Here is a 144,179-nt window from a genome sequence, read left to right on the forward strand (position 1 = left end):
CATCGTCGATGAGGCAGATGTGATGCTGTGGACGAGTGCACCGATGTAGAAGGGGAGGAGCATGAAGGTTGCGGTGTCGTGGAGAAGTCTATTTTGCGGTGGGGATAGAAAATGAGGAGTATTCAGGTGTACTACTCTGGGTGCCGGGTGGGGTTGGCTGGGTAGGGTGAACCTGAAGTTACCAAAACAGCCCCCTACCAACCATCATCTGTAGGCCTATTCCGAAGGGTATGATGGTAACTTTGCACTACTCGAATCCGGGTTGCAGGAGATTTTCCCGCGGACCTCAAAATTTTGTGACACTAAACTCCCTGTTTGGCGTGTTTGGTGATTGGGCTAAGCAACTAGCGAGTAGTACTATTAATTACTAGTACTCCCTCTGTTTTTATTAACTCTGCATATTAGGTTTGACTAAAGTCAAACTTCCTAAAGTTTGACCAAGTTTATAGAAAAATATAAACATTTACCACAACAAATATGTATGATGTGAAAGTACTGATACGTCTCCAACATATCTATAAGTTTGAAGTATTCATGCTTTTATATTATCACTCTTGGATGTTTTACAATCATTTTATAGCACTGTACATTTTTGGGGACTAACCTATTGACCCAGTGCCCAGTGCCAGCTGTTGTTTTTTGCTTGTTTTTTACATCGCAGGAAATCAATATCGAACGGAGTCCAAACACCGCGAAACTTTTTGTGGATTTTTTATGGACCAGAAGACATCCATTGGGCCAGAGCAGCACCTGGGGGTGCCCTGAGGGTGGCACAACCCACCAGGGCGCGCCTGGGGGCCCAGGCACGCCCAGGTGGGTTGTGCCCACCTTGGTGGCCTCCCGCACCCCCTCTTCGCCCTATAAATTCCCAAATATTCCAAAAACCCTCGGGGTAACCCTAGATCAGAAGTTTCACTGCTTCAAGGCTCTATTGCCATCAAAAACCAATCTAGACCCCGTTCCGGCACTCTGCTGGAGGGGGAAATCATCACGGGTGGCCATCTTCATCATCCCGACGGCCACCACGATGAGGAGGGAGTAGTCCACCCTCGGGGATGAGGGTTTGTACCAGTAGCTATGTGTTTAATCTCTCTCTCTCATGTTCTTGAGATGTCACGATCTTGATGTATCGCGGGCTTTGTTAATATAGTCGGATCATATGGTGTTTTCCCCTCTCTATCATGTTGTCAATTGAGTTCTCCCTTTGAGATTTCGTTTTATTACTTTTATGGATTTGAGAGAACTTGATTTATGTCTTGCATATGAATACTCGTGGTGACAATGGAGTATCATATTGATCCACTTGATACATGTTTTGGCACTCAATTCGCGGATTCTCGAGGTGACATTGGGGTAATCTATGCATAGGGGTTGATATACGTTCTTGTCTTTGTTTCTCCGGTAGAAATGTTGGGGCACTCTTTGAAGTTCTTTTGTGTTGGAGTGAGTATTATGAATAAGAAATTATTTGTTGTTATTTTAGTACGAACTCTTGGATAGATCGATCGAAAAGAATAGCTTTGAGGTGGTTTCATACCCCACAAACAATTTATTCTTATGTTCTTCACTAGATAGGAACTTTGGAGTGATTCTTCATTGCACGTTGATGGATGGTTATATGATCCAATTATATTAGCATTGTTGAGAGATTGCACTAGCGAAAGTACGGACCCTAGGCCTCATTTTCAACCATTGAAATACTATTTGTGCCCCATTTTATCAATTGCTACCTTGCTGTTTTTTTATTTTCATATTACAAAAAAATATTTCTACCATCCATATTACACTTTTATCACCATCTCTTCGCCGAACTAGTGCACCGATACAATTTGCCATTGCATTGGGTGTGTTGGGGACACAAGAGATTTCTTGTATTTGATTGCATGGTTGTTTGAGAGAGACCATCTTCATCCTACACCTCCCACGGATTGATAAACCTTAGGTCATCCACTTGAGGGAAATTTGCTACTGTCCTACAAAACTCCGCGCTTGGAGGCCCAACATGAGTCTACAAGAACAAGTTGTGTAGTAGACATCAAGTACATTCAATAATGAATCTAATGGTATTTATTTGTTATTGTATATGTTAATATTTTTTGTTATAAACTTTGTGAGAGTTTACAAAACTAGACTTTGACCAATGCTAATACACGAACTTAAATAAAAACGGAGGGAGTACACATTTGATTTCTTAATTTGTAGTGGAATTAATCATTTGTTGTAATCATGAAATAAATATATTAGGCTACTGACTTCGAATGTAATGGTTTATACAATTCAATAATTAGAATCATTGTTGAACTCCAAGATGTATATGAGGTCTATAGTACTTCACAATATGCTCAAACTCACATAATCCCAGTCAAATGAAAATCTAAATGCATTTCATAGTTATTACTTTGTAGGATGCAACAAAACCAACCATTACTCTGCATGATCCATTATAAAAGCAACATTATGAACACATCCCAATGTGTGAATGAAACACGTAGAGAGAGCTTGCAAAGATGGAGTAGATAGGGTGGGAAAGATTGTATGTATGTGGGCGAGAGAGTAGGAGACAAACCCAATGAGAGAGAGAGAGAGAGGAAGAAGTTAGGTCTGTGAGAAAGATGGAGACATGTAATATATGTGAGATGCGTGTGCATCTGGATTTTGTACATGTGGAAGGAGAAGAGATAACAGGTTTGATGGGAGAGCTGGAAAAATATGGACGAGAGGGGAAGGATCTCGTGGGTTGAGGGACTGATAATTCTATGCGGGAGAGAGAGGGGGGAGGAGTCATTCAGCCATCATCACATCATCCTGCTTCCAAATGGCCCCGCATTCTCTAGTGCAGTGTGGTCGTCGTCTTCGATCTCCTCGATGCCCTCTTTCAAGATTGAGGTGGTGTGCATGCTGGGGTGCAGAGAAGCACAAGCGCGAGTGGTCGCCATATAACCTTGGATGGGGATGAATTGTGTGCTCGGGGGATGGAGGAGTGTGTGCAGTGTGTGTGTGTGTGTGTGTGTGTGTGTGTGTGTTAGATATTGAGAGAAATCAAACCTATGGAGAGAATGTGTGCCTATGTGATGGAAAGTTACATGCTAAATAGGGTTTTTACAAAGAGATTGTGCGTGTGAGATAGAGAGCGATGTCCGAGCCTTGAGGTGGGCAGGGGCCGGGTGAGGGTATCAAAATGTGTGCGTTGATGCGTGTGTTACATGCGATCGTGCGAGGGACGGCCGAATCGAGAGAGATGGTTGTTGTTTTATGGATGCTCCTCTCTCTCTCTCTCTCGCACACACACACAAGTACAAATAGAAGACCGTTCTCTCATGTATACACAATGTATCGGCATCTCTCTATGTCTCACTCATGCATGATCGTTTGCACATTCACACCTCTCTATGTCTCTTTCACACGCACACCGTCTCCACATTGCCCTTCCACCACAACACACATATGGACACATACATGCGTTCTCTCTTAGTCACACACAGAATCAGTATTAAAAAAACTAGGGCGCACCTAAAACGTCCAAATCCAAATAAGCATGAACTGAAGCTAAATTCAAATATATGAAAATATTGTAGCGTGAAGAACTTTTCCAGGAAAAAAAGTAGTGTAATATTCGGGGATTGTTTTCACACACACAAAAAGGTTCGGTGGATGTCCTACGAGTGTGAGACGGCGACGCGCCGTTCGATCGACCGCGCTGCCGCGGTGCATGCGCTTGTACAGGATTCCGTATCGATGTTGTGCTAACTAATATGGTAGTATAAGAGCTGCCTCAGTCTAATGTTTACGTGTACTAGTACGGTGTTCTTTTAAGTTTGACCAACCCTATATAAAACTAAACTAAGCTCCCGTACATGCACTCATCAATATGCCGCCGCCGTTGCGCATGCCGGCGCTCGCCTGCTCTGGCTGACCATTTGTCACCCATCACCGTCGTGTCCCCGCCATCCCTGTGCCATGAAGTCGAAGGCTCGTCCACTCACGTCGTCTGCAGTCCCTCCTCGCGATGCCGCCACGCTGCCAAGCACACGAGCAGCTGGTGGAGCCGCGTCTATGCCCGCAGCGTACGAAGAGGAGGACGAGCGCGGTCTCCAGCACGCCGGCAAGAAGGAGCTAGCGTGTCATTGTCATCTCCGCCCACGCGGAGGAGGCGCGCATGGTGGTTGTCGCAGCGGAAGCCAGTCGCGCCCGCGCCGAGCCCGCAAATCGGGTGCGGACGTGGAATCTACCTTTGAGACCTTGAATGCCATGTGGATCCTCCAATCTGAAGGAACAATTTGGGTCAGTCGACTCTTGTGAGCCGTTGGATGCAACATGGATGGCCAGAAGGGCTTCTTCAACCTTTGAAATTGATGCACTATTCATCTTCTCTCTCAGGCATCGAGCCGCCAGCCTGCCACAGGCCTATCTGCCTTCCGCCGCTGCCCTGCCCTCCCCTGAACCGCCTGCCACCACCATGCTCCCCCACCCCCGCCATCCGTTTAACCCCGGGCATGATCCATTTTTTCCAGCGAACTGCATTCCGCACCCAACACTCATAAGATAGATCATGGGAACCTTGCCACCCTTATATAGATACTAGGTAGCTTCTCTGCCGTATTCTTCCTTCGCTCCGTCGAAGTTCTTTCACAAATCGACTGACCCAAATTATACTACTGGTACATATTTAGTACAGTAGGAACGCGTACATACGAGTAGTAGTACCAAGTACAAGAAGAACAGTAGTAAGACATACTAGTACTATTGTATGTAATAAAGAGTTCAAATAATGAGAAAGAACATAAACGTAGTTCTGTTGGGGGCTCAGCACAACACACCCTTGAAATAAAACTAAGAAACTAGTCCGCTTGACATTACAGTAGAACCAGCATGAGCAGCGACACTGCCACCTTACTCGGAGTCCGAGTCCACGTCCTCGACTTCGTCCTTGTCCCTCTTCCTCTTCGTCGACACTTCTTTGCTTGAACCGGACACTGGGCTCTACTTCTTCATCCAACCGTTATAGATATTTAAACAAAGGTAGGCATCCGTTGCTGCGTACAGGATGTGATCTTCATCTATTGTCTTTGACTCCCATGCATGATGGAACTCCGGGTGAACTTTCTTCAATTGAGCGTATGAAGGATCAATCATGGCTGCTACCAGGGTCAGCATTGAAGGATGAGAGGAGGACACCAGGCTTGCCTTCTGGAGATCGAAGGGCTGGCCTACAACGATGCCTATCCGACCCAGGACTCTCCTGCCATTCGTAAAGTCTACAATAACAAATTTCACTCTTTTGTCCTCGAGGAAGAACTCAAATTCCTGGCACCTAATGTCGGCATGGCATATGTGGTAGACCAAGCACACGGTATGTACGCAAACACGGATCACGATGGGCTTCTTCTTCTCTACCTCATTTGGAAGCTTCTCGCTTTCTAGGACTATGGTGTACTCAACATCTAGCCCAGCGACCCACTCATCCTTTGAAATTTTGAACATGCGTAGGAAGCGAGCAAGGCATGCTTCCACTATCGCGGATCTACGGGTGTAGATGACGATGAACTCATCGCCGGTGATGGTTCTAACCTGGTACTCGGCGGCGATCATGGAGATTTGGGAGGCCATGGATTTCGGAGGCGGGTTAGGAGAAGTTGAACTGGTGTAATTTGAAAGGATGGGACGACTGGGAGCGAACTGTTGTAAGGTAGAAGACGGGGATGAGTAGGGCGTGCGAATGGCGTGGGGTGGTTGGCTTGCCCGGTGATAAACGGTTGCATGCCCCAAAGAGTTCGTGAGTACTATGCGGGACCCACTAGATGTCATGTCTACTAGACCCATATCATAGGCCTGACAGTATAGCTTCTGTGTGTTCGCACGCCATGCCGGCATGTGCATGTAACTTCACTTAATTCTGTCAACCGTCGCGCCTCCCACGACCTTCGCCACCCTCGCGCGATCGCACCCTTTGAGACTTCGAGCGGCTATAAATGAGCAATTTTTTGCCTACTTCGCATGCATGATACTCCCTCTGGTCCTTTTTACTCCGCGTAACATTTTTGTCAAGTCAAAGTTTGCAAAGTTTTTGACCAAATTTATACTAAAAATATCAATATCTACAATACCAAATATATATTTTATGAAACTACATTTCATAATGAGTATAAAAATATTGATTTGACATTGTGAATGTTGATACATTTTTCTATTAGTTTGGTCAAAGTAGAGGTACATTGACTTCAGACAAAACTTATATGCACAAGGCAGACTAGTTCCTCCGTCCAGGTGCGTGCTATGTCCTATCTAGTCATCACAACAATTTTAGCTATTAGAGTACTACTATCTCCCTTCTAGTTTAAAGGGCCCGATTCAAAATTTTCACCTACTCTTACGAAGATAGAGGCGGTGGAAATAGTTTTTGTAGTCTGCAAAAGTACTCAATTAATGCTCTCGGTCTTCACAAAAAAATGTGTTTACCAATGCATTATCGCATTGCATGCATGCATGAACACTAGTAAATGACAAAGATTTTTACATGCACTAGCAAGATGCTTGTGCGTTGCACGGAACATTGAGATGCATTTGTATGAGTAGTTTATCTCGTGGGAGAAAAGGATGAACAAGGGAAGGCCTTATCAAATGTGGAGAGGAGTGCGGGTAAATTGTCATAGTTTCTTTCCTATCCGTTAGATATAGATTGGATGGCCTATATTGCAGGATGACAGACACACCATCATCACCAACTCTGCTTTTTATAAGAGTAGAGATTAGTTAATATTCTCTTTAGGCTACTCATAGTGGAAAGTATCATATACTAGTATCATGTGGATGATACTAGTGTATGATACGGTACTACCTTTATAGTGCCATGCATGACACAAAGTAGCATAGTATTTAACATGATACAGTATCTACCTATGTTACTCTAACTCCCCCCTCTCTTCTTTAATTTTTTGCCACATCAACATGTTTGCTATTCCCGTGTGCATGATACCAGCTAAGATACCACCACTATGGCCAGCCTTAATCATCGCATGCAATAATCTAGTGCACCTTGAAATCTGAACATGTGTTGGGCGTGTATGTTGTTAAGGACTTGAGGCTATACCTAGCCTGGCATGCAAAATGACTTATTATGCAGCGTTCCCATACCTGCAAGAAGCCTGTTCATCTCCAAATCTTTTCCTCTCCATGTGTGAAAACAATCTGCCTACTTGACTCTCCTTCTCCCTCCGGCAGTCCCACCACTCCACCCCGTGTGGAAAAAATCTGCATGCATGACTCTCCTCCCCTCGCGCTCATCCAATCCGTTGTGACCAGCAATATTTCCACCCCTTCCCTCCCCCGTAATTTACTCCAACAAATATGCCCATGTAGTTGTTACGTTAATCACGCAACATATCTTACATAGGTGTGCCATTGCTCGCTATAAATACTGCGCCTCCCACGGCATTCGGAAGAACGCTCACATTCATCGCTATCTCCTCCCCCTCCCTCTCACATCGACCACCATGGCATCACCCCTCCCAAGCCCTAGGCACCCCTCATTGCACCGTGTGGACGGTCACGCGTCATCGTTCTGTTCCTCGCCACCACTAGTCGAGGAGGACGCGTCGGCATTCCACTCCTCACCGCGACATGTCGAGGTGGATGCGTCGGCGTTCCCAGTCTCGCCAGCACACGCACCGAAGGACACGTCGGCTCCCCGCTACGTGGAGAATGTCGTGCTGCCAGCCGAGCCCCCAGCCTTGAGGAGCTTTGGAAAGAAATGGAGGTCGCATTGTGGGAGACTTTGCCTCCGGCACAGCGCGCCAAAATAGAGGCAGAGAAGAAGGCCGAGGAAGAGAAGCGCGCCGCGAGGCATGTTGCCTGGCAGGCCTATGTCACGTCCGAGAGAGTCAGGCAAATGGCTCTTTGGTAGAATGTAACAGCCTGGTTTTTGGCCCTTTTCTTTTTCTTTTTGACTTATTGATTTTTGCTTTGTTTTTCTTTTTGAGTGGATCTGTGGCCTTGCAACCTGGGATATCATCATTTCTTCTTCTCCCAAGTGGTTCATCCTCCTCGAGCTCATCCCAAGATCATGCCATTTCCATTCTAGCCCAACTCCATAATTCTTTTTCTTGGGGAAAATTCCTTTTCTATTAAAGGAATAACCTCAAGTGTCCTAGGTTGTGAAGCAACCTATGTTTCTGTCCATCCAAAAAATTCCAAATAATTCTCATAAATTGTTTGGGTCATGTATTCCACAAATATGTAAAAAAAACCTTCCTTGCCTAGTTCAAAAATAATTCCCCAATATTCCTTCTTCTATTCTGTCCTAAATGACATTTTGTGAAGGAAGTGTCATTTATCTTATCTTGTTTGCTCCCAAAACTTTTGGGCATGCTCCTACATCCAAGTCATTTCCTCATGCAAAAATTCAACTTCATTTGCCTAGCCAACTTCCTTCAGTGATTTTTCAAAGTTTCTGTGAGACAGAAGGCTTTGTGAAGGAATTACTTGCTAGGAGTATCCAATTGAGTTGAAATTTTGCACACTTCTTCATGTGCTCATATAATAGACATATTTGGCTTTGAGGGTGGGAACACAAATATCAAGGCCCATAGCCCAGCATTTGTTTGCTTGTTTAAATGGAGTTGGTTTTTTTAAATGGACGGGTGTAACATCCCAAAATTTTCCAAATTTTGGAATGTTAATAAATAAGTAATATTGTGTGAATTGTTTATATTTTCATGGGAATTTAAAACTTTTGAGTTCCTGTTTAAACTTTTTCAAACCATGTTTAAAAGATTGGATCACATTTGTCCAATGAAAAAAATATGGTTTGGAAAGTTTATTCAAGAATTCCAAAGGGCATTCAGTTCTCTCCAAATATGTTGAAGCCACATTCAAATATAAGAGTGAGAATAAAATGACTTTCTCAAATGTGGTGTACGGATATTTCATTTGAAGTTCTTCGAATTTATGAGTTTCAGTGAAGTTGGATCATATATCTTTCCCTAATAATAAAGCAGTTATCGCTTCTGCCCGCTGGCTCACCGTCGCTGCATTTTTTGCAAATAAGCCCCTACTATTTTCTCTATTCAACCCGCAATCCTCTCTTTAGTGGAAAAACCCTTCGTTCAGGATGTTTTCCAAACCCCCCTATAGTTTCCAATATTCAACCCGCGGTCCACAAGTGAAAAGGAGAAAAGAGCACGGGCTCTCCCAATCCCGGCCACCAGGAGGCGACCGACCTCGGTGACGCTCGATCCGATGCTGCGCCGGGCGCCGGCCAACGCCGGTGAGGATTTGCCCCCTTATCCCGCCCCACCTATCTCTCTCTCGCGTGAAATAGGGTTGGGCGCTGCCGCCGTTTTCCTAGTTGACCATCAACCATGGCTAGGGTTTCGGGCACCTCCACTCTGGCATGGTTCCGGCGCCTCCTCTCGGACGCCCACCGCGCCCCCACACGCAGCTCCGTCTCCGGGGTGTTGCTCCTCTGCTCGGTGGCCATGGGGTGAGTTCATCTCCTGTCCTATATCTCCCCCTTTCTCTCTCTAATATATGGTTTGATCCTCCATGGTAGATGTGCAGGCAAGGATTGGATGCCTGAGGAAGGAGGGGGTCAACCTTGCCTTGTTGCAGCTCGGGATGCACCACGCATGGAGCTTCCTCCTTTCTGTCTTCATGTGAGTTCGCCCCCTCCTCCCTCTGCTCTTGTTCATGGCCATTGAGGCATTGTTCTTGGTTAGGATTCACCACTTTTTGGGCTCAATTGGCTACTGTTTGAGGTCAATTTTGTTTATACTGTTAAGTGTTGATTGTTTCTTGAATTGAACAGCAAGGTTAGACATGAATTTGTTAGTTGAATAGATCCCTCACTCTGCAGTTGTTAGTTGAATTGTCCAATCTTGAATCTAGGGAGCTGCCACTGAAAGATTTTTTTTTCATTTAGTATGTCATGGGTTGGCCATCAATTTTATTAAACAGCAAGGTTAACCACGATCACACGAAGCCGAAGGTGCATGATGAAAAAACCGTACGTGCATGCTCTATCCATCCAGAATTGATCCATCAGGCTGCTTCCAAAGCTAGCTTGATCATGCACTTGTGCCTCTCGGCGGACTTCCACTGGCGTATGTGATACACAGCCCAGGCAAAATCACGTCATACACCATGGAAGAATTACTCGCGCATGTATTCCAGATCTACGACAAGAACGGGGAGATGGCCGGAAGGACGCAACATGTCGGCGGTGTTGGAGGCGTTGACATGTGTAGGAGGGCAGCGGCCTTGTGAACCAAACATGAGGATAACGGTACATTGATACGTCTCCAACGTATCTATAATTTTTGATTGCTCCATGCAATATTATCTACTGTTTTGGGAAATATTGGGCTTTATTTTCCAATTTTAAATTATTTTTGAGACTAACCTATTAATCGGAGGCCCAACCCAGATTTGTTGTTTTATGCCTATTTCAGTGTTTCGAAGAAAAGGAATATCAAACGGAGTCGAAACGGAACGAAATCAACTGGAGAAGTTATTTTTGGAACGAAAGCCACCGGATAGACTTGGACTCCACGTTAGGAGATAAGGGAGTGCTCACGAGGGTGGGGGGCGCCCCCCCCCTATGGCGCGCCCCCTGCCTCGTGGGGCCCCCGTGGCTCCTCCGACGTACTTCCTGCACCCATATATATCGTCATACCCTAAAACTTCCAGAATGGAGATTAGATCAGGAGTTCCGCCGCCAGAAGCCTCCGTAGCCACCGAAAGCCAATCTAGACCCGTTCCGGCACCTTGCCGGAGGGGCAATCCCTCTCCAGTGGCCATCTTCATCATCACGGTGCTCTCCATGATGAGGAGGGAGTAGTTCTCCCTCGGGGCTGAGGGTATGTACCAGTAGCTATGTGTTTGATCTCTCTCTCTCTCGTGTTCTTGAGGTGATACGATCTTGATGTATCACGAGCTTTGCTATTATAGTTGGATCTTATGTTTCTCCTCCCCCTCTTCTCTCTTGTAATGAATCGAGTTTCCCCTTTGAAGTAATCTTATCGGATTGAGTCTTTAAAGATTTGACAACACTTGATGTATGTCTTGTCGTGGATATCTTTGGTGACAATGGGATATCACATGATTCACTTGATGTATGTTTTGGTGATCAACCTGCGGGTTCCGCCCATGAACCTATGCATAGGGGTTGGCACACGTTTTCGTCGTGATTCTCCGGTAGAACTTTGGGGCACTCTTTGAGGTCCTTTGTGTTGGTTGAATAGATGAATCTGAGATTGTGTGATGCATATCGTATAATTATACCCACGGATACTTGAGGTGACATTGGAGTATCTAGGTGACATTAGGGTTTTGGTTGATTTGTGTCTTAAGGTGTTATTATAGTACGAACTCTAGGGCTGTTTGTGACACTTATAGGAATAGCCCAACGGATTGATTGGAAAGAATAACTTTGAGGTGGTTTCGTACCCTACCATAATCTCTTCGTTCGTTCTCCGCTATTAGTGACTTTGGAGTGACTCTTTGTAGCATGTTGAGGGCTAGTTATATGATCCAATTATGTTATTATTGTTGAGAGGACTTGCACTAGTGAAAGTATGAACCCTAGGCCTTGTTTCAACACATTGCAATACCGTTTACGCTCACTTTTATCACTTGTTACCTTGCTGTTTTTATAATTTCAGATTACAAATACCTTTATCTACTATCCATATACCACTTGTATCACCCTCTCTTCGCCGAACTAGTGCACCTATACAATTTACCATTGTATTGGGTGTGTTGGGGACACAAGAGACTCTTTGTTATTTGGTTGCAGGGTTGCTTGAGAGAGACCATCTTCATCCTACGCCTCCTACGGATTGATAAACCTTAGGTCATCCACTTGAGGGAAATTTGCTACTGTCCTACAAACCTCTGCACTTGGAGGCCCAACAACGTCTACAAGAAGAAGGTTGTGTAGTACACATCAAGATCTTTTCTAGCGCCGTTGCCGGGGAGGTTAGCGCTTGAAGGTATATATTTAGATCTTGCAATCGAGTCTTTTAGTTTCTTGTTTTATCAGTAGTTTAGTTTATAAAAGAAAACTACAAAAAAATGGAATTGAGTTTGTCTCATATGCTTCATCTTTTTAATATCTTTCGTGAGTATGATGGAAAGGATAATTGTGCTCAGTGCTAGAAGAAGAGATCTCTAAAATGTTTGGCAGTAAATATTTGAATGATGAGCATGATTGCAATGTTGTTAGTACGAATTCTTTGAATATCCATGATGCTAATGATGATTGCACTAGTTATGATGAAAATGCCTCCTATAAACATGTCAATTTTTGTGGAGTAGACTGGGTTTGCAAGTACACACCAAATAGGGAAGATAGATATTGCAAGAGGCATAAGTACTTAGAAACTAATTTGTTGCAAGAAGAGCTAGATGAATGTGCTGAAAATTTAAGATATCTTACCCATACTTGCGAACTTTGCAATGAACATGGTCATTTAAATATCAAATGCAAATTGTTTCATGGACGTATCGTGTCCAAAAATTGTGATGACTTGATTTCCCTTGCACAACATAATGAACTTAGTTTGCGCTTGGGTTATGAAGAAATGAAACGTATAACTGAGGGTATTCCAAAATTTAATCTCGATAAACTTCTTGGTTTTGATCTAGAGAAGGTTTATATATATTGTACGGTGAATTGCATTGAAAATCCTTATATTGCCAATTATATAAAGAAAAGAAAACAAATAGGAGATGAAGATAATACTGATGAAAGGGAAGAGACTTCCCAATATCCTCCTATTATTTCTTATGATGAATCAGGTAACGAGGAGGAGCCTCCTATTCAACCAATCTCATTAATAAGGAGCTCCAAAAAGAGGATTGAACCCACACAAGATGTGGTGAAGAAGAAGAAAAGAAAAAGGACAAGAGGTAAAAAGATATCTCTCCCAAATAATGCTGATCCTATTACTATTGTGCCTCATGAAAATATAATTGTGGAAGATAATGATACTTCTTATGATCTTGAAAATCTTTTTGGCACTTGCTTGGAAGAATATAATAATTGCTATACTATCGGTGCTATCTATACTATTAATGATGAGAGTGATTATGCTTATGATATGAAAAGGCACAAGCTTGGGGAAGCTATGTTTTATGAGGATGACATATTTGAGAATATATTTGCTGCAATTAATGTTTGTCCCAAGCTTGGGGAAGCTATGATTAATGAAGATGATATTTTTAGTCTCCCAAGTTTTGATATGCATGTTTATAATAATGATAGCATGCCTCCTACTTATGATGATTATTGTGATGATACTTATGCTATAAAAAGTAGTGATTATATTTATAAAACTTATCATAGTTATGAGTACCCCTTCTCTGAACATTACTCTTTTAATGTGGAAACAATTTATAGTATTCAAGTTTCCTATGATACTCCCACTATTCCGAATAAGAAGAATTTTGCTTATGTGGAGAGTAATAAATTTTCTATGCTTGTAGATCATGAAAAGAATGCTTTAGGTGATGGTTATATTGTTGAATTCATTCATGATGCTACTGAAAATTATTATGAGGGAGGAATATATGCTTGTAGGAATTGCAATAATATCAAGTTTCCTCTCTATGTGCTTAAAATTTTGAAGTTATGCTTGTTTTACCTTCCTATGAAAGTTGATTCTTGTTCCCACACGTTGTTTGCTCACAAAATCCCTATGCATAGGAAGCATGTTAGGCTTAAATGTGCTAGTCATATTCTTCATGATGCTCTCTTTATGTTTCAATTCCTATCCATTATGTGAGCATCATTGAAATCATCGTGCCTAGCTAGGGGCGTTAAATGATAGCGCTTGTTGGGAGACAACCCAATTCTATTTTAGTTCCTTGATTTTTGTTACTGTTTAGTAATAAATAATTCATCTAGCCTCTGTTTATATGTGGTTTTATGTGTTTAATTAGTGTTTGTGCCAAGTAGAACGGTTGGGAAGACTTGGGGAAAGTCTTGTTGATCTTGCTGTCAAAAACAGAAACTTTAGCGCTCACGAGAAATGCTGCCATTTTTGTTTGGATAGTGATATTTATTTAATTATTTTTTCATGATTAATATATAAATTCCTCAGGTCCAGAAATTTATTTGATAATTTTATGTGCTCCAGAAGTATACGTTTGATTCAGATTACTACAGACTGTTCTGTTTTTGACAGATTCTGTTTTTCGTGTGTTGTTTGCTTATTTTGATGAATCTATGGCTAGTAAAATAGTTTATAAACCATAGATAAGTTGGAATGCAGTAGGGTTAACACCAATATAAATAAATAATGAGTTCATTACAGTACCTTGAAGTGGTGTTTTGTTTTCTTTCGCTAACGGAGCTTATGAGTTTTCTGTTAAGTTTTGTGTTGTGAAGTTTTCAAGTTTTGGGTAAGGATTTGATGGACTATGGAATAAGAAGTGGCAAGAGCCTAAGCTTGGGGATTCCCAATGCACCCCAAGGTAATATTCAAGGATAGCCAAGAGCCTAAGCTTGGGGATGCCCCGGAAGGCATCCCCTCCTTCGTCTTCGTTCATCGGTAACTTTACTTGGAGCTATATTTTTATTCGCCACATGATATGTGTTTTGCTTGGAGCGTCAATTTATTTTGTTAGAATTTGCTTTCTGTTATTTATAAAAATGTTTTGCATCTTTTATTTCAATAAAAGTGGCATTGATAGCCTTTACTAAGCCTATTTTAGAAGTCCACATGTTGCTGTTTGAAAAAAGAAAGTTTATCGTTGCTGCAATAATTCCCTAGAAAAGTCAGAATGTGATAAAATGTCGAAACCTTTTGCATATTAAGCTCTGATAAATTTACTACAGTGGGAATTTTCTTTCATAATTTTTGGAGCTAGGGAAGTATGGATGTTGCAGCATTCTTTATAGACTATCCTGTTTAGGCAGATTGTTGTTATGTTTGCATTGTTTGCATATGTTTGCTTCTTTAATGATTATATTTGAGGATAGGACTATTAAATATGCAGAGGCATTTAGTATGCAATGTTGAATAATAATTTTAGTGATTTGCTACAGTAGATTATGATAAGGTTTTGGCAATGGTTTATACTAACTTATCTCACGAGTCCTTGTTGAGTTTTGTGTGGATGAAGCTTTTGAGATTTAGGGAGACCGTGATATGAGAGGAATAAAGGAGACACAAAAGCTCAAGCTTGGGGATGCCCAAGGCACCCCAAGATAATATTTCAAGAAGTCTCAAGCATCTAAGCTTGGGGATGCCCCGGTTGGCATCCCACCTTTCTTCTTCAAACAACTATCGGTTAGTTTTGGTTGATCCTAAGTTTTTCCTTCTTCACATGATGTTTGCTATTCTTAGATATCATTTTATTTTGTTTTGCTTGCTGTTTGAATAAATTATAAAGATCTGAAATTATTAAATGTTAGAGAGTCTTCACATAGTTGCATAATTATTCGACTACTCATTGATCTTCACTTATATTCTTCGGAGTAGTTTGTTGTTGCTCTAGTGCTTCACTTATATCTTTTCGAGCACGATGGTGGTTTTATTTTGAAGAAATAGATGAACTCTCATGCTTCACTTATATTATTTTGGGATTATTTAAATAGCATGGTAATTTTCTTAAAATCCTAATATGCTAGGTATTCAAGAATAATAAAATTCTCTTATGAGTGTGTTGAATACTATGAGAAGTTTGATACTTGATAATTGTTTTGAGATATGGAGATGGTGATATTAGATTCATGCTAGTTGAGTGGTTATGAATTTGAGAAATACTTGTGTTGAAGTTTGTGATTCCCGTAGCATGCACGTATGGTGAACCGTTATGTGATGAAGTCGGAGCATGATTTATTTATTGATTGTCTTCCTTATGAGTGACGGTCGGGGACGAGCGATGGTCTTTTCCTACCAATCTATCCCCCTAGGAGCATGCGCGTAATACTTTGCTTTGATAACTTGTAGAGTTTTGCAATTAGTATATGAGTTCTTTATGACTAATGTTGAGTCCATGGATTATACACACTCTCACCCTTCCACCTTTGCTAGCCTCTCTAGTACCGCACAACTTTCGCCGGTACCATAAACCCACCATATACCTTCCTCAAAACAGCCACCATACCTACCTATTATGGCATTTCCATAGCCATTCCGAGAAATATTGCCATGCAACTTTCCATCATTCCGTTCATCATGACATATTCATCATTGTCATATTGCTAGCATGATCATGTAGTTGACATAGTATTTGTGGCAAAGCCACCGTTCATAATTCTTTCATACTTGTCACTCTTGATTCATTGCATATCCCGGTACACCGCCGGAGGCATCCATATAGAGTCATACTTTGTTCTAGTATCGAGTTGTAATCATTGAGTTGTAAATAAATAGAAGTGTGATGATCATCATTCAATAGAGCATTGTCCCAAAAAAAGAAAAAAAGAGAGAGAAAGGCCAAATAAAAAAGCCAAATAAAAATAAAAAATAAAAAATAAAATAAAAGGGACAATGCTACTATCCTTTTACCACACTTGTGCTTCAAAGTAGCACCATGATCTTCATGATAGAGAGTCTCCTATGTTGTCACTTTCATATACTAGTGGGAATCTTTCATTATAGAACTTGGCTTGTATATTCCAATGATGGGCTTCCTCAAAATGCCCTAGGTCTTTGTGGGCAAGCGAGTTGGATGCACACCCACTAGTTTCTTTTGTTGAGCTTTCATATACTTATAGCTCTAGTGCATCCATTGCATGGCAATCCCTACTCACTCACATTTATATCTATTGATGGGAATCTCCATAGCCCATTGATATGCCTAGTCGATGTGAGACTATCTTCTCCCTTTTTGTCTTCTCCACAACCACCATTCTATTCCACCTATAGTGCTATATCCATGGCTCACGCTCATATATTGCGTGAAGATTGAAAAAGTTTGAGAACATCAAAAGTATGAAACAATTGCTTGGCTTGTCATCGGGGTTGTGCATGATTTAAATATTTTGTGTGGTGAAGATGGAGCATAGCCAGACTATATGATTTTGTAGGGATAGCTTTCTTTGGCCATGTTATTTTGAGAAGACATGATTGCTTAGTTAGTATGCTTGAAGTATTATTATTTTTATGTCAAAATGAACTTTTGTCTTGAATCTTTCGGATCTGAATATTCATATCACAAGTAGGAAGAATTACATTGAAATTATGCCAAGTAGCACTCCGCATCAAAAATTCTTTTTATCATTTACCTACTCGAGACGAGCAGGAATTAAGCTTGGGGATGCTTGATATGTCTCCAACGTATCTATAATTTTTGATTGCTCCATGCAATATTATCTACTATTTTGGGCAATATTGGGCTTTATTTTCCACTTTTATATTATTTTTGGGACTAACCTATTAATCGGAGGCCCAACCCAGATTTGCTATTTTATGCCTATTTAGTGTTTCGAAGAAAAGGAATATCAAACGGAGTCGAAACGGAACGAAATCAACTGGAGAAGTTATTTTTGGAACGAAAGCCACCGGATAGACTTGGACTCCATGTCAGGAGATACGGGAGGTGCTCACGAGGGTGGGGGCGCCCCCCTAGGGCGCGCCCCCTGCCTCGTGGGGCCCTCGTGGCTCCTCCGACTTACTTCTGCACCCATATATATCGTCGTACCCTAAAACTTCCAGAACGGAGATTAGATCAGGAGTTCCACCGCCAGAAGCCTTCGTAGCCACCGAAAGCCAATCTAGACCCGTTCTGGCACCCTGCCGGAGGGGCAAACCCTCTCCAGTGGCCATCTTCATCATCCCGGTGCTCTCCATGACGAGGAGGGAGTAGTTCTCCCTCGGGGCTGAGGGTATGTACCAGTAGCTATGTGTTTGATCTCTCTCTCTCTCGTGTTCTTGAGGTGATACGATCTTGATGTATCGCGAGCTTTGCTATTATAGTTGGATCTTATGTTTCTCCTCCCCCTCTTCTCTCTTTTAATGAATCGAGTTTCCCCTTTGAAGTAATCTTATCATATTGAGTCTTTAAAGATTTGAGAACACTTGATGTATGTCTTGCCGTGGATATCTGTGGTGACAATGGGATATCACGTGATTCACTTGATGTATGTTTTGGTGATCAACTTGCGGGTTCCGCCCATGAACCTATGCATAGGGGTTGGCACATGTTTTCGTCGTGATTCTCCGGTAGATCTTTGGGGCACTCTTTGAGGTCCTTTGTGTTGGTTGAATAGATGAATCTGAGATTGTGTGATGCATATCGTATAATCATACCCACGGATACTTGAGGTGACATTGGTGTATCTAGGTGACATTAGGGTTTTGGTTGATTTGTGTCTTAAGGTGTTATTCTAGTACAAACTCTAGGGCTGTTTGTGATACTTATAGGAATAGCCCAACAGATTGATTGGAAAGAATAACTTTGAGGTGGTTTCGTACCCTACCATAATCTCTTCGTTCGTGCTCCACTATTAGTGACTTTGGAGTGACTCTTTGTTGCATGTTGAGGGCTAGTTATATGATCCAATTATGTTATTATTGTTGAGAGGACTTGCACTAGTGAAAGTATGAACCCTAGGCCTTGTTTCAACACATTGCAATACCGTTTACGCTCACTTTTATCACTTGTTACCTTGCTGTTTTTATAATTTCAGATTACAAATACCTTTATCTACTATCCATATACCACTTGTATCACCCTCTCTTCGCCGAACTAGTGCACCTATACAATTTACCATTGTATTGGGTGTGTTGGGGACACAAGAGACTCTTTGTTATTTGGTTGCAGGGTTGCTTGAGAGAGACCATCTTCATCCTATGCCTCCTACGGATTGATAAACCTTAGGTCATCCACTTGAGGGAAATTTGCTACTGTCCTACAAACCTCTGCACTTGGAGGCCCAACAACATCTACAAGAAGAAGGTTGTGTAGTACACATCATACATGTGGGAATGAAAATATCTGATATTCGAATAGTTAGATTACTTTCTGGAATCCTAGCAGTACACCTAAATTTGGGAGCTTATTTTCAGGGTAGTATTTTATTATTTTGAGAAATATGTTCAGGGTAGTGTTAGTACGCAACCAAGTAAAAAAACACAATTGCAGTGTGATCAGCTAATATTTTTGGTACATTAGCATCTATTTCTTTTTCTCAAGCCATTGATTCTAGCTTGGAGAAGTGGCTTTTCGTTGTTTTACTAGCTGAATTTGCAGACCCAGCATGGCTGATGCATATTAATTCATCAATGTCTCTGACTTTCCTGCAGTTCAAGGTAGATCGTAGATTACATTTCTAAGCAGCTCACCTATATCAGTAATTGTATATTGTGTTTATTTGAATTAAAATGGATTGTGTATTCTGCCAGAGTAGTCACTGGTCATATTAATTTCAACAACAATTTCTAATTTAGTATTGTGCTTGTCTATATTTGTTATGTCTAAAAAGAAGATTCCAAACAAAACCAAGTCACAGTTTGTGTTTATACACATTGGATAATGGATGTTTCGATCACTAGATTTAAACTATAGGTTTTAGGATAAATTGTGTTCTATAAGCTTGTCGTGATGTTAAAAGTCCACCCCTTCCAAGTGTGTTGTGGCTTTAAATTATTTTTCTATTTAAATTCACATAGGCAAAGCTACAACTTTCTTTGATCCATGGTACTGTTGTTATGCCAAGATTTGATGAGAATTTTGTCGGTGTACAGAAGAAGGGGCGCGCTTTTGTACCCCTTTACCGGTGCACGGACAGTCGAAGCCGCGCCCACGGCCACACCAAGCAGAGCAGGGGAGGTGAACCGAGGTAAAACCGAAGCCCAAGACAGCCAGAGAAACGCCAAGGCCAAGACCACAAAGAGTAGAGGGACGAAGTAGGTTCCCCCGGCAAGACCCTTGTCGGGGCAGCCTCGGCAGCCCCGGCAAGACCCTTGTCGGGGCAGCCTCGGCAGCCCCGGCAAGACCCTTGTGGAGGCAGCTCGCCCCACACCAACAGAGCGAGCCATCCTTGAGTCCACGTTCTCCAACATCACGTTGGGCCAGGGCTCGGGAGGCACCTCCATGGTGGCCTGCAGATCTTTGTGAAGACAAGGAACACTCAAGATCAGTTGAGGATTAGAAGACGATGACCCTTGGCAAGATCCTTGCCGAGGAAGGCCACCAGACCCCCGACAACGTCCTTGCCGGGGACAACAGCACGCCACGGCAAGGCCCTTGCCGGGCCACCCGGCAAGGCCCTCGCCAAGGGCGCCAGCAGGGCCACGTCCAGGCCCGCACCAACCAAGTCTCCACCGCCATTCGCATGTAGCTGCCAGCCCAACCAGTTGGGCAGGCACCTACATGGCAACATGCAGCTCCCAGGCCAACTCAGCAAGTGCCCGCTTGGTGGCATGCAGATCTTCATGAAGGCTTTGCCACCGTGCCACCTCAGTTACCTGCCTGCTTACATGGCACCACATGCATTGCTGACCAGGGCACGTGTCGAAGCAAGGAGGAGCGGCGATGGACGGGACGGGCCTCGTTCCCGTCCCCAATAAAGCAAGGGGACACCAAAGCGATGCATTAAATGTGCCTTGTCCTGTAATACGAGCGATAAGCTCATAGCACTATGCGCCTTTCCACCTCCTGTGTGCCACTGTGGCAGCCCCTTTCGACTATAAAAGGAGGCCCATGGCATACTGGAGAGGGATTTGGCCTTTTCAAACCACACACTCACCGCAGCTAGTTCGAGAGCTCAAGAACTCTCTGAAATACACCCACCAAAGCAGGACTAGGGTTTTATGCATCCTCGCGGCCCGAACCTGGGTAAACGATCCTCGTGCTGGTTACCAATCCTGCTCTTCTCGCAACCCCGCGCCCCGGCAACTGTAGTAGGGGTTCTTGTGATCCCATAGGTGTCGTTCCACACCGACATCTTTGGCGCGCCAGGTTGGGGGCACAATTGTGAGATTCTGGTCTGGTAGTAAGCCTAGCAATTCTTCGTCGCCATGGCTCCCAAGAAGGAGACGGCCGGGAGAAAAGAGCACTGCCTACGAACGCGAAGGACGCTAGCGCGGCGACAGAAAAGCTAAGTCATTCAGAGCGTTGAGTTAATTCCTTTTATATAAAAGGTTATCGTCCTCGGAGATCTTCACTACAAAAAAAGACACATCCGTGACATTTTGGTCCGAACGAAAAAAATTTCGGTCATACATATGACACTTCTATGACGATAATTGTTACAAAACCCGGTATCATCATAGATGTGGTGGGCTCCTACTTCTATGACAAAAAATCATGATAGAAAATGGGCTTTTTGTCCTGGGTGGGCCGGAGACGCAGCTGCATGACATTCTTTGGGCCGTCCATGACAGAAAAAACCATGGTAGAAGCGAGGGCGAGGAAAATTTCAGGGAGTTCCCAGTTACGGTGGGAGGTCGGGGCCCGAGCGATGCGCGCTTCTCTCGTACACGTACGCACGTGTGTGCGAGGCGTTGGCTCTAACTAAACCCGAGCGAGGCGTTGGGCTCTAACTGAACCCGAGCGATTGCACTGCAGGCTACGCGTTACTGAACCCGAGCGATCAATCGATGGCTGTTAACTGAACCCGATCGAGCGATTCCTTCGCTACTGCTGCTAACTGAAGCTGATCAATGTTGCCTCTGGATGAACAGTGAGCGTTGCAGGGGGGTTGGATGAACAGTTCCCGGTGGGGGTGGATGAACAGGACCCCGTGGTGTTGCCTCTGGATGAACGGGACCCTGATCGATCGAGCCGGTTGGGGCTGGATGAACAGGACCCCGTGGAGGGCTGAATGAACAGGACCACCCCGTGGAGGGCAGGATGAATAGTAGACGATGGAGGGCAGGATGAACAGTAGCCTGTGGAGGGGTGGTTGAACAGGAGCCCGTGGAGAGGGCTGGTTGAACAGGAGCCGGTGGAGTAGCGCGCGGTGGAGGCTGGATGAACAGGAGCCCGTGGATGAACAGTCACAGGTGGAGGCTGGAGGAGGTCGACGGTGGATGAACAGTAGCTCATGGAGGCTGGAGGGGGTCGACGGTGGAGATGAACAGTATCCTGTGGAGTCCTGTTTTGCGGTACGCCACACCCCTCCCGATGAACAGGACCCCCATTTCGACCGTAGCGCTCCAACACAAGTCCGTTTCGTCCGTTTTGCGGTACGCCACACCCCTCCCGATCAACAGGACCCTCGTTTTGACCGTAGGAGGTCTGTTTTCTCTATTTTGCGGTACGCCAGACCCCTCCCGATGAACAGGATCCCGTTTCGAACGTGGCTGGTCGAACACAAGGCCGTTTCCTCCATTCTGCGGTACGCCAGGCCTTGTTTCCATCGCCTGTTCCGTCCAAGCCCTCCCGATGAACATGATGCATTCCGTTGCCTCCCCATGAACACGATGCATTCTATTGCCTCCCCATGAACACGACGCATTCCGTTGCCTCCCCATGAACACGACGATGACACTGTTTCTCCGTTCCGACCCAGCCATGTACACGAGCCCTGGCCGTACGTATGTGCGAGTAGGCGTTCGAGACCCCGCCCGTATGTACACATACGTGGCCGTATTTTCTTTCTTGCACCCTGGCCACCTCTACTACAACACGTGCGCGCCTCTACATCCACCAGTATATATGTACGTACACATTCGTGACCAGAATGACAACGCTATGTACGCTTCGACCAGGTGGGTCCCGACTGTCAGGCACTTCCTTGCATGCAAAGATGTAGCTGGTGGGTCCCAGCAGTCAGGGGGGAAAATACGGTGGCCCGTCCGGTGGGTCCCCGCTGTCAGGTGGAGGAATAATTATTTTGCATGTAATAAGGAGGCACTTCCTTGCTGCAGCCGTGGACCCAGCTGTCAGCCTCTCCACGTACAGTCCACGTCCGATGGAAGCCGTTCCTTGACCACGTTGACCACGCCGCGACGAGAGCACCAGGGCAGTGGACGATGGCGAGGCCTAGGAAGGGGACGACGTGGAGCCGGGGAAGATGCGGCAGTGGATGCCCACGCGTAGAGGAGTACGAGGGTTCACTAGTTTGCTGCGGTGTGAGGCTGCCGTCGCTGCAGAATAACAGGAGGTGTGGGTGAGTAGAGGGATGGCCTGGCCAGTGGTGGGAGTAGTACGGGGCGGTGAGGCCTCCGCCGCATCGCAGCAGGCCACGGGAGGCATGAGCACGAGGCACGACCGGCGCTGGTTTGGGCGGCTGGAGCAAGAAGACCAGAGGTTGAAGAAGCACTACGGCCGTTGGATGGACATCGTACGGTCACTGGAGCTAGAATCATGCATATTGACTAAGTTGACAAAGCCCTCCGTCCCCGTCAACTTAGTAGGCCCACAAGTCAGCCTGCCACTATACTGGGTCCCAGCGAACAGGGGGAGTATTCATTTTTTGTGCGTAATAAGAAGGCACTTCCTTGCGTGCGAAGATATAGCTGGTGGGTCCGAGCTATCAGCGGCGGTAACATTTTTTCGTGAAATACAGAGGCCCTTTCGGTGGGTCCCTGATGTCAGGTGGAGGAATCATTATTTTGCGCGTAATAAGGAGGCATTTCCTTGCGTGCGGCCGCGGACCCAGCTATCGGCCTCTCCACGTAAAGTCCACTTCAGATGCATGTCGGTCGTTGACCACGTTGACCAGGCCGCGCCGAGAGCACCAGGGCGGTGGACGACGGCGAGGCCTAGGAAGGGAACGACACGGAGGCAGGGAAGACTCGGCAGTTGTTTCCCACGCGGAGGGGAGTACGACTATACGAGGGTTTACTGGTTCGTCTGCCGTCGTCGGAGAATAACAGCAGGTGTGGGTGACTAGAGGGATGGCTAGGCCAGCGATGGGAGTACGGTGGGGCGGTGAGGCCTGCGCGGCAGCAGAGCCGGCCGCGGGGAGGAGGGAGCAGGCAGTCCCGTCGGCGCCTGTTTGAGCGGCTGGAGCAGGAAGAGCAGAGATTGAAGAAGCACGACGGCCGTTGGATGGCCATCCAACAGTCACTGCTTATGCGTCAACCTTTTTTTAGGAAAGCCTCAAATCTGTGGAAAACAACATATAGCCCATCTGCCATTATTTCTAATAATTTACAGCCCGTTTGCTAATTATTAAGGTTTTTTTGGAGCCCATATTCTTTTTGTTAGCATTACAGGCCATATTGTGGCCACGGTTAAAAATTATATGAAATTTTGCATATTTTGGTGCGGTCCGAACTGTTTTTAATCCCAAAATTTCGACTCACATTCAAACTGATTTTAAAAATAAATGTATATCAATATAAAATCCAATAAATTCTCCACGCATAAAAATTAATGTAATTTCAAATCTTGAAATGAAAAAAAGATATTTGAAACTAATTGCCGGTTTGATGTGTTTTAAAAATGTACAGCCCATTTCTCATTACTGATGGGCCATTTTCTCGGCCAGCCGAATGAAAGCTCTCCTCGTCTTGAAAGATTTGCAGCCCAACAGGCCTGACAAAGCGACTTACTTGGCAAATCACAAAAAAACTGGGTTGTGGCCGTGGACCCAACTGTCAGCCTCTCCACATACAGTACTCTTCCGATGGAATGTCGTTGACCATGTTGACCACGCCGCGCCGAGAGCACCAAGGCGGTGGACGACGGCGAGGCCTAGGAAGGGGACGACGCAGAGCCGGGGAAGACGCGGAAGTGGATGCCTACGCGGAGAGGAGTACGAGGGTTCGCTGGTTTGGCTGTGGTGTGAGGCTGCCGTCGCCGCAGGGCCTGGCTAGCGGTGGGAGTAGTAGGGGGCGATGAGGCCTCATCGGCAGCACAGTCGTCCACTCGAGGCAGAAGCAGGCGGTCTCCCCGGTGCTAGTTTGGGCGGCTGGTGCAAGAAGAGCAGCGATTGAAGAAGCAGCAGGACCGTTTGATTCAAATCCAATGGTTACTGCTGCTAGAATCGTTTGTTGACTAAGTTGACAAGCCCTGCATATGCGTCAACTTAGTAGGCCCACAGGTCAGCCTCCGAAGTGGTGCGCCCCAGAAGTCAGTCGGAGGAATCATTTTTTTCACGTAATAAGGAGGCAGTTCATTGCGTGCGGCCAGGCCAGCGGAGGGAGTAGGGTGGGCCGGGGAAGCCTGCGCGGCATCACAGCGGGCCACAAGAGGAGGGAGCAGGCAGTCCCGCCGGTGCTAGTTTAGGCGGCTGGAGCAGGAAAATCAGAGATTGAAGAAGCACGTCGGCCATTGGATGGACATCCAATACTAACTGCCGCTAGAATCATGTATTCACTGACAAAGCCTTGCGTAAACAAGTCAGCCTCGAAATCTGTGGCGTCTACAGCCCATTTGCTATTATTTTTATAATTTTTACTCATTTTCTAATTCATATGGAATTTATTGCAGCCCGTTTTCCATTTTTAGAATTGCTGGCCATTTTCTGGTCAGTACCAGGGTCAAAAAATTAACTAAGTATGTGGGAATTTTTGAAAATTCACAAATTTTTGCTGGGGAACGAAATATTCTTAATACAAAAATTAATAGCCATACTAAAACAAATTTAAAAATAAATTAGTACTATGTCATGTTAAATCCAATGAAATACGTATAAGATATCAGTGAAGAACAAAAACAAAAAAAGAAACTTATATCCCATTTGCTATAAATTTTTTGGAATTTTCAACCCCTTTTGATATTATTTTTAACAGACATTGACCATACTCTTAAGCCAGGCCGGAATGCATCCCTCCTCGTCTTGAAAGATTTGCAGCCCAATAATTCGGAGAAAACAAATAGGCCTAGCTTGGGTATTCTTCAAAAAGAAATATTGAGCTACCTATTTTCCCAAAGAACTGGTGCATGAGCATTTAGCTTTATTTATTTATTTACTTATTTATGTTTAGAGGACCATGAGCATGTACCTGGGCCGGATTCATGTGAGAGCCTCCCTTCCAGTTAATTATGGGCTTCTCTATTGGGCCTTCATCAGTGGGCTGCATGTTATCAACAAGTGGAAAATGTGTTCCGAGTTTCAAAAAAAAGTGTTCCGTACGATAAATAGTATGCGCTACGTACGGTACGGGGCACTAAAGGATCGAACCATGCAACGACTTCCAAAACATTTTGTTTGTCATTCTAACAACACATTTATTCAACCAACAGACGAAATATACTACTGATTGTACATTGAAAACAGCAGCAGCAGCAACCAGGGCTAGGGGTGCAACAGAATCAGTAAGCAGGCCAGAAGAGTGAAGACGCAGCTCTCTCTTCCAAACCAAACATCAGCCATCATTACAAAAGGGCTACCAAAAAAGAACAAGTGTATGCATCAAACTAAATAAAGATCCTACTACACCAAGTGTACGCATCTAACTAACTGTCTCAGTTAGACGTTACTATTTTTTCGAAACGGAGGAAAAAGAATTGCCTCGTCGATTAATTAAGAAGAAGAGAATTGCCTGGTTAATCTACAGAAAACCGGGATAAAACCGAAGACGTTACTATTTATTAAGCTACAGTGGAGTCGCAGATGGAGAGGAGTGGGAAACTTCACTGGTTCGGGTGCGCGGCAGCACAGCCGCGGTGCCGCCCATGGGAGATGGGAGCAAGAACCGAGGTTGAAGAAGGAGCACGGCTGTTGGATTAACATCCAACGGTCCATCTGCTAGAATCATTTGTTGATTAAGTTGACAAAGCCGTGCGTACACGTCCCCTTAGTAGGCCCACAAGTCAGTCACCAAATCTGATGGGTCCCAGCTGTCAACGGGATGAATAATTTTTTCGCAAAACAAGGAGGCACTTCCTTCCGTGCGAAGATACAACCGGTGGCTCCCAGCTGTTAGGTGGAGGAAACATTTTTTCAGCTTAATAAGGAGGAACTTTCCTTGCGTGCGACCACGGACCTCGTGGGTCCCAGCCGTCAGGCTCTCCACGTAAAGTCCTCTTCCGATGACTCTCGTTTGTTGACCACGCCGCACCGAACGCAGCGAGGCGGTGGACGACGGTGAGGCCCCGGACGGGAACGACTCGGAGATGGGAAAACACGGCAGTGGAGTCGCAGATTGAGAGGAGGAGAAGGATTATAACTGGTTCTGTTGCGGCGTGGGGTTGTAGTCTGTGGAGAATAACAGGAGGTGTCGAGGGGTGGAGGGATAGCCTGGCCGGCGGTGGGGTAGCGCTTCGCAGCGATGCGTGCTAAGCAGAGCCGCTAGCCGCCGGAGGGCGGTCCCGGCGACGCTAGAGGAAGAAGACGAGAGATTGAAGGTGCATGCGGGCCGTTGGATATAAATCCAATGGCTGTGGATGACACAATCATTTGTTGACCAAGTTGACAACTCCCTGCGTAGGCTTCGACCTATTGGCCCACATGTCAGCCTGCAAAAATGTGGCATATATTTAACCCATGTTTTCTAGAATGTACAATCCATTTGCTGGGCTGGGTGAACAAATAATTTCGCGTCAATCAGGCCCATTTATATTTTCTAAGAAATCCCAGCCCATTTGCACTTCCTTGAAATACATGTATTAGGTGGGCTCGTTATATATACTCCCTCCGTCCGGAAATACTTGTCATCAAAATGGATAAAAGGGATGTATCTAGATGTATTTTAGTTTTAGATACATCCCTTTTTGTCCATTTTGATGACAAGTATTTTCGGACGGAGGGAGTATAATGTTATGTTAGAAGGAGCAATTAATATCAAAGAATAAACCGGAGAGGCACATTTTATATATATATATATATATAATTAAGAAATTAGCGAGTTATTGCTCAAAATAAAAGTGAGCGTGTTATTATTAAGTTGGTCCTTAAAATCTTCGCAAGCTTTTTTACGCAATCACCAAGATTTTCCTTGCCTGTGAGTCAAAAACAACCAGGATTTTCCTTGCCAACTTCCGTTAAACATTTACTTTTATAAGTTGGGATGTTTTTATAATGTATATATAAGTCTCTATAAAATATATGATAATAGTAATAATATAAATATATATAATGTGGTTAGAAGGGAAAACATAAATTGGACACATCATTACTTTTGTAAGAGACCTGCGTTTTATACCCCACAATAGGCATACTAACAAGTTCACACACAAATACAACAGAAAAGGTAAACATTCATATCAAACTCAGGTTCACAGGACACGTTCATATCCATAGCCAACATTCACAATCAACAACTCAAAAGATTCATATATACACAAGCTCAGCATATCTATGCATCCAAATGATTGATAGATCACACGACAATATTCATACATAATTTACAAAAAGATTCAGATATACACATGTTCAGTATGTTTATGCATCCAAATGATTGAGATCACAGCCAATATGATCCATGGACGAACTTTAATTACCTAGGGTACAGACTGGTAAATGGTGTTCAATCGGAGGTACTTCTTGCTAAAATTAGTTCTTGTACGAGTAAACTTTCGAGTACATAAGAGGCAGCACAGACAATCTGAACTTTGCTTGTAGGTTTATCCTCAAATAGTGGCCTCGTGCCGAGGGAGGTTTGAGCAACTTGGCCACTACTTTCATCCAACCAGTTTACTGGGTCATCTTGGTCCTGTATCTCGCCAAAATTCTACATTGAAGACGAGAAAGGAGGTGGTTGAGAAAATGAACCACCCAAATTTTTTATGCAGTTCAACTGAAATGGAGCATCCTTGGCATGCAGACTGATTAAGTGCCAAATGAATATACACGTCAACCAACTTGTGTGGAATCTTTAGACTCCATGCCATATAGTTTGCTACCATATGTGCCGATAACCAAAAGGCACAAGTTGGGACCAAAGACTGGACTGCGTTTTTCTGGGCTATGCACCAAGCAATATTTTTGGCGTTCACTCTCCTAACACTTGGAGTTTGACAATTGGTTGACGCCGGTTGATACTCGAATGAATATAGGCACTTCTTGTCAACATCGATGCTTGTCTGAGTGAACTTTGGAGTACATAGCAGCAGCATAAGTACCTGTCCATCTGATCATTTTGTGCAGTTCTACTGAAATCACCTGATGTAATGATTTGCCTGCGAGTTCAGGCTCCAAATTACTCCTTTATGAAATCGGCAAACAGTAGCACAATACCAAATTACCAATACATATGACAGGCACAATAATCAGGATAAAGACCAGTACCAACCTGTGTGAGGTAGCATATCAATTACTATTTCCTTTGACTGGAAGCCGAGATAAGCCAAGCGACTGACAGCAAAGGAAGAAAGCATGTGGAGTTTAGCAACTGACAGGAAAGGACGGAAGCTGTCGAGGCAATGAAGCACCCAAAGTTTTTGTGCAGTTCCACCAAAATCGAGCATCCCTGTTGGCACATATATTGAGAGAGTGAGATTACTGTAATAGTGGGACTAGTTTATGAAACATACACTAACAAATAGAAGCACCCTCATTATCTTAATGGGTAAAGTTAGCAACATAGTAGTCTTGCTTAAAGAGAGGTATTAGTTTATTTAATCAGTGACAATTAGCTCAACTCAACACTCAAAGCATTGCCATTTATCATAGGTTGCAAAACTTTAACGTGCAAAGATAAAGGAGTTTCTCATGACAGTAGCACGATACAAATAGAGATGACAGCAAACTAATATGGATGAAGGCCTTAGGACCGTACCAACCTGAGAAAAGAAGCTTATTCATGTAGTCCCATAAGAGATGATGAAGCACTCACTGGAATCACACAATAGTATATATTTTTGTGCACTTCAAATGTATGGTTGAAATCACTCTTGTTTACCAGTGCTGAGATTATATTGAAATATTATCAAGAACTTCCAGCGGAGTTAAAGCACTAGCTGGGATACAGTTCATTGTATTGTCTTGTGTAGTTCCATTTAATGTATGATTGGCACAACATGATCCCTATTTGCACAAGTAGGAACAAGGTGAAACCTTCATTAGCTTAGTGAGAAAGGATAGGAAGACATTAGCATATTACTCAACCAGTAGCATCAAATTCATGATGGACAATACGCAAAACATTGCCTCATTGAACCAATGGCAATAAATTGACATGCAAAACAATAGAACTATTATGTCATGACACTAATAATATTCCCTCCCTGCTCCACCACATGATTCACCTCCATAGACAAACATACACACGTACATGATTCAGCATAGGGTCCTACTAAGGATTTGTTTGACTCCAACAGGAAAATTAGGCAGTAATAAATTAGTGGTATTTAAGTACTCCTAATTAATTAAGTGAGACAGCAGAAGTGGAAGGGCTCCCTGGAGGATCGTCTCACATGTAAGGTAGTCGTTGCTGGAGCCCTTGAATGGCCTCGACTGAGGCCTCTGGCTTCAGCAAGATCGCCTTGGCAGTGTTTATTCTTCTTCCTCTTCATGCTCTGTTTCTCTTTATCCTCACCAGTTGGTGAAACCCAGTACATGATTGGCCTTCTAATTCAGAATTGGTTTTGTCAGTGAGGGAGTACAAGTGTACTAGTAAAAAACAGCATTATTTTCTCATGGCAGTCGGAAAATAGAGATGAACACATGCATTAAATATCATTCTTACCTAAAGGAAGGTTATGGCACCAATATGGATGATGAGGATTGGAACACAGATCTCCCTTTGTGCAGTTCCACCAAAATGAACCAACTGTTCCATTCTGACATTCCAGTTAAACAACACAAAAGTCACTTCTTTTAAGAAGAGTTTTGTGCAGTGCACCAAAAGGTCACAACAGCAACCAGGTGAATTGGATATCCCTGTTTGCACAAAAAGGCACAGAGGAAACAGTCAGACTCTCAAACAATTACAGGAAAAAACATTTGGCTAAACTTGTCATGGCTTATAACAGTGGGTGCACCAGCAGTCCAGCACCATGTATGTAAACAGGGGCATAAAGTGGTGATTCATAGTTTGTTGCCCCGAGAAACAAACATCCAAGAAACATATCTAGGTTGGTCCCATTTTTTATCACTCTAGCCACCTACTCCTATGTGTGGATAGCAAATCTAGTCCTGGTTATACCACTGTGTACAGCGTTACCCCTATATTTCCCTTTTCGACCAAGAGACCGGTTGGATGACAAGTCTGTACTACTTTCACCCCCTTTCCTTCCTATTTGTACCAAGTCCGATGTACATACTAAATTCCCCCACCCCCACTTTATTTCTTGTTTGAACCAAGTACTCCCTCCGTCCGGAATTACTTGTCATCAAAATGGATGTGTCTAGAACTAAAATACATCTAGATACATCCATTTCAATGACAAGTATTTTTGGACGGAGGGAGTACAAGATTCGACTCCATGAAGTAGCTTTACCTCTAACAATAGAAGAAAAAAATATGTGACGTTGGACCATCCGATCGAGAGGGGCTGAGAGGTAGAAAATGATGCACATGCAGCGACGTAGCAAGCTGGGGAAGTAGAGCTAAGGTGGTTTCGAACGAAGATATACTTGAAGGTCGTCGTGATGTGGATAGGTGGGCGGCGGGAGGCCGGATCCGCCCATAGGCAACGACGAAGGGATCGGAGGACCTCCCGCGTCGGCGCTCGGCCAGAGATGACGATGCGGCCGGTAGTAGGTATCCTCCCTCGCTGTCGACGATGGCCTAAACGCTGCCCCTCCTCCCCTTCACCGGCGGAGGGGGATACGTCCGGATCTGTAACCAGCGGTGAGGATAGAAAGCCAGTGTTTTTTGAAAGGGAGAAAGACAGTGTTACTACCCCTATCTTGTTTAAATCTGGAGAGGATGAGAGTGTGGGAATAGAGCAACCCTAGTAAGCAAGCGCGGAGGCTCCGGCCTATATATACGTAGTGAGCAACCCTAGCAAGCAAGAAACCCCTATCTTCATCAACTCGTACAAGACCGAGAAATTTGATTACTACAACGCCCTCTCCCTCGCGAACTGAGCTCCGGTGCCTTAACTGCACCTGCCTTTGGCTGCAAGATAGGAGGGCCAACCACCTGTTGGGCCCACCTGTCATGGACGCAAAGGCAGGAGCAGTAAGTTGAAGCTTTCGCTATCCCTCCCGCATGAGGTGGACGGACATGCAGTAGTGGATTCGATACTGTAGAAGTAGGAGTAACATCATTATTGCTCGTCTTCTCGAAGAGGCGAAGAGCCAAGCGCAACCCGAACGTGGCAGTTGCGAACGCTCGCGTGGTGCGGTTCCTTGGAGTACTAGCCAGGCTCTTGCATGAGACAAAATTGCTATTGTTTAACAATTAAACTCCATTATCCATTGGTTGATGCTCATTCTGCATAGGTCCACGTGCTTAGCACCGTTTCCTCCTGGGGTCACCAATGTTTATTTGCTAATTCATAGCATTGCATGCAACGAACTAGCCATTGCAAGTCATTAAGCATGCACACCTCTCATCTACTATTGGTTGATATGTCAAGAAACAAGAAACAAGGTAGAAGTTAATGCACCGCGCCTAAGTGTTTTGGGACTATTTGGTTTTCGTAAGATGACTTACACACCTAGACGGAGGGAGTAGTATAGCCCTGTATACCGGAAAGGAGTATTTGCCTTTCTAGAGATTTCAACAAATGACTAGACTACACCGTGTGCAGTACTCCCTCCCTTCCGGTTTATAGGGCTCAAATCTCAAATCTCATCAACCAAGGCATTTTGCGATTGGAGGAATGTATCTTGCACTTTACAAAACTACCCTAATTAAACTCATGCATTAATTACGTAGTTCTCTCGTTTTCGTCTCCACCTTGGTCGCGGTGCACAATATTGAGCACTCCTATATGACTAGCCGCTCTATCTACATGCGGGACATTTCAAAGCATCCGGGCCCGCGTGCCATCCACCAAATCACAGCGAGGTGCTACAGTCGAGACTCACCTGTAACCCCAGTGTGGCCATCATGACCCGTCATATCACAAAACCCACACCTTTACCAGCAGTGGTAAGGTGGCCTCCAAGTTGGACTAGACGAAGCAACCATCATTTCACTGGAACGCTCGTTCAAGCCCTTTCTTCCCTTTCTTGAAGAAAACCTCACCCCAGGCTACTCACTTCTTCCATTTTTCTTCTATACCGACGAAGGAAAGGTGGGAGAATCAGTTATGCTGCTATATTTTCATTCCAAGAATCTTCTTTTTGCGAAGCACCGACCGATTCTCACATCCTATTCTTTTCCCATTTTCATTGCGATTGTGGTTTCCTTTCGATTGCTTTTTGTTTGTCAGTTCATTGATGGATCCTAGAGCACTAGGCAAAGAGTTGCCGGCGAACAACCCACTGGAGACAGCGATCTCCAGGAAGCGAGCACCGACCAATGAGTTGACCATGTTGGCGGGCCAACCCATGGAGACGAAAAACTCCAAGAAACAAGCATTGGCCAAAGATTTGAGGACTTTGGCGGACGAACTCCTCAAAGGAAGTTTGAAGAACGACAAGGGCCCCACCGTGCCTACCCCAGGAACTCTGATTGCCACCTATGTGATGCTCAAGACCGAGTTTGAGGAGATAGTCGCCGTTGAGAAGCAGTATTCCCCTGGCAAGGTGATGGCCCCCATCAAGGATGAGGAGATGGCCCCCGGTGGGATGAGATCCCCCGGTGAGCTGCACAAGGTAAAAAATAATGGCTTATTACCATAGTTGTGGTTTTCGATTATTTGCAATGTGCTTGCTAATATGTTAGGGTTCTGCAGGTGCCGGTGGATGTCCTTGATGATTCCGATGTCGTGGCCCGTCATGTTGGCATCGCCCCGGAGATCGATTCCGATGCCGCTGTCCATCCTGTGGACATCGCCCCAGAGATCGATTCCGATGTCGCGGTCAGTCCTGTGGACATCGCCCCAGAAATCGATTCCCATGCCGCTGTTCGTGCTGTGGTCATTGCCCGAGAGATCGATGACAAGAAATAGTTGGTCGCGCTAATCCTTTAGGGTAGTTTGCATTGCCCTGTGTTTAATTACCAGAACGATGTGTGTTATCAAACCATCTTAGGGCTAGTGCACTGTCTTGTGTGGGCGGATCTTGCTACTTTTGTTTGATAGTGAATCATGCGATGAATCATGCGAACCCTCTCCGAGTTATGGAAACAGATGTATCCTCACCAGCTTTTGATGTAATATATGGCATGATTAGATGTAAGTTTGAACTGTTTATCATATCAGCAGGGCTTGTTTGATGATTCTTGGTGTTAGTAGGCTAGCTACTGTGCGAGCTATAGTACTTGCAAAATACTCACCGAAGAGAAACGTTGGGGCTGATGAGCTCGTGGTACGCTTATACTTATCCCTCGTTGATCGACCAATAGACCTAGCTCCTAAAATTGTAGGCTTAGCGATCGATGATCTAGGCGGGCTAGTTTGGCCTAGTGGGTTTCAGTTATATGACGTGCAACACAAAATCATAGCAGTGCAGAGACGTACTCCCTCTGTTCCAAAATAGATGACCTAGGCGGGCTAGTTTGCCCTAGTGGGTTTCAGTGATATGACGTGGTACTGTGCCATCCAGTCTTCGCGTGTGGTAGCAGTATTGTGGGTACAGTAAGTTTTCTTGAAGAAGCGGAATTCAACGAAGTCATGATGGTTCCTTCGTCCGAACAAGTTACAGTGGGAAAGGTTGGGCCTACGATACGACCGGGGTAGACCAGGATAATTTTGTGCATGGCAGGTGGACCAGGATGGTCGACGTCCCACATGTCGGTGAATGAAAGTATTCTTTCCGATATAGAGGACGAGCAACGAGTATTCATTGTTTATTTTTGATGAAAGCTATTGTCTCCACTGTTACGACGGAGGAGTGTGAAACACGGCAGCCCAGTGAACATGGCATGTGCACCACTCCCTCCTTCCTCATGTAATGCCCAGGTTACAGCTTTTTCTCAGTTTCTCTCTATCTATTTCCTCTCAAATGTTTTTTACCTTTCTTTTTTTAAGACACAATTGTTTTTTATGCCTTTTTTAGAATTATTTTTTTATACCTAGGAGCACGTGTAGAGACGGGCTCTTGCAGAGCCCACTCCTTGACTTTGTCAATGCCTCTCTCTCCTCCACATAAGGAGTACTACTTGCTATGCATGCATGCGGCGGGCAGCTGGCGTCTTGAGGGGCCAGGGCGGTGAGAGCGGGCTCCGGAAGCGGTCCAGACTCTAGCATAATTTTGGTTTTTACAGTATTTCTTTCTCCATTGACAGGTAGGCCCCCTAGATAGATAAAGAACATGAGCTGATGAGGCGCATGCAGACTGTTTGACTGGTCAACTAGACAAATACGGAGCTATACGCTGAGCCAGTGACCGCATAATCACCATATCTCGTATACAATGATCAAAGTGAGCTATCAAGACAAGTTCGATGACCGCCAATGCATTTTACTCGATAATAAATGACCAGGATTGAAGGGGAATCCAAATTTGCTTCGTCTTCTGTCCTTGAGCTCTTGACAAACCAATGCACTATACGGTTGTCCGGCCACTCCACCCCAGAGCTCTCACCAAGCGTCGTTCATGCCACCGCGCCGCACACTAACCGGTAAGGCAGCGATGGCATCCCGCCACGCCGAGTTCCTCGCCGCCCATGACCGCACACAAAATGGTAGGGAAGCGATGGCATCCCGCCGTGCCGAGTTCGTCGCCGCTCGCGACCTCACAACTATGTGGGAGGAATTTGAAGATGCCAACGCCGAATGGGCGGTAGAGCAAGAGGCGGCCAAAGCCGCACAGAGGGAGCGGAAAAGTCAAAAAGCACTCAAGAAAAGAGAGGCCCGCCGCCGCAAGAAAGAAAAGGATGCACGCGCTGCTGCGGAGAGGTCGGCGGAGATCCAAGCACGGTGGGGTGTCGCCGACAAAGCCGGGAAGGAGAACGACGGCGTCTGGCCAGTATGTGAGAAGTAGTAGTACTAGTAGTTAGTGTGTGTGTGTCTGAGTACGAGCATGTACCAGTACTACTAGTTACTACTGTAGTTTTTATAGCAAATTACCAGTACATTAGCCTAGACTAAATGGAAAAATTCCTATCCTAAGCATCAAATGGCATCTCTTTCTCTATAGGAATTGAGATGCATGTCATCTCACTTCCTATGATTTTCATATTCCTATCCTATGAACGAAAGGAGGCCTCTGGTACAGTAGTTTTCTTCAAGAAGCGGAATTCAACGAAGTCATGATGGTTCCTTCATCCAAGCAACTTCAAAGTGGGAAGTGGGCCTGTGATTTGACGGCTCATTAGTCATTATTACTGCGGCGCGACGACCTGGGTGACTCCCTTGGAGTTCTGCGTGCATGGCAAGTGGACCAGGATGGTCGACATCCCACATGTTGGTGAACGGAAGTATTCTTTACGATATCGAGGAGCAAGGAAACCGCGTGGTATAGTATCACTGTTGATTGGTTCGCAAAAAAATAGTATCACTGCCGATTTATAATTATTTTTTATTTCTGATGAATTCTAGCGTTTCAACTCTTACGACGAAGGGTGCCAAACACGGCACGTGCTGGATGTCCCACACGTCAGCGAAAGGAGTGGGACATGAACAGCGTGGTAGAGCCCAGCGTAAAAAAACAGCGTGGTAGAGCATCTCCACTTCTTCCACTTCTGGGTCGGAGACCACACGTAGTAGTACTTAGTGGTATGAACGATACAAAGTGCGACCTGGAGACAAAGACACGTCTAGTTGGAAGGTCTCGGGGCACATACACGTAAACAAATATAAAAGTTAATATGTGCCTCCAACTAATATAGTAGTAGTAGAGTACTTAGGCACGTACTCCATAACATCACCGTGCATTGCACGTACAACATTTAGTGGTAGTACGTAGTAAGAGACAAATGCCGCCCAAGAGTTCCCTTCTTGACCTACTTTTGGGTGTTTGGTAGAGTGTATGGAGGGTGCATGAGTCCACACTAGTTTAGCACAAATACACTAGAAGCATGCATGAAGTGGGGTGTTGAGTTGAGCATGCATGAAGAGGGAACAACTATGCTGAGACAAGAACGCAACCAAACACACCCTATATGCCACGCATGTTCATACCATTTGTGCCTTTCTACTTCACTTACTGCGCTACATTACTCAGGTGCGTACATCCACTCCTGGGTACATGTTTGTCTCGTAGTTCCAGTCCCACGTGTTCTTCATATAGATGGAACGATCCTTGCATAACACGTGCACCTTGATGCTAGATGTCTCGCGTGTTGGCAAAAGGATGAACAAAGCTCACGTAAAAAAATAGAGTGGAAGAACATAGATTCCGGACGACCGAGAAGGAGCAAGGAACCTCGTGGTGGAGCGTCTGCACTCATAATATTTAATATTATTCAGCGATATAAAATTAACCAATCATCTCCACAGTGGACTGGAAGAGTACGAAACACGGCAGCCCAGTGTAGTATCATACTAGTACATGGCTAACCCACGCTATCACCATATTTCTTGGCTTCCGTGCGACACCTATCTCTAGTAATCCAGCAGCCTGTATCGCTTCTCCCTCCTCGTCTCTATCAAAGTGCGGCGGGCTGGCGTTTCTGCCGTCTATTGAGGTCGGTTAACTATCACATGTTAGCGACATGCCAAGAGCATTCTAAAAAAATTCCTTTCACGTTCCATTTTCAAAAAGAAAAAAATCCTTTCACGTACGAATTTGCCTGTATGCTTTGAGCAACTTGCATGTCCTATACTGCTGTTGTTTGATACTCTAACTTAGCTAGAGGTTAGACTAACTCATGACTAACCCTGAACTAACTGTAGCCAAAGAGGTGTTTGGGTGACAGGGTTAGATTCACAATAAATGCACTTCATGGAGAGAGAAAAGTGATTTTTCAGTGGTCCCAATGAGAACTATCTCCAGTTAGCACCTCTTGAGTGGGATAGTTTTTTCTGGTGGGTTTGGTGCGACTTGCTCCAATTTAAACCCTCATGCTTGGATAGTTTAGGGCTATTTGAGCCCAAACTAGCTCAAACTAACTCTAACCCATGGATCCAAACAGGGCATGTGGCCAGTCTCAACGCGGAGTAGTCGCGTGCACCGGGAAGCGGCGCTCTCTCGGCTGTCGCGCCACTTCAAAGCCGGCGCCAGTGAGAGGTCGCCTCCACTCTGGTCGGGCATTAATGCGGCACTGACGCTCCAGGGCGACGCTGACCGTTTCACGCAGGAAGCGCGCGCTAGCAAGGGAGTATAGGTTTTGAACCATTTCAGGTGTAGTACTGGTAGTTTGCAAAACTACTCAATTATTGCACTCAATTTCCTAAGAAATTGTGGTAAAAACGTTACTCCACAGCCCGCTTCCCTTCTCCTTCCTCTTCCACCGCCCGCGCACGTCCGTGGGAAGCGACCAGTCAACCCTTATATAGGAGTGCTAGCACAAAAAGATGCATGCATGACCACTAAAATTTCCATATTAAAGCGCCGCTCCGGCGGGAGTATGGCGTATGTTGTTACCTTCAGCCGACCCATGGCTACCGGGCGACGGCGACCAGAGAAGAGGCGGCGGGAGGGGAATGAATGCATCTACTATTTGGGTTCGCCTTCCGGCTTAAATAAATGCGCGGCATCACGTGTACCCGCGGGTGCACAAATTGTAACATACGTGTCTGCTTAAGTGGGCGTCACGTAACTGGTGTGTGTGTGTGTGAGAGAGATTCTGAGAGACAGAGTGCGTGTGTGCGACTCTACTCTTCGGACATGTACTCAACCTTTTGCATCGGGATATAAGTATAATGGAATTTACTTTAGCTAGTGATTTACGTGCCATGTTAATGTGGTTGTGTCAAAAAAATGTCACTTCCTGCTCGTGATTTGCGTTATATAATTACAAGCAAGATTCTCGTGCATTGCATGGAACATCAATATGCATTTTTTTACAGAACACCTGTTGTGATTGACCCATGCAGGAGTAATCCCATGTGTAAAAACTAATGATATCTCAAGAATTTTATCGGAAAACTGGTATCTTGAGAATTTCATCGAAAAAATGAAAGATGATAGATAAGGCGAGGAGGAGTGGAGCGTGGTGGTGACTGGTGGTCGGAATGGGCGGAGGCATGGGGATGGGCGGCGCCGGCAGGCGGCAGCGGCCACCATGCATGCTAGATTGTTCCAGAGACTTATTCCTTTTTTAATTGCTGAGCAATGAGGTTGCGAGAGATAATGATGTGGAGAGAGGTGCCGATATCTTTTGTAAAACTATCATAGTTTGCTTTCTATCCTCAGATATAGATCTTACGGTCTGTATTACAAGATGGCAGGCACACCATCACCACCAACTCGTTTTTTATAAGGGTACAGATGATAAGTTTGCTGACTACTAAAGTAAAGTGGAATTTGTCCATGTTATGCAAGTAAATAAAGGTGATTGTTTATCATACGGATAAGGTGGGATGAAGGGTGGTAGGAACAAATGCTTCGCCTAGAGCATGTGTGTGTGTGAGAGAGAGAGAGGAGAGAGAGAGAGAGATGGAGTCTTAGTTTGTGTGTGTGGAAGAGAGGGAGAGAGATGGAGTCTTAGTGTGTGGGGGGGCGGGCGTGCGTGCTTGCGTGTGTGTGTGAGAGTGAGAGAGAGAGATATGGAGTCTTAGTGTGTGTGTGTTGGGGGGGTGCGTGTGTGTGTGTCACGTGGTCCTCTGTGGCGGATGTAATTTAAGTGTGCATGGCTTTCATCATAGAGAAGTGATGTGTATGGCAGAGGCCACCAACAATGGGGTGCGAGAGAGAAAATGCCCGTAGAGAGGGAATAGAAGGTGTGTGCGCGTGAGAGGAGTCGACTTCGAGAGAATGTGTTTGTTCGAGAGACACCGAGGAAGACTACTATATATCGATGGTGCATGTAGGCGGGAATTAAACTAAGGGATGGTCTTATTGGTTTCGGGGATATAGGGGAAGAGTGAGAGGAGGGGGGGTAGCTAGAAGGAGATTATTAAGTGTGAGTGTGTGTTTTACCCATCCAGGCAGAATTTATGTGCACAAAAGAGGAGAACGATTCGATGTGGCGTTAGGATTGAGGGTAATTAACTACGTATGGAGACATAGAGACCTTGAACGTGCATGTGTGAGAGGTATACATGTATACGTGGGATGTGTGTGTGCGCGCGCGCATGATCGAGATAAAAGAAAGAAGACATAAGTCATAAGATCAATGACATGGGAGAGACAGATCGGTATGACAATATGCATGCATGTGAGAATGCATGGAAGAAGTCCCGACAATTGAGCATGTGTTTTTGTCTTTAAGAGATAGTGGCGTGGGCTGGAGCATGCATCTATGGCGAGCAGAGGGAGTGAGGCGCAACGATTGTGCAAAAGAGACCAAGCTATAAATGCATATCTATGGAGAGACATATATAGTGTGGGTGATAGGAAGCAAGACTCCGTGCGAGAAAGAAATGTTGACAGAGAAACTACAGATAGATACAGAGATGGAGATGCTAGCTAGAGGGACATCCGCTAGTTTGGGTGTTGGACATGACCGTCCGGTGGTTCAAAAGGTGAAGTTATATATGTGTGTGAGAGGGCACTTGACTGCATGTAGAGAGAAACATATGTAGTGTGCGTGATAGAAATCAAGAGTGAGGGCGAGAAAGAAGGTTGATGGAGAAATAGATAAATAGAAAGATAAAGATGCTAGCTAGTGTGCGTTAGAGATAGGAGTCGAGTGGATCAGAAGGCTGGGTTATGTGTGTGGGTGTGAGAGAGATAGAGAGAGGGTGCGTGTGAGTCACATACAAACAGATATCAGAGAGAAATGAGATCCAGAGAGACGGAGTTTTGTGTCTGTGAGAGAGAAAGATATTTCACGACGAGACTGATAGCTAGAGAGACATACGAGGGAACGCAAGATATTTCTAGAGAGAGAGGGTGTGTGTGAGCGACATACAAGAGAACAATGGAGAAATATGAGACCCTGGGAGATAGAGTTTGTGTTTGTGTGTGAGAAAGAGATATTGAAGAGGAATAGGTTCTCATATCTAAGGAGCGAAAGACATCTCTGTATGAGGGGTGTGCGAGTGGCACACATGGGAATAGTAGAGAGAAATGAGACCCCGGGAGACAAAGTTTTGTGTTTGTGTGAGAGAAAGAGATTCCACATGGAGAATCATAGTTAGAGACACATAGCAGGGAGCGAGATATACTTACAAAGAGATAGAGTGATGAAGGTCGAGGGAGAGAGTACCGTCGGTGTGTTACGAGGATAAAAGATCATTGTCGACATACAGGTAGCACGAGGGATACCTGAGATACGATGAACGCGTATAGGTCCAGAGAGATAGTCCTATATAAGCATGGGTGATAGCTATATGAGACGAATATCTGGATTAAAGGGGATTCAAATATTTAAACTGGAGATCACGACATCAATAATATCATAACGCAAATTGGTGTATCAAACATGCATATTCATTTGAATTTGGGCACACGTGTAATGTTATATAGTTATCAATATTGGTGATCCATAGATTCTTCAATTACAAACAATGCATGGTTTATATGCAATTAATGTCTAAACGGGATTACACTATATGTTGCGTGTGTGAAACACATTATACATGTTTGAGAAGTAAAAAAACCCGCATGAAACACACATTAATTGGAGACAGTTAGCGAGGAATGCATATATTGGATTTGAACATAAAGTGGTTTCAAATATTTGAAAATCCAAATATCTGAGATCATGCCATTTGTAAACCATATTTATGTATAAATGGTGTTGTGCTTTTGAAAGTATATATAAAAAATGATGTATATAGAATGTAATTCCAATTGAAAATGGATCCTGCCCGGAAAAAAATTAGAATACAAATGGCATTCGAATTGAGTTGGCACGGTAAACGTGCACTCTACAAAATTTGAACGAAGGGTGGAAAGTCGCAGTAACCGCCCGAAACCAAAATCTGCGAGATGGAAATCACTACTGCCTATCCCTGCCATGCAAAGCCTATATGCTGGATTTCTATAGGTTTTGATAGGGGTAGGTTTGTAATTTCACCCAAATGTGACATAACCGCCTCTCACCCGGATTCATACACGGTGGGTGCCAAAACACAGTGTGTCCTCGGCCGAAATCGACTCCCTCCCCGATTCATATTCATACACGGTGGGCGCCAAAAACAAACTCTCGTCGGCAAATATTCAGTGTATGCGAGATTACCGTCCTATCCCCAACCGACTAGTGTTGTTGTGATGTAGTAGAAATTTGAAACGGGGGCTAAGTTTGTAAATTTCCTCGCATTTGAGACAACCGCGCCCTGAATACATGGTTCCCCCTTCCTCTCTACCTCCCTTTTCCCCATTCGTACTCCGTGGGCGCCAAAACACCCTCTCCACCCCACCCTCCTCCGCCCGCCGCCGTCCGCCACCCCATCCACCGCCGTCCTCCTCCACCATGCCGGAGCTGATACCCCGACGCCGCCGTCCATTACAAGAGATCGACCTCTCTCATCCACGGCTTCGGACTGGGATCCTTGCATCATGTCCTCTCGCTTCATCCCCGCCGCCGTCCACCTTGTCGGCACCGCTCCTACGACCGTCTCGTCCACTGCGCCCCGCCGCCACCGTCTACCCTCCTACATCTGCTTCCACGCCACCGACAGCCATCGCTACCGTAGCACCACCAAATTCTCTACAGATGCATACACGGCACCGCACCAGAGGCGGTACTCTTTCGTATCTGCTCAACTTATTTATCGCAACAAGAAAATAGATCGCCACTGCTTTACTCTGATTTCTTGTCTTGGTTGTGAAGTTTCCTTTGTCCGGTTTGCACCTTCAGATCCGCCATGGCACGCTCAACACCATACTTGCAATGCTTATGGTTTTCCATTTTTATATTCCGCACTAGTTAAATCACAGTAGACTAAATTTCAAAATTGGGTCAGTCGATTTTTCAGAGCTCGCCGGAGTTTGCCAGTGCGATCGAAGGGGCTCGGGTGGGGATGATGGTTGTGGGAGGCAGTGGTGGGGCCTCGTGAAACGAAGAAATCTCAACGCGGGTGGGGGCGGGGTGGGGGTGGCAGAGGAACATAGGCGATGGGGCCGGTGGTTCGGCCGGCGGCCCGTGCGGTGTTCTGTATGGGAAGCACAGTATGTTCCTTGTCAGGAAGGGGAGCAGGGACATCTGCAGTCAACAGCTGATAGAGCTGGCCTGTACGTGATCGATAAGCTTTCAATTACTAGCGGCAATACAACACCATAATTTCTAGCCAGTTCCACTTTCCCGATTTATATATCCTGGTTATGGTGTACCCCTGTTATGTACACTATGATCTGCCTAGTTGTTGTGTGCTCTTGTTATCATGGTTTGGCAATAAACTCTCTATACAGTATATTATGAACCTATCATCTGCCAGCTATCCTTACTTCTGGAGCCTATTTTTTTGTGTACTTGTGCCAGATTATATAAATGCACGCACCATATTACAACACACATGAGCTCTCTCATCAGAATCCAGTGATAGCACACAAGTGTTTACAGGGGCGCCCCTATATTAGAATATCATCTGCATTACAAAGATAATCTCACAACTATTTATGTTTTCATGGTTCTCAGATATTATATGCAATTGCAGTGAATATCGGAATCCGCGCATCAGAAGAATATTGTGGAACACTGCAATGGCTTACAAAATTGGCAGCAAGGCATTGAGTGCCATTCTGGAAGCAATGAAACTCGTACGCTCCCCACCTATTGATTCTTGTTCAGAATATCATCCTAATGACTATTCTAACCTCGAGGAGTCAAAGGCAGATGGATTGTCCTGTTCACCCATCAAGGTGCCTGTTCTAATTTGGCAAGGTTTTATTGATTGCGCGTATCTTGCATATGTTGTCTTGCATTTCTTCTACTTTGTTGCACCGCCATCTGCTTAGTTTACTCATCATATATGTCGAGATGCCATGCCCATCCATTATCAATACATATTCCATCTGTCATCATACCATGTTTTTCCACTCAAATGTTGTTCTTGTGCATCAGACATCAAAAAGGAAGAGGGTGATTGCCGAACCTGAAGGAGCACCAGCAAAGTCCTTGAAAACGTGGTGGTGCCGGAGAAATCAGACAGCACCTCACTTATATTGGTTGTACAACCAGTGACACAAAACGTAGGACCGACTCTAGCAGACTGTACCCATACTTCACTGGCCACACCACTAGCCCTACCACACAGGACCTGCACTCCAGCAAAAGGTATACCGATTTCATTTTCCATAGCACCAGCTGTACCACAAAAAAATCCCACTCTAGCAAAAAGTATAGCAAGTCCACCGGCCGAAGACCTATCCCAACTGCAGAGATGGCCAATTCATGCAGATTGGAACCCCATTCTATTTATTCCTAGTTTAAAATACAATACTTTCAATGTTGTTAGGGACTACGTGCATATATTCCCATCATGGGAAGATTATTGTGAAGACAAATAACATTTTCACATCTTCATGTCCAACTTACGTGTAAGTGCTATTATTCATGGTTATTATTTTCCTGTTTTCTGCTGATTGAACACATCAATGATTTACATTACATTGTTGTAACTAGGCGAGGGTCAATCTGGATAGTCATGACGAGCAAAGCTTGCTTGTGCTTTTCAAGGAAGCATTACAGCAGTATTGGTGTTACCTGAGGAAATCACACTTTGATGGCAAGTCTATAAACGAATTTCTGGTGAAGTCTCCTGTGCTAAATTTAGAAGACATTGAATGGAAAAACCTTGTTATTCACTGGTCTCGTTCCCAGGATGAGGTACTGTCTATGAAATCACATGACAATTTAAACTTCTACGTTTTTGCATGTGCCATACGGATCTTTTTTGCAGGAAATCTGCTCGAAGAAGAATTCCGGTTTGACAAGAACGACAGGATATCGCAAATATGCTGCCCGCTTCTTTGCTCTTGTTAGTACCTGTTGTCCTGTATCACTATACTTGCATACATACCTGGTTCATTATGTGACAACAGTATGCATGATAGCTTGCTTATCAATTGTTTGCTCCAAATTATCTGATCTGTATGAATGGTTACATTAGTGTAGAATATATCCAATGCCAATGTTTTTTTAGCTCTGCATTGTTCTTGTAAGTACATGTTGTCCTTTATCTGTGTACTTATAATGACAGGTAGTTGTTCATGTACTATCACTCTGCAGCTTATTTTCCTTTGCCCTCCATTTTATACACATCAGATCTATATTTACTCTTACCATAAGGTTGGTACTGGAAAAGTTTAGCTATGCATTGCTCTTGGCTGTATCTGTTGCCTGTATCGCTGCACTTACATTTATAGCTACTTGGTTATGTAGCATCACTCTTCATCTTACCTTAAATATTCTCCATTTTTTCGTATATTATCACATCTATATTTACTCTTAACAAAATGTAGAATAAAGGCAATGCTTTTGAAGAAGATTCTGTGGTAAACTTCTTGAATTCCCCCCCCCCATCAGCATGGACAAGGCCTTTATAGAGCCTGTCTTCACCAATAATGTAAGTTTGTCCATCTCAAGCCTTCAAACTTTGTTGTATATATTTGGTTAGACATGACTACAACAGCTGTTTATTTTTGGTGTTTGCATCAAATTGCTTGTTTAAAGTTTATTATATGTAGTTCATAAACAAAAGTTTGTCCTTTCTCAATTTAAGTTTTCAGTTGTACAACCAAGTTCCTTCTTCATACCATGTAAATTAAACTATACAGAGCAAGTGATCTTCTTTTGCACTGCATGTATGCTTCTGTTCTTCATCCGTAATCCAGTGGTGTGGTGAACCTACCCACTACAGCACAATGTCATATTCTGCAATGTCTTAACTATGAACAATGTCATATCATTCTACTATTATTTAAACCGTCTCTTTATTTGCCAATCTGAAATGGTATAAATTGACAGCACACTAACCATTGATACTTATGAGTTCTTGATCTGTAATCCAGTAGTGTCATGAAGCTGCCAACTCCTTCACAATGTCATTTCCTGCCATGTCTTGACCTGAACAATACCATATTGTGTTAATGCAAATTTAAAGTGTGTCACTTTATTCGCCAGTAAGAAATGTGATGAATTGTCAGCACTGATACTTTTATGTGCAAAACTTGTCATCTGTCTGCTTGTTTATCTTTCAGAGTGAGGAAGATATAAGTGTTGAACAAGCGCAGTCTCATCATCTTGCTCAGCTGCTTGCGCTACAGCTCCCCAGCAGGGTTAACCTTTCCTAAACTCTATTGAAGTGCTGTCGGTTTTGTATATTATTTTGTCGGCGTGTCTATTTGCACTGGTGGCGATCTTTGATGCCCAGCATATGTAATCTGTTGTCTGCTTGTGCTTTATTATCATAGTGGCAAACTTTGATGCCCAGTGGATGTAATATGTCGTAATTTCTTTATTGTATAGTCTAGGTTTTTTCTTATTCACGATGCTGCAGTTATTTTACTGTATATATATATATATCCTGTCTTCGCAGTAAACCGGCCAAACCGTAAAATTATGGTACATAATCGGGCCGACATGCAATCACGATGTAGGTTGGGCCTGAAACGTGCCGAACAGCTCGCGGGCCGGCAGCAGCCCAAAATGAACCCCGGCCCATGATTGTGCGAATCAAATCACGGGTGTCGGTGTCAAAACCGGCGGATCTCGGGTAGGGGGTCCCGAACTGTGCGTCTAAGGTGGATGGTAACAGGAGGCAGGGAACATGATGTTTTACTCAGGTTCGGGCCCTCTTGATGGAGGTAAAACCGTACGTCCTGCTTGATTTATTCTTGATGATATGAGTATTACAAGAGTTGATCTACCACGAGATCGGAGAGGCTAAACCCTAGAAGCTAGCCTATGGTATGATTGTTGTATCTTTGATCTATCGACTAGCATGGCACTGGTTTATATAATGCACCATAGGCCTAGGATAACAAGAGTCCTAGCCGAATACGCCGGTGGGGGAGGAGTCCTTGTCTTGATCACCAAGTCTTCTGGAATCTTCCTTGTATGCAGCACCTATCCGGACTGGCCCATGAGTATACAGCCATGGGGTTCCTCGGCCCAATCTAACAGATCGGGAGATGACGTGGTGAGTACCCCCTAGTCCAGGACACCGTTAGTAGCCCCCTGAACCGGTCTTCAAGTTAGGAACGCTCCTCGATTCTTCCGAACTGTTCTTCATCTTCGGTCGTCGGTCTTGAAAACTGTTTCAACAAATCTTCTCATCTTCGATCTTGAGGATTGCCGAAGTGCATCCGAAGAGTTTACACGTCGGGCATCCGACGAACCCCTCTAAGTTTCCAGCCTTTATCAATGCCTTGTTATTTTTATGCCACACCTCGGGTTTGAAGTTGTTCCCGAGAGGCAGTGTCCTCTTGCATCCGAGCTCTAACGCCGGACTGCATTCGAGGTATCTTTTGCATCCGAGCACCAATGCCGGACTGCTTCCGAGCTCCAACGCCGAAATGTATCCGAGCTCCAATGTCGGACTGTGTCCAAGCTCCAACGTCAGACTATATCCAAGACGTCATAGATCATCTTGGTCCAAGAAAGTTGAAGGAGTTTAGCCAAGCTTAATGCCGGAAATGCCCTCTATGGAGCTAGCCACTAGCGCCCAAGCTTTATGTCGGACTGCTTCCAAGGTGGTGCACCACCCCGACCGCGGGCTGATTTTTTGTGAATATTTTTAACTAGTGCAGTTTGTTATCTGCCGATGTATATCCAGTAGCCCTGAAGGTGTGTATCAGTCTAAAACCCGAGATGCACCTAAAGGCAAGCATAAAACTGATGTTCCCAGTAGCCCCTGAGACTCAGGTCGATGCGCGAAATCGGCCTGAGGATCAATTCCTAGCTCGGCAGCATACATAGGAATAAAAACGCAGTGTAATATATTAGAGATAATAGTGATCGGCGAACGGGCCCCTGAGTGAGGGTTGTGAGAAGTTGCCGTGATATATAGCTTGATGCCAAATAGGTCCAGATGGTACTTATTGTTGTCCGAAGACGCGCTTCCCATAGTTCGATCAAGCCGAACACTGAGCCCTTTGAATTTTTTGCATTGAATAAGCAATGCAGTAGCCCCCGAGACACTGGTCGGGTGGCAACACCAGATCAGGGAATCAATGTGCCCCTTTAATATTTGTAAATAATGAGCGCAAAGCCCAGTAGCCCCCGAGCCTTAATGTGGGCACGGGTGGCCGAATTAAGGATCAATATCCAGAGTAAAATCACAGGTTATGTGTAATGATTCTATGTATCCAAGTACTTTACATCATTATTTTGACTCCATTGCGACCGTTTATCAGTTGAAAGTGGCCCATCGTCGGCCTCTACCCCTTGGTAGATACTACGCAGGGTGTTTCCGCAATAACAAAACAACCCTTAGCCGACGTCTCGGTGCCCGAAGGCGGTTGTGTTAGCGGAAATGAGGCAATCAGATATGCGGGGTTTATAACTTTCGCTTAGTCATAGGAGCTTTAAACTGGGGAAGCTAGCTATGAGCCCCCGGTTGGTGTTCGGCGACATCCGAGGTCAAGCCGTAAACACTTCGGCCAATGTTATGAACGACCCATCATTTAACATAGTCATTGGATCGCTGACCAGTTTACACCTATTGTGACAGTCAGTTTTCGGCTTTCTCCACTGAGGTGCTTAACCATGCGAGCTGGAAGCACAATCGCAGTGGTTCTCCCTTTGCACACCTAGCCGAACAAAGCGGAACGTAGGAGGCAAGCACAGGAGCCGGGCAACCCAACTATTGACCGAAGACACAATTCAAAACCGATGCATATATGGCAATTTCCGAGAGTGTTTTTGCCGAATCTCTAAAGGTGTCCGGCGTTGCACTACGAGACTAATGCTGGAAACACACAAATAGTTTAAAAGTGCCATAGGCTCAAAAGGCCAAAAAACTTATTCAAAAGTTTAATGTCCGAACTAGATCAAGTGTTCGGTGCCAATCCGAAAATTGGACTTTAAAAAAAGTGCTTTTGCCGTGCTTTAACATGACACATCCTATCTCAAGACTTCAAGCGGGTCAGCATACGGCTTCAACCTCCTATCCTGAAGGTGGAGTACTTCTCATTAGGCCAGTTTAGCAAGCTAAACTCTAGCGGTTTTGAGAGAGAAATTAGGCTCCCCGGCTAGTGACCACACACTCTTTTCGAAAAAAGGAGTGATAAATAGTAGTAAAAAACTTTGCAACGACTAAGAAGAAAAACACTTATTATAAAACGGCTCAAATAAACTTAAGATCCCCCAAGTGACTTGGGTAAAAGAATGATTGTATGTACCGAAGTACTTATATCATATCCATGTTCACCCGAACTTTAAACGCGTCTTAACCGACCGTCGGCTTCTCCCTCTTCGGTCAAGGACCGAAAAGTGCTATGTACTCCACCTGTCGAGAATATCGACGGTGTTTCCAATAACCAGGCAATCAGGCCATAAGGCTGTAACAGACAAAGCGCGCTCAGGGAACTTATGCTATATTACATACGAAGTGTAAGAAGCATCTTCGAAGAAAATAGTACCCCCACCGATACCTTTCTTCGGTGCTCATTATTACTATGAGACTTGTGCAATAGATTTTTTGTACTCATGAGTTCCGTTGTGTGCCGACCATGATTGAAAACAATAAGAGCGCTAGCTTTCGGCTTCACCCAGTCTGAGGTCAGAGCTCGGATGACCCGGTCGTGACAATCGCAGAGGTGCTCCCTTTACTCCCTAGCCGAACAATCGGGAACGTAGGGGTTAGCACAGGAGCTAGGCAACCCAGCTTGCAAATCGCTTAAGTCAATATGGTGCATATTGTGGCGTAATACACAAACAAGGAACGAAGCCGTACAAGTATAATCATATGCAAGAGGAAAAGCTTCATAAAGGAAGCCCCCAAATAAACGGGGTATTTGAATTTGTGTGTCACAAACAAAGTTTTGACAAGGAGATTCTCTACAAGCAACTTTTTTTCAAAAAGGTATAATGCTTGGTCGAACCGAACACAAGTTAAAAATTTAAAACTTTGAGCATGAAGGCAACTTAGCTGGTTAATGTGTTCGGTATTGATGACACGGCCCGAGCTTGATGTGGGACAAGGTTCCATCCCCCAAGCCGGTCCCAAGGCGGCAGAGTAAAGAGCTCGGCACCCCAAAGTGGTGACATAGCATGGTACATGCGGGCCGGCAGAATGATGCCGAAGTCCCTGGCATGGGGTAGTGAAGTGTTAACGAAGCCCCCCGTCTAGCCGAGGTGACGTGGTATGTCAGTACGCCGAGTTGATGATACTTCCCAACCCGGATCATTTTCCTGTGCACAAAAAATAGTGCAAACCGGAGATAATAGTAATAATAATAATTAAAAAAATCATTGCATAATAAATAATTTATGCAAAGTGAGTAATAAAAATAAATATGGCATGGCGCCAAAGTCAATGTCGATGCAGGGCGTCGGCGTGATGCGGTAAAGGCGTGGCAAAGCCTGAATTCGCAGGTCGGTCCGAGTTCCGGATGCGGCATTCGCCGGACCATGTACGGAAACTGACCGAACTACCATGCGACCGTCGTTAATGCGGCCATCATTTGATAGACCTGTGTACATATGATGAACAAACCAGAGTAATAATTCCTTGGGAAAAATGAACTCGAGCAAGCAAAAAATACTAGGATTAATAGCACCTGGTTTATTTCTTGTAGCAATCCGAAGAAAGTGGTTCCGAAAATTGGGACTCGATCCGCACACCAATTGCCTGATGGGAGATAAAGCGACGGTATGGCGATGCTGGCAAAGGTTGGCTCGCCGAGGCAAAGCCCTCGGTCCAGCTAACGTGACGGAGCTGGTCGGCTAGTGACGCCGAAGCCTCCGGAGTAGATTGATGCAGAGATGGCGAAGCCCCCGGTCCAGCCGAGATGTCGAAGCCTCGATGTCAGCCGATGAGTCGAAGTAGGTCGGCGTGATGGACACCAGCTTGAAGAAGCAATAGTGCGGCCCTGCCGATGTAGGTCATGACATGGTCGATGCCAGCTTGATGAAGTGACCGTGCGGCGATGCCGGTATGCCCGCTTCGTGTAATTCATGGGGCGGCGATGTTGGTGATGATTTATCCTTCGCGATGCCGGACTCTTGTTCGGCTTGCCGAGATGATGATCCGAAGAAGTTGAGCTCAGCTCAACAAAGTGACGACATGTCTAGCGTAGGTCGGCAGCCTTGGAGCAATATTGCCGGACTGGTTTGACACCGGCATGATGATGAAGATGACCTCAGCGGGGGCTTAAAAATTTATGGGCACGTGTTTAAAAACAATGCACAATACCCTAGAAGAGAATTCCTCTAAAAAGGTTGTCCAATATCATGTTCATAAAGAAACATGAATTCGGGTCGGATCCGTATTCGCGCAGAAAACGGATCCGAAAATTGGTCCACTCATCGGAAGGTTCCCGGAGTTTGAACCGTCGGATAAAGCTGAAATTTGGAGGGGTGGTAGATATGGGAATTCCGCAGTAGATGAAAGGTTGGATCTTCCAAAGGACCTCCGAGCTGGGCTCTGGAGACCACGCCCTAAACTCATCCAGATTCCCGTCCAGATTTGACAGGGCTCCGGTATATCGAAGATTGCCGGAGATTCCTCCATCGGAACTCGACAAAATTTTGCATGGTTGTTGCATACTCAATTACTCACAATTCCACCGAATCTATCATTAAAATGACACTTGCGGAGGCGGTGGCGACGGACACAAGTTCGTTGTCTAGAAAAACTGCACGGTCGCCCGAGGGCAATGTTGACGTTGAGCCCCCGGAATCCCTGGATGATTCCTCCATGATCTTGATAGAGATCGGAGCTGATGTTGATGAAGGCCCTTATCCGAACATGACGATCGGAGGTAGGGCGCAGTCCTTGGTCGAACCAAGGTGACCAGTCGAGCTAGTGACGAAGATGCCGAAGTCGCAGTTGATCTGCAGGCGAGCCATCGACCTTTTGCCTAACACACAGCAGAACTCTCAATGAAAGCACCAATGTCGGTGTCAAAACTGGCGGATCTCGGGTAGGGGGTCCCGAACTGTGCGTCTAAGGTGGATGGTAACATGAGGCAGGGAACACGATGTTTTACCCAGGTTCGGGCCCTCTTGATGGAGGTAAAACCCTACGTCCTGCTTGATTTATTCTTGATGATATGAGTATAAGTTGATCTACCACGAGATCGGGAAGGGTAAACCCTAGAAGCTAGCCTATGGTATGATTGTTGTATCTCTGATCTATCGGCTAGCCTGGCCCTGGTTTATATAATGCACCAGAGGCCTAGGATAACAAGAGTCCTAGCCGAATACGCCGGTGGGGGAGGAGTCCTTGTCTTGATCACCAAGTCTTGTGGAATCTTCCTTGTATATGGCAGCTATCCAGACTGGCCCATGAGTATACGGCCATGGGGGTCGTCGGCCCAATCTAACAGATCGGGAGATGATGTGGTGACTACCCCCTAGTCCAGAACACCGTCAACGGGCTTTTAACTGGCCAAAAAATTGTCTCGGTCCTTGTTTGGTCCAATCAGATATCGGCTGCGAGCAGGCCGGATGCAAACCGGGCCGTAGTGTGGCCCAACTATATGACGGGCTTTTAACAGGCTGAAATTAATATAGGGCCGAAATGTTGAATGGGCCCTTAACAGGGCAAAACTAATATCAGGCCGAATTACTAAGTGGGCCTTTAGCAAGTGGGCCCAAAAGTATAGTGTCCAGTTGACGGGCCGAATCTGATATGGGCCATAATTGAGCCCAAAGCCTCTTAAAGGGCTGGACCTAATCTGGGTCGTAATTTGGCCCAGAACGTGGTAGGCCTTTAACGGGCCGGATCTCATATGGGCCACTATTAGGCCCGGAGCATGGCAGGCCAATAATGGACCAGATCAAATATGGGCCGGCATTTGGCCCAAAACATGGCAAGCAGTTAATGGGCCGGCCTACTAGGGTCCTCAAAATCTTGTGGGCCTATAGCTGGGCCGGCCCATTAATGTTGGCAAAATCTCGTGGGCCTTTAGCTGGGCTGGCCCATTATGATCCGCAAGAATCTTGTGGGCCTTTACCTGGGCCGGCCCATTACGGCACACAAAAATCTTGTGGGCCTTTACCTGGGCCGTCCCATTATGGCCCGCAAAATCTTGTGGGCCTTTAGCTGGTCCAGCCCATTATGGTCCGCAAAATCTCGTGGGCCTTTAGCTGGGCCGGCCCATTATGGTCCGCAAAATCTTGTGGGCCTTTAGTTGGGCCGGCCCATTTAAACTTATTGGGTCGTGCCACGTGTCGACGTATCATAGGCGCCTTTTGTCCAGTGAGTGGATGTCATCTGTCCTGGCGATGAGCCGACACGTGTTTCCTCTAGCCAATGATGATTTTACACATGGAAAATCCCCATTAGTCGGGGCTGTTAACGGGTTACCGGATCCAAAACCCGACCCGATAGCTTAACGGCGTTCCGTTACAGTGGATGCCACGTGTCGGTCACCCTTAACGAAAGCACTTCTGTGACGCGCGATTTATCGTCATGGAATTGGACACTTCCGTGATGATAATTTTGGTAATGTCATGGAACACTTCTACGACAGCACAGGTATGACTATCTTGATTCTGTCATAAATTTGTCATGGATGTACATGCATGACAAAAAAAGCGACCTACTGTGACAAACACGTATCATCATGGAAGTGTATTTTTTTTGTAGTGCTTGCCTATGTATGAGAAACCTGCACGCAAAGGGCCCCCCCACAGTTGGCAACGCCCTTGTTCTTTTTCGAGTCCACTCAACAGCTCAAAGCGGCCGCGTCGAGGGTGGTGAGGTAGCCTTCCGCACTTGGCAACATTCCCGACTCTGACTCGAGTCAAGCTCGACAGTTCGGGTGGCCGCTCTAGGGGCGGTAAGGTGGTTCGCCTGGCAGCAAGCACACCCGGCAGGCCAATGGGGATCCGTCCCCAAGACGCCGCCCTGGGTTTACGCGCCGGCAAGCCTACCCAGTTACGTAGGGTGGACATACAAGTAAAAATCGAATAGGAAAATAACATGCATGATATTAAAAGTGCTCCAGAATTATATTACATCGAATTGTTGCTGCCGTTCTAACTAAAGATAGCAATTGTCTTGGTTGTGAACCTACAGCGGCGATAAGAAATGGGGTGCCTAATCCCGGCGCTGGCCCTCCACCCTCTGAATTCTGCCGACACCGCTGATGATGGGCTTGATGTGCTCCCTGAGCGGTGCGAGGTTAGTACCCTCCGGCAAGCTCTCCAGCGCGGCGTCGAAGTCGAGGTCGGGGTACCAGTACGCCACCTTGATCATGGCGCCCTGGCAAAGCTTCCGGGCCTCGTCAACCAACGAGGCTGCCTGGTTGGCATGAAGCCGCTCCAAAGCACCGATGACCCTCTCAAAGAATAGGTTCAGGCTGCAGTTAGCGCTCACACTCCGCTCCGGGGCATACCTCACGTTCGGCATCCCCATGGTGGCCAGCTACGCGGCGACTAGGTTGGCAACGGTGGCGAGGCGATCGAGCCAGCGGCTCTCGTCCTCCATGTGCTCCTTGAAGTTGAGGGCCTCGTTCGCCCGCAGCTGCTTCTCGGTCTCCAGGTTTTTGGTCAAGGTCCCCTTCCGGGCCTTGGCCTCCGACAGCATCTTCTCGAGACCCTCCAACTTCAGCTTGAGGTCTTTGATGGAGTTGTTGGCCTCGGAGAGCTCCTCGGCCCTGCTGATGGCCGCGCCCTGCACCTCCGTCAGGGCGCTGTTGAGCGTGTCCTTCTCCTGGGACAGCTTTAGGGCATGCTCCTTCAGCTCGTCCCGCTCCACCTCCAGCTCCTTCACCTTGTCGGCGTGAACCTGGGCCTGGGCATCGAGCGCCTCTTTGTGCCTTTGCTCCAGCTCGCTGGTCCACTGCAAGACAAGCTTCCCCACCTCTTCATCCTTGGCGCGAGGCGTGGCGGCAAGCTTCTCCGCACGCGCGGTGAGGTCCTCCTCCTGGGAGTTCAGTGCGGCCTCGTGCTGGGTCCGGGCGGCTTCGGCGGCAGCGGCCAAGTTATTTGCCATCTCTTGGGCCTTCTCGACGTCGGCCAGCTTCATGATGAGCTCCACATCACGCTTGGCCAACTCGCCCTGGGCGGCCTTCAGCTCGTCGTGAGCCTGGCGGAACCAGTCTTGCGTCTCGGCGACGCGCTTCTGGAGGTCCGCCTCCGCCTTCTCCACCACCGCCATCCTGGACCTAGCTTTATCCAGGCGGGCACGATGAAGCACCTGGAGCCTCCGAAAGTTGGCACCCATGGCCTGAAGCAGCCGCTCCTCCTGGGAGCCGTCGCCACCACTGCTCGACTCGTCGACGACCTCGAGTCCAGCGGAGGCGAGCACTTCGTTGTCGAACACCTCCCACTCGACGGGGGTCCTGGTGCTCGACGCGCCAGGGAGGTGGACGAAGATGCCGTCACTCACCTCCAGGTACTTGCCAGATCCAGAGGTAGTGGAGGAGGAAGGCTGGTCATCGACCACCTCCTCCTCGGCGGTGGCCTCGCTGCTCCCTCCGGCAGGCCCCTTGCCGGCCTCCTCGGCAGTAGCCTTGCCGGACTCCCCGGCAGGCCCTTCGGCGGCGTCCTCCACGGCACCACTGGCGTTTTCCTTGGCGGCGATCCTCTCGGCCTCTGCCGCGGCGTCCTTGGCAACGTCCTCAGTAACGGTGTCCAGGTCCTCCCGGTCCGCCGAAAGAGGATCTGGATATTAAGAAGAGGGTGGGGTAGAACCAAGATCAAAAATTGAAAAAGAAGAAAGAAAGCAGGGACGGAAGGCTAAGAGACTTATCAGTGCTAGGATGGGAAGTAGAAATCCCCTCCCCGCCAACATTTGGCGCCGAGGCGAAGCCACCAGCGCCCAAGTTCTCCTCCTCCTCCATGTGCGTGGACCCGGTGCTTGGCGCCCTTGCCGAGGACGCCCCTCGGGGCGGCGTGGTCGATAGGGGCGGCATGTTGGGAGTAGCCCTCTGCGGCTCCTCCTGACGCTGCTCTCCTCCTGACGCTGCTCTCCTCCTACATACCCGGCAAGGTCAGCACCAGAGCACCATACCCCTGACACATGTTGACGAGGGGAGAGTAATGAACTTACATTGGGGGCTGTACCGGGGGCTGCTATCCGGGCTGCTCAGTACCACCAGTGGCGCCCTCGAAGTACCAGCCGGGGGCTGGCCACCCGCCAAGACCTTGGCCCTCTTCACTCTCTGTGCCAGCGTCTCCACGTCCCTGCAAAGACAAAGACAAGTCAAGACAAGTGGCTCAGATTGAGGAAACAGGGATGGCAAAATGAAGCAGGATGCTTACTCGTCATCCACCTCCTCTGTTGTTTTCCTCTTCCTTCTGGGGCTAAGTGACCCAAAGTCGAAGGGGACCCCCGCTTCGACGTCTGCTGGAGGAGGGGAGGAGGGCAAAGTCTGGACGCGCTTGGACGAAGAGGAGGCAGATGCTTTCTTCTTAGCCACCGCGGCCCTCACCACCTTCTTCGCCGCCGCGGCCCTCGTCTAACGCGTGGACTCCTCCAGGGAATTTGGCCGCCGCGCGGCCTTGATGGGCCGTACCGGCTCGCCAGAAGTGGCCCGCCGCAGGACTCACCCTCTCCCTGTGGCCGGAGGGTCAATAGCCCAGCCTCCTCCGACGACGACTCGTCGGCCACATCCTCAACCAGAGGTGCCTCAGTGCCGGCGCTGCTGGCTTCCCCGGCGGACGTCGCCCATCGGGCGAGCTCCTCCTCCTCCGCGCCGTCGCGGCCTTGTCCTCCACACCACCAGCGCTGCCGGCCTCCTTGGCAAGCTGCGCCTCCCTCGCCCTGGCGGTGATGTAGTCCAGTTCCACCTGGGTGGTGTCCTGGATGAGCAGCCGCTCGGCGTCGGCGTTGATGTACCACTCGTGCAAAGTGTCAAAGAACTGTTGCACCTCGACGTCCTCCAGCTCCTTCCAGCTCGGGTCAGGGCCATGTGCATTGCAGTCCGGCATCATGGCGATGATCTCGGTCCGGGGCGAACTATTGCACAGTGGGACCACTCCCGCCGGCAGCTTGAACAAAGGCCCCTTGAAGACCTTGCCGGCCTTCGCGGCGGCCCTCGCGACCTTGCCGGTCCGCTCGACCTTGCCGTCACGGCCCACATCGAGCTGGAAGAGCCACTGGCAGAAATGGGCATGCCCCATCACCGTGAAGTTGTGGTCGAGGCCGGGGCGAAGCCGCATGATGTCGGCGGGTTTCGTGAAGAGCCGGGCTGGCCTCCCCTTGTTGTGTAGTGGAGCGATCCGGCGGTGGATGAAGTCCGCCCCGATCATCTCAAGGGTGAGCCCGGCCTCAGTGAGCCGAAGGATCATGGTGGTGGCGACCGTGAGCTTCTCGTCGTCGGTGTCGACGTCGCTCCAATCGCTGCTGCGAACCGGCGGCGCCCGGCGAACTTCGCAGAACGTCGGCGGGTCCTTCTCTTCGATCCAGCACCACCGGCCCCTCCATTCTTCCCACCTCTCCTTCATGGCGCCATCCAGGAACGCTCCCTTGGACCTTGGGATCCAGGCGATGCAACCAGAAATGGCGCCTCCCATCTGGATCCCAGGGAAGAAGTAGTGGCGGAAGAGCGTCGTATTAGGGTGCACCCCGGCGAAACCCTCGCAGAGGTGCGCGAAAAGGGCCATGCATGCCACCGCATTCGGGGTAAAATCCAAGAGGCGGAAGCCAAAGGTGTGCATGATGTCGCTGAAGAAATCGGAGAAGGGGGGACAAAGCGCGCAGGAAAAATAGTCGACAAAGAAGGGGTACCGATTTGGGGCAGCCTCGGCGCAGTTGGCGGGGATGACGCGCGTGGCTGGATGCCCCGACTTCTCTCCCCCCATCTTCACCCCCACAGGGGCTTGAAGGATTCCCGAAGCTCGAGCACGTCAATTGTTGAGGGGAAGAAGGCGGGCTGCATCCGTTGCACCGCCAGCGCACTCTATGGCGGCTCCGCCGCTCCGACATCCTTAGCCACACCCTTGCCCTTGACGGATTTCGGCGCCATGGCGGCTGGGGGAGAAGGGCAAAGCAGAGGGCGGCAGGAACGCAACGGCAGCGAGCGAGGGCGAAGCTTAGGGAAGAAGAGGAAGACGAGCGAAGGCTTCCGAAATTGGGGTTGCGTGGAGGGTAAAGGAACAGTGCGCTCGCGGTTATCCCTTTTTATGGGGAAGCCACGGGTCGCGCTGCCCATTTACTGCGATGTGACGCATGCGTGCGGGAACCGCCCCACGCATGCCGCCCACGTCACCCGCGCGCCTCCATGCCATGCCACGCCATGCCGCGTGCGGGTCGTGGGAAGCGCAGTGCGCAAAAAGTTTCACCGCGGTAAAAACCGCCCCGCCTACCCATGCACTGTTTTGGGCCTGGCCCAACAACGTGTCGCGCTTATGTATGGCCCAGGCCCGGGGGCTCCTATCGGTGTACAAAAGAAGGGGCGCGCTTTTGTACCCCATTACCGGTGCACGGACAGTCGGAGCCGCGCCCACGGCCACACCAAGCAGAGCAGGGGAGGTGAACTGAGGTAAAACCGAAGCCCAAGACAGCCAGAGCAACGCCAAGGTCAAGACCACAAAGAGCAGAGGGACAAAGCAGGTTCCCCCGGCAAGACCCTTGCTGGGGCAGCTCTCCCCACACCAACAGAGCGAGCCACCCTTGAGTCCACGGTCTCCAACATCACGTTGGGCCAAGGCTCGGGAGGCACCTCCATGGTGGCCTGCAGATCTTTGTGAAGACAAGGAACACTCAAGATCAATTGAGGATTAGCAGACGATGACCCTCGGCAACATCCTTACCGAGGAAGGCCACCAGACCCCAGGCAAGGTCCTTGTCGGGGACAACAACACACCACGGCAAGGCCCTTGCCGAGCCACCCGGCAAGGCCCTCGCCAAGGGCGCCAGCAGGGCCACGTCCAGGACCGCACCAACCAAGTCTCCACCGCCGTTCGCATGCAGCCGCCAGCCCAACCAGCTGGGCAGGCACCTGCGTGGCAGCATGCAGCTCCTAGGCCAACTCAGCAAGCGCCCGCTTGGCGACATGCAGATCTTCGTGAAGGCTTTGCCACCGCACCACCTCAGCTGCCTGCCTGCCTACATGGCGCCGCATGCATCGCTGACCAGGGCGCATGTCGAAGCAAGGAGGAGCGGCAACGGACGGGACGGGCCTCGTTCCCGTCCCCAATAAAGCAAGGGGACACCTAAGCGATGCATTAAATGCGCCTTGTCTTGTAATACGAGCGACAAGCTCTTAGCACTGTGCGCCTTTCCACCTCCTGTGTGCCACTGTGGCAGCCCCTTTCAACTATAAAAGGAGGCCTATGGCATACTGGAGAGGGGTTCGGCCTTTTCAAACCACACACTCACCACAACTAGTTTGAGTGCTCAAGAACTCTCTGAAATACACCCACCAAAGCAGGACTAGGGTTTTACGCAACCTCGCGGCCCGAACCTGGGTGAACGATCCTCGTGCTAGTTACCAATCCTGCTCTTCTCGCAACCCTGCGCCCCGGCAACCGTAGTAGGGGTTCTTGTGATCCCATAGGTGTCGTTTCACACCGACAAATTATTATTCTTGGATGTTGAACCTGCCACCGGATCTGGCCTCCCTAACTCTGACGTGTTGATTGTTGCTGTGTGTTGGCTTGATCTATCTTCAATTAGATAAAAAAGATAACCACGTAATATATATATTATTATTTTGCGGGGAATAACCACGTAATATTTTGTTCCAAATATTGACTATCTCACGCTGACAGAGTGGTGCTTTCAGTCGTGCATGTACCATGCATAACTCTAACTTTTCAAAATTGATCCCAAATTGGACAAACCCCAGACGACCTTGAAGGCAGTGCATACTTTAGATCAGAAGGACGGTAAGCAAAGGCCAGAGCTTTACGGGTGTTTATAAGTTTTGATCAGAAAAAAATACCAGTACATCTTGCCGATAAATGCTAAATGTTCTCATGCTCATATTTTTATTTAAAAAAATAAACCATGATTTTACAGAACTTCTCTCAGCACAGACCATCAGACTCAAGCAATTTCATAAAATATGCATATTTAGTGAAGGTAGTGCATGCTCAAACTTTTATTTCTTAAAGATAAACCAAACAATATATTACACATCTATATTTATTCTCAGTCTTATCAATCTCAGTATTAAAACCACAAAAGTGCACATGTTTGTTACAAAAATAGGAAAAAGAAACGTACTCCCTCTGGTCCTTTTTACTTCACATATTAGATTTGTGTCAAGTCAAAGTTTAATAATTTTATCAAATATATATTAAAAAATATCAACATCTACTATACCAAATACACATTCCATGAAACTACATTTCGTGATGAATCTAACAATATTGATTTGGCATTGTGGTTGTTGATACTTTTTTCTATACGTTTGATCAAAGTAGAGATACTTTGACTTCGAGAAAAATTTATATGCAGAATAAAAATGACCGGAGGGAGTACTTAACAAAAGTGTAACCTTATTTCTGACATATGCCAAAATTGGATATAAAAAGTGTCACCTAAAGCCACGTGAAGCATATTTCAATTTTTTCACCCGGTGCAAAGCACAGGCATTTGTACTAGTGGCATTTTAATGCCAGTTAAATATTTCCAAAGTATTCAAATAAAAAATTAATGAGAGGAGATAATATGACTTCTACATAAGAAAAAGTTAGAAAATATTTAATAGGGCTCATTTGAATATTTGATTGAGTTTGAAATCATTTTGGTTCTTATAGGGAATTTATAATGACCTTAAAATATTAGAAAAACATATAAAATTGAATTGGGCCATTCCACAATTTCTTGCACATTGTTTCTATCTCTCTCCTATCTGCCCAACCAAGTTGGGCTAAGTCCACCTCACTTCTATATTTATTTATTTTCTTTCCCTTGCTCCTTGGGCATAGTATGTTTCCACTAAAGCCCATCTAGCTTACACACCTCAAGCCCAGGCGCATGCACGTGCTCGTCTCCTTCCTCTGCACATTCAATCTGAACAGAAACTGAACTTTTTTTTGAAAGATCCAGCATTTGCTGGCTTCATTTGATTTAGAAGAAGCGAGAGGAGTACAAAGCCTGGTCAAGTGATCAGTATGAGTTTTTTAGAGAATACAAGAAAGACAGGGGCTAGTGAAAATCCCCTCCCCCCTTCAGCCAAAAAGCTATCTCTCTATCTGCCGACTATATCCCCGAAAAGGGTCTCTATGCTTTTTGCTCCCGCTAATCGCCACTGCTCCATTGTTCGCCGAACTACCGCTAGGATGTCATTTGGGAAGGTTGTCTTCTTTCTGAATATGCAATTGTTTCTCTCGTTCCACATCTTCCAGGTGGTTGCCATTATCATGGTTTTGATGCCCCTTTTGTCCTCTTTTCCATCTCTGGAGATTATGTTGTAGATGGCCGTTCTTGAGCTTACTTGTTCCCCTCCTGCAGGGCGGAGCGACTTGCAGCATCTCCATTCGGACACTCCTGCCCAAACTACGCACGAGACCAGGCAGTGCCAGAATAGGTGTACCGAAGATTCTAAGTTTCTTAAATAGAATTGGCAAAAATAGGTGTTTGGCCATTGTCTTCTTTGTAGGCGATCATTGCACCATAATCTGTCTAGGTGGAGCAGCCATGCAAAGATTTTGATTTTTCCTGGGGCCCAAACCTTCCAGACTGTGTTCTGCATGTCCAAGCTCGGCAAGCTGTTGAATTGCAGCTTGTATACTGATTTTGTCGTGTAGATTACTTTGTTGTTTTTAGTCCAAACTATTGTGTCCACAGTCTGACCTTGTTGTATTCCTCCATGTGCTCTGATTTTTTGCGCATGTGGATTCCCAATCCCTGTGTTGAAGGTCTTTTATCCATTGGTGGTCGTGCAGGGACTTGACAACTGTTCGTGTTTTCCTCTTGGATTGTTTGTACAACCTGGGAAAAGAAGTGCACAGCAGCTCTTCGCCCAACCAGCAGCAAGTTCAGAACTTAGCCCTTCTTCCATCTCCAACGGTCACCTTAGTGGATGTGGCAAATAGAACTTTGTCGCCTTGGTCGCATGGCGTTGGGAAATCAATCCAAGGGTTGCCCGGCTGCGTCCAAGCTAACCATAGCCAGCGTAAGCGAAGCGCTCTGCCCATGGCTTGGAGATCCTGAATTCCCATTACTCCTTTTTCAGTTGGTGTACAAACTTTCTTCCAGCTCACCTTGCATGCTACACCCGATGTGTCTTCTTCTGGAGCCCAGAGGAATCTTCTTCTAGTCTTGTCAATTTCCTTCATCAATTTCTCTGGTGGTCGGAGCGCCGTTAGAGCAAAAGTTGGCATTGCAGAGAGCACGCTACGAATCAACACACGCCTGCCTATGGTCATGAGCTTGCCTTTCCAGCCCGTGAGTCGCGCCCTAATTCTATCCAGGATGAATTGGAGATGTACTACTCTAATCCTATGCGTGGAGATTGGGAGGCCGAGGTAGGTCATCAGGAAACCTACAACTTTTCCCCCGAAGTCTTGTAGTACCTCCGAGAGGTTTATGCCTTCGCGCCTAATTGCAGCTACTGAAGATTTTTCCTGGTTTAATCTAAGTCCTGTTGCGTCACCGAAAAATTGTAGAATCTAAAGTAGGGCTTGTACCTCCTCTTTGATCTGGTTGGCGAAGATCATCGCATCATCTGTGTAGAGGCTAACCCTCATCCTTGTTCCCCTTCCAGATAGAGGGGCTAGAATTCCTTTTTTCGTTGCAGCGGAGAGTAGTTGATGCAGAGTGTCAATTGCAATGATGAATAGCAGTGGTCATAGGGGGTCTCCTTGCCTTAATCCTTTTCGGTGATTGATCGGCAGTCCGGCATCTCCGTTTAGCAAGCAGGAGGATGTCGCCATGGACAGCAGCATTGCCACCCAATCTCTCCAGCGAGCACTAAAACCCATCCTTTGCAGCACTTCCAGTAGGTAATCCCAGGAGATAGAGTCATAAGCCTTTTGTATGTCCAGTTTGAAGAGCAGTGCTGGTTTCTTTTTTCTGTGCATTGATTTTACACTGCCCTGGACATATAAGTAGCTGTCGTGGATGCATTTACCCCTCTGGAAGGCCGATTGTGCTGGTGAGATAATTTCTGGGATGACTTTGGCCAATCTCATGGACAGGACCTTTGTAACTAATTTTTCCGCTGAGTTAATGAGACTTATGGGTCTGAAATGCTTAACTTTTGATGCTTCTTCTCTCTTGGGTATAAGTGTAATATATTCTTTGTTGATCTCTTCAAAATTTTGGCTCGTTAGGTGATAGAATTTGTTAAAGACTGCCATTATGTCGTCCTTGATAGTATCCCAACTAGCTCCGAAGAATTTTCCCGTGAATCCGTCAGGGCCCGGGGCTTTTTCCGCCGAGGATGCAGCGACTGCTTTCCAGACTTCTTCTTCAGTGAACGGGGTGTCCAAACCCCCTCCCTCGATGCTTGTCATCTGCAGCTCTGCCCAGTTGATCATGTGCCGCCGTTGTTCTCTAGAGCCTAGCTGTGCAGCAAAATGTCTGTGTATTTCTTCAGTTTTTGCTGCATGTTCTGTTAGAACCGTCCCCTCCGGAGTTGTTATTGTGTGGATGTGGTTTCTCCTTTTTCTAGCGTTTGTATTTTGCGTGAAAGAACTTGGTGCTCGCGTCTCCTGCCTTCAGCCAAATTATTCTTGAATCTTGCCTCTTTCTCACTCTTTCAATCGCAGCCAGGCCCAACACTCTGTTTTTAGCAGTTCTGAGAGAGAATTCAGCCGGTGTTAGATGTCTTGAATAGCCATGGCGTCTTCACCTCTTCCTCTCCCTCTAGTTCTAACCACAGCCATCCTTTCGACTTGCCACCAACACGAAACTTACAGAGGAATGTAAGGAGAACCCATTTAGAGAATTAAAACCCAACATTATTGCCATAAATCACCGAATTGACCCGTGAAACGTACACGCACAAACAGCCATAATGGCCATGTTGAGCTCCCTTAATCTCCCCGTACCAGCTCCCACTGCGACTATAAATAGATCCCGAGGAGAGCCCTCAGCCCTAACACCTTCCATACCCAAAAGCCCTCTCCATCTCGCCTCAAAACCAGAGAATTTGTCGCCGGACCCGAGCTTCGTTGTCGTCGTCCGTTGACGATCCCGTCGCCTCCGGTGAAGCTCAGAACCCCTCGTTTCTTCCTTTCTCTATGTGTCTCCCGTGCACACCTCGCTGACCCCTTTTCCCCCTCAATTCTCCAGCCAGGGCGCACTAACGACGGCATCCGAGCTCCACCATCGTTCTGCCTGCAGCCGCTGCCCACGCCCTCCAGTGGACGACATCGGCAGTGCCAATATCCTATCATCTTCGTCTCATCATCGGGAATCGCGACGTGAACCTCCTCGTGCATGATCCAGCCACGTGCCGCCACCCCGACCAACTCCGGCGACCGGACCACCTCCCCCCGGTGAATATTCTTCTCCTTTTGATTGTTTGATCCATCAGGCAACAGGTCGCTCTCTCTGTTCATTAAAAAAATGAATCGGTACCAGCCAGTGAGAACATCACACATAGCATCTCCTGTAAATCCCGTAATTGTATTTTTTTCCAAAAATATCCAAACTTCAACAATTTGTATCTTCTAAATTCTATGTCAGAATTCGACAAATTTATATCCCCAGATTCGTTAGAACATGTATTTTCTCACGGAACTGAAATATTTCACTTTTGAGCAAATTCAAATTTAGTTCTAAATTAAATAAGAAATTTAGTAATTTTTCTATATCTTTTAATCTATAATCCATTTGAAAATATTCCTTGTACCAAAGTTGATCCTTGAGACCATACCTTTCAGTTAAAACACTTCCCATAAATTTTCAGCTATGTCTAGCTACTATTTTGTCCTCAACACTCCAAATTTCCTTTCTTTTATCGTACTTCAACTCCATCATTAGTTTAACTTTATTTCTTGACTCAATCTTCTTCAGAAGACCATCATGATTGTTCTCTGATCATGTACCCATATGATTTAACCACACACTTATAAATTTTTTAGTTTAGTTCTTTTAACATGGACCTTTATTCCATCAAACTCCATAAACCCTATTTTCATATGCTTTAAACCTATGTTATATTCCCATTCTTGATCTTATCTCAACCCATAATCAAGTCCTAACAACTTCTGTAGGAAAGTTATCCGCCAATTATTTTGTATTGTAATTTTTGTACCTTTTATTTGGATCTTTATTTGGATGTTGTTGTGTGTTAAAGTACTTTCTTATATCATTAGATATATTTTAACGAGAAGGCGAGACGACAATGAGTAGAATATTTCATCTTTAGGAATTCGGGCAAGTTGCAAATTGATCATGCTTGACCTATATTTTCATATTATGCATATTCCTTTAAATTTTAATACTATGCATGTTTTACAAAAGTTTTACAAAGTATCATTGCTAGCTAGAGCCATAGGTTCAAGACTTGCAACCATGCTTGGCCACGCTTGCAGAAAATGGGTGGGATGAAAACCAAAATTGTTTTAAACCTTTAAACCTGCCTCTTTTGGGGCATGGTTTTGTGAAAACTTTTAAAAAACAAAATTATATATTATTTTACTTCTACACTCTGGGCGGAATGGTATGGTGGGAGCATCTACCAATGATTGCACCCATCGGGGTCTTGCAGTGAATGCGCCTGACTAGGGACTTGCACACAGGTTTTGGCGGGGACCGCCGTCCAGGGGATTGAGATCTTCCAAGTACAGTTTGATGTTGCTTCCAATATAGCCACATGCTATTATGGCTCTGGATTAGCTTTTCCTTATCGGGAAACCCTTATTCAGGTACGAACATCGAAGATGAGTCTTAATAGCTAAGGGAGCGGGCCGTGCTAGAACTAAATAAAGGGGGCCATTTGGAAAAGCTTCGTCACAATCTCCTTTCGGTCACAGACCCAAAATGGTGTCACGACACAAAGGGTTGATTGTGTCATGTGGGGAACGTGTACGAACTCTGCAGAGGATTAAACCTAATCGATTAGCCCTGCCCTCGGTTACGGGCAAATTTGAGCAACTGAAGACTTGGACTGAAGAAGAATCTCCCCTTTCTTTTCTAAAAGTCTATTTTAAGGGTTAAAGTTGAGGAATGAGCACAGTGAATGTGTTTCACTTCAACCTTATATATGTTTTAAAACTATTTTGGAGAATGAGCACTAGTGCGTATATCCAGGTGTCTCACTCCTACCTTTTATACTAAAAATATATTTTTATTTCAAAAGAAGTGTACAAAATTTAGTATAGGAGAAAATTGGCTTTATGCAAAGGAAACCTCCACCAATACTTACCCTGCATATATATTCTGTTAAACTTTCCTTTGCAACTTGCGAGTACATTCCACGTACTCATCTGCACCTGTCATGTGCAGATCTCGACAGATTAAGAGAAGATAGGGTTATGGTCTACACTCAACGAGCCCAGTGGCGTTGATGGAGCCCTAACTTAGCGACTACGTATAATTTTGCTGTATTATGTGCCAGCCTTGAGCCGTGCCAATGGTATGTATTTCTGGATATACCATTGTAGTAAAATGATGTATGTTTTACTGATATTCATTCTTGTTGCTGTGTGTGCTAGCTATCATCCAAGGATAGTACAGTAAGCATAGAGACTTGGATTCTACCAAATCTGGGTCATGACAACGGGCCAATAAGAAGAAGGTAACTATGAGAAGGCCTTGAATCCCATAGGTCAATTAGCTAGCCTGCCCTCATGTGAATGTGAGGGTACTTCGATCGAGCCACCTGCTGACAATCTACTCCACACCGGTGGCCATCGTTTCTTCTCCCCCTATGTCTTCTCATTCCCCTGCTCCCGAAGCATACACCACTTCCCTTTGGATTTCTCATTTCTTCCCTACTCCCATCTGTTGGCAACACATCATCATTCATCAGCAAAATTTCCTTTGTAACAAATACATGTTGTTGGGTCAACGACTCAAAGACCTATTGTAATTAGAGTGTTATTTTCCATCTAATCTTTGTATGATTTATTAAATTTAGTTCTCTAATGATTCCTTGGTTTTCCTTATCTTTTTGTATAGTTTCCTCTTTTGAGGAGATGAGTGAACAAGGATGCTCCTATTTTGGTCATTGTTAAAGTCCTTCTCTGGGTTGGAGACTTACTATTTTTCTCCTTGATTTATGTTGTTTTAAGAAATCTTATCTTTCTTGGTTATAAATTAAGACTTTGTTGGTTGTCACAAATATCATACATTCGTGCTTTTCCATGACCTTATTTCCTACTCCCTCTGATACATAACAAGTGTCGTGGTTTTAGTTATTATGGATTAGAGCGAGTAATAAACATTTTTTGCTACCATCGCTCTTAGATGTTTAATCTAAATGAAAATCTATGGCATGTGGGGGGCATTAAGTGTGGGCAAAAGGGTTGTACGACTCTAGAAGCTAAAGAGGGGACACGCCACAACCAAGGTGGTCTCGTGAGTAGTGTGCACTTTGAGCATATTGGCAACTCCACAGCTAGCTTGCTGGCTCATCTTGCAATTGACGTTGAGACATGATGTCTACTACACAACTTATTCTTGTAGACTCGTGTTAGGCTGCCAAGCGCGGAGTTTTGTAGGACAGTAGTGATAACCCACAAGTATAGGGGATCGCAACAATTTTTGAGGGTAGAGTATTCAACCCAAATTTATTGATTCGACACAAGGGGAGCCAAAGAATATTCTCAAGTATTAGCAGCTGAGTTGTCAATTCAACCACACCTGGATAACTTAATATCTACATCAAAGTGTTTAGTAGCAAAGTAATATGATAGTAGTGGTAACGGTGGCAAAAGGTAACGGTAGCAAAAGTAATATTTTTGGTGTTTTATAGTGATGATAACAATAGCAACGGAAAAGTAAATAAGCGAAGAACAATATATGGAAAGCTCGTAGGCATTGGATTGGTGATAGAGAATTATACCGGATGCGGTTCATGATGTAACAGTCATAACATAGGGTGACACAGAGCTAGCTCCAATTCATCAATGTAATGTAGGCATGTATTCCGAATATAGTCATAGGTGCTTATGGAAAAGAACTTGCATGACATCTTTTGTCCTACCCTCCCGTGGCAGCGGGGTCCTAGCAGAAACTAAGGGATATTAAGGCCTCCTTTTAATAGAGTACCGGACCAAAGCATTAACACATGGTGAATACATGAACTCCTCAAACTACGGTCATCACCAGGAGTGGTCCCGATTATTGTCACTTCGGGGTTGCCGGATCATAACACATAGTAGGTGACTATAGGCTTGCAAGATAGGATCAAGAACTCACATATATTCATGAAAACATAATAGGTTCAGATCTGAAATCATGGCACTCGGGCCCTAGTGACAAGCATTAATCATAGCAGTCATAGCAACATCAATCTCAGAACATAGTGGATACTAGGGATCAAACCCTAACAAAACTAACTCGATTACATGATAAATCTCATCCAACCCATCACCGTCCAGCAAGCCTACGATGGAATTACTCACGCACGGCAGTGAGCATCATGAAATTGGTGATGGAGGATGGTTGATGATGACGACGACGATGGATTCCCCTCTCCGGAGCCCCGAACGAACTCCAGATCAACCCTCCCAAGAGAGTTTAGGGCTTGGCGGCGGCTCCGTATCGTAAAACGCGATGAATCCTTCTCCTTTATTTTTTCTCCCCGAACACGAATATATGGAGTTGGAGTTGAGGTCGGTGGAGCTCCAGGGGGCCCATGAGGTAGGGGGCGCGCCCAGGGGGGCAGGCGCGCCCCCCACCCTCGTTGCTAGGGTGTGGGCCCCTTGGCCTTGATTCTTTGCCAGTATTTTTTATTATTTCCAAAAATAATCTCCGTGGAGTTTCAGGTCATTCCGAGAACTTTTGTTTATGCACATAAATAACACCATGGCAATTCTGCTGAAAACAACGTTAGTCTGGGTTAGTTCCATTCAAATCATGCAAGTTAGAGTCCAAAACAAGGGCAAAAGTGTTTGGAAAAGTAGATATGACAGAGATGTATCAACTCCCCCAAGCTTAAACCTTTGCTTGTCCTCAAGAAATTCAGTTGACAAACTGAAAGTGATAAAGAAAAACTTTTACAAACTCTGTTTGCTCTTGTTGTTGTAAATATGTAAAGGCAACATTCAAGTTTTCAGCAAATATTATGAACTAACCACATTCACAATAACACTTAGGTCTCATGTTTACTCATATCAATGGCATAATCAACTAGCGAGCAATAATAATAAATCTCGGATGACAACTGTCGGTGCCAAAACCGGCGGATCTCGGGTAGGGGGTCCCGAACTGTGCGTCTAAGGCGGATGGTAACAGGAGGCAGGGGACACGATGTTTTACCCAGGTTCGGGCCCTCTTGATGGAGGTAAAACCCTACGTCCTTCTTGATTTATTCTTGATAATATGAGTAGTACAAGAGTAGATCTACCACGAGATCAGAGAGGCTAAACGCTAGAAGCTAGCCTATGGTATGATTGTATGTTGTCCTACGGACTAAAACCCTCCGATTTATATAGACACCAGAGGAGGCTAGGGTTACACAAGGTCGGTTACTAAGGAGGAGATATGCATATCCGTATTGCCTAGCTTGCCTTCCACGCCAAGTAGAGTCCCATCCGGACACGGGACAAAGTCTTCAATCTCATATCTTCATAGTCCTACAGTCCGGCCAAAGGATATAGTCCGGCTGTCCGGAGACCCCCTAATCTAGGACTCCCTCAGTAGCCCCTGAACCAGGCTTCAATGACGATGAGTCCGGCACGCAGTGTTGTCTTCGGCATTGCAAGGCGGGTTCCTCCTCCGAATACACCACGGAAGAGTTTGAATACAAGGACAGTGTCCGACCCTGCAAAATAAGTTCCACATACCACCGTAGAGAGAATAATATTTCCAGAAATCTAATCTGCTGACACGTTTTGGCAGCATGACATCATGCCATGGCCCGGTAATTATTTGAACCGTTTTTCTTTAACCAGCCCCGCACATAACGCGAGGCGGTTTCTTGACACGTCTTGTCAAAGCAGAGATCGTGTTCCCCTTACCACGGGATTCTCATCAATACGGACATGGGTAACCCAACCGCGCCATCAATTACGGCTCTTGGGGGTATAAGCGAGTTTTACCAAGCTTGTGGGGGCGCATAGTTTTGTCCGCCCTTATAAAGGGATAAGGTCTCTCCTTTTTCTACCCACGCCTCCTTCCTCCTTGCTCATCCATTCTCACGCACTCGAGCTCCAGCGCCCAAGTCCACATCCTTCTCCTCAACTCTCCTCAAACATGTCCTGAGAGGGAGGCAAGTGGATGGTCTCCTCCGTCATGGAGGGACACATCAAAAAACTACGTGAGGCCGGATACTTAGCTGCGGATATCGCGCACCGGCTGCCAGCCGCGAGGCAGATCGTCCCTACCCCGAAACCTCACGAAAGGGTGGTTTTCCTCCCCCACTTCGTCCGTGGACTGGGGTTTCCCCTCCATCCATTTGTCAGCGGCCTTATGTTCTATTATGGGCTGGACTTTCATGATCTGGCCCCGAATTTCATCCTCAACATCTCGGCGTTCATCGTCGTGTGTGAGGCTTTCCTCCGCATCCGGCCCCACTTCGGCCTGTGGCTGAAGACCTTCAATATCAAGCCGAAGGTGGTTGGCGGCCAACAAGCGGAATGCGGCGGAGCCATGGTGGGTAAAATGCCCAATGTTATATGGCTCGAGGGCTCCTTCGTGGAGACCATAAAGGGGTGGCAATCGGGGTGGTTCTACATCACCGAGCCGCACGACACCAACTGGGTGGCGGCCCCCGAGTTTTGATCCGGAATCCCCACGCGGCTCACTTCCTGGAAGGAGAAGGGCCTGTCCTGGGGTTCATCGGTGGAACTGGACGGACTCCAGAAGTGTATCCGGAACATGATAAGCAAGAAACTTAAGCTTATCAACATAGTCCAGGTCATGCTCTTCCGCCGGATCCTCCCGTGTCAACAATGGGATTTCAACATATGGGAGTTCGACCCGGCCCAGCACCAGACTCTACACGAACTCTTCAACACGGCGCATAAGGACGTCTGGAGGGTGCTGTTCAAGGGCGCCGAGGTCCCTCCTTCTCTTACCGAGGACCGCGGGCTAAGCGCGAAGCGCCCTGCGAATTCGGTAAGTTCTGTACATCTTGTAGGATATTTATTTCCCATAGCTTAACCATGTGTGGGGTCTGAGCTCCCATGCCTTTGACAGGACTGGGTGGAGACATCGAAGCAGATTAACTGTCCGGCCCCTCTGCCCGAAGACCCTGCGGACTCTCTCCTGACGGAGATGAGGACTCCTGCTCCTTATGAGGTGCCGGACAAGACCAAGAAGAAGGCCAAGGAAACCCAAAAGAGTTCTCGGCGCCAGGTGGTATCGGACTCATCGTCCGATAACACCAAGACGCACTCCTCCCGTGAAAACAAGGAGAAGGAAGATGAAGATTCTCCCCCTCCAGCTGGGGGAGACAAGAAAAGGAAGGTCGCCCCAACCGGGGAGGCTGAAGGGTCCAAGAAGGGAAGGACTCTCCTTTCGGATTGCTCCACCACCGCCGCCGACGGCGAAGACGAGTGGCTGCTCAGGGCCAAGCCCCTGGCGAAGTCGTAAGTATTCGGATACCAGAGTAACTCATAGCATACCTTTGTCGCACTGCTTCTCCTAACGTCGAATATGATTATGCAGTCCGCCCCAAGCCCGTATCGACGTATCATCGTCGGACATGAATAGTGATACACTTCCAATCGCCTCCTCTCCTTGCCCTACGGACAATGCCGAGGTATTGTCTCAAGGGGCACCGAGCCGGGGGGGAGACAGTCCCGGAGGCGCCTCAAGGCGACCTTCCGGACTCCAGGAGCAAAGGGAGCAAGGCTCCCGGGGGCTCCAAGTTCGGCCCTCAGTCGAACACCGCGCCGGAACCTCCAGTGGTTCCGGACTCGGGCAGGCGGCCCCCTTCCAAAAGGGGCAAGCCATCCGTGCCAGTGACCTTTGTCCACCCAGAGGCACCGGACGACCTGCTAGGAGCGCTTCACGGCGCTTCCATCGACGAAGAGCACCACACTATTATGAGTGCGGTGATCAAGAAGGTTCAGTCCGCCAAGAGCGGACTGACTGAAGCCTGTGCCAGCCTTCTAACAGGCTTTGAGGTAAGTATTTAAAATATAGGAAAATATTACTGCATAGACAGTAGCCCCTGATGCTCTATTTGGTGTTCACAAAGAAAAGCCGAATAGAGGATCAAATAATATCTGCAGGAGTCTAATATAAGTATGTCAGTATGCGTATGCAGGCTTCGCTGCTAACCTCTGCGCACTGACTACGGAAGTCGCCGCACTGAAGCAGGACCTCGAGCGGTCCGAGAAAGAACTCGGCCTTGCCAAGAGGCAGCTCGAGGAGAACAAAGGTAAGTAATACCTTGTCTATATATAAAAAAGAAAATGTGGTTTCTAAATGACAGGATCATGATGAATGTGCCAGGGGCCACGACCGAAGTGGCGACCCTGAAGCAAGCACTGTCCGAGGCCGAAAACAAAGCGGCCGAGGAGCGCACCGAGCGGGAAAAACAAGAGGCACGGGTGGGCGAGGTGCAGCAAGAGCTCCAGGCTCTCGTGAAGAAGCACGAGGCTTTGGAGCTTGACTCGAAGATGCGAGAGTCCGAGCTTGCCACGGCCCTCGAGAGCACAAAGCATGCCAAGGCTGAAGCCCAAAAGGCCCTCCAGGAAATTGAGGCGATGAGGAAGATAGCGGTGGGTAAGGCATTTAATATGCAAAGCAAGCATGTGAAAGTAAAGTACTTATTACTTACCCGAGTCCGGAGCTCTCCAGGAGCATTCGCAGATTTGCCCTGCAGCGTGTCGGATGCCACGAAGTATTACCAGGCCGAGGAGGGAAGCTCAACAGAGAAGTTGTTCTGGTCTCAGTATACTGGGACCGAACACCCGATGCCTATGAGCGAACAACTGAAGCAACTAGTCGAGCTGCACAAGGCGGCCGAACAGGCCATGAAGGGCTTTATAGTCCGGATGTGGCCTGGCGACTCCCTTACCAATAGCTACTTCGGCCTGGTGAGACGGCTTGTGGATGCCTGCCCACGGCTAGAAGTCATCAAGCGGTCCGTCTGTATCGAAGGTGCCCGCCGGGCTTTTTCCCGTGCAAAGGTTCACTGGGCCAAGATGGACGCCGAGAAGCTGGTGAAGGAGGGGCGGCCGCAGGGCAAGGAGCATCGCCACCCCGAGATGTATTATGAGGGTGTCCTGAAGGGTGCCCATCTTGTGGCGGACGAGTGTGCGAAGGATGTAATTTTTGAATGAACTTGCTCGTGTGATCCTGTATTATGAAAACTTGTTCATATGCGCTATGCAACGCTTGTTTGAATTTAAAATATTACCTTTTGTGCGGCTGTTTATCAAATCTGAGAAATGGCCAGTCGTTGGCTTCTGCCCCCATGCCACGAGTGCTAGGATGTTCGGATAAACCTAAGCACTCTTTTTCCCATTTTTTGGGTCCTTCGAGGGAAGTGCTCAGCACAACGAACAAGGCAATCAGACTATAATGCTTTATCACTCTCACTTAGCCATAGAAGTCTACAATTTTAAATATTGGCGAATCCCCTAGTATTCGGAAGGCCGAATTCGGGGCGCTATACACGCCTTAAGCCGGACAAAGCCGACTCCTCACTCTAAGCGGCATAAGTCTTTAGGGACTCGAGACCTCTCGAACAGCGACCAGCTCTCGCCTTATCATGACAGTCAGTTTTAGCTTTCTCTACTGAGGTGCTTAGCCCAGATGAACCGGGGCACAATCGCAGTAGTTCTCCCAGTGCTACCTTAGCCGATATAGCAGAACGTAAGGTACCAAAACATGGGAGCCGGGCAAACCCAACTATTGACCCAAGACATGATTCAGAGCTGATGCATATAATGCTATAAGTTTGGGGTGCTACACTGTCAAAAGTGTTTGGACTTCTCACACCGTATTATGGGGTATGCTTAAGCCCCTGGCGTATTGGCCGTACCAGAGTGTACGGGTGCTGAATGTCATGAATGAACATATTTATATAAAAAAGAACAGAGAATGCGATAATAGTCTAATGTTATGCATTGTTTATTCAAAAAGGTGCGTCGAAGTGGAATGATACAAGTAGTGCGATAAGCAAAAAGTAGGACTATTCGACATGTCCCCTCCAAGGGAAAAGCTGAGGAATGGTATTTAAAGCAAGTATTTCATTCGTTATCGGAATCCACCTGGGAGTTCCGTGGTGCGACGTAGCTTTCTGCCTCCTTGGTTGTTGTATCGTGTGTCCGGCAATCGTACTGCCAGACGTGGCATCCAGAGATTAAAGTCCTGAAAGAAAGAAAAATAACAAAGTGGGAAGCCCCTAGTGTGGTTGAGCCACGTCTTGGGGCGTGCCATAGTCGTGCCCCCCTCCCCACCTGTGCCCATGGTATTTTCAATGCGTAATTATGTACGCGTGGCACGGATTTCGCCGTTTGGCTGGGACTGGGGTGGGGGCCGTGTTGCTATGCGAGCTCGGAACGTGCTAGGCGGTCTTGTTGCCGATTACTCTGGGCGCGCTTGAAGGTGTCCGGGTCCTTAATCGCCGAACTGGTGGATTTCCTTAAGAGGCTGCTTTGCGCTTCTGCTGCGAGGGCCGCAGTGTGCTCCTCCGTGCGGAGAGAGCGCTCTATGTTTCCATTGACTGTGATGACCCCCCGAGGTCCTGGCATCTTGAGCTTGAGGTATGCATAATGTGGTACCGAATTGAATCTCGCAAATGCGGTTCGCCCGAGCAGTGCATGATAGCCACTGCAGAACGGGACTATATTGAAGATTAACTCCTCGCTTCGGAAGTTATCCGGGGATCCGAAGACCACTTCCAGTGTGATTGAGCCTGTGCAATGGGCCTCTACACTTGGTATGACGCCTTTGAAGGTCGTTTTTGTGGGTTTGATCCTTGAGGGGTCTATAGCCATTTTGTGCACTGTGTCCTGATAAAACAGGTTCAGGCTGCTGCCGCCGTCCATAAGGACTCGAGTGAGGTGAAATCCGTTGATGATTGGGTCTAGGACCAGTGCGGCGAATCCGCCATGACAGATACTAGTGGGGTGGTCCCTGCGATCGAAGGTGATCAGACAGGAGGACCATGGGTTGAACTTTGGGGCGACTGGCTCCAACGCATATACGTCCCTTAGCGCACGCTTCCGCTCCCTCTTGGGGATGTGGGTCGCGTATATCATGTTCACCATCCGCACTTGTGGGGGGAACCTCTTCTGTCCTCCGGTGTTCGGCGGCCGGGGCTCCTCCTCGTCATCGCTATGTAACCCTTTATCTTTGTTTTTGGCGTTTAACTTGCTGGCCTGCTTGAACACCCAACAATCCCTGTTGGTGTGGTTGGCTGGCTTGTCGGGGGTGCCGTGTATTTGACACGAGCGATCGAGTATACGGTCCAAACTGGACGGGCCCGGAGTGCTTCTTTTGAATGGCTTTTTCCGCTGACCGGGTTTAGAGCCTTTGAATCCGGCATTGACTGTCGTATCCTCGGTATTGTCGTTGTTGATGCGGCGCATGTGTTTGTTGCGACGTGACCTGCCATTGACATCCTTGGTATCCGAAGTACCATGGTTCTTTGATATGTTATTGCTACGAGCCAGCCAGCTGTCTTCTCCCGCACAAAAGCGGGTCATGAGTGTCGTGAGGGCTGCCATAGATTTCGGCTTTTCCTGGCCAAGGTGCCGGGCGAGCCACTCGTCGCGGATGTTGTGCTTAAAAGCTGCTAGGGCCTCTGCATCCGGACAGTCGACGATTTGATTTTTCTTTGTCAGGAACCGTGTCTAGAATTGCCTAGCCGATTCCTCTGGCTGCTGAATTATGTGGCTCAAGTCATCGGCATCTGGTGGTCGCACATAAGTGCCCTAGAAGTTGTCAAGGAATGCGGCTTCCAGATCTTCCCAACAGCCAATGGATTCTGCTGGCAGGCTGTTCAGCCAATGCCGAGCTGGTCCTTTGAGCTTGAGTGGGAGGTATTTGATGGCGTGTAGATCATCACCGCGGGCCATGTGGATGTGCAAGAGGAAGTCCTCGATCCATACCGCAGGATCTGTTGTGCCGTCGTATGATTCGATATTTACGGGTTTGAAACCCTCTGGGATTTGGTGATCCATTACTTCGTTTGTGAAGCATAGGGGGTGTGCGGCACCTCTGTACTGGGCTATATCGTGATGCAGCTCGAATGAGTCTTGTCCGCTGTGTTCAGCCCAGCCGGATTTACTTTTACTGTATTCAGCGTGACGGTTATCGTCTCGCATATTGGCGCGCCCTCGTTATCCGTAGATCGATCTTGCGTGTTTTGCTTTATCCTCTAATACGTCTCGCAGGTCTGGCGTATTTCCCCGTGCCTTGACATTTTTATTTAAGTGGCATCGGGGTGCGGGCTGAGCTTTTGGCTGAAACGCCTCTCTGTCGTGGCCACGGGGTGGCCGGTCAGCCGCGTCATACGCTGGAGATGTAGGTTTTGGTGCTTCCTCCTCCAGTCGGGGTAGCAACCTGCGCTTTGGGTAACTCTTGGAGGGACGTTCGAGTTTATATTCCTTGGCCGCAAGGACTTCAGTCCATCTGTCAGCTAGCAAATCTTGATCAGCTTGAAGCTGATGTTGCTTTTTCTTAAGGCTATTTGCCGTGGCTATAAGCCGGCGCTTGAAGCGCTCTTGTTCGACGAGATCCTCAGGCACGACAAATTCGTCATCGTCGAGGCTTGCTTCATCTTCGGAGGGAGGCATGTAATTATCATCCTCCGCCTCTCCATCTGCCACTCTCTCAGGAGGGCTGGCTTCTCCATCCTCCTGCTCTAAATCTTGCTGGAGGGGATTGTTGTTATCTTCGGCACTGTCCGGAGTGCTATTATCTCCTGTGCCGGTATCACCGCTTTTGCCTTGGCAAGACTTAGAGCGGCGCCATTGACGTCGGCGCTTGGGTTGCTTCTTGGAGGGGTCATCCTCCGCTGTGCCGTCGCCATTTCCTTCTTTGGGTGTGTCCACCATATATATATATCATATGATGAGGTGGCTGTCCAGTGCCCTATGGGCAGTGGTTCTTGTTCGCCTCCTGCATCGTCATCCATGCCATCGATATCTTCGGAGTCGAAGTCGAGCATGTCGGTCAAGTCGTCGACAGTGGCTACTAAGTGGGTGGTGGGTGGGCGGCGAATTTCTTCATCATCTGTATCCCAATCCTGCCGGACATAGTTCGGCCAGGACTCTCCTGACAAGGAGAGAGACCTTAATGAGTTTAGTATGTCGCCGAAGGGCGAGTGCTGAAAGATATCCGTGCAGGTAAACTCCATGATCGGTGCCCAGTCGGATTCGATATGCACGGGCGGAGGCGGTTCGGAGTCCGTGGCCGGGGAAGGATCCGGCGGTTTGGCATCACGGCTCTCGTGAAGGGTAAGGTCGATACTCGGCTCGGTCGCCGCTGAGGATATGGCCTCCGTGGCAGGGTCTATCCACCCGTCCATGGACGGCGCAACTGGCTCCGAATTGAGGGTCGGAGCGGTTGCCGGTGCGATCTCCTGAACACTGTCCGATGGTAGAGCTAAATCATGCTCATCGTGACCGTGTGGCGCACTAGGCAGGGGCTCGAATCCGTCGAAGATCAAGTCTCTGCGGATATCGGCCGTGTAGTTTAAGCTTCCAAACCTGAACTGGTGGCCAGGGGCGTAACTCTCGATCTGCTCTAGATGGCCAAGCGAGTTGGCCCGCAGTGCGAAGCCGCCGAACACAAAGATCTGTCCGGGGAGAAAAGTCTCACCCTGGACTGCATCACTATCGATGATCGAAGGAGCCATCAAGCCTAATGGTGACAACACAGAGGAACTCTCAATGAAAGCACCAATGTCGGTGTCAAAACCGGCGGATCTCGGGTAGGGGGTCCAGAACTGTGCGTCTAAGGCGGATGGTAACAGGAGGCAGGGGACACGATGTTTTACCCAGGTTCGGGCCCTCTTGATGGAGGTAAAAGCCTACGTTCTGCTTGATTTATTCTTGATAATATGAGTAGTACAAGAGTAGATCTACCACGAGATCAGAGAGGCTAAACCCTAGAGGCTAGCCTATGGTATGATTGTATGTTGTCATACGGACTAAAACCCTCCGGTTTATATAGACACCGGAGGAGGCTAGGGTTACACAAGGTCAGTTACAAAGGAGGAGATATGCATATCCGTATTGCCTAGCTTGCCTTCCACGCCAAGTAGAGTCCCATCCGGACACGGGACGAAGTCTTCAATCTCGTATCTTCATAGTCCAACAGTCCGGCTGTCCGGAGACCCCCTAATCCAGGACTCCCTCAACAACACTTTCTCAAAACAATCATAATATGATATAACAAGATGGTATCTCACTAGCCCTTTCTGAGACCGCAAAACATAAATGTAGAGCACCTTTAAAGATCAAGGACTGACTAGACATTGTAATTCATGGTGAAAGAGATCTAGTCAAGTCATACTCAATGTAAACTAATAGTAATGAATGCAAATGACATCGGTGCTTTTTAATAAGAGGGTGATGACTCAACATAAAAGTAAATAGATAGGCCCTTCGCAGAGGGAAGCATGGATTTGTAGAGGTGCCAGAGCTCGATTTTGAAATAGAGATGAATAATATTTTGAGCGGTATACTTTCATTGTCAACATAACAACCAAGAGATAGCGATATCTTCCATGCTACACACATTATAGGCGGTTCCCAAACAGAATGGTAAAGTTTACACTCCCCCTCCACCAACAAGCATCAATCCATGGCTTGCTCGAAACAACGAGTGCCTCCAAGTAACAACAGTCTCGGGGGAGTTTTGTTTGCAATTATTTTGATTTGATTTGCATAAAGCATGGGACTGGGCATCCCAGTGACCAGCCATTTTCTCGTGAGTGAGGAGCGGAGTTCACTCCTCTTGAGAATAACCCGCCTAACATGGAAGATACGGACAACCCTAGTTAATACATGAGCTATTCGAGCATACAAAACAGAATGTTTATTTGAAGGTTTAGAGTTTGGCACATACAAATTTACTTGGAACGACAGGTAGATACCGCATATAGGAAGGTATAGTGGACTCATATGGAATAACTTTGGGGTTTATGGGATTGGATGCACAAGTAGTATTCCCGCTTAGTACAGGTGAAGGCTAGAAAAAGACTAGGAAGCGACCAGCTAGAGAGCGACAACAGTCATGAACATGCATTAAAATTAATCAACACCGAATGCAAGCATGAGTAGGATATAATGCACCATGAACATAAATATTGTAGAGGCTATGTTGATTTTGTTTCAACTACATTTTTGAACATGTGCCAAGTCAAGCCACTCGAATCGTTCAAAAGAGGATACCACCCTATCATACCACATCACAACCATTTTAATAGCATGTTCGCACGCAAGGTAAACCATTATAAGCTCCTAGCTAATTAAGCATGGCATAAGCAACTATAATCTCTAATTGTCATTGCAAACATGTTCATTCATAATAGGCTGAATCAGGAACGATGAACTAATCATATTTACAAAAACAAGAGAGGTCGAGTTCATACCAGCTTCTCCCATCTCAATCAGTCCATCATATATCGTCATAATTGCCTTTCACTTGCACGACCGAATGATGTGAATAATAATAACAGTGCACGTGCATTGGACTAAGCTGGAATCTGCAAGCATTCAATAAACATGAGAAGACAAGGCCATATGGACTCTTGGTTAAATCAACAATAATGCATATAGGATTCACTTCAACAATTTAATCATGGTCTTCTCCTATCGACCCCCAAAGAAAAGAAAAGAAATAAAACTATTTACACGGGAAAGCTCCCAAAAAGCAAAAGAAGAACGGGAAATCTTTTTGGGTTTTCTTTTTAATTACTATTACAAGCATGGAAATTAAAACTATCTAAAATCTAAAACTAATTTTTTTTGGTTTTTCTTAAGGTATATCAAACACACAAGAAGAAAGCATAAAAAAGAAATAAACTAACATGGATATTACAATGAAAAAGTATGAGCACCGACATCTAGCAATGAGTGTGTGAACATAAATGTAATGTCGGTGGGAAATACATACTCCCCCAAGCTTAGGCTTTTTGCCTAAGTTGGTCTATTGCCACGGATGGCCTGGCGGATATCCAAAGTTGTAGTTGGGGTCGTACTGAGATGCAGCAGTCATTGCATCGTGGGCTGCAGCTTGGAGGCGAGCTATCTCAGCCCTCCTCTTATACTCTTCCGCCTCCTCTCTGGTTATAAAATATCTCCCCTTTGCCTGAAAGTCAAAGAAATTAGAAATAGGGAGAGCGACGTGATAGGTGCGTCGTCTGTCAAAGATTAGTCGATACTGGAGGAACTGATCGTTCCTCTCAACAAAATGATGACGAACCATAGCCTCATAATCCAAATAAGCAGGAGGTAACTCAATATCATCCTCACGTATGGTTATACCAAGAAAATTAGCTATACGGATTGCATAAATTCCACCAAAGAAATCTCCATTAAATCTATTATGATGCAACCTACGTGCAACAATGGCTCCCAAATTATAAGATTTATCTCCTAACACAGCACTCCTAAAAATACTGAGGTCAGGGACACACATATGACATGCTTCATCTTTACCATTTATGCACCTACCTATGAAGAGAGCAAAATAATGTATAGCAGGAAAATGAATGCTCCCTATGGTAGCTTGTGCTATATCTCTAGATTCCCCCACAGTTATACTAGCAAGAAAATCTCTAAATTCATATTTGTGAGGTTCACTAGCACTACCCATTTGGAAGTTTGCAAGCAGTGGTAAAATCCTCTAAGTCCATAGTATAAGAATTTTCATAGAGATCAAACAAGACAGTTTGAGAATTGCGTGAAGGTGAAAATTCAAACCTCCTCACAAAGGAACTAGTGAGATAGTGGTACTGACGGCACTTTTTTGCCTCGAAGCTCACAAGATCAGCGTTATGCAAATATGCGTTAAATTCTTCCTTAATTCCCGCTCGATCCATGAAGTCCTCTGAAGGCCATTCGCAAGGCCGCACTGGGGTGTCCCTTGGTGGTTTATCATTAGCATCATGCATTGCAAGCCTGGGTCCTTGCTTTCTTGAAGAACCACCTTGGTACATTTTCCTAAGCATATTTTTTCCTCTGAAAAATTTCTGAAATTGTTAGTAACTTCAAATAAAAGTAAACCAAACTCAACAATATTGATAGCAACTACTCCTACAAGTGCCTAGAGCATATATCATGCATTAGAACTACTTTGAACCATATAAATTTGACATGCAAGCTCAAGAACATGGTCACCTAGGCAGCACAAATTTGCAATGAATAAAGCACTAGAACAAAAATTAATTGGACCAATGGAGGAGTCACATACCAAGGAACAATCCCCCAAAGCAGTTTTGTGAGAGGTGCTTTGAGCAAGGAGATCGAAAATTGCAGCAAAATGAGCTAGAACTCGTGCTTGAGCTGGATGGTGATTTTTTTGGGAGGAAGAAGAAGTGTGTGGGTGCAGGAATAAGTGGAGGGGAGCCACCGTGGGCCCACAAGGCAGGGGGTGGGCGCCCTGGACCCTCGTGGCCAGGTGCTTGCTCCCCCTGCTATGTTCTCAGTGCCAGATATTCTCAAATATTCCAGAAAAAGTCGTATTTAAATTTCACGGCATTTGGAGAAATTTTATTTTCTGGGTATTTTTATATTGCATGGATAAATCAGAAAACAGACAAAAAAAATACTATTTTACTTTATTTCAACTAAATAACAGAAAGTAAAAGGAGGGTACAGAAGGTTGTGCTTTCTAACTTCATCCATCTCATGCTCATCAAAAGGAATCCACTAACAAGGTTGATCAAGTCTTGTTAACAAACTCATTTCGAGTAACATGAAACCGGAGAAATTTCGAATGCCACTATGTTAACTCAACGGGGATATGCACATCCCCAATAATAAGAATATCGTATTTCTTCTTGACAGTAGGAAGAGGAAATTCGAAACCTCCAAAAATAACCGATGGGATTTTTCCAATAGAATTGATATTGTGGACGTGAGGTTGTTTCCTCGGAAAGTGTACCGTATGCTCACTACCATTAACATGAAAAGTGACATTGCCTTTGGTGCAATCAATAACAACCCCTGCAGTATTCAAAAAGGGTCTTCCAAGAATAATAGACATACTATCGTCCTCGGGAATATCAAGAATAACAAAGTCCGTTAAAATAGTAACATTTGCAACCACAACAGGCACATCCTCACAAATACCGACAGGTATAGCAGTTGATTTATCAGCCATTTGCAAAGATATTTCAGTAGGTGTCAACTTATTCAAATCAAGTCTAGATATAAAGAGAGAGGCATAACACTAACACCGGCTCCAAGATCACATAAAGCAGTTTTAACATAGTTTCTTTTAACGAATCATGGTATAGTTGGTACTCCTGGATCTCCTAGTTTCTTAGGTATTCCACCCTTAAAAGTATAATTAGCAAGCATGGTGGAAATTTCATCTTCCGGTATCTTTCTCTTATTAGTAACAATATCTTTCATGTACTTAGCATAAGGATTCATTTTAAGCTTATCAGTCAAATGCATACGCAAAAAGATAGGTCTAATCATTTCAGCAAAGCGCTCAAAATCCTCATCATCCCTTTTCTTGGATGGCTTACAAGGAAAAGGCATGGGTTTCTGAACCCAAGGCTATCTTTCCTTACCGTGCTTCCTAGCAACAAAGTCTCTTTTATCATAACGTTGATTCTTTGATTGTGGGTTATCAAGATCAACAGCAGGTTCAATTTCTATATCATTATCATTACTAGGTTGAGCATCAACATAACATCATTATTAACATTATCACTAGGTTCATGCTCATTACCAGATTGTGTTTCCGCATCAGAAATAGAGATATCATTGGGATTCTCAGGGGTGTCAATAACAGGTTCACTAGAAGCATGCAAAGTCCTATCATTTTTCTTTTTATTCCTCTTGGAAGGACTAGGTGCATCAATATCATTTCTCTGAGAATCTTGCTCAATTCTCTTAGGATGGCCCTCGGGATACAAAGGTTCCTGGGTCATTTTACCACCTCTAGTCATAACTCTAACAGCATTATCATTTTTCTTACTATTTAATTCATTGAGCAAATCATTCTGAACTTTAAGTACTTGTTCTACTTGAGTGGTAATCATAGAAGCATGTTTACTAATGAGTTTAAGTTCACCTTTAACTCTAGACATATAATCACCCAAGTGTTCAATCATATAAGCATTTTGTTTCAATTGTCTACCAAAATAAGCATTGAAGTCTTCTTGCTTAACCATAAAGTTATCAAACTCATCCAAACATTGGCTAGCAAACTTAGTAGGAGGGATTTCAGCTTTATCATATCTATAGAGAGAATTTACCTTTACTACCTGTGTCGGGTTATCAAGACCATGTGTTTCTTCAATAGGTGATGGATTAAAACCATATATTTCTTCAACAGGCGGTAAATTAAGACCATGTATTTCTTCAATAGGAGGTAAATTCTTAACATCTTCAGCTTTAATACCCTTTTCTCTCATGGATTTCTTTGCCCCTTGCATATCTTCGGGACTGAGAAGTAGAACACCTTTTTTCTTCGGGGTTGGTTTAGGAATAGGCTCAAGAGTTGGCTCGGGAAGTGTCCAATTATTTTCATTTTTCAACTTATTATTCAATAGAATTTCAGCTTCATCTAGTGTTCTTTCCCTGAAAACAGAACCAGCACAACTATCCAGGTGGTCTCTGGAAGCATCGGTTAGTCCATTATAAAAGATATCAAGTATTTCATTTTTCTTAAGAGGATGATCAGGCAAAGCATTAAGTAATTGGAGAAGCCTCCCCCAAGCTTGTGGGAGACTCTCTTCTTCAATTTGCACAAAATTATATATATCCCTTAAAGCAGCTTGTTTCTTATGAGCGGTGAAATATTTAGCAGAGAAGTAATAAATCATATCCTAGGGACTACGCACACAACCAGGATCAAGAGAATTAAACCATATCTTAGCATCACCCTTTAATGATAACGGAAATATTTTAAGGATATAAAAGTAGCGAGTTCTCTCATCATTAGTGAACAGGGTGGCTATATCATTTAATTTAGTAAGATGTGCTACAACAGTTTCATATTCATAACCATAAAAAGGATCAGATTCAACCAAAGTAATTATACCAGGATCAATAGAGAATTCATAATCCTTATCAGTAACAAAGATAGGTGAAGTAGCATAAGCAGGACCATATTTCATTCTAGCATTCAGAGTTTTTTGTTTAAGCTTAGCTAATAATTTCTTAAGATCACTTCTATCATTGCATGCAAGAAAGTCTCTTTTAGTTTCTTCATCCATAACATAGCCCTCAGGCACAACAGGCAATTCATATTTATTAGGAGAGCCTTCATCATCACTTTCATCAATATTATCATTTTCAATAATTTCATTCTCTCTAGCCCTAGCAAGTTGTTCATCAAGAAATTCACCAAGTGGCACAGTAGTATCAAGCATAGAAGTAGTTTCATCATAAGTATCATGCATAGCAGAAGTGGCATCATCAATAATATGCGACATATCAGAATTAATAGCAGAAGCAGGTTTAGGTGTTGCAAGCTTACTCAAAACAGAAGGTGAATCAAGTGCAGAGCTAGATGGCAGTTCCTTACCTCCCCTCGTAGTTGAGGGATAAATTTTTGTTTTCGCATCTTTCAAGTTCTTCATATTGACCAGCATATATAAATCCCAAGTGACTCAAAGAATAGAGCTATGATCCCCGGCAACGGTGCCAGAAAATAGTCTTGATAACCCACAAGTATAGGGGATCGCAACAGTTTTCGAGGGTAGAGTATTCAGCCCAAATTTATTGATTCAACACAAGGGGAGCCAAATAATATTCTCAAGTATTAGCAGCTGAGTTGTCAATTCAACCACACCTAGATAACTTAATATCTGCAGCAAAGTGTTAAGTAGCAAAGTAATATGATAGTAGTGGTAACGGTGGCAAAAGGTAACGGTAGAAAAATTAATATTTTTGGTGTTTTATAGTGATGATAACAATAGCAACGGAAAATTAAATAAGCGAAGAACAATATATGGAAAGCTCGTAGGCATTGGATCGGTGATAGAGAATTATGCCAGATGCGGTTCATCATGTAACAGTCATAACATAGGGTGACACAGAACTAGCTCCAATTCATCAATGTAATGTAGGCATGTATTCCGAATATAGTCATATGTGCTTATGGAAAAGAACTTGCATGACATCTTTTGTCCTACCCTCCCGTGACAGCGGGGTCCTAGCGGAAACTAAGGGATATTAAGGCCTCCTTTTAATAGAGTACTGGACCAAAGCATTAACACATGGTGAATACATGAACTCCTCAAACTACGGTCATCACCGGGAGTGGTCCCGATTATTGTCACTTCGGGGTTGCCGGATCATAACACATAGTAGGTGACTATAGACTTGCAAGATAGGATCAAGAACTCACATATATTCATGAAAACATAATAGGTTCAGATCTGAAATCATGGCACTCGGGCCCTAGTGACAAGCATGAAGCATAGCAAAGTCATAGCAACATCAATCTCAGAACATGGTGGACACTAGGGATCAAACCCTAACAAAACTAACTCGATTACATGATAAATCTCATCCATCCCATCACCGTCCAGCAAGCCTACGATAGAATTACTCATGCACGGCGGTGAGCATCATGAAATTGGTGATGGAGGATGGTTGATGATGACGACGGCGATGGATTCCCCTCTCCGGAGCCCCGAACGGACTCCAGATCAGCCCTCCCGAGAGAGTTTAGGGCTTGGCGGCGGCTCCGTATCGTAAAACACGATGAATCCTTCTCCTTTATTTTTTTCTCCCCGAACACAAATATATGGAGTTAGAGTTGAGGTCGGTGGAGCTCCAGGGGGCCCACGAGGTAGGGGCGCGCCCCCCACCCTCGTGGCTAGGGTGTGGGCCCCTGGCCCTGATTATTTGCCAGTATTTTTTCTTATTTCCAAAATTAATCTCCGTGGAGTTTTAGGTCATTCCGAGAACTTTTGTTTCTGCACATAAATAATACCATGGCAACTCTGCTGAAAACAGCATCAGTCCGGGTTAGTTCCATTCAAATCATGCAAGTTAGAGTCCAAAACAAGGGCAAAAGTGTTTGAAAAAGTAGATACGACAGAGACGTATCAAGTAGCAATTTTCCCTCAAGTGGATGGCCTAAGGGATGGTCTCTCTCAAACAACCCTACAACCAAATACAAGAAATCTCTTGTGTTCCCAACACACCCAATACAATGGAAAATTGTATAGGTGCCCTAGTTCGGCGAAGAGATGGTGATACAAGTATAGTATGAATAGTAGATATAGGTTTTTGTAATCTGAAAATAAAAAAACAAGGGATATTTAAATTAGTGCCCCTGGTTCCTTAGTTGTGCTCACTTTTCCCCATGCTCCAAACATTTGCTCACTTTTCCCCTCTTCCTTAGCTGAAACTCTCACAAATGCTCATAGCGGGCGTTTGCAGTCTTAACCATCCATTGACCGTTAATTGCTGACGAGTGGGGCCGAGTCTTCGTCTGACTGTTGCTTGCTGACGGGTGGGACCGCAAGGAGACACGTATTGGGCAGCTTGTCTGAATCTGAAACAGATCTAGACAGGCCGCACTGCACAGCGCCACCCCGCCCCCTCCACCGGCGTCTTGCCGCATCCACCGCAGTTGTTTCCTCCACCCTATGCCCTCGTCCGTTCGTCGACGACGCCGCGTCTCCGCCAGATATAGCCCCCCCCCCCCATCTGGGATTACATAGAGATGTTGAGTGAGGACGCCCGGAATGCAGTCGATCGTGGAGAGGATTGGGTCGAATCCGCGGGAGATAATTCATGGATTAAACCTGGGTAAGCATTGTTTCCTCTCAAATTGACGTTCTAAGTCGTATTGTAGGCCGTATTTGACTTCTATTTGCTTGAATCGTTCGAATTTGTGCTCGATTTTACCCAGCTAACTGAAGCCTTTGTTTCCTTCCCCAACAAAATAGGATTGATCCCGCGCTGGCTTTCCGGCTGGCGATTAGAATGAAAACTAGTGTGCTGCATGGTACTAAACCGCATTTGATTTCATCATTTTTCTATCCCAAAGTGGTAGAAACCAGCATGTCTTTCAAAGATTTGCGAGATGAGCTCTGAAACACCTATCCCTGGAGTCATGCCGATGCTGTTGAAATGAATTACTTCAGCAGTGACAAGCAAAGATTTCTCCCACTAACTTGCGACGATCATATGCCATTGCTTTTTGCTGGGATTGCTGGCTGCCGATTTGGTAAACTCCAAATCGATGTACTTCAGCCACGCGCAGAATGGGCGAAGGGGAAGGGAGTTCAGACATCATCTGTCTGTGCTAATAGCCAGCACCCCGGCACTCCTTGTAGGTCGACACCAAGTAAAGCAAGTGGTTCATCGAGCCACAACATGCCTGCTGCCAATTCTGGTTCCGATTCAGCTGCTGCTTCTCGTGTACCTTCTGCAGTTGGTGTAGAAGAAGATGCAGAACCTGACAAGGCAGTGCCTACAAATGATGATGAAGACGAGATGATGTTTCATGAACTGGTCGATGTAGCCAGTCAGCAAGCAGTGGATGACGAATATATGGAGGAGCCCATCAGCCAAGCTAGGTTTGATGACACTGACGATGAAGAGAAGGTGGAGAACATGGATAGCTTAATCGAGGATGAATACGATGGTGATGACATGCCAACAATTGAGTGGAACAGGGAAAAACCTGAGCTTAGTGTAGGTACCATTTTCCAATCAATGGTGGACTGTCGGAATGCAGTGACAACATGGTGCATTATATCTGAAAACACCTATAAGATTAAAAGGAGTGAGCCAGCAAGGTTCACAGTTTTTTGTCCATATCCTAGGTGTAGGTGGAAGTTGCATGCATCTCGTATGATAAAGAGCAAATATATTCAGGTAATCCAAGTTCATTTAGTAATTTAGTTTCAGATCGTTGAGTAAGGTTTCTTAACTGTTCTTTACCCTTTTATTTTGTTTCAGATAAAGAAAAACCCACACAAGCACACCTGTCCACCTGGAGGGGGAGGGGGGAAGGCCAAAACCAAGCTAGCAAAAACTAGGTGGGTGGCAGATGCTATATTGGATTGGCTGAGAGAAGAACCTGGACTTGGTCCAACAGCACTCCATGGGAAGCTTTTTGAGAAGTACAAGATAGAAATTCCTTACATGAGAATTTTCAATGCTAGGGAAAAGGCTCTTGACAGAATTAATGGTCAATGGAATGACAGTTTTCAGCTGCTTTACACTTTCAAAGCTGAAGTGGAGATGGCAAGTCCAGGGAGTGTTGTAGAGATTGACAAGCATACAGTTCCATTCAAAATAAAAGGGAAGTCATTTCAGAAGGAGTGCTTCAGAAGGGCTTTTGTTTGTTTCAAGGCTTGCTGGCAGGGGTTTCTAGATGGTTGCAGGCCCTATTTGGCTGTAGATGCTACACATTTGACTGGAAGATGGAGAGGACAGCTAGTAGCAGCTTCTGCAGTTGATGAACACAACTGGCTATTCCCAGTTGCATTTGGTGTGGTAGAGGCAGAGTCTGAGGAAAGTTGGGTCTGGTTTCTGCAGCAGTTGCGCAACATTATAGGCACACCCCCAGGTTTAGCTATACACACAGATGCTTGCAAGGGTTTAGAGAGTGCAGTGGAAATTGTATTCCCTGGAGTGGAGCATAGGGAATGTATGCGACACCTAGCGCATAATTTCAAAAAGAAGTTCAAAGGTAAAGTTTATGATGAGAACTTATGGCCAGCATCATACACATGCAGCAAAAGGAAGCATGAACACCATTTGAGAGTGTTGTATGATCAAAATTTTCTTGTGAAGGAGTACATGGATGCACATCATGGCAAGGTGTGGTCAAGAAGAAAATTCAACGAAATCTGCAAAGTAGATTATGTGACCAGTAACCTTGCAGAATGCTTCAATTCAAAGTTCAAGTCAGTGAAAGGGCTCTTGTTGTGGCAAGCATTTGACAAGATGAGGCAAATGATCATGATAAAGATGGCTCTTCGCAAAAGAATTGCAGAAACACAATATGTTGGTCATCAAATGCTCCCATCACTGATTAAGGCATTGCACTTGAAGGCAAGAGGACTGAAGATGAAATGTATTCGATCTGGTACATATGAGGGAGAGGTTACCTATATTGACACTAAAAATAGGGTATGGAGGTATCCTGTGAACCTAAGTACTAGAGAATGTACTTGTAGGCAATGGCAGATCCGTGGGAAGCCATGCATACATGCCCTACATCTGATGACCGTTATCGGGGGTGCAGATGGTGAAGTTGATCAATATTGCTCTGAGTATTTCTCTGTTGCCAAATTTATGGCTGCTTATGCTGACAATGTGCCTGCACTATTGGGGAAAGATCAATGGAACATAGTAGATCCAGGGTTCAAACTCCACGCTCCTGTCATTACTAGACCACCAGGAAGACCAAGGAACCAGAGGATTAGAGCAGGTGAGGAGGGTCGTCTACCAAAGAAGTGTGCTTGCAAAAAATGTGGAGTTCTGGGGCATATTGCTAGGCTTTGTACCAATGCAGTGGATGCATCATTTGGAGAGGAGGAAAGATGGACATCAGCCAATGCTGAGGAGAATGCAGCAGCAATGGAGACTGAAGATGCAGTGGAGAATGCAGCAGCAAATGAAGCAGTGGAGAATGCAGCAGGAAATGAAGCATCTTGGTATGTGTTTGCACCCTTTGTAGAATGCAGCTACCCTTTTGTTTGCATTTGTTCTCTTTTTTGCCTATGGCTTATAATTTTATTTACCAGCTCTAGGGAGAAAAGTCCAAGAGATGAAGAAGCAGAAGATTTTGAAACCATGGCCTTTGATGGTTTTGAATCTATAAGAGAGGAAGAGGAGGGCATAATTTTTCCAATTGTGCCTCTAAAGATTACTGAACCCATAGATGACCGTCAAATGGTCGTCAAGTGCTCAGCGAGTGCAACTACTCCATCAGCACCTCCACGAGGAAAACCCCAAGTAAAGCCCAAGATCAAAAGGAACAAGAGTCTGAAAGAAAAGAGCATCTCAACTAGGGAAACCAGGAGCAAGATGGTGAAGCCAGCTGCAAACACAAGGAGCAAGTCAAAAATTTGAATTAAGTTGTTGGGAAATGTTTGTGTTGTCAATTTGAGGGCGAGTGGATCGCTTAAAACTTGGTAGATTTGTATTAAGATGTTGGCATCTTAAAACGTGGTAGATTTGAGCTACTGTGATAACTTATCAGTTGTAATAATGTTGCTTCTACTTTGGTTTCTTATTTGAGTCAGAATTCAAATTTCCATCAAAATTTGAATTTAAATCAATATTTGAATTTGGGCCAAAATTTGGATTCGAGTCAAAGTTGAAGTTGAACATTGGAGGTTCATTGCTCTGTGCGGTGTATTTGATCGAGCATTTGAAGTCCAATATTCGTAGGTGAACAGTCCGAATGAGAAATGTGCTAGAAACAAGCTCAAAAACTAGGGTAAACAACCCTATTTGAAATCAAGTTTTTTTGACCTTGCCTAAATGAGGCATATATATTTTTATTAACACTTGTCCCATATATATAGGGTAAAAACGAAGTCTCACTATTTATTGATTAACATTCATATTACTACATTTTTTGAAAAAAATATGCTTTTAATTCAAAACCGTCGAATAACACGTTTTAGATATGAAAATGAAAAAGTAAGTTCAGATCCTTCTTACTCACTCCAAAATGAAGCTATGGAGATTTTTCTGATTTTTTAAATTATTTTGATTTTTTTTAAACCCTAAACCCTCTCTCCCTATTCTACGAACTCTAAAAATGTTCATAGGTGATAGCTCATTTGTGTGAAGACTTTTTCCATGAAAATGACCTACACCAAGTTTATATTTTTTTCTCATAACCTTGTCACATATGACGGCTATGTGCGCAAGAATTACAACATTTTGATTTTTTTGAATTTTTTAAAAACATTTGAACTTGATTTCGACAGATCACTTCAAAAAATGATTTTTCAAAAAAATGCCCCTATACCGAGTTTATATTTTTTATGGTAACTAGGTCTCATAAACGGATGAACTACGTTTGTTTTATATTTTTGCAATTTTTTCTAATTTAGTTATGGCCATTTGAAATCTGGTCAAACCCTAATAACCCCGTTGACTCGCTCATAACCCCGCAGAAATGCTCCAAACCCTAGCGTCGAACGTGCACTGTCGGATCCTACCAAGCGCCAAACACCACCCGTCAGATGTGGGGCAGGCATGCGCGATCCGCATGATGCATCCTGATTGGCTACTGCACTATTCTTCTTGGGTTTTTTACAATCTGCCCCACTTTACATATGAAATTGTATTTTTCGCACATGACCACCACATGTCAGTGTTAAGAGTTGGTTCAAAAATTGAAACTGCAAAATACAATGTGGCAAATTGTCAATATAGCTTCCCCTTCTCCTCTTCTCCATCTGACAGACAAAGGCATCAAGCAGATCGAGCAATTCCTCTGTTTCTTTCCCCATCTTCTCGTTCTTCTTCCTCTCGAGCAATTCCTCTGTTTCTTCCTCTCGGACGATATGTCAACCTCCTCGTCAGCCCCCCGTTCCACGTGGCCGGTGTATGGTCCAGTGCCGATGACTCGATGCCCTGACTGCCCACGGACTGCAGCACTGAAGCAGTTGACTTCGAAGGAGGAGAAGAATGGGAACTTTGGGTGCGAGTTCGTAAAATGCGAGAGCAAGCCGGAGGGGCAGGTTAGATCTAAGTTTTCCTCACATCCTTTATCTCTAATTTCTCAAAAAATCTGTCAGATTTGGATTTAGGTTACATGATTTCGTTTTCAGATCATGAAGAAATGCCACCATTTCGAGTGGATGGATGATTACATCCGGAGGCTTCAAGGGTCGGGCTTGCTGGATTCGAGGGGGAATGCAATCCGCGAGTCCAATCTGCCCCATGACAGTGCCGCTCCGGCAGCAGCAGCGCGTCCGGAATACCCGACGGTGGTAGATGTCGAATTGAAGACGGAATTGAAGAAGATGAACAAGAACTTCAAGTAGTTGATTGAGTTGAAGAAGCAATCCAATCTGATAGCTTTAGGAATACTTGCTCTAGGAATTTTTTACTTGATGGCCATCTCTCGTTAGAGATGTTTGTCTACTGTTGTTGCCACTGTTTAGGAATCCAAGTCTATTTATCTCAAATGCAACTCTGTTTAGTGCAACTGTCGATCACTGAATGTATGCAGTTTACTGTTAAGTTTCGACACTTTCAGTTTCGGCAGAAAACAACTACCAGTTTAGTGATAGGATTATTTTGTTAGCTAATAACCTCGAGTATTGGATCATACCATAGTTCGTCAGATGACAGTAAGTATTACTTGAGCAGCACAAGGAATATACATCAAGTTCATCTCTTCTCTCTCGCACTTGCCAAACTTTTGTCCTCGAGTTCGTCAGTTCTGCTAAAAAAACCTAGTTCGCTAGCCCAAAAAGAAGCCCAGAAACAAGCGATGTTTCTTTTTTTGTTTAGGAAGGATTGCTTTGTTCTTTTTTGTTTCTGATTGCTTTTTTCATTAATTTGATTGCCCAATCTCTTCTATCTCATTGAGGAATTTTTTTGGCTTTCCTTTATGGGTCCCTTCATTTTTTAGAATCAAAGTATTTGCAAACCGCAGTATTATTATGCCTAGCGAACCAATACTTCATGATTAGAAAAAGAGGTCTAACCCTCTTTTTTATATACTTCAAACATAGTGTAGTTAAAACTACACTTTTGACTAAAGCCAAATATCTCAAAGTATTTGATACTTCAATATTTCTGAAAACCAAAGTATTCTTTGAATACCTAAAAAATACAGAGCTCTCAAACCAAAGCCGTGTACAAATGTACAATATGTTCTTATTTTTAGAAGGCATCTATAAACACATCATTTTTAATTTGTTTGGTTAATTTTTCCCACGCCAATTAGCCGTGTCTAAACTTGGGACAAACAAAATACAAACATAACAAAGCATTAATATAACACACATAACTTAACTTAGATAGGGTTGCTAGGGCAACATAAGTTCTTACATAGACACCGATAGATAATAGTTTAACCTTACATAGATAGCTCGGGCAACACACACACCAAACTCACACTACATAGTAGATAGATAGGGTAGCTAGGGCAACACCGTCTTCTTCGCCGCCGGCTTCACCGTCTTCTTCGCCGCCGGCTTCAGTACTCCTCCTCCTCAAGGCCGTTGTCGCCGAGGTAGTACGGGAGGCTGTGCATGCGGTTGCGAGCGGGGAAGACGCTCTCAAAGTCGGTGAAGATGTTATAGGTCGTGAATGCGATGAACTCGCACCCACACCAATACACCTTGCCGAGCAGGTAGTAGGCATCGAACCTGTTGGTGAAGTGGACGACGAGCCCTACCACTGGAGCGTTGGCGTGGGGACGCTGCTCCACGAGGTTGAACATGGGCGGCGAGCCCGCCGGGAGGTGGTGGAAGCCCGCACGGAGGAACCCCCGTGCAAGCTCAGTGCTTCCCCTCCAGCGGGAGAACGCCCACACGCGGAGGGATTCCTCGACGACGATGTTGGCGGGGTACCGCCGTTCCGGCACGGTGGGCGGCGCTTGGAACATCGGCCCGTTGTACTGCATCTTGCTCGCTTCACTGAGTGGAACGGCTTTGGCTTTTGGGGGAAGAAGAGAAGAAGTTGGAGGCACAGATGGATCTGTAGAAGAAGAGGCAATGGAGGGCAGTTTAAATAGCCGGGGGAGACGAAGTGGGTACATGCGCAAACGGCCGGCGTAGATCGTGACTCAGTGCGTGCGTGAACCGATGCGATCATCAATGTGTGAACGTGAATCGATGCGAGCGTGCTTTGCGTGCTCTGCGTTGGCGGCTGCCTGCCTCCCCTTCTGCGTGCTCTGCATTGGTGGCTGCCTGCCTCCCATTCACGAATGTACGTGCAGCCTGCGGCGTGAACCAATGCCTCGACATATGGACGCGACCGTGCGTGCAGCCTGCCCCTTCTGCCACCGGCACGTATGCCTGCGACGCGTGAAACGACGCTGCGGAGCGACTGAATCCACCGGCAACTGTGCGGCACGGATCGATGCGTGCGTGTCGGTGTGCATGCATGCGATTAGGTCTAGGTCACTAGATGCGTGCGTGGCGGTGTTCGCATGCATAGCAGGCTACATCGATGCCAAAGCCGGGCATGTATAGCAGGATGCATCCATCGATAGCAAGCTTTTTTAATTTATTACCAACAAACTAACGGGCCCGTCCTATGAACACAAACACAGCCCAACCAGCGAAGCCACAGCCACAGTCAACAGAGTCCAACGTGGCCCCACAAGTCAGTTAACAGCCAAGACGGCAAACGTCTGTTATGAACATTTGTGAGAGTTTCAGCTGAGGGAATGGGGAAAAGTGAGCAAAAGTTTGAAGCGTGGGGAAAACTGAGCACAACTAAGGAATTGGGGGCACAAATGGAATAAGCCCAAAAAACAATGTAGCAGGTGATAAAACGTAGCAAAAATGGTATTGCAATGCTTGAAAACAAGGCCTAGGGTTCATACTTTCACTAGTGCAATTCTCAACAGTACTAACATAATTGAATCATATAACAATCCCTCAGTATGCGATAAAGAATCACAACAAAGTTCTTATCTAGCGGTGAACATAAGAAGAAATTGTTTGTAGGGTACGAAACCACCTCAAAGTTATTCTTTCCGATCAATCTTTTGAGCTATTCCTATAAGTATCACAAACAGGCCTAGAGTTTGTACCAAAATAACACCATATGATACACATCAACCAACTCTAATGTCACCTAGATACTCCAATGTCACCACAAATATCTGTGAGTCAATTATACGATACACATCAAGCACCTTCAGATTCATAATATTCAATACAACACAAAGAACTTCAAAGAGTGCCCCAAGATTTCTACCAGAGAAACAAGGAAGAAAACATGCATCAACCCCTATGCATACATTACCCCAATGTCACCTCAGGAATCCGCGAGTTGGGTGCCAAAACATACATCAAATGAATCAATATGATACCCCATTGTCACCAGGGTATTCATACGCAAGACATACATCAAGTGTTCTCAAATCCATAAAAGTATTCAATCCGATAATAATGAAATCTCAAGGGTAAAACTCAATTCATCACAACAAGATAGAGAGGGGGAAACACCATATGATCCAACTATATTAACAAAGCTCACCATACATCAAGATCGTGCCAAATCAAGAACACAAGAGAGAGAGAGAGAGATCAAACACATAGCTACCGATACAAACCCTCAGCCCCAAAGGTGGAATACTCCCTTCTCATCATGGTGGCCGCTAGGATGATGAAGATGGCCTTCGGTGATGATTTCCCCCTCCGGCAGGCTGCCGGAACGGGCTCCTGGTTGAGTTTTCGTTGATACAGAGGCTCGCGGCGGCGGAACTTCTCATCTAGGTTAACTTTCAGGGGTTTCTGAATATATAGGGTTTTTGGGCATCGGTCTCATGCTAAGTTGGGCTTCGAGGGGCCCACTACACACCAGGGCACGCTGGAGGGGGGTGGCGTGCCCTGGTGCCTAGTGGCCACCTCCTTCACCTCCTGGTCCTCCCACGAAGCTTCTAGTGCCTCTTTTGTTCCAAAAAAATCGTCAAAAAGTTTCGCTGCATTTGGAGAACTTTTTTTTGCACAAAAACCAACACCACGGTAGTTCTGCTGAAAACAACGTCAATCCAGGTTAGCTCAAATCATACCAAAACCATATAAAATTGTTGTAAAGTTGGCATGAATACTTCATAAATTATAGATAAGTTGGAGACATATCAGCATCCCCAAGCTTAATTCATGTTCGTCCTCGATTAGGTAAATGATAAAAGAAATAATTTATGAAGTGTGAATGCTAGCATAGTGTATAGGTTTGATCAATGCTAATTTCAGTAACTTTTCCTAGCATCATGACATCAACTCTTTCTCATAAAACTCATCATGATAAAGTAGCAATAAATTCATATGTTATGGTTCAAACAATGCATTCTCTTGAAACTTAACAACCTATGTTCTCAGTCACCAAGCAATTGCAATTCAACTTATTCAACAAAGTCTAAGTAAGAGCTCCACATACTCAATTATCATATAGTCTTCTATGAAGGCAGTTTTGCACATGCAGAATACTTGGGTTAATCTTGACTAGCCTAGCATGTACAGACATGGTCTCCGAACACTGGAGACCGAAAGGTCGAACTTGAGTCATATAGTAGATATGATCAACATAGAGATGTTCACCATTGATGACTACCCCATCTCACGTGATGATCAGACATGGGTTAGTTGATTTGGATCATGTATCACTTAGATAACTTGAGGTATGTTAATTTAAGTGGGAGTTCATTAGTAATTTGATTAACTGAACTTAATTTATCATGAACTTAGTCTTGATAGTTTTTGCATATCTATGTTGTAGATCTATGGTCCGTGTTACCATTCCCCTGAATTTTAATGTGTTCCTAGAGAAAGCTAAGTTGAAAGATGATGGTAGCAACTACACGGACTGGGTCTGTAACTTGAGGATTATCCTCACGGCTGCACAAAAGAATTATGTCCTTGATGCACCGCTAGGTGATAGACTCGCTCCCAGTAATCTAGACGTTATGAACGCCTGGCAAATGCGGTCGGATGACTACTCAATAGTTCAGTGTGACATGCTTTACGGCTTAGAACCGGGGCTCCAAAAGCGTTTTGAGCACGACGGAGCATACGAGATGTCCCAAGAACTAAAATTGATATTTCAAGCTAATACCCGGGTTGAGAGATATGAAGTCTCCAACAAGTTCTATAGCTGCAAGATGGAGGAGAATAGTTCTGTCAGTGAACACATACTCAAAATGTCTGGGTATCATAACCACTTGACTCACCTGGGAATTGATCTTCCAGTTGATAGTGTTATTGACAGAGTTCTTAAGTCACTACCACCAAGCTACAAAGGCTTTGTTATGAACTATAATATGCAAGGGATGACGAAAATGATTCCTGAGCTCTTCGCAATGCTTAAGGCTGCGGAGGTAGAAATCAAGAAGGAGCATCCAGTGTTGATGGTTAACAAGACCACTAGTTTCAAGAAAAAGGGCAAGGGAAAGAAAGGGAACTTAAAAAAGAATGGCAATCAAGTTGTCGCTCCCGTGAAGAAACCCAAAGCTGGACCCAAGCCTGAAAATGAGTGATTCTACTGCAAAGGGAATGGTCACTAGAAGCGGAACTGCCCCAAATACTTGGCGGATAAGAAGGATGGCAAAGTGAACACAGGTATGTTGATATACATGTTATTGATGTGTTCCTTACTAATGCTCGTAGTAGTGCCTGTGTATTTTGTTAGAGTTATAATATAAGTCATGTACCCCTTTGTATTTATCCGGTTGTATAATGGGTTTCCTGCATATGTTCCACACCTGTACATGTATATATATATCGGCCTATGGCCTTATGGGAATACAAGTTGCCTATTCCTAACATGGTATTAGAGCTAGGTTAATTTTTTCGCACGCTGCAACTCGTGCGTTCGATCCCTCCTCTCCAGATCGATCTTCTCTCTCGATCTCTCACCTCTCCCGATCGGCGATCGAAGCAGCAGGCCGCAGGGGGCGATCTCTCTCCTCTCCCGATCGGTGATCAAGCTGCCGCTCCTGCTCGATCTTTGAATCACATCGCAGGACTCCATCAATCGCTCGAAGGCCGCCTCAGCATCGCTCGATCTCAGCATCGCTCGAAGGCCACCTCTGCGTGATCGCTCCGCAGGCCCAGCAGGGGTTCGTCCCGCAGGAAGGATTCCCTCCCGCACTGCCACCTCCGCCTGATCGCTCGATCTCATCTCTCGCTCGCAGGCCCGACTTCGGATTCCTAAAAAAATGTCTGCTGCATCGGGCTATGTTGTTGTCCCTCGCTGTCCGGTTATCTTTGATGGTACTAACTACACCGAGTTTACTGGCTTCATGCGCATTCACATGCGTGGCATCCGTCTTTGGGGTGTTCTTTCTGGCGAGGTCTGCTGTCCGCCACGTCCAGTTCCTCCGGTGGCCCCTACTCCGCCAACTCCATCGGTTCTTCCTACGGATGCTAATCAGGCCGCCAAGGATGCGGCTAAGGTTGCTGATGAGGCTGCTGATCGTGCTTATGATGAGAGGGTTTTGGCTTATGAGGAGGCTCTTCAGACGTATCATGGTGCTCTGTCTGTTTACACCTAGTGGCTTGATGATGATGCTCGTGCTGCAGCTGTTCTCACTGCTAGTGTTCTGCCTCAGTTTGCTTCTGAATTTCTGGGTCTTTCTACTGTCTTTGAGATGTGGACCCGTCTTCGTGAGCGCTATCAGCCCTCTGGTGATGCCTTATACCTCTCTGTGATCCGTCAGGAGCATGCTCTTCAGCAGGGTGACTCTACTATTGATGACTTCTATGCACAGAGTTTTGCTATCTGGCGCCAGCTTGATTCTCTCCATAGTGCTGGGTGTCGTACCTGCCCCTGTTGCCAGGCTGTCCAGGCCAATTTGGAGTTTCATCGCGTCTATGAGTTCCTGTCTCGGCTCCATAAGGAGTTTGAGCCCCGGCGTGCTCAGTTGTTTGCTCGTGGCCGTATTTCTCTCATGGAGGCGCTTTCTGAGATTTGTGCTGAGGAGACTCGCTTACGTGGTGCTGGTTTGCTGGAGGTTCCCTCTGTGCTCGCTACTCGTGCTCCTACGCCACCTGCTCCACCGACCCCTTCTCGCTCGAGTGCTCCGCCGCTCTTGCCCACTCGAGGCTCAGGTCGCCCCCGTCCACATCGCGCCTATTGCAACAATGATGGTCATCTTGAGTCTCAGTGCTACACGAAGAAGAAACACCTGCGCAAGGCTCGATCATCATCTTCAGGGACTTCTTCATCTACCTTGACAGCTTCAGCCATTGCTTTGACTGAGCAGGATATTCTGAGACTTAAGCGTCTGCTCGCGGCTTCAGGTTCTTCCTCGACGGGTACTGCCGGTTCTGTGACTGATGCTTCCCGCACTGAGCAATCACCCTCTACACAGTCAGGTACATCCCCATGGGTTCTGGACTCTGGAGCTTCTTTTCATATGTCTTCTCATTCTTCCACTTTGTCCTCTCTTCGATCACTGGATTCTCCTATTCATGTCTTCACTGCTGATGGTACTCCACTTTCTGTTGCTAGTAGAGGCAATCTTACTACTCCTTATTCTGTTCCTGATGTTGCTCATGTTCCTCGACTTACCATGAATTTGTTTTCTGCTGGTCAACTTACGGATTCCGGTTGTCGCGTCATCCTTGACATTGACTCTTGTTCTGTCCAGGACCGTCACACGCACACTCTGGTTGGGGCTGGCCCTCGCTGCCGTGATTCTCAGGGTCTTTGGGAGTTGGACTGGCTTCATGTTCCTTCTGCTGCCACCACCATCGCCAGTTCTTCCGCTTCTATCGCCTCCGTCACTGGTTCCTTCCAGCAGTGGCATCATCGACTTGGTCATCTGTGTGGTTCTCGGTTGTCTTCTTTAGTTCGTCGAGGTCTTCTGGGGTCTGTCTCAGGAGATGTCTCTTTAGAGTGTCAGGGTTGTCGTCTTGGCAAGCAGATTCAGTTACCATATTCACATAGTGAGTCAGTGTCTAAGCGTCCTTTCGATTTAGTCCATTCTGATGTATGGGGTCCGGCCCCTTTCGCTTCGAAAGGTGGTCATAAATACTATATTATTTTCATAGATGATTTCTCTCGTTACACATGGCTTTATTTCATGACTTCTCGTTCTGAGGTGTTGTCTATTTATAAGCGTTTTGCTGCCATGGTTCATACTCAGTTCTCTTCACCCATTCGTGTTTTTCGTGCTGACTCCGCTGGCGAGTATATCTCTAAGATGTTGCGTGGTGTTCTTGCTGAGCACGGGACTCTCTCTCAATTCTCCTTGTCCTGGTGCTCATGCTCAGAATGGTGTGGCTGAGCGAAAGCATCGACATCTTCTTGAGACGGCTCGTGCATTGATGATTGCTGCCTCTCTCCCGCCTCATTTTTGGGCTGAGGCCGTCTCCACATCCACCTATCTTATCAATATACAGCCTTCCGCTGCTCTACAGGGTGGTGTTCCTTTCGAGCGACTTTTTGATCGTTCTCCCGATTATTCGATGCTTCGCTCGTTGTTTGGTTGTGTTTGCTATGTTCTTCTTGCCCCTCGCGAACGCACCAAACTGACCGCTCAGTCTGTTGAGTGTGTCTTCTTAGGCTACAGTGATGAGCATAAGGGCTATCGTTGTTGGGATCCTATTGGTCGTCGGATGCGTATCTCTCGAGATGTGACTTTTGAAGAGTCTCGTCCCTTCTACCCACGCCCATCTTCCTCGACTTTTTCAGTGCAGGATATCTCTTTCCTCACTTTTCCTGACTCACCTATCACCCCCGCCGAGACTGTACCTCTCCGTTCCACTTCCTCTCCTTCTCCACATCTAGTTGATTTGCAGGCACCATCCTCCCCGGTCTCCTCGCCTAGCATGTCACCGGGTTCTCCACCTTCATCTCCGGTGACTTCCTCCCCGGTCTCCTCTCCCAGCCTGTCACCGGATTCTACACCTTCATCTCCGGTGACTTCTTCGTCGCCACCCCCTGATTCTACCTTGCCGATTCCTCCTTCTATTATTCCATCTTTTCCTCAGCATTACACTCGTCGTCCACGACCAGTCGATGCCTCTGTGGATGGGTCGTCATCTTCCTCTCAGCCTACTTATGGCTTGCGTTCTCGTCCTCGTCCGCCTGTTGATCGCTTTGGATTTCCCACCGCTGGTGCTGCTATTCTTGAGCCGACTTCTTACCGTCAGGCTGTTGTTCATCCTGAATGGCAGTTTGCGATGGCAGAGGAGATTGCTGCTCTTGAACGCACTGGTACCTGGGATCTTGTTTCTCTTCCTCCCGGAGTCCGTCCGATCACTTGTAAGTGGGTCTACAAGGTTAAGACTCGCTCCGATGGTTCTCTTGAGCGTCACAAAGCTCGTCTTGTGGCTCGTGGTTTTCAGCAGGAGCATGGTCGTGATTATGACGAGACTTTTGCTCCTGTGGCTCATATGACCACTGTTCGTACACTTCTTGCCGTTGCCTCTGCACGCCACTGGTCTATATCTCAGCTTGATGTTAAGAATGCCTTTCTTAATGGTGAGCTGCGTGAGGAGGTGTACATGCAGCCACCACCTGGGTATTCTGTTCCTGATGGCATGGTATGTCGTCTTCGTCGCTCTCTCTATGGCCTTAAGCAAGCCCCCCACGCCTGGTTTGAGCGCTTTGCCTCTGTAATCACTGCTGCTAGTTTTTTAGCAAGTGCTCATGATCCAGCATTGTTTATTCACCTTTCTCCTCGTGGTCGGACTCTTCTTCTTCTTTATGTTGATGACATGGTCATCACGGGGGATGACCCCAAGTATATTGCCTTTGTAAAGGCCCGTCTTAGTGAGCAGTTTCTTATGTCTGATCTTGGACCTCTTCGCTACTTTCTGGGGATTGAAGTCTCTTCTACCTCTGATGGCTTTTTTATATCCCAGGAAAAGTATATCCAGGATCTTCTTGCTCGTGCTGCTCTTACTGACGAGCGCGTTGTTGAGACTCCTATGGAGCTCAATGTTCACCTCCGTGCTACTGATGGTGATCATCTCCCTGACCCGACGCGTTATCGTCATCTTGTTGGCAGTCTTGTCTATCTAGCTGTCACTCGTCCGGACATCTCTTATCCGGTTCATATTCTGAGTCAGTTTGTCTCTGCCCCCACCTCGGTTCACTATAGTCATCTCATTCGTGTTCTTCGATATCTTCGAGGCACGATCTCTCACCGTCTATTCTTTCCTCGCTCCAGTTCTTTACAGCTCCAGGCCTATTAGGATGCTACGTGGGCTAGTGATCCTTCCGATCGCCGTTCACTTTCTGCTTACTGTGTTTTTCTTGGTGGTTCTCTCATTGCCTGGAAGACGAAGAAACAGCTTGCAGTTTCCCGTTCGAGTGCCGAGGCTGAGTTGCGAGCAATGGCTCTTTTGACGGCAGAGGTGACTTGGTTACGGTGGTTACTTCAGGATTTTGGTGTTTCCGTCACTACACCGACTCTGCTTTTATCTGACAGTACAGGTGCTATCAGCATTGCACGCGATCCTGTGAAGCATGAGCTCACCAAGCATATTGGTGTTTATGCTTTCTATGTGCGCGCTAGTGTGCAGGATCAGGTCATTGCTCTTCAGTATGTGCCTTCCGAGTTACAGTTGGCGGATTTCCTGACGAAGGCTCAGACTAGAGCACAACATGGCTTTTATCTCTCCAAACTCAGTGTTGTTCATCCACCATGAGTTTGAGGGGGGGTGTTAGAGTTATAATATAAGTCATGTACCCCTTTGTATTTATCCCGTTGTATAAGGGGTTTCCTGCATATGTTCCACACCTGTACATGTATATATATATTGGCCTATGGCCTCATGGGAATACAAGTTGCCTATTCCTAACATATTTGACGCTGGTTCGGTTACTCATATTTGTAACTTGAAACAGGAGCTGTGGAATAAACGAAGATTGGCTAAGGAAAAGGTGACGATGCACGCCGGGAATGGTTCCAAGGTCGATGTGATCGCTGTCGGCACGCTACCTCTACATCTACCTTCGGGGTTAGTTTTAGACCTTAATAATTGTAATTTGGTGCTAGCGTTGAGCATGAACATTATATCTGGATCTTGTTTAATGCGAGACGGTTATTCATTTAAGTCAGAGAATAATGGTTGTTCTATTTATATGAGTAATATCTTTTATGGTCATGCACCTTTGATGAATGGTCTATTCTTGTTGAATCTCGATCATAGTGATACACATATTCATAATATTGATGCCAAAAGATGGAAAGTTGATAATGATAGTGCAACATACTTGTGGCACTGCCATTTAGGTCATATTGGTGTAAAGCACATGAAGAAACTCCATGCGGATGGACTTTTGAAATCACTTGATTATGAATCATTTGATACTTGCGAACCATGCCTCATGGGCAAGATGACTAAAACTCCATTCTCTGAAACAATGGAGCGAGCTAATGGCTTATGGGAAATTATACATACCGATGTATGCGGTCCGATGAGTGTTGAGGCATGCAGCGGGTATCATTATTTTCTGACCTTCACAAATGATTTGAGTAGGTATAGTTATATCTACTTGATGAAAAACAAATCTGTAAAGTTCAAAGAATTTCAGAGTGAAGTGGAGAATCATCGTAACAAGAAAATAAAGTTTCTATGATCTGATCGCGGAGGCGAATATTTGAGTTACGAGTTTGGACTTCATTTAAAACAATGTGGAATTGTTTCACAACTCACACCACCAGGAACACCATAGTGTAATGGTGTGTCGGAACGTCGTAACCGTACTTTATAAGATATGGTGCATTCTATGATGTCTCTTACCGATTTTCCTTTATCATTTTGGGGTTACGCATTAGAGACAACCGCATTAACGTTAAATAGGGCACTGTCTAAATCCGTTGAGACGACACCGTATGAACTCTGGTTTGGCAAGAAACCTAAGCTATCGTTTCTTAAAGTTTGGGTATGGACACTTATTTCAAAAGGCCTCAGCCCGATAAGCTCGAACCCAAATCGTAGAAGTGCGCCTTCATAGGATACCCTAAGGAAACTATTGGGTCCACCTTCTACCATAGATCTGAAGGCAAGATCTTTGTTGCCAAGAATGGGTCCTTTCTAGAGAAGGAGTTTCTCTCGAAAGAAGTGAGTGGGAGGAAAGTAGAACTTGCTGAAGTAACTGTACCTTCTCTCAAATTGGAAAGTAGCCCATCAGAGAAAACCATTCCCGTGAGCCTACACCAACTAGAGAGTAAGCTAATGATGATGATCATGAAACTCCAGATCAAGTTTCTATTGAACCTCGTAGGTCAACCAGAACATGTTCCACACTAGAGTGGTACGGTAATCCTGTCTTGGAAGTCATGTTATTAGACATGGCAAACCTATGAACTATAAAGAAGCTATGATGAGCCCAGATTCCAATAAATGGCTTGAGGCCATGAAATCTGAGATAGGATCCATGTATGAGAACAAAGTATGGACTTTGGTGGACTTGCCCGATGATTGGCAAGCCATTGAGAATAAATGCATCTTCAATAATAAGACGGACGCTGATGGTAATATCACTATCTACAAAGCTCGACTTGTCGCAAAAGGTTTTCGACAAGTTCAAGGGGTTGACTATGATGAGACTTTCTCATCCGTAGAGATGCTTAAGTCTGTCTGAATCATGTTAGCAATTGCCGCATTTTATGATTATGAAATCTGGCAAATGGATGTCAAAACTACATTCCTTAACGGGTTTCTTAAAGAAGAGTTGTATATGATGCAACCAGAAGGTTTTGTCAATCCTAATGGTGCTAACAAAGTGTGCAAGCTCTAGCGATCCATCTATGGACTAGTGCAAGCATCTCGGAGTTGGAATATACACTTTGATGAGGTGATCAAAGCATATGGTTTTATACAGACTTATGGTGAAGCCTGTATTCACAAAAAAGTGAGTGGGAGCTCTATAGCATTTGTGATAGTATATATATGTGGATGACATATTGCTGATTGTAAATGATATAGAATTTCTGGATAGCATAAAAGGATACTTGAATAAGAATTTTTCAATGAAATACCTCGGTGAAGCTATTTACATATTGGGCATCAAGATCTATAGGGATAGATCGAGATGCTTAATAGGACTTTCAGAAAGCACATACCTTGGCAAAGTTTTGAAGAAGTTCAAAATGGACCAGGCAACGAAAGGGCTCTTGCCTATGTTGCAAGGTGTGAAGTTGAGTAAGACTCAAAGCCCAACCACGGGAGAAGATAGAGAGAATGAAAGTCATTCCCTATGAGTCAGCCATAGTTTCTATAAAGTATGTCATGTTGTGTGCCTTGCCATGAGTTTGGCAAGGGGGTACAATGGTGATCCAGGAGTAGATCACTGGCCATCGGTCAAAATTATCCTTAGTTACCTAAGGGGACTAAGGAGATGTTTCTCGGTGATGAAGGTGATAAAGAGTTCGTCATAAAGGGTTACGTCGATGCAAGCTTTGACACCGATTCGGATGACTCTAAGTCTCAATGTGGATACGTATTGAAAGTGGGAGCAATTAGTTAGAGTAGATCCATGCAGAGCATTGTAGACATAGAAATTTGCAAAATACATACAGATCTGGATATGGTAGACCCGTTGACTAAACCTCTCTCACAAGCAAAACATGATCACACCTTAGTACTCTTTGGGTATTAATCACATGGCGATGTGAACTAGATTATTGACTCTAGTAAACTCTTTGGGTGTTAGTCACATGGCGATGTGAACTAGATTATTAACTCTAGTACACTCTTTGGGTGTTAGTCACATGGTGATGTGAACTATGGGTATTAATCACATGGCGATGTGAACTAGATTATTGACTCTAATGCAAGTGGGAGACTGATGGCAATATGCCCTAGAGGCAATAATAAAGTTGTTATTATTATATTTCCTTATTCATGATAAAGGTTTAGTATTCATTCTAGAATTGTATTGATAAGAAACTTAAATACATGTGTGAATACATAAAAAAATACCGTGTCCCTAGTGAGCCTCTACTAGACTAGCTCGTTGATCAAACATGGTTAAGGTTTCCTAACCATAGACATGAGTTGTCATTTGATAACGGGATCACATCATTAGGAGAATGATGTGATGCATATGATTGTTTAGTTTATTGCTACTGCTTTCTTAATGTCAAATACATGTTTCTTCGACCATGATATCATGCAACTCCCGGATACCGGAGGAATACCTTGTGTGCTATCAAACGTCACAACATAACTGGGTGATCATAAAGATACTCTTAAGGTATCTCCGAAGGTGTCTGTTGAGTTGGCGTGAATCAAGATTGGGATTTGTCACTTCGTATATCGAAGAGGTATCTCTAGGCCCTCTCGGTAGTACAACATCACAAGAAGCTTGCAAGAAAATTTACTGAGTTAGTTATGAGATGATGTATTATGGAACGAGAAAAGAGACTTGACAGTAATGAGATTGAACTAGGTATGGAGATACCGACGATCGAGTCTCGGGCAAGTAACATACCGACAATCAAAGGGAATTACATATGTTTTCATAAAGGTTTGACCAATAAAGATCTCCGTAGAATATGTAGAGGTCCTGCTATTGGTTATTGATCGGAGAGGCATCTTAGTCATGTCTACATCATTCTCGAACCCGTAGGGTCTGCATGCTTAACATTCGTTGACGATATAGTATTATATGAGTTGTGTGAGTTGGTGGCCGAATGTTGTTCGGAGTCCCATATGAGATCACGGACATGACTAGGAGCTCCGGAATGGCCCGGAGGTAAAGATTGATATATAGGACGATGCTATTTCGTCATCGAAAAGGTTTCAGGATGTACCGGGTATTCATCGGAGTGTCGGAAGGGGTTCCGGGAGGCCATCGGTAAGTGGTGAGCCTTATGGGCCAAAGGGGGGAAGCACACCAGCCCACAAGGGGGCTAGCGCGCCCCTCCACCTCCTGCCCACGCACTAAGGAGGGAGGAAAGGAAAGGGGAGGCGCCCTAAGGCAGCCAGTCCCCCTTTCCTCCCCCCCATGCACAAATATGGAAGGGGGCGCGGTGAGGGCAGGCGCCCTAGGAAAGCCGATATATATATATATATATATATATATATATATATATATATATATATATATATATATGTATATGTATATATATATACCTACTAATAAAGCAAGGTGTGTTTCTCTGATTTTTTCATCCATTCACCATCAAAAAAATCTGCTATTCGAGGTGGTACTAAATTTCTGTCCGTTCGTGTATTACAAAAGGAAAAATGCCACAATTCTGTACGCGGGCCGCCTGCCATGTGGCCCAGCAAAGCTGAACTATTTATTTTCATGCCCATCTGAAAAATCCTATTTATCGCATGGGGCGTCAAATAGTCCCAGTGTCGCATAGGGCGCCCAACCTGGGCTGAATCGTTTTTTATTCTTATTATGTTTCTATTTTTTCGTTTCTTTCTCTGTTTCTTTCCTGTTTCTTTTGTATTTTTTTCCTTTCAAGTTTTTATTTCTCCATTTTTTCCTTAAATTCATAATTTTTAAAAGAGTTTGTAATTTCGGAAAAAAATGATTTTTTTAAATGTTCAGAATTCCAAAACATATCCTGTTTTATAAAAATGTTCAGAAATTTATATATTTTTTTCTCATTCGAAAATTTGTCCAAATTTTAAAAAAATGTTCCATTTTTTATTTGTGCTTTTAATTTTTTTGAGATTTTCCAAAAAAAATGCGTTTTAAACATGTGTGCAAATATGAAAAATATTCTTATTTTAGTGAAATATTCGCAAATTCTAAATAATTTATGAGTTCAAAGAAACCCATTTCTAAAATTGTTCCGAATGTTCAAAATATGTTTCCTTTAAAAAACACAAATTCAAAAAATGTTCATGTTTTTATGAAAGATTCATGCGGAGATCTTTTTTGGTGAACATGTCAATTATCTCTCTCGTTGCTTTTTGCAAAGAAATGTCTCTCCCGTTGCAACGCACGGGCATATGTGGAGGTTGGGGGCAACAGAGACCACGATTCCCTAGCTGTGTGCGGCACACCTCTCCCTCTAGTTCATCCTCGGTCATATTTTCATAGTGCTTGGCGAAGCCCTGCGGAGATAGTTGCATCACCACCCTCACCACGCCGTCGTGTTGCCAGAACTCATCTACTACTTCGCCCGTCTTGCTGGATCAAGAAGGCGAGGACATCATCGAGCTGAACGTGTGCTGAAAGTGTAGGTGCCGTATATTCGGTAGTCGGTTGGATCGTGAAGGTGTACGACTACATCAACTGCGTTGATAAACGCTTCTGCTAAATGGTCTACAAGGGTAGACATACTCTTCCCTCTCCTAGCTATGCATATGCATGGATAAACCTTGCGTGTGCGTAGAATTTTTTGTTTGCCATGCAACGTTTCCTAACACATTTGACCTTTTTAAGACATTTAAGTGATTTTCTAGCCATTTAATGATCATAATTCAAATTTGAACTACATGTATATGCAACAGCTAACCATAACGGTTTGAAAAATCATATTTGTGTACTTGTTGTGTTCGAGTTAATTACATGGGCAATAAATTGGAAGGAATTTTTAAACATATTGGTGTCATGGCTTGGACACATGCATGGAGTGCTATGGTAACACAAAATAAGCATTCGTCCCTTAAATAAGGAAATAAAATGTAAATATCTGGCAAGACAACCGGGCCCCACACGATTGGCACTCTATTTCACATGTCGAGGTTTGAAGGTGAGTGGCACGGGTTATTAATTAGACGCGGTTCTGTATTGGAAACCGTCAGCTATTAAGTTCACACACGACTTTTGCTGTGGGAATCATGTGCAATTCGAACGACAATACTCGTAAATTCTGGCGATCGGCGTGTGTACTGTTCCCGTCGATCTAGATTCCGACCAGCAATAAATACTACATTGCTCATGTCGTCGCGCCTGCATTCTCATCTGCATCCTCCCCTCACTCGCCCTCTCTCTCACACACACACAAATCCCTACCGTTGTGCCGCTGATCTGCCCCACGCACCGACGAGGAGGCGCCGCCCCCTGAGGACGTTCAGTTGAAGAGCAGCGACGAGGAGGACCCCTACAGGCTGGCGGACGAGGTTGCGCCGGACCCCCCCCCCCAACTTTGGAGTGGTTTTGGGTCTAGTATAATCTTTGTCTGTGGAAATCGTTGCCTCTCGCTGAGAAATCCAGGCAAGTGGCGTTCAAGAAGGAGATGGCGGAGGATGAAGCCAGGTACCTGGCGGCTTGTGAAGCCTGTGAGGCCGTCTAGAAAAAGGAGGCAGAGGAGCTTTGGGGGCGGGCGCGTCGTCGTGCGAAGGAGGTGTATGAAGACGGGTACTTCATGAGGAAGGTCAAAGGCGCTAGGCACCTCATCGCTGCGTGGAGGTGGGCGAATAGCTCCAGTGTGCCACTGACGAGGAGCTCAAGTGGGCGCCCAACGAAATGGCAAGATCATTCGCGCTCCTCAGCCAGCAAGAAGCAGATCGGTACGTCAAGCGCTGCGAGGCGAAGGAGGCGAAGTACCGCCTCTGCACTAGGAAGACGCCGCGCGCCAGGGAGCTGCTGGCGAGGGTTGCTGGAATACTACCCCTAGGAGGGATTATTAGTTTTAGTATTGTTTGTTTTCAATTTTATGCATTGTACATTGTAGTTAAGTATCATCAAGTATAAGTGATGATATTATATATATATATTCTTTATCTATTTCCGTATGCTAATTTTTATCTAGCTGTTATCATCCACATATAAGAACAAAATATATAAGAACGAAAAACAAAATACACACATTGAAACAGAGCAATAAACAGAATGGAACACATATCTACACACATTGAAACAAAACATATAAGAACGGAAAACAAAGTACACACATTGAAATAGAGCAATATTATGATTGTTGTCCATGTCAAAATGAGTCAACAAAATAAATGCGTCCATGACCAGTAGCCCTTGCCTACAGTAGCTCTTGGCTCTGCATGAACTCATGCAGGCGTTCGGCCAAGCGGTCGACATGCTCGCGGTACATCTGGAGCGCAATCTTGAGCTCCAAGTTGGCTATTTCATCGAAGATCGCCAGCTCGAGGATGCGACAGTCATGTTCCTCTATTGCGCCCAGGTAGACACCTGGGCCAAGGAGGCGGTCGATCCTAGCGACCAGCGCGTTAGCATCGAGCGGGCCACAAACAAGGCGAACGGCGTGACCCATGCAAATGGCGCGGCGGGCGCCCGGTGCAAGTACGGCGCGGCCGGCCTCTATGGAAGTACGGCGTAGATGGCCTCTGCCCACTCATGGCGAGGAATGGGGGTACTGGCGGGACGTATACCCAGCTGCGATGCCCTGTCGACAGTAGGCAAGAGCCGACAGATTCGCTCTTGCTGTGCGGCGCGCCACGCTTCTCGCTCTGCGGCGCTCCAATGGTCTCGCGATGCGGCAAGCCGCAACCTATCGGCGCGGACGTGCCTAGCTTTCTTTGCGGCGCATCATCGACCATGTTGTGCGGCGTGCTGCAGCCTTTTGGCACTGACATGACTATCTTGATCCGCGGCACTGAAGCACCATGCACCAAGGGTCTGCTCAACCCTGGCGATGGCGCGCATCACGATGTCGTCCATCGCATTGCCGGGGAGCGCCTCGGCCTCGACGGGCCATGGCGCCTTCTCGTTTTCCTCGTCGAGGAGGTTGATGGCAGAGGCGATGCTTTGGTGGGTTGGCATGCTTGGAAAAGGTGAATGTGCTACAGGCTGCGGTTGTTGCCTCGGTGCGTCATGCGTCACCTAGGTTTATGCGCAATATCGCTGGGTGGCAGCGGGAAACCGGTGAGGAAATGGTGGGAAACGGTGGCGTGATCATAAAACGCCAACAATTAATGAAAACTTAGCATAGAAGGATCATCGAGCTAGCACAACACATGCGGGCACATTGCTCGCCCAAGGCTATGATCCATATACTTGTGCGCCCAACACAACACACTATTCATAGTAAAGAATATTGTTCTGTTTATCCTAGTAGAGTAGTGGCGGCAAACGTCACAAGAAGTAGATGATGATCAGATGATCGTTTATCTTAGTTAATTATGCATGTAATAGTTTATTTGGTGTGTGGAAATGTCATGCGTGTACTAGCCACCTATGTAATTGGATGTTTGCTGCGTATCACACACATCTGGTTTACACGAAACGTTTCTATTCTCTTGGCTCAACACAAATGGTTTATTGGAATGAACTGTATGCCCTCCACTGCACACACCTTGATCTGGTTGAATCGTTTCTGTTTCGTTGCTTAATCGAAAACAGTTCATCCGAGTGAACTATATGCCGTATATTGCACGCACCTTGATCTAGCTGGCCGTTTCTTTTGTGTTGCCTAATCACAAACAGTTCGTCCGAGTGAATTGTATGCCATAGATTACACACACCTTTATCTGGCTGCCCATTTTTGTTGTTCCACCTCATCATAAACAGTTTATCCGAGTGAATTGTATGCCGTATATCGCACACACATTCATCTGGCTGCTCGTATCTGTTGTTTTGCCTCATCGCAAACAGTTTATTGAACTGAACCATATGCCCCGCATCGCACGGACAACTAAAATCTGAACCGTGTTTGATGTATCCACCAGCGCAAATGTTTTGCATCTTTTTTGATGGATTTTCTACATCACTGTTTGCGATTAATGCATCACACACAATTTCGTCGAAGGGTGTTTGATTGTAGTGTCGCGTTAGTAGCATCCTGTAGTAGTGGGAGACACTGTCATGTATAATGGGTCAAAAATTCATTTAGCCCTCAACAATGGTCAGAAACAGGAGGAATGATGGCCGCTATGCTCGTTGTGGGTAAAGTCTGGAAAAAAACTTGAACTCGTACATCCCGTTGCAATCGGACCCTCACCTTCTAATCTCTGAAATCGGCATCCCATACTTATCGATCCCGGTCAATCCTAACCTTGTCTGAGCCTAGATTAGTTTGGTGTGCCAGAAACACACAATCCCTACCGAGATCATCCTCTACTCTCACTGACTAGATGGACCTGCATGTCATATACATCTTCTCTCTCAATTTATTTCTCCCCTCTCTCCAAAATCTGCATCTGCTACACACGGATGAAACGATGCGGCAGCTTGGTGATGTTGCTGCTGTGTGCAACTCCGGGAGTGGTTGTGCCCTGGGAAGCATCTTACCTCGCTGATTGGGCGCACAAGAGCTTGGCCGAACACAGCTTCATGGAGAGGAACTGAGGAAGACGACAACAATGGTGGTATTTATTTTTCATCAACATATTTGACTGATAGCATGCCAACCCTCACTTAACCTGATCACTAACTACCTTATACGTGTTGCAGGAAAACAATGGGAAGCACTGAGGTTTAAAAACGAGGTTTGCACGTGCATGGTCCTTTGTCTAATAGCACATTATTGTGCAATTGCAGGAACCATTCTAATATTTAGGTTTTTAACAATTTGGTCTTGCACATATAGGTCCTGCTGTGAGAGGTTTTGACCCACTGTTCAACCCTTTTGTATATGGGGAAATGAGTTGTCCATGAATATCAGTCAAGTCAAGAAACTTAGAAAGATTGTTAGGATAAAGACATTAGTGACAAAAAATAACAAGATCTTTGTCTGCACAATGAAGAAGACATTAGTTTACTACATGATGGTACTAACTATTATACCTTTTTCTTTTTATTCCTTTGCGCCATTTCAAATCTAGAGAAAATATTTATGCATATCCTTGTTTTCAGACCTTTCCAAAGCAATTCACTAATGATTACCTCTTAAACCACCTGTATGGTTGGGGGCGATGAATGTATTCATACAACACCCATGGTTCAATATTGAAGTCTTCCTGAAGAAGACGGAGGATGGACGGTCAATCATCCACATGCACAGGCCTAAATTTGCAAAGACCTTCAACATCAATGAAGGCTCAATATTCGCCTTCCGCTTCAGCAGTTTTCCAGAGCGTCTATGATTCTAATTTTGAAAGGTTATAGATGTTGCATGTCAAACTTTGTGCTGGTGCAGTTTTGTAATGGGGTAGCTAGCTATATGCCTATATGATGTAACTGGCTGAAGCTATATGATGTTGTACTCTGATATATTTCAATTATGAAATCATACTTCCTTAATACGAAAATGAAATATATTGTGTGCTTAATATGAAATGTCAATTTGATTAATAAATAGATTATTAATAATAGGCCAATTAGCCTGCTAATTGCTGCTAACTGGGTTTTTCTATTGCAAATGGTTATTGAGAAAATACCGTGGACGATGACCTCAGACAATGCACACAGTTTCTAGAAAGAAAACGTGTTGGATCAATGAACAATCACATACGACTTCCTCTTGAAAACTGTTTGCGTTAGGCCACCCTGCGTAAACGTATACCACATAAAAAGTGTGTGTGATGAACATCCTATGCCACACAGTTTCTTCTACGTACCGTGTGTGATGCATTCAATATTGATGAATTCCTTTTTGAAATATATTAAGTTTTATAATTTGTGAACTTTTTTGAAAATCGATGAACTTCTTTTATCAAAATCAATGAGTTTTTTATAATTCATGGCCTTTTTTAGTACATAATATTTTTAAAATTCTTTTTTTAATCTGTGAACTTTGGAATTTTGTTCGCATTTTTTTTAAAAAGGTCACCTTGTTCTAAAATGTATATGCAATAAATAGTGCGGCTACAATTGTCCTTAAACTACTCCGCTGAGAGTTTTCACTAGCGCCTACTAGCTGTAGTGGTTAGGCAATCTGTTTTGAAGTAAATAGTGTGAGCTCGATTGCTTGTGGGAGCAGCTTTTTTAGGGTGGTTTTGGCGCAATGAATTCATTTTCTCTGAGCCTTTCGGGGAGCAAATTTCTTATATGAGGCTCTATGTGTCAAAGGGTCAATCAAACCCACAACGACGGCCGAGCGAGTGATAAACAGGGCCAGCCCATTATCTAGCTTTAGCATATTGTTTTCTGTAATATTTTCTTCCCGCTCGAGAACCTTGTAAAATATTACTGAATACGTTTTTCTTTCTGTAGGTTTTCGTCACAGTCATTTCTGTTTCATCTAGGATTCAAGTTTTTTGTACCTTTTTATTTTTTTCATAACTTCACAATCTAAAAAAATCAAAATCTTCAAAAGTTGCTTATAATTTAAAAGGTTGCTCATTTTTCTAAAATAATCACAATTCAAACTTTTGCTCATGTTTTCCAAAAAATGTTACTGTTTTGCAAAATTGTTTGCAAATTCAACTAAAAGTCAATTATTCCAAAAAGAATAAATGTTAACAAACAGAATTGCAAATTTTGATCGTCATTTCAAAAAAATTGATCACGTTTCTCGAAAAATGTTATTTTTTTAATAAAAATGTTTTTGAGAAGTGTCTGTGATTTCAAAAAATGTTCGCTTTTTCTGAATAATGTTCAGTTTTTAAAAAATCATAATTTAAAAACACTTTCATTTATCCAAAATTTGTTTGATTTTCCAAAAAATAACCACAGTGTTCATAATTTTTTTGCGTGTTGTTAACAATTTGTTCGACTTTTCCAAAAAAATAAAGATCGTCTCTTCCAAAAAAATGACAAACATGTAACTTTGCTAATGTACCGCGCGAACAATGGGTATGCTACAGTAGATTGCTACAAGCCTAGTGGCCAACCCAGTCGCTGGGGTGGGCCGGCCAGTTTGCTTCTTCGTTCTTTTTTTGTGCGTTTGCTTTTCTTGGGAGCTCCTATGTGCCGCTTTGTGCGGCAGATTGTCGATCAGAAACGAACAGTTACTGTAGCGGAGCCTGGTACTGTAGCGCTAAACAAAATCACCCTCCCCAGCCGATCAATTACAAGAGACAGAGGACGAGATGCTAGCTGGTAGAGCTGGTGAGCGTTCCTAACATTTTCAAATGTTACAGAGCAGCGCGAAAACAATAAGAATCAATGCCAGCACGGATCCGAACATTTTTCAAATTTCAAACACAAAACTTTTTTCGGAAAACAAAACATGAATGATTTATGAAACGCTGACACATTTCAATTGTTAATATTTATTAAAAAATACAAACATCTTCGAAAAAGGAGGTTTTTTTAAAGAAGGAACATTTTCTGAATCTCATGAATTGGTTTTGAAAACAAAAAAAAATAAAACATCAGATTTTTTAATTCCAAAGAAAAATTCGGAAACACAAACAATTTTAGGAACGTGAACATCTTTTGAAACACACAAACATTTTTTATGAAACAGGGACATTTTATGAAACCCACAAACAATATTTGCATAACACAATTTGTTTTAAATTTATGAACAATTCCAGATACAAGAATATTTTTGGAAACTCCTGAACAAAATTTGATAATCCAAATATATTAAAAAAAAATTCCAGAATTTTTTCGAAATAGAAAAATCTCTACTCCTATAAAAAAACCGAGTTGCTGATGATGGTGTGCGTGCCATCTTGCAATATAGACCGTCCGATCTATATCTGACGGATTGAGAGCAAACTATTGTAATTTTGCAAAAAAATAACCGCACCTCTCTTCATATTTGCAGATAAGGCCTTCCCCTGTTCATTCTTATCTCCCACAACCTTATTGTTGAGCAACTAAAAAAGAAGCCTTTGAAACAATCTGGTATGATGGCCGCTGACGGCGTCGTCCATCTCCATGCTTCCGCTCAGTCCGACCACCAATCACCACCATGCCCCACTCCTCCTTATCTTATCTCCCTTTGTCGAGATATCATTAGTTTTTACACATGAGATTACTCCTACAAGGGTCAATGACAACAGATGTTTTAAAAAAAGCATCTTCACGTTCCGTGCAATGCACGGGCATCTTGCTAGTATACTTTAAAAAGGAAAAAGGAAAATGAAATATTAAGAAATTAACAAAAAAACCAAAACCAAAAGAAACCGAAAAAATGTTTGAACGAAAGCGAAAAAACAATTCTGGGAACCTTTTTAAAGGTTCCCAAAACTGGCGGTCTTGCTGATGTAAAGTTGGCATTTCTCGCGCTGGGGGGTTATGGAGGTCCGTGTGCCCGACAACTTGCCGCATTGTGCGGCAAAGAGGGTATTTCCGATCAATCATTTGTTTTTTGTGATTTTTTTCCTTACTTACTCTTTTCCTCTTGTTTTTATTTCAAAATATTCTAAAAAAATATGTTTGAAAAATAATTTACTGAGATGGTTATGTACATTTGCTTATTTAAAAAATATATGCAGTCTAGAAATTTTGTCTGCACAATTATAAAAATGATTGTGTTTAATATAAAAAATGTTCATGACACCTGAAAAATGATCACACATTTCAAAAATATTTTCCTGACATTTTATAGAATGTATCCACAATGCAAAAAAAATGTTTCATTCCATTCCGAAAAATGCTCATGGATTTTCAAAATGTTAAATGTGTATAAAGAAAATAATTATCTCTACTCTAATAAAAATAAAGTTGGTGATGATGGTGTGCCTGTCATTCTGCAATATAGGCCGTCCGATTTATACCTGACGGATAGGAAGGAAACTATGGCAATTTTACAAAAAGATACCCACACCTCTCTCCGCATTTGCAAATAAGACCTTCTCTCGTTCATCCTTTTTCTCCCACAAGATAAACTACTCGTACAAATGTATCTTGATGTTCCGTGCAACGCACGGGCATCTTGCTAGTCATATATAAAAATGTTTATAAATTTTATGATCATGTATTCAGAAAAATTTAATCAAGCATTTGAATTTTTTTGGAAAAAATATTTTAATTTTTTTATCAAGTATTTGAAAAATCTTAAATGTGTATAGTAAAAATGTTGACCATGTATTAAAAATGATGAAATGTTTTTATCATGTATATAAAAATGTTAATCAATCTTTGAAAAATGTTGAACAATTATTTTAAAAAAAAGATGACCATGTATTAAAAAATAATGAACTTTTATCATATATATAAAAATGTTAATCAAACATTTGAAAAAAATGTTGAAAAAGTATTTGAAAATTGTTGATCAATCACCAGAAAAATATTAAATGTGTATAGAAAAAAGTTGACCATGTATTTAAAAAATGACGAATTTGTTGATCATTTATATAAAGAATGTTAATCAAGCATTTGAAAAAAAGTTGAACAAATATTTGGAGAATTTTAAATGTGTATAGAAAAAATGTTGACCATTTGTTCAAAAAATGTTAATATTGCATTTAGAAAATGTTAATCAAGGATTTGAAAAAAAATGTTAAATGGGCATAAAAAATTTTGTCCATGTATTACAAAATGTTGATCTAGTATTTGAAAATTGTTAATCAAGCATTTGTACAAGTTCAAAAGTGTGTATAGAAAAGATGTTTACCTTGTATCCAATAAATGTTAATCTTGAATTTGGAATACATTAATCAAGCATTTGAAATATGTTAAAAAATATGTATAGAAAAATGTTGACCGTGTATTGAAAAAATGTTAAATTTGTATTGGAAGAAAATGTTTAACGTTTATTAGAAATATGTTGTTGACATATAAAAAATACAGAATGAACGCAGGAAGAAACAAAAGACAACTAGGAATATGAAAACAAAAAAAGGGAACAAAAGTAAACCAAAGAAAAAAGAAAATGAAAATAAAACCGAAGTAACAAATCCAGAATGTGTGAAAAACGAATGAATTAAAGAAACTAGAGAAAAAAAGAAAACCAAAAAGCATTAAAAGCAAAGAAAGAAACAAAAACCAAAGATTAAAACATGGAAAATGTGTTAGAAAAGGAAAACGATAAGAACAATTAATGAAAGAAAAGAATAAAAAAGGAGAACACATAAGAAAAGCAAACAAAAAAACAAAAAAAAGGGTGGGGGGGGGGGCGGAGATAACCAAATATAAATAACGAAAAAAAAGAAAAAACCCTATAAGAACAGGAAAAAGGAAATGGACCAATGTGAAAAACCCTCTCTTTTTTCCTTCTAGTAAGTCGCGCCCTACCTATTGTACATGAACCCGGTGCTAGCACACTGGCTAGCAATGCCTCGAAGAAACATGGAGGTCCAGGATCGATCACTTGCGAGCGCATTGTTTACTCTATATTTTCGAGAATATGAGCTAAGAGGCTGGCTCAATACTGTGGTCCGCTAGTCGCTCGCTGCGAGAGTTCCGTCCGTCTCGCTTAATGCAAGACAGACAGATGGGCTGCGTGGACGATGAGGTAAATAATTGGCAAAAAGTAGCTTGTGTCTAATGTGCAGTTCGCCAGAGGATACGTGGAACCATGCGTTGATACAGTGCACAATGGTGAAATATGTGTGGTCAGTTGTTAGATGAGGATCTGGTGGAGCTCATAATTGCGCATAGACATGATAATGCAAAGCTATGGCTGATAGAAGTCCAAGATCAATGCTTCATCACAGTTTTGTGAGAATGCTAGTGACCGGCACGAAGAAAAGCAATACCAGTCTCCTCTCACAACGTTCAGGTTCATCAAGAATTACCTAGATAATCGAGCTGAAGTTTTAGGAAGGGCACAAGTGAGACTTCAAGTTCCTCAAACCGAAGTAGAGTGGATTGCGCCACCCTCGGGTGCAATTATGATTCGCGTGGATGCGGCTATTGGCCGTCATGAAGACAGGGGTGCTTTCGCTGCTGTCTGCCGAGATGAAACTAGCGTGTTTGGGGGGGGGCATCAGCAATCGTAGTCCAATCTAATATTGCCGAAGATTCTCGAGGTGATGGCAAGCAATAAAGCTCTATCCCTGGCTATGGACCTTGCTTGTACTAAAACTGTTGTTGCTACCGATGAGCCATTTGAAGGGTGAATACCTTGGAACTTTTACGACTACTCCCACCGTAAAAGGATATAAGAGCGTTTAGATCACGAAAGTAGTGATCTAAACGCTCTAATTAAGAATAGTAAAACTGCACCTAATTCCTACTCTCTCATGAATTGGGCATTCTTGGCCGTTCGATTTTGTCTGCTAGATATTCCTGAACGTTAGATCATTGTCTCATGTGCATTTAGCGCTAAATGGGCCACAAGTCGCAAGGGCAGCTACTCTCGTAGCTTTTTCGGAGCCCCGTGGTTAATTGGGCCCTTTTTCGTGCTCAGCCCAAGGCAACGAGCGGCCAGATACAATACCGTCTCCATAAAAGAAAGAAAAACTCGCTCAAGAGAGGAATCAATCGAGGGCAGTCGATACATAGAGGATGCGGCGGGCGATCGATGCAGATGACGTGGGCGGCCTATGATGGAATCCAGCCGAGGAGCGATTGGATGGGGATCCAGTCAATCCAGCCGTCGGGAGATACGGCTGCGAGGTACTCCCTTTGTTCGGAATTACTTGTCTCGGAAATGAATGTATTTAGAACTAAAATACATCTAGATACATCCATTTCTTTGACAAGTAATTTCGAACAGAGGGAGTAGAAAGGTGAGGAGACATGGGCCATAATGGCGGCTCATCTCCTGGAAACTGCTCCACTCAGACTTCAAACACACAATCATACTTCAGTTTCTAAGCACGCATTTATGGCGGAGGCCGACGTCTCATGTGCTGGACACTTCAGTTTCCAATTGATACGTGTATATAGGCTTCCTCTCCTGCCCCTTTTCACTCACCCTCTCTGATCCAGCAGCACAAATCTTCTTCATCGTCCGCTGGAACCATAGAAGCATGGGGGCGAACGGCCTCACTAGCAGCACCCCCGCCTCGTCATCCTCTTCGTCGGCCACGGCTGGCAGTGGCGGCACAGCCCAGAAGCCGTGGCTGTTCATCAGGCTCGGGAACCCCGGCAGGATGTACAATCTAAATGGGATTAAGCGCCATCGACGAGGAGAGGTGGAGGCTTGAGGTAGCTGCTAATGTCCTACTAGGCAGTGCCTTGCTATTAATGTCTACTACGGCAGTCGAAAGGAGGAGTTCATTCGGTGTGTAAGATGAATGTGTGATCCGTGAAGTGAAGATCAATCCGCCATCCGTGGATGGCCGATGCAAAGATTTAGTGCTGAATAGAAAATAGATCTGTGGGAAGTGCATCAGTAGGATGCAAATGAAACCTCTGAGACTTACTGAAGTTGAGCAAAAGTGCAGAAAAGAAATTCAGCCATACAACCGACGTAGAGCCTCTTCAGCAAGAGAACATACAATTTTTCAGTTTTTATAGCCTGCTCCGGATGCTGGAGATTTAAGTTTGTAAACTCTGCAGATCATTTTGTTCCAACTTTTCTTAGTGTATAGTCTAATTGTATCAGGTCATTTACTATGTGCAGATTTGCTTTTGCCATTGCTGATCACGTCCTTCTCTCTGTGCTAGGAAGCATATACCTAAGTTAGGATCCTTTTTAGTCATGCTAAACTTACATCCTTCTATCAACAGTTTAGTGATTATTCAAAAGGGACGCTACATATTCCTAGATGCACCAGATCGGGAATCAGTCTCTTTGTTTATTTACCAACAATTATTTGTGTGCTCTTAGTTGTTCATGTGCTGTTGTATTTTGATTATTTTAGCAGCCGACCTTCTTATCCACTATATACTGCAGTGGGTGGCACTGCAGATGAATCATTAATGCTAATCAGCAGTGAGCTCCATCTTCATCACCTACAGGTTGTTTGCTTTGGCATGGTCTTGCACTGTTACGACTCTCTAAACTTTGTTTTCTGTTCTTTCCAGTGTCATCCATGTAGTTCAAATGATTTGAGCCAAAGCAAATCCGTAGTTCAAAAGTTGTGAATGGATTTCGTTCAAGCGGCATCTGCAATGTTAGCTTTGAATGAGCAAGAGTGGCAAAGCAAAAGTGAAGAGTTTTCAAGCCTCCTTGTTCCTTTCCTTGTAATTTTTCATTTGCACACCTTTGCCATAGAAGAATGTTTATTCTTATAAATTAGTTTACAAATTATCACATTAATCCTATATTGAATATCACTTAGTTGTTGACATCCCTACATACAGTATTTCCATTGATGGAAGGGCTACTAAGAAATAACATAACTTTTTCAGTTTTATATATGGTTTCCTCAAATAACGTGATAAAATAACAAGCAAAAACTGTCATTTGCAAGTTGTATCACATTTATATGATCTATGTTTTATAAAACCGGCAAATATATGGACAATTTATCCTAAAATCAATTTATTTTTTTATGCATTGATATATTTATGAAAACCCCAATTATATTACCGTACAAATAGACGGGCACGGCAATCCGTGCCCATCATGATCTAGTATTTCTTTACAGAGGGAGTATCATTCAAGAAGTAAAGCAGAAGATGAAAGGTTTTGCATCAGTTGAGATTGCCCATGAGAGGAGAAGCATGAACTTAGAAGCTCACAGGCTGTGACTACATTACCTTATGGTCGACATTTGGGGCTGGTTAATAGGCCAGAGATTATTTGTATTTCTGAAAACTTTTGAGTTAATAAGATGAATTGTTTTTTCCGAGAGTTAATAAGGTGTTATTAACGCTCGAAAAATAGGGAGTGGTGGGACCATCGAATATCGGAGCCCAGCTCAAATCGCCGTCGGTGGTCATAGGTGGCTCAGTTTTACTATTTCTTGTATAGCAAGGCATGTCATTGATTGATTGATTGATTGAGAGACTCTTCCAAGTCCACTTAAATATCTCGATAAAATTTGCAGTACAAATTCCAAATCCTTATAAAAAGAGATTTCTAATCCAAACACAGATGAATTGGGGTAAGTATTATCGCCGTGCATGTCGGTAAGATAATGTTTTATAACCGCTTGATTACCCGGTAGCCCTATATTATCTGACTACTCTTATTTAGACGATAATAGAGAAAACAAAATACATATCGCTATAAATTTCGCGCACGAGCACGGTCACAGCTTGGTCAGTTGGAGGACGTTGACGGGTTTGACGAACGTGTGGTTGCCGGCGAAGAGCGTCTCCGCGGCGATGGTGGACACGGCCTGCGTCGGGTGGTTGGCGTCCCAGAACAGGTAGCTGTCGCGGTTGCCGCACAGCGGGACCGTCTGGTTACACCCCGACGCCCCGAACGGACCCTCGCCGCAGCACGCCGCCTCAAGCTCCGTGAAGCCTACAAGAGCAGGCCGGCAAAATCACAGTTAGAAGAGATCCACGGGGTATTTGCACAGGCAAGGAGCCGTGCCAAGGCGATTTGCTTACTCCAGTCGGGCGTATGTGGGTTGGCGAAGACGAAGGAGACCATGGCGAAGGCGTCTCCGAGGGAGTAGGCCATGCCAGGCAGCTCGTGGGCCAGCTCCTCTATCATCGCGGCCAGCAGCGGGTATGACCCGAGCGAGAGATCGTTGAGTGGGTCGAAGCAGCCCTGCGTGCCCATCTGCTCCAGCCGGCGCAGCCTCTGCAACGGAGTGCAGCCCAGCGGCGGGATGCTGACGATGCTGAACTTTCTCGCGCCCAGATGGTAGAGTGCCTGCGCAGAATTTCACAGGTCAATTTGCAGTTCTTGTGGTTCGTCTGATTCTGTGGAGATGAACACAACTGCAGACTAGCTAACTGATTTGCTGAGTACTACTACGTAGTGGTACCTTCAGATAGTCCTTGTAGGCGGCGACGAGGCCGGCCAAGAACTTCCTGTCGTTGCTGCGGGAGAAAGAGTACTCGAACATGTCGTTGCTGCCGGTGCTGATGAAGAAGATGGACTTGGAGAGGAGACTGGCCGTTCTCCTCGAGCCTGAGCTCTGGTGCATGTGCTTGACAACCGTCGCGAAGGACTCCACCTGCTGGGTCATCGTGATGACCTCACCAACCTGCACATAATGTTCAGACTTCAGATCATGTCATATGGTTGAAATGAAAGATAATTCGTAACGGCTAACAATGCGGGAGTACCACTGAGCGGCCGGTGTGATCCCCAAGTCCGGACCCCGCTGAAGCGAAGTTGAGGCCCTTAAACATCTGTGATCTGACGGTGCGCCTATTCAGGGAGAGGTACGCCGGCGGGCTCAGGGGGAAGCCAAGGAGCTGAGCTGTTCATCATCGAATGGTGTAATTTGTTAAGCATTGCCGATCGAACTCGACAACTCGTGATGAAGGAAGTGACTGCCGATCGAAGAGCTGCAATGCACGTAGTACCTAGCAGGTCTGCCGTGTTGAAGCCATTGCTGAACCGGCCGGTGGGCTTGGTGGTCGGGAAGTCCACACCGTACTGCGGGAAGTTGGCCTTGCCCTCCTTGCGCGTGCCGCCGAGGAAGTTGTTGTTGCCGACGTCGACGGTGGAGTCACCGAACACGAAGATCGCGGGGACGAGCCGGGGCTGCTTCGCCTCGGCATGCCTCGCCACGAGCACGAGCAGGCACAGGGCCACGACCACGTATGAGGCGGTTTGGCTGGCCATCTGGAGGCTCTGCTGCTTTGCTGTACCTGGGACTCTGTGTTCAGGTGCTGAATGTTTCATGGTACGTCATGAGGTATATATAGGTCCCAGGGAGCAGGATTTACCCAGCAGTTTTCATCGAGTGTATCGCCCGCTAGCTGGTGTTTTGGAGGGTTGTCTACCTCTTGTAATTTCAGCTGACTGCGTGTCCTCAGTATGCATCTTTTAAAGAGGTTTGAAGCTGTAGAACACGGCCGTGTATTCAAACGAAATCAAACAAATTTTATTCGAGATCGTTGTTAAACAAGTGCGGGCCTGCAGAAGGGTGCTCTGGCTGGAGGCCAGAGACGAGGAACCGCGACGGAGACGCCCGGCAGCCACACACTCACAGCTGGTGCGGCTTAGGACGGACCAGCTGAGTGCATGGGACCAAATCGTAACTGTAGTGACACGTTTGGAGCTTGCGTTCGGATTTAGCACTAGGTAGAGCATCTACTACCACAGGACACTCATCCCTCTGGCCTTGTCATCCCACTTTGTATTTGGCGCTTCAGGCCTCACTTGCAGGCGTTTTTACAAATGGCGCACTTCAAGGGCACATAGGAAATGGGCTGGCCCATGTAGGTTGCCTTTTTTTATGGAAGCTACATCATCCGGTTTTGTGAAACTTCTAGAAGCTTTTTTAGTCGGTTTTGTAAAGCTTCTAACAGGGTTTTCCTATTTTCTGTTCCTTTTTTTCGTTTCCGTTTTATTTTCTAAAATCCACAGACTTTTTTTTATCAAACTTATAAACTTTTTCAAATTCATGAACTTTTTGGAAACCACGAACAATTTTCAAATTCTTGAATAATTTTCAAACCTGAGAACTTCTCACCAATTCGTGAACAATGTTTAAAATCCACAAACTTTTTTAGACTAAAGTATTTACTATAAAATGTTTAGATTTGCAAACATTTTTAAATTTCCTAAAAAAATTCAGATACATGTTTTTTTCTCAAAAGTCAATGGTTGATGGTTAATCCATTAACAGTCAGCATCAAACCGAAGGTGGGGATGATCCAAGTGAACCGAGTGGCTCGCGTTGGTAGGTTGCGGCCCATCTGATGTCCTGCGGGTGCTAGTTGAGATTTCGGGCGCTTAAGGTGCCAATTAGGAGGTCTCCTTGGTCACTGTGTGGTAATGAAATTGCCATCCAATCGGACCCCTATACGCGGCCCAAACGTCTGGGTTGTCATGCACCGCCAAAACCTAGCCCATATATACGGCGAATAGGACGTATATGTCCGCCATCTTGGACTAATGGGCGAGTCCCACGCCAAAACCCATCGGTCCGCCGGGAAAAGAATGTAAAGTTAATTGGGTAAACATTCATAATCATTTTGTGCAAAGTATATTAACATGGCAATCACCTAGTCTAACCCTCAATACAAGACCGTATACAATCACTTGTTGTATGTTCTCTCTATTTTACAATCTTCACAAATTCAGAATTTGATCGCAAGTATGAGTTTATGCCCTAATCAAAGCAAAGAGAAAAAACATTGGGAGTTGAAATAAGTGAAGAAGAAGAAAGTCTTTAACAACGCACCTGGCCATTAGGACAAGAGGAAGACCTCATGATCGATATTGTGCAAGAAGTATGGATTCCCATGCAACTATTAGGATGCACATAGAGCTATATATAAATGAAAAGCTCGCATATGGACTAATTGGGGTGCCTCCAACTTGCCTGCTCACGAATACCTAGAGCCCATTTGCCGAGGCTTGTTAATGAAATATATAAGCCAAGTTCTATAATGTGAAGTTCTCCACTAGTATATGTGAAACTCATGGACTCTCAACAATGAAATGCAATGAAGCTATGCTACTTTGAAGTACTTATGGAAATTTTCAACCATGAACACTTAATGCTATTTTAAAGCATTTTATATGTGTACGCTAAAAAGATAATGGTGTTGCTCCTTCTCTCTCACACTTTTTTGTCCACCTTGGCACACCCTTTTTTATCCTTTCTCTCTCTTTGTCGTATCTATATTTTTCTCTCAAGCTAAAAGCAACAACTATAATGATCACTACATTTTATTCAACTTCATCTAAATGCAAACATAGGTCTTTCTATGAGCATGAAAAGATCCCTATATATGTTGCCTCTGGCAGTATACCAGGATATGCAATGATCTAGCGTGGCAATATCTATAATGCAAAATTTGAAAGCCATAGAAGTGATTTTTTTTGCGAAACCATATAAGTGAAATGCTAAGCTATAATGATCAGGCAATGCATATGACAATGACCTTCTTAGGGGGCCAACATATTTTAGATCATACTAGAGCTAGGGTTCTCACCTACCACCATCTTCCTCCTCTTCGTCACCAGGGCGAGGGCTTGTAACCCGAGATACCGATCTCCCACAATCCTAAGGATAGAGGACGAGCACTTGAGCAGTGCAAACATCAAAGGTTAGAGTAGGGCCATACCTCCGCCCGGAGGGCCTAAACCTGGGGTAAACTCCCTTTCTTATATCTTACCATCTTGATTCACCACTCGCGCACCCTACGAAATTGTCGGTCTCGAAACATCGACATCTCCAAGAGAAAAAATTACATAGTGATAAAATCTTGAGAAATCGTACCATTTTAACTTATGATATGTTTTATGAATGCTTGCCAAGGCTAGAAAAGTTTGAACACATGATTTTAGAAATGCCATCCACGCTCCAATAAAGAAATGATATCTATTTATGAACAACTTGCTACCTGGTTTAGGGCAAGAAGTCCACTCTCATTACATATGAAAATTGCTTTTGAATCCCGGGATCCATGGAGCCCAGGTTTCAGAAAATTTAAAAACCTTATTCTCACATATATAATACATCTCTATAAATTTTTATGATGAAATACGTTGTTGTTCAAGGTACAAAACAATCACATCTTTCTAGCACATACAATATTCATTACAAAAGTACTTCCTTTGTCCTATAATATAAGACGTTCTTACAACCAATATATTACATTGGTTGTAATAACATCTTATATTATGAGACGGATGGAATATATGATTTTGTTTTTCATACAGATCACACCAAAACGTATTTGGTCATAAGCTTAACAGAAACGTAGTATACACCTCAATGTTCATGTGTATTTTTGTAGAATTTTTTGAAACTTTAAATATGATTTTTTTCCAATTTTTCAAAAACATGGCTCCATGGAGCTCGAGAGCAAGAAATCCACTGTCCATTACATACTAGTACTTCCTTTGTCCGATATTGAGACTATTTTGATTTACTAAGACAAGGACTTAACTCACAATTACTCCACTCACTCTTTTCCATAATTCATGATATATTGTGATTCATTAGATTTTGACCTATAATTTTTTCCTTTCAGACTAGAGTTTCACAAATATTTACTTTTAATTGTGGGTCAGACCTTCATCCTACAAATTATAACATGTGTTATGTGATGAAGTGGAAGAACTATATAAAAATTAGTGACCTGCGAGTACTTATGTTTGTGATTTTGTTTCACATAAATATCATATTGACTAATTGATTGTTAATCAAAATCTTATCTTTTAGTAAACGATATAACTTCACTAAAATATCTAAATAAAGTACGTTAAATAAAAAATGAAAAAACATGATGACCAACACTTTTAACGAAATCGGAACTTTATTTGTTTTTTAAGTTGGCATCTCTATCTCCAATTTTACACAATGATGCGCCTCCATGCTTTTAGGGAAGTCAAAACTGCCATAAGATGGAATAACCTTAAACCTTGAAGAACCTCATTAGTGGCCTGGGTGAATAGTCAAGAATAATTATCGACGAGACGACAAACCCACAAGAGAGATACAAATCTTATAAGGTATTGTTGGGTTAATCCCTTCACCAAAGGGATTGGAGAGGATTGAGGGGGATTTTACTTGCAAGGGATTTAATGCCCCTTATCACCCTCAAACCTCACCTAACTGAACAAGCCCTAGATTGGATGTTGACTCACTACTTCATTGTTCTTTCAGGGAAGATTTAATTTGCTAATAGTAATAATAATAATAATAATAATAATATGGGGATATAATTCATTTTATTTACAAGGTCACTTTTTTTCTTATGCATGGGTCATAGTATTTTTTTTCATTTTATCATCATCCACTCACATGGTATATCAATTTTCCCACTCGCCTAGTCCAAACATGCTCTTGATGGTGGCTGGTGGGAGGACGTTAGCCCAAACATGTCTGCGGTAGCTCTTCATGAGTTCTTTCCGTTAGAGACATGCTGGAAGGTACATCTCAAGCCCGACACCGAGGATAGTTTCATCTGAGTGTGGGAGAAGGATGAGTGCTTCTCTGCTCGCTCGACATACCAAGCATTTTTTTGTTGAGTGCATGCAATGCCCTAGCGCGCGGACTGCTAGATCTCACGCACGGATGACTTGTAAGGTCTCTGGCTGGTTCGTGACTCACAATTGATGTTGGACATAGATAGGCTAAGTCATTGGGGCTTCTCACATCATCGGCATGCCCATTCTGTGACCAAGAGACAGAAAATACTCAACACATATCGCTTGAGTGTTTGCTTCCTCGTGATGTCTGGACCGTAATCCTCATGCAGTGGGGCAAAGCACGATGGATCCCAACAATGCATGATGATGTAGCTGGTGGAGTAGCATGGAGGACCAGGGCTACTGACCAGAGACATGTGAACGTTTGGGATGCTTGTATTGTCGAGCATGTGGACACACCGGTACTACATTGTTTTCAGTGGTGCTACCGGTTTCGTTCTTTTTCCCGTTATCATGTTCTGGGGTCCTCGTGATAATATGACACTGTGTCTTGATGATGGATACCATAACACAGAGACGCCCCAAAGAATATCTCTACATTGCCAGAGCAGCAAATCCCAATCTTAAACTATCTTGTCCCTTGACATACTTTTTTGATGTACCCGACAACTGCCGTACTCCCCATTATGAGTAATGTTTGACGAAGCCCACACCATATGACATGAAGGAAGTTGACACTCTCATGGCTAAGGAAGTAAGTGAAAGTTAAACATATGTATGACAACAGTAATAACATCTAACGATGTATTCTCATAGTATTATCATTTGGTTGGGTCTGTTCAACACCATTGTTCCGATGTTGTTGCTGCCATCCTTGTTACCTTAACAACACCCATGATCAGGAAAACAAGATCACCATGCAATGCATGAGTTAGTCTTAGAGGCCAGTGACGGTGTCCTGGACTAGGGGGTACTCACCACATCGTCTCCCGATCAGTTGGATTGGGCCGAGGACCCCCATGGCCGTTTACTCATGGGCCAGTTCGGATAGCCGATGTATGCACGAGGAAGATTCTACAATACTTGGTGATCAAGACAAGGACTCCTCTCTACCGACGTATTCGACTAGGACTCTTGTTATCCTAGGCCTCTGGTACATTATATAAGCCGAGGCCAGGCTAGTCGATAGGGCGAGGCTAGATCATTATGATATTACTCATCATACCCTTAGGTTTTAGACCACAACATATGATCTCGAGGTAGATCAACTCTTGTAATCTCTATATTCATTAGGATCAATCAAGCAGGAAGTAGGGTATTACCTCCATTAAGAGGGTCCGAACCTGGGTAAAACATTGTGTCCCTTGTCTCCTGTTACCCATCGATCCATGACACACAGTTTGGGACCCCCTATCCGAGATCTGTCGGTTTTGACATCGACAATGGTGATTTCATTGAGAGTTCTGCTGTGTGATCGACAAAGGATCAATGGCTCGCCTGCAGACCAACTGTGACGTCGGCATCTTCGTCACCGGCTTGACTGGTCACCTTGGCTCGACCGAGGACTGCACTCCACGTCAGATCGTCATGTTTGGACGATGACCTTCATCAACATCAACTCCGATCTCTCTCAAGATCATGGAGGAATCATTCATGGAGCCCGAGGGCTCAACGTCAACATTGCCCTTGAGCGACCGTGCTGTTTTTCCGGACAGTGAACTTGTATTCGCCGCCACTGCCTCCTCGAGTATCGTTTTAACGATTTCTTCAGTGAAATTGTGCGGAATTATGTCTACAACCACCATGCAAAATTTCATCGAGTTCTGATGGAGAAATCTCCGGCAATCAACGATATACCGGAGCCCTATAAAATCTGGATGGGAATCTGGACGATTTTAGGGCGTGGTCTCCAGAGCCTAGCTCGGAGGTTATTTGGAAGATCCAACCGTTCAAATTTTGTGGAATTTCCATATCTACCACCTCTCAAAATTTCAACTTGATCCGGCCGTTCAAACTCCGGGAACCTTACGATTAGTGCATCACTTTTTGGATCTGTTTTCTGCGCGAATACGAATCCGACCTGAGTTCACCTTTCTTCATTAACGGGATATTGGACAACCTTTTTAGAAGAATCTCTAGGGTATTGTGTTTTGTTTTCGAACACATGCTTACAATTTTTTCTCCTTTTCGGAGGTAATCTTCACCGTCACACCGGTGTCAAACCAGCCATTGCTCCACGTCTACCGACATGCGCTAAACAAATCGTCGCTTCATCGAGCCGAGCCTAGCCCTATCGGATCATCATCTCGGCAAGCCGAACAAGAGTTCGGCATCGCGAAGGCTAAATCATCATCAACACCATCGCCCCACAGATTGCATGGGTCAGGCGCGCCAACATCGCCGCTCGGTCACTTCATCAATCTGGCATTGACCGCGTCACAAGTTATGACCAACGTCGTCATGGCTGCACTGTTTCTTCTTCAAGCCGATGTCCATCATGCCAAACTGCTTCAACACCTGGGCTGAAATGGCAGCTACAACGTCTCCGTACCGACCCGCTCCGTCACCTCGGCTAGACCGGGGGCTTCACCATCTCTTCATCAACCTACTCCAGAGACTTCAATGTCACCAGCCGACCAGTTTCGTCACGTTAGCTGGACCGGGGGCTTTGCCTTAGCGAGCCAACCTTTGCTAGCATCACCATGACATCGCTTCATCTCCCATCAAGCAATGGGTGTGCGGGTCGAGTCCCAATTTTGGGACTAACCTTTCTTCAGATTGCTACAACAGATAAACCAGGTGCTATTAATCCTAGTAATTTTTTCTTGCTTGGGTTTACTTTTTTCGAGGAATTATTACTCTGGTTTGTTCCATCATCTATACACAGGTCTGTCAAATGATGGCCGCATTAACGATGGTTGCGTGATGGTTCGGTTAGTTTCCCGTTCACAGTTCGGCGAACATCTCATCCGAGACTCGAACCGCCCTGTGAATACAGGCTTTGTCACGCCAACGCCCTGCATCCTATTACCATCCGCCTTAGACGCACAGTTCGGGACCCCCTACCCGAGATCCGCCGGTTTTGACACCGACATTGGTGCTTTCATTGAGAGTTCCGTTGTGTCGTCATCGGAAGGTTCGATGGCTCCATTAGTCATCTACAACAATGCCACCCTGGGGGAGGTTTTTCTCCCCGGCCAGATCTTCGTATTCGGCGGCTTCACACTGCGGGCCAACTCGCTTGGCCATCTAGAGCAGATCGACAGCTACGCCCCAGGTCACCAGATTAGTTTTGGAAATCTGGACTATGTCGCTAATATCCGAGGAGACTTGATCTTCCAAGGGTTCACAACCCCAACCTCCGCTCTAGCCTTAGATCTGAAGCGCATCGCCAGGTCCGAAGACAGGATTCTTGAGCCCGCCGGACTATCTGCGGCCACTAGGTCTAGTGCGAGAGAGCCGGAGGAAGTAGTGTCACTGGTAACCATCATGAAGCCGGACACTGGCTCCGAACCCTCGGAGTCAGCATCGTGTGAGCTCGGCCAAGGATTCTCCTTCCCGCTGTACTCCACATACTCTCTTCTTCTTGGCCAAACCTCGCCTTTAAGCGAGGCTCTGGACTTGATGCGATCCCTCGTCATTACAGAGGAGCAATGTCCGAACTACGCCCAGCCCGTACTAGGGGCTGAGAGCGGAGAATTTTTCGTCCCACCCACCACCCACTTCATAGCCACTGTCGAGGACTTAACTGACATGCTCGATTACGGCTCCGAAGACATCGACGATATGGACGACGATGCCAGAGAAGAGCAGGCCCAAAACCCGCCGTTTACCGGACATTGGATGGCCACCTCTTCGTATGACGTGTACATGGTGGATACACCCAAAGAGGGTAACGGCGATAACGATAAAGATCCAGTCGAGGATAAACCCCCTGGGATGCAGTCAAAGCGACGACGTCAGCGACGCCGCTCTAAATCACGCCATGGAAAAGACAACGATGCCGGCACGAGAGACAACAATACTCTGGACGACGCCGAAGACCAAGAAGACCCCGTCGAGCCAACCTCCGCACAGGCCAATCGGGAAGATGGGCAAGTTAGCCCTGATGAACAGGCCGTAAATGAAGACTCGGAGGACAGCAATTATCTTCCACTCTCCAAGGATGAGGTGAGCCTCAGCGACGAAGACTTTATCGTGCCTGAGGAACCCCTCGAGCAGGAGTGCCTTAAGCGCCGGCTAATAGCCACTGCAAGGAGCCTGAAAAAGAAGCAGCAGCAGCTTCAAGCTGATCAAGACTTACTCAATGACAGGTGGACTAATGTCTTGGCAGACGAGGAATACGACCTCGAGCGCCCAACCAAAAGTTACCCGAAGCGTAAACTGCTACCTCAATTCAACGATGAGGCACTTGAGCCCGTACCATCAGCTCGTAACACGGCTGACCGACCACCATGTGGCCGGGACAAAACAACAACTCAAGCCGAACACCAGCCCATACTACCTCCCCGTAAAGGTAGAGACACAACAGCTCGGGGATATACATATGACCTGCGGCAGGACCTGGAAAATAGAGTAGGTCAGACCAGATCGATCTACGGATCGCGGTGGTGTGCTCCGGCGCGCGACGACGGCTATCTAGCCGGACGTGACAAGCATAACCACGTCTGGGACGAAAACCGCAGACGGGCTCCATCCGAGCTACATCGCAACTTGGCCCGATATAGAGGCGCCGCACACCCCGTCTGCTTCACTAATGAAGTAATGGAGCACGAATTCCCAAAAGGGTTTAAACTCGTGAATATCGAATCATATGATGGAACAACAGATCCCGCGGTATGAATTGAGGACTTTCTTCTCCATATCATATGGCCCGCGGTGATGATCTTCATGCCATCAAATACCTCCCGCTAAAACTCAAGGGACCAGCTCGGCACTGGTTGAACAGCCTGCCTGAAAACTCCATTGGCAGCTGTGAGGACTTGGAAGACGCCTTTCGCGACAACTTCCAAGGTACATACCTCTGACCTCCGGATGTCGATGACTTAAGTCACATAGTTCAACAGCCCGGAGAGTCAGCCAGGAAATTCTGGACTAGGTTCCCAACTAAAAAGAACCAGATCATCGACTGTCCAGATCGCGAAGCCCTAGCAGCCTTTAAGCATAGCATCCGCGACGAATGGCTCGCCTGACATCTCGGCCAAGAAAAGCGAAGTCCATGGCAGCCCTCACGGCACTTATGACCCGCTTTTGCGTGGGCGAAGATAGCTGGCTAGCCCATAGAAATAATAATGCAAGCGATCCCGGCACCTCTGAAGCCAGAAATAGCAACGGAAAGCCCCGACGCAACAGACACAAGCATCGAAGCAATGGTGACAATACCGATGACACGGCGGTCAACGCCGGATTCAGTGGCTCCAAGTCCGGCCAGCGGAAGAAGCCATTTAAAAGAAACAATCCGGGCTCATGCAGCTTGGACCGCATACTCGATCGTCCATGTCAGATCCACGACACCCCCAATAAACCAGCCAATCATACCAACAGAAGCTGTTGGGTCTTTAAATAGGCCGGTAAGTTAAATACTGAGAACAAGGGGAAGGGGTCGCAAATTGAGGACGATGACGAGGAGCCCCATCTGCCGAACACAGGGGGACAGAAGAAGTTTCCCCCCAGGTTAAAACGGTGAGCATGATATGCGTTACCCATATCCCCAAGAGGGAGCGCAAACGCGCACTTATGGACGTCTACACAATAGAGCCAGTTGATAACCCACAAGTATAGGGGATCGCAACAGTTTTTGAGGGTAGAGTATTCAACCCAAATTTATTGATTCGACACAAGGGGAGCCAAAGAATATTCTCAAGTATTAACAGTTGAGTTGTCAATTCAACCGCACCTGAAAGACTTAATATCTGCAGCAAAGTATTTAGTAGCAAAGTAATACGGAAGTAACGGTAACGGTAGCAAAAGTAATAGTATTGGTTTTGTAGTGATTGTAACAATGGCAACGGAAAAGTAAATAAGCAAAGATCAATATGTGAAAAGCTCGTAGGCAATGGATCAGTGATGGATAATTATGTCGGATGCGATTACTCATGCAACAGTTATAACATAGGGTGACACAGAACTAGCTCCAGTTCATCAATGTAATGTAGGCACGTATTTCGAATATAGTCATACGTGTTGATGGAAAAGAACTTGCATGAAATCTTTTGTCCTACCCTCCCGTGGCAGCGGGGTCCTATTGGAAACTAAGGGATATTAAGGCCTCCTTTTAATAGAGTACCGGAACAAAGCATTAACACCGAGTGAATACATGAACTCCTCAAACTACGGTCATCACCGGGAATGGTCTCGATTATTGTCACTTCGGGGTTACCTCATAACACATAGTGGGTGACTATTGACTTGCAAAATAGGATCAAGAACTCACATATATTCATGGAAACATAATAGGTTCAGATCTGAAATCATGGCACTCGGGCCCTAGTGACAAGCATTAAGCATAGCAAAGTCATAGCAACATCAATCTCAGAACCTAATGGATACTGGGGATCAAACCCTAACAAAACTAACTCGATTACATGATAAATCTCATCCAACCCATCACCTCCAGCAAGCCTACGATGGAATTACTCACACACGGCTGTCGGCGTTTTAGGAACGGGGGTCCCCAGACTTGCCTGCCTGCGGCCCATGGCGTAGCTCTGCAAGTGGGCCCGTACGACCCATGTTCGCCAACAAGCATTCAAGACCCTCATGAGGGGCCCAGCCTCGCGAGGCCGACAACGCAAGACTTTCTCAGGAGTGGCCTCACCAGGCCGGCTCGCGAGGCGGACGACACAAGACCTCCTCGGGAGCGGCCTCACCAGGCTGGCTCGCGAAGGGCGGAGAGATCAAGGCAAGGCAAATCTCGCGAGGTTCCAATGACGTGAGCCATGACGATCGAGACCGGCGGGTGCCAGGCGGGCGCCAGCGCGCACAGTGTCCTTGTTTCCTCTTTGGTGTTAAGGAGGCAAGCGCAGACGAAGAGTACCGAGGCGTCAAGCAAAGGTTTCCATATTGGTGCAACGAGGCCAAGACCAGCAGGACGGCAAGATGGAGGTCACTGTGGAGCCCAAGGCGGCGTCACCACCAGAGCCTTTGGCAGGCGAAGACTCCTTTTGTCAGGATAACTTGTACTAGCTGTCCCCTTTCAAATTGCCCGTTGTTGGCTCCCTTCCCACTCAATATTCGGGGAGAGGACCAGGGCCTCTATAAATAGGGCTAGCCACCACCATAGCTAGGGATGGAATCGAGAAGGGGAAGGAGAGGGCCATCTGATCCTAGACTAGATCATCCTCAACCACACAAACTCACCAAGCACAAGAACACCTCTCCTCAGGAGGCTGTTCTTCCCCTTGTACTGTTCATCCTCAGCCCGAGAGGCAATCCACCACACCACACTGGAGTAGGGTATTACACCGCAACGGTGGCCCGAACCAGTATAAATCTTGTGTCTCTTGTGTTGCGAGTTCGTCGAGCTAGCCTTTGAGACCGTGGCGAGGTTGAGGGCGTGAGTAGGTAGGGGGAGATATTCACGCGCACCCCAGTGTTCGAACCTTGAGGGTTTTGCCGGAACCCGAGATCTGACAACGGCGGTGAGCATCATGAAATTGGTGATGGAGGAAGGTTGATGATGACGATGGCGACGAATTCCCCTCTCTGGAGTCCCGAACGGACTCTAGACCAGCCCTCCCGAGAGAGATTAGGGCTTGGCGGCGGCTCCGTATTGTAAAACGCGATGAATCCTTCTCCCTGATTTTTTCTCCCTGAACGTGAATATATAGGGTTGGAGTTGAGGTCGGTGGAGCCTCAGGGGGCCCATGAGACAGGGGGCGCGCCCCCACCCTCGTGGACAGGGTGTGGGCCCCCTGACATTGATTCTTTCGCCAATATTTTTTATATATTCCAAAAATATTCTCCGTGAAGTTTCAGGTCATTCCGAGAACTTTTGTTTCTGCACAAAAATAACACCATGGCAATTCTGCTGAAAACAGCGTCAGTCCGGGTTAGTTCCATTCAAATCATGCAAGTTAGAGTCCAAAACAAGGTCAAAAGTGTTTGGAAAAGTAGATACGATGGAGACGTATCAACTCCCCAAGCTTAAACCTTTGCTTGTCCTCAAGCAATTCAGTTGACAGACTGAAAGTGATAAAGAAAAACTTTTACAAACTCTGTTTGATCTTGTTGTTGTAAATATGTAAAGCCAACATTCAAGTTTTCAGCAAAGATTATGAACTAACCATATTCACAATAAAACTTAGGTCTCATGTTTACTCATATCAATGGCATAATCAACTAGCGAGCAATAATAGTAAATCTCGGATGACAACACTTTCTCAAAACAATCATAATGTGATATAACAAGATGGTATCTCGCTAGCCCTTTCTGAGACCGCAAAACATAAATGCAGAGCACCTCTGAAGATCAAGGACTGACAATATTGTAATTCATGGTAAAAGAGATCCAGTCACAGTCATACTCAATGTAAACTAATAGTAATACATGCAAATGACAGCAGTGCTCTCCAACTGGTGCTTTTTAATAAGAGGATGATGACTCAACATAAAAGTAAATAGATAGGCCCTTCTCAGAGGGAAGCAGGGATTTTTAGAGGTGCTAGAGCTCAATTTTGAAATAGAGATGAATAATATTTTGAGTGGTATACTTTCATTGTCAACATAACAACCGAGAGATCTCGATATCTTCCATCCTACACACATTATAGGCGGTTCCCAAGCAGAATGGTAAAGTTTATACTCCTCCTACCACCAACAAACATCAATCCATGGCTTGTCGAAACCAACGGGTGCCTCCAACTAACAACAATCCTGGGGGAGTTTTGTTTGCAATTATTTTAATTTAAGGATGGGACTGGGCATCTCGGTTACCAGCCATTTTCCCGTGAATGAGGAGTGGAGTTCACTCCTCGTGAGAATAACCACCTAGAATGGAAGATATAGACAACCCTAGTTGATACATGAGCTATTTGAGCATACAAAACAGAATTTCATTTGAAGGTTTAGAGTTTGGCACATACAAATTTACTTGGAACGGCAGGTAGATACCGCATATAGGAAGGTATGGCGGACTCATATGGAATAACTTTGGGGTTTATGGAAGTGGATGCACGGGCATTATTCTCGCTTAGTACAAGTGAAGGTTAGAAAGAGACTGGGAAGCGACCAGATAGAGAGCGACAACAGTCATGAACATGTATTAAAATTAATCAACACTGAGTGCAAGCATGAGTAGGATATAATTCACCATGAACAAAAAAATTGTGGAGGCTATGTTGATTTTGTTTCAACTACATGCATGAACATGTGCCATGTCAAGCCACTCGAATCGTTCAAAGGAGGATACCACCCTATCATACCACATCACGACCATTTTAATAGCATGTTGGCACGCAAGGTAAACCATTATAAAATCCTAGCTAAGTAAGCATGTAATGAGCAACTATAATCTCTAATTGTCATTGCAAACATGTTTCATTCATAATAGGCTGAATCAGGAACGATGAATTAATCATATTTACAAAAACAAGATAGGTCGAGTTCATGCCAGCTTCCCTAATCTCAATCAGTCCATCATATATCGTCATTATCGCCTTTCACTTGCACAACCAAACAGTGTGGATAATAATAATAGTGCACGTGCATTGGACTAAGCTAGAATCTGCAAGCATTCAATACAAGGGAGAAGACAAGGTAATATGGGCTCTTTGTTAGATCAACAATATTGCATATGAGAGCCACTCAACATTTTCATCATGGTCTTCTCCTCTCGACCCCCAAAGACAAGAAAAGAAACAAAATTATTTACACGGGAAAGCTCCCAACAAGCAAAAGAAGAACGAGAAATCTTTTTGGGCTTTCTTTTAATTATTACTACTACAAGCATGGAAAGTAAACTAGCTAAAAGCTACAACTATTTTTGTTTTTATTAAGGTTTTTCAAACACACAAGAAGAAGGCTTAAAAAGAAAATAAAGTAGCATGGATAATACAATGAAAAAGTATGAGCACCGACAACTGGAATGAGTGTTTGAACATGAATGTAATGTCGATGAGAGATACATACTCCCCCAAGCTTAGGCTTTTGGCCTAAGTTGGTCTATGGCCACGGCTGGCCTGGTGGAAATCCAGAGTTGTAGTTGGGGTCGTACTGAGATGCAGCAGCTACTGCCTAACGAGTTGCAGCTTGGAGGCGAGCTGCGTCCGTCGTCCTCTTGTACTCGTTCACCTCCTCCTTGGTTATATCATATCTCCTTTTTGCCTGAAAGTCAAAGAAAGTAGGAGCATGGAGAGCAACATGGACAGTGCGCCATCTGTCAAAGATTAGTCGGTACTGGAGGAACTGATCGTTCCTCTCAACAAACTAATGGCGAACCGTGGCATTATAATCTAGATAAGCAGGAGTCAACTCAATATCATTTCCATGTATGGGTATATCAAGACAGTTAGCTACACGAGTTGCATAAATTCCACCAAACAAGTCTCCACTTAAACCGTTAAAATGCAACCTTCGTGCAACAATGCCCCCCAAGTTATATTGTTTATCACCTAATACCGCACTTCTGAGGACAAAGATCTGGACCGCACATGTGACAAGCTTCATCTTTACCATTAATGCATCTACCTATAAAGAGAGCAAAATAATGTATGGAAGGAAAGTGAATGCTCCCTATGGTAGCTTGTGTGATTTCTCTAGATTCCCCCACAGTGATACTAGTAAGAAAGTTTATATTCAGATTTGCGAGGTTCACTAACATTGCCCCACTGCGGGAGTTTACAAGCAATATTAAAATCTTCTAAATCTATGGTATATAGTTTATCATAAAGATCAAATAAAACAGCGTGAGAATTACGCGAGGATGTAAATTTAAACCTTCTCACAAATGAATCAGTTAGATAGAGGTATTGCTGGCACTTATCTGACACGAAGCCCTCAAGATCAGTGTTACGCACATACACGTCAAATTCATCCTTGATGCCTTCCTGGACCATGAACTCCTCTGACGGCCATTCACAAGGCCGCACTTGAGCTTCCCTCGGTAGTTCATTGTCTGGCTCACGTATCGCGAGCCTTGGGCCTTGCTTCCTTGAGGAACCACCTTGGTACATTTTCCTAAACATTTTTCTTCCTCTGAAAAATTTCTGAAATTTTTAGTAACTCAAAATAAAAGTGAACCAAACTCAACAAGATTGGTAGCAACTACTCCCACAAGTGCCTAGAGGCCATATCATGCATTAAAACTACTTTTGACCACATATATTTGACATGCAAGCTCAAGAATAGGGTCACCTAAGCAGCAAAAATTTGCAATAAATAAAGCACTAGAGAAAAAACTAATTGGACCATTGGAGGAGTCACATACCGAAGAACAGTCCCTCAAAGCAATTTTGTGAATGGAGCTTTGAGCAAGGAGATCGAAAATGGCAGCAAGATGATCTAGACTCGGGTTTGAGCTGGTGGATGATTTTTTCTGGAGGAAGACGAAGTGTGGGTGCAAGAATAAGTGGAGGGGGGCACGTGGGGTCCACGAGGCAGGGGGCGCACCCTGGACCCTCGTGGCCAGGTGGTGAGCCCCCCTGGTGTGTTCTCAGTGCCAATAATTCTTAAATATACTAGAAAAAATCATATAAAATTTTCAGGGCATTTGGAGAACTTTTATTTTCGGGGTATTTTTTTATTGCAAGGATAATTCAGAAAATAGACAAAAAATATTTTTGCTTTATTTAATCTAAATAACAGAAAGTAAAAGGAGGGTACAGAGGGTTGTGTTTTCTAAATTCATCCATCTCATGCTCATCAAAAGGAATCCATTAACAAGGTTGATCAAGTCTTGTTAACAAAATCTTTCCGAATAACATGAAACCGGAGAATTTTTGAATAACACTAAGTTACCTCAACGGGGATATGCACACCCCCAACAATAAGAATATCATATTTCTTCCTGACAGTAGGAAGAGGAAATTCAAAACCTCCAATAGTAATCATTGGAATTTTTCCAATATAATTGATACTGTGGACTTGAGGTTGTTTCCTCAGAAAGTGTACCGTATGCTCATTACCATTAACATGAAAAGTGACATTGCCTTTGTTGCAATCAATAACAGCCCCTGCAGTATTCAAAAAGGGTCTAGCAAGAATAATAGGCATACTATCGTCCTCGGGAATATCAAGAATAACGAAGTCAGTTAAAATAGTAACGTTTGCAACCACAACAGGCACATCCTCACAAATACCGACAGGTATAACAGTTGATTTATCAGCCATTTGCAAAGATATTTCACTAGGTGTCAACTTATTCAAAGCAAGTCTATGATATAAACAGAGAGGCATAACACTAACATCGGCTCCAAGGTCACATAAAGTAGTTTTAACACATTTTATTTTAATGGAGCATGGTATAGTTGGTACTCCTGGATCTCCAAGTTTCTTTGGTATTCCACCCTTAAAAGTATAATTAGCAAGCATGGTGGAAATTTCAGCTTCCGGTATCTTTCTTTTATTTGTAACAATATCTTTCATGTACTTAGCATAAGGGTTCATTTTAAGCATATCAGTCAAACGCATACGCAAAAAGATAGGTCTAATCATTCCAGCAAAGCGCTCAAAATCCTCATCATCCTTTTTCTTGGATGGTTTAGAAGGAAAAGGCATGGGTTTCTGAACCCATGGTTCTCTTTCTTTACCGTGCTTCCTAGCAACAAAGTCTCTCTTATCATAACATTGATTCTTTGATTGTGGGTTATCAAGATCAACATCAGGTTCAATCTCTACATCATTGTTATTGCTAGGTTGAGCATCAACATGAACATCATCATTAATATTATCACTAGGTTCATGTTCGTTACCAGATTGTGTTTCAGCATCAGAAATAGAAATGTCATTGGGATTCTCAGGTGTGTCAACAATAGGTTCACTAGAAGCATGCAAAGTCCTATCATTTTTCTTTTTCTTCTTCTTAGAAGAACTAGGTGTATCAATATTAGTTCTCTGAGAATCTTGCTCAATTCTCTTAGGGTGGCCTTCAGGATACAAAGGTTCCTGAGTCATTTTACCCCCTCTAGTCACAACTCTAACAACATTATCATTTTTCTTACTATTTAATTCATTGAGCAAATCATTCTGAGCTTTAAGTACTTGCTCTACTTGAGTGGTAACCATAGAAGCATGTTTACTAATAAGTTTAAGCTCACCTTTAACTCTAGACATATAATCACTCTAGTGCTCAATCATATAAGCATTACGTTTCAATTGTCTACCAACATAAGCATTGAAGTTTTCTTGCTTAACAATAAAATTATCAAACTCATCCAAGCATTGGCTAGCAGACTTATTACAAGGAATATCACCTTCATCAAATCTATAGAGAGAATTTACCTTTACTACCTGTGTCGGGTTATCAAGACCATGTATTTCTTCAATAGGTGGTAAATTCTTAACATCTTCAGCTTTAATACCCTTTTCTTTCATAGATTTCTTTGCCTCTTGCATATATTCAGGACTGAGAAATAGAATACCCCTTTTCTTCAGAGTTGGCTTAGGAGTTGGTTCAGGAAGTGTCCAATCATTTTCGTTACTCAACATATTATTCAATAGCAATTCAGCTTGATCAATAGTTCTTTCCCTAAAAACACAACCAACACAACTATCCAGGTGGTATATGGAAGCATCGGTTACTCCATTATAAAAGATATCAAGCATTTCATTTTTCTTGAGAGGATGATCAGGAAAATCATTAAGTAATCGGAGAAGCCTCCCCCAAGCTTGTGGGAGACTCTCTTCTTCAATTTGCACAAAATTATATATTTCCCTTAGGGCAGCTTGTTTCTTATGAGCGAGGAAATATTTAGGAAAGAAGTAATAAATCATATCCTGGTGATTATGCACACAACCAGGATCAAGAGAATTAAACCATGTTTTAGCATCACCCTTTAATGAGAATGGAAATAACTTAAGGATAAAGTAATAGCGATTTTTCTCATCATGACTAAAAAGGGTGGCTATATCATTTAATTTAGTGAGATGTGCCACAACAGTTTCAGTTTCATAACCATGGAAAGGATCAGATTCAACCAAAGTAATTAACTCTGGGTCGACAGAGAAATCATAATCCTTATCATTGATACAGATAGGTGAAGTAGCAAAAGTAGGGTCATATTTCACTCTAGCATTCAATGATTTTTCTTTCAGCTTAGCTAACAGTTTCTTAAGATCATTCTATCATTGCAAGCTAAAAAGTCTCTAGCAGTTTCTTCATCCATAACATAACCCTCAGGCACAACAAGCAATTCATATCTAGGGGAGAATCTTCATCATCACTTTCATCAATATTATAAGTTTCAATAATTTCATTCTCTCTAACCCTAGCAAGTTGTTCATCAAGAAATTCACCTAATGGCACAATATTATCAAGCATAGAAGTAGTTTCATCATAAGCATCCTGCATAGCAGAAGTGGCATCATCAATAACATGTGATATATTAGAATGAATAGCAGGTGTAGGTGTCGCAAGTTTACTCATAACAGAAAGTGAATCAAGTGCAGAGCTAGATGGCAGTTCCTTACCTCCCCTCGTAGTTGAGGGATAAATCTTGGTTCTTTCATCCTTCAAGTTCTTCATAGTGATCAACATATATAAATCCCAAGTACACAAATAATAGAGCTATGCTCCCTGGCAACGCCGCTAGAAAATAGTCTTGATAACCCACAAGTATAGGGGATCGCAACAGTTTTCGAGGGTAGAGTATTCAACCCAAATTTATTGATTCGACACAAGGGGAGCCAAAGAATATTCTCAAGTATTAACAGTTGAGTTTTCAATTCAAACCGCACCTCAAAGACTTAATATCTGCAGCAAAATATTTAGGAGCAAAGTAATATGGAAGTAATGGTAACGGTAGCAAAAGTAACAATATTGGTTTTGTAGTGATTGTAACAATGGCAACAGAAAAGTAAATAAGCAAAGATCAATATGTGAAAAGCTCGTAGGCAATGGATCAGTGATGGATAATTATGTCGGATGCGATTCCTCATGCAATAGTTATAACATAGGGTGACACAGAACTAGTTCCAGTTCATCAATGTAATGTATGCATATATTCCGAATATAGTCATACGTGTTGATGGGAAAGAACTTGCATGACATCTTTTGTCCTACCCTCCCATGTCAGCGATGTCCTATTGGAAACTAAGGGATATTAAGGCCTCCTTTTAATAGAGTACTGGAACAAAGCATTAACACTTAGTGAATACGTGAACTCCTCAAACTACGATCATCACCGAGAGTGGTCCCGATTATTGTCACTTCGGGGTTACCGGATCAAAACACATAGTGGGTGACTATTGACTTGCAAAATAGGATCAAGAACTCACATATATTCATGGAAACATAATAGGTTCAGATCTGAAATCATGGCACTCGGGCCCTAATGACAAGCATTAAGCATAGCAAAGTCATAGCAACACCAATCTCAGAACATAATGGATACTAGGGATCAAACCCTAACAAAATTAACTCGATTACATGATAAATATCATCCAACCCATCACCGTCCAGCAAGCCTACGATGGAATTACTCACACACGGTGGCGAGCATCATGAAATTGGTGATGGAGGAAGGTAGATGATGATGATGGCGACGGATTCCCCTCTTTGGAGCCCCAAACGGACTCCAAATCAGCCCTCCCGAGAGAGAGATTAGGGCTTGGCAGAGGCTCCGTATCGTAAAACGCGATGAACCCTTCTCCCTAATTTTTTCTCCCTGAACATGAATATATAGAGTTGGAGTTGAGGTCGGTGGAGGTTCAGGGGGCCCACGAGATAGGGGGGCGCGCCCCCACCCTCGTGGACAGGGTGTGGGCCCCCTGACGTTGATTCTTTCGCCAGTATTTTTTATATATTCCAAAAATATTCTCCGTGAAGTTTCGGGTCATTCCGACAACTTTTGTTTTTGCACAAAAATAACACCATGGCAATTTTGCTGAAAACAGCGTCAGTCCGGGTTAGTTCCATTTAAATCATGTAAGTTAGAGTCCAAAACAAGGTCAAAAGCGTTTGGAAAAGTAGATACGATGGAGACGTATCACCAGTCACCCCAAAATTCAACCCATGGTCGCCCTGCCCGATCACCTTCGATTACAGGGATCATCCGACCAGTATCTGTCATGGCGGTTCAGCCGCACTGGTCCTCGACCCAATCATTGATGGATTACACCTCACACGAGTCCTCATGGACGGCGGTAGCAGCCTAAACCTGCTCTATCAGGATACAGTCCACAAGATGGGCATCAGTCCATCAAGGATCAAGCCCACAAAAACTACCTTTAAAGGAGTAATACCAGGTGTAGAGGCCCGCTGCACAGGCTTAATCACACTGGAAGTCATCTTCGGATCCCCGGACAACTTCCGAAGCGAAGACTTGATCTTCGATATCGTCCCCTTCCGCACTGGCTATCACGCACTACTCAGACGAACTGCATTTGCTCGATTCAATGCGGTGCCACACTATGCTCATCTCAAACTCAAGATGCCAGACCACGCGGTGTCATAACAGTCAATGGAAACACTAAACGCTCCCTCCGTACCAAGGAGCACACCGCGGCCCTGGTAGCGGAAGTAACAGAGCGGCCTTATCAAGCAGAATTTTAATTCAGCGGCCAAGCTCCCGAACACTATCAAACGAGTCTGGACTACTCCGCAGCTTGACAGTCCAGCTCGTCAGGAGTTCGACTAGCAATTTGGCCTCTGTCTTAGTCCTGACCAAATGGCGGCGTACGTACCACACGTACATAACTACGCACTCAAAATACCATGGGCATAGATGGATGCATAACTTGATTGTGGTCCATAATACGGCTAGACCTTCCCCGGACACACATACTTTCCCTTT

The 144,179-nt window shown here is 44.9% G+C and overlaps 1 protein-coding gene across 1 annotated transcript; it reads right to left on the minus strand.

The window, feature by feature from the left end:
* Nucleotides 1-121,194: 121,194 nt before the first annotated feature.
* On the minus strand, nt 121,195-123,224 carry LOC125512296 (GDSL esterase/lipase At1g29660-like). Its single transcript, XM_048677393.1, has 5 exons — nt 122,700-123,224; nt 122,457-122,593; nt 122,153-122,374; nt 121,770-122,037; nt 121,195-121,680 (listed from the first exon to the last, which is right to left on the minus strand). The coding sequence occupies exons 1-5, from the start codon at nt 123,019-123,021 to the stop codon at nt 121,463-121,465; spliced, it is 1,167 nt and encodes a 388-aa protein (XP_048533350.1). The 5' UTR covers nt 123,022-123,224; the 3' UTR covers nt 121,195-121,462.
* Between the last annotated feature and the right edge of the window lie 20,955 nt (nt 123,225-144,179).

This window comes from Triticum urartu, chromosome 6 (genome assembly GCF_003073215.2).
Source record: "Triticum urartu cultivar G1812 chromosome 6, Tu2.1, whole genome shotgun sequence".
NCBI classification, from domain to species: Eukaryota; Viridiplantae; Streptophyta; class Magnoliopsida; order Poales; family Poaceae; genus Triticum; species Triticum urartu.

Coding starts and splice junctions, on each gene's coding strand:
- LOC125512296 (XM_048677393.1), bottom strand. CDS start 123,021: ATGAAACATTCAGCACCTGAACACAGAGTCCCAGGTACAGCAAAGCAG. Junction 122,038..122,152: donor CCTACAAGGACTATCTGAAG/GTACCACTACGT, acceptor AATTCTGCGCAG/GCACTCTACCATCTGGGCGC. Junction 121,681..121,769: donor CCCACATACGCCCGACTGGA/GTAAGCAAATCG, acceptor CTGCTCTTGTAG/GCTTCACGGAGCTTGAGGCG.